This window comes from Lithobates pipiens, unplaced genomic scaffold (assembly GCF_037356315.1).
Source record: "Lithobates pipiens isolate NorthernLeopardFrog02 unplaced genomic scaffold, aLitPip1_a1.2 Scaffold_59, whole genome shotgun sequence".
NCBI lineage: Eukaryota > Metazoa > Chordata > Amphibia > Anura > Ranidae > Lithobates > Lithobates pipiens.
The window spans coordinates 822,443-931,093 of NW_027507880.1; the positions used below are offsets into that span (position 1 = coordinate 822,443).

General features: G+C 46.7%; 1 protein-coding gene across 1 annotated transcript; it reads left to right on the forward strand.

The window, feature by feature from the left end:
* Positions 1 to 22,304: 22,304 nt before the first annotated feature.
* On the forward strand, positions 22,305 to 78,971 carry LOC143958163 (uncharacterized). The gene is made up of 8 exons (XM_077467619.1): positions 22,305 to 22,386; positions 38,044 to 38,245; positions 39,219 to 39,317; positions 41,269 to 41,340; positions 42,337 to 42,408; positions 64,026 to 64,070; positions 71,324 to 71,407; positions 78,403 to 78,971. Exons 2-8 carry the CDS (start codon positions 38,062 to 38,064, stop codon positions 78,780 to 78,782), a joined length of 936 nt encoding a protein of 311 aa, XP_077323745.1. The 5' UTR covers positions 22,305 to 22,386; positions 38,044 to 38,061; the 3' UTR covers positions 78,783 to 78,971.
* Positions 78,972 to 108,651: the final 29,680 nt, after the last annotated feature.

Sequence of the window (108,651 nt, forward strand, 5' to 3'; positions counted from 1 at the left end):
GGATTTACGCGTGGGTAGGGTTTTGATGGTGGACATGAATTCCTCTTCTGTGATGGGTGCGTTGAGGGAGAGGAGGTATGAGGCCTGAAATTCCACTACATTCTAGACATTGGTTCATGCGGTCAGTTCGTTCGGGGGGAGGGGATTCATGAGGGATCTCGGGGTTGTTGTATAGAGCTGTGTAGAACTCCTCAAAGAAGTGGACAATGTCCTGGGGGTGAGATAGTAGGCAGCTCATTCTGTTTTTAACTTGATGTGGAGTAGTCGTGTGAGAGCGTTCAGCCAATTTCCAAGCTAATAGAGAGTGGGCTTTGGTACCCTTATCATATTACAGTTGTTTTAGTCTAGTCTAGTCTAGCCTAGTGCCAGGTCTTTAAGAGTCATATGGAGATGGATGATTTTTTTGAGTAGGGGTAGGGATGGGGAGTTTTGTAGTCGAACTTCAATGGTCCTAAGTTCCCTCTCATCTTGTGATTTGGTGGCTCTAATGGTTTTTTTCATGGCTGAACAGAGAGCAATGCAGCAACCCCAAAGAACTGCGTTATGGGCTTCCCAAAGAGTGGAAAAGGATATGTCAGGGGTGTTGTTCTTGGTGAAGTAGAGTTTTAGTGTGGATTCTAATTCAGTTTTTGGAGGGGAGGTGTTGTAAGAGGAAGGCGTTCAGCTGCCAGTGACATGGTTTACGATTAGGGGCACTTAAGTCCAGTGTCAGCAGGATGGAGGCATGGACTGACCAGGAGATCAGGAGAATCTGTGCAGCACAGGTGATGCGTAACATGGCATTATTAACAAAGAGGTAGTCAATTTGTGAATGAAGGCAATGGGGGAGCGGAATAAAACATGTACTGCTGAACCCTCTAGGACTCACATAGGGCATAGCTCCTAGTGATGTGGCGAAAGAGTTTCAAGTCTCTAGAGGCTCGGGTGTGCGAATCCCTAGGGTTCACCACATGGTGGTCAAGCACAGAGGAGTGGGATAGGTTAATGTCCCCACCTACGATTAAGAATTAGTTGGGTGTTTGGAAGAGGTGTGCAAGCACTTCAGTTAGAAAATTAATCTGGTGGACGTTCAGGGCATAGAGGGTGAAAAATGTGACTGTCTGTGCCTGCCCATGCAGGAAAATATAGTGTCGTTGCGTTTCAATGAAAGACTAAGAACATGTAAATGGGGATCTACGTTTAAAAATTATGGCTACACCGGCCCGTTTGTGGGGGTTAAACGTCTGATAGATCTGAGGATAATGTCTGGAAGCGAACGGGAAGGAGTCCCCCTTATTGAAGTGGGTCTTCTGAATGAGGATGATATTTGCCCCCGACTGCCTGAACTCTCTAAGTGCCAGATGTCCTTTCCTGTTGCAGTTTAGGCCATGGGCCATGAACATTTAATGACATAACCTTAGCCATGGTGATGGGTATATGCAAACTTAGAAGCACTTATCTGATCCAGCTGGTCGGATGCCGTGGTGCGGTAGCTGGGAGGAGAGTATCCGGATGGTTGCTAGGAGCATAGGCTGAGCCAGTGGAGGAGAAAGAGGGAGAAGAACAGAGACAGGGAGAGAAGAAAAAGGTAGATCAATACCACATACAGTAGGCAAAGTTAACATTGTGAATAAGACCTGTGAAATACAGGCCCAATTAAGTTCCTATTTGTCCTCTTGGCCAGGAGTAGAAGACGGGCCAGGGGGACACAGAGGACCGCGGTGATAATTATCAAAAGTCAACAATAAAGTATCAAAGGAACTCTAGGGGGTAAACCAAGGGGGGTCTAGTGATCGGAAGGGTAACCACTCTCAAATCTCTATCGAGATACACCCACTTAGCTAAACAAGGGTAAAACAGGGGCCTAAGGGGGCCGTGTGTAAGGCTCTAGAGTGGGCCAGGAATGTCAACCGGGGAAAGTGCTGACCATAGGCGGATGTACCAGGTGGGGAGGCCCTGCTTTAGTCAGTCATTTTTTGGTTTGGCAGCTTTACGGGGGGTATCTGGACCCTGGGAACTTTAGCTGGGGTGGATCTTCTGCCATACTGTGGGCGGGGGCGATGGGGTGGCCACCAGGTCCCATTCCTGAAGTTGGGGACAGGAATCCCCAGAACATCACAAAAATCTTCCAGGTCTTCTGGATAGCGTAGCACGGCAGATTGTCCTTGTCGTCTTGCTGTGAGGCTGAAAGGGAATCCCCATCAGTACACAATGTCTTCTTCCTGCGAGAAGAGAAGGGGTTGGAGGAGCCTGTACTTTTGCAGGGTAATCCAAGAGAGGTCCGGGTATAACTTTACTGGTGTGTTGTGAAAGACTACTTTGCGGATAGAGCGGGCCTTGAACATGATGTTCTCTTTCAGAGGGTAAGAGTGAACTTTGTAAATTACATCATGGGGTTTGGAGGCAGGGCCTTTAGGGCACAGGGCACGGTGTGCTCTGTCCATTGCAATGTGTTTGTCTGGGGGTTTTTCCAGAAGGTTGGGGTTCTCCCAGAATAGAGTTTGCAGGGTGATTTGCAGGTCTTCTGGGTCCTCCGATTCAGGCAGGCCCCTGACTCGGTTATTGTTCCTGCTCCCCCCGGTTGTCCAGGTCCTCAACATGGTGCTGCATGTCTCTCAGCAGTATACGATGGTCTGCACCTTGTAGTTGAGTGCGGTGTACTGCCAACTTAGTTTCTTGTATGTCCTCCTCTGCCATCTCCACTCTGTCTGTTAAGTGTTTGAAATTAGCATGTAGTGTTTAAATTTCTGCACGACAAGTGGATTTAACATCCTCAATGAGTTGTTTAAAGTCCTCTTTGGTCGGTATGGCTTGGAAATAGGATTGCCAGGAGGGGTGCATCTGGTGGTGGGGATCCACCACCGTAAGAAGTGAAGAGAAGGGGATGGCAATTGAGGCTGCAGGGAAGTGGTGGTCTGGGCCTTGCATTTTGGGCCTCATTTGGGGGACCCATAGGTTACTCCATGGTCTGGGACAGAGAGGAGGGCCACCTCGTCGGGTCCCTTGTATGAGCGGTGACTGTAGAGCTGACTGCCAGGGCATAAGTAGCGGTGAAGTCTGCACCCCCTCCCAGAACATCCGGGGTCCCTGAAGTGGGATTGTCTCTGTGATTTGGGGGAGGTAGGAGCAGGGGAGTAGGCCTGGCTTGGCGTGAGTCTTCCCTAGGGCTCTGCCTGTGAGGGCTCAGAGTCCTGCGTGTGCATGGGGCTTGGTGGGAGTGGGAAGTCCCCTGTGTCCTCTGAAGGAGAAGGAGAGCTGGGATCCTCTGCGGTCAGGCCGGGGTCTGAAGCTGTGCGTAGCAGTGCAGGAAGATGTCTTTACACTGTGTGTACAAGCCAGAGGTTAGGGCCAGTGGAGCGGGCTGTGTCCCGAGTGGTGCCACCACCTGGGAAGCTGGGTGCTGGCGGTGACTCACTGTATCCATCGAGGATGGTTGCATTCTGGGTGCCAGACATGTAGACTCGGGTGTGCTCCGTGGAGGGGCCGGAGCTTGGAAAGCTTGCTGTGTTGAAGAATGCATAGAGGAGGTGGAGGCAGTCAGCGCCATCTTGTCTGTCCCGCCGGGTAGCATGGGAGGAGGCAAAAGTAGCCCCGGAAGGTTTTGGAAGAACTGGCAGGAGGTTGGGATGATCCCTGTGCTTTATAGGTGTGGGTTCTCCTGGATCCACCCATGTACGGGTGCAGGAAGTCCCCTAAAAGGCCGTGGAGCTGTGGGCTATGAGAGAGCTAGGAGCTCAAGCGTCAATGCGGGTTGACATCCGGTCTCTATCTCCAGGTTTGATGCTTCTTCTGAATAAGTACCTCTAGCAGAAATGTTTTGCAACCCAGCAAAGGGAAATAATAGATTGTGATAGTTAGGCTGCGTACACACGAGAGGATTGTCCGTCCAACTTAGTCCGCTGAAACACGCTCGTGTGTGGGCTTCAGCGGACTTTTTCAGCGGACAGTCTGATGGACTAAGTCTTTCGGAATTTCCATAATTTTGTCCGTCCAAACTTGGTTTCAGCGGACAGTCCGCTCGTGAGTAGGCAAGTTGGACGGACTAAGTATGGCGCATGCTCAGAAAGGATTTACACGGCCGAAGGTTGCATTGCAGTGTATTGGACGTCGTATTTCTAGTCCCGTCGTACGTGCTGTACACGTCATCGCGCAAGCTTTCAGCGGACTGTCTGTTCGTCGTGTGTGGTCAAGTCCGTTCATTCAAAAGTTGGACGGACTGTCTGTCGGATTGTCTGACGAACTTAGTTGGGCAGAAAAACCGCCCGTGTGTACGCGGCCTAAGCCAAAACAACCAATCATTAGGGATGAGCCAAAACACCTCCCTGTTCGGTTCGCATCCAGAACATGCGAACAGGCAAAAAATTTGTTCGAAAGCGCAAACACCGTTAAAGTCTATGGGACACGAACATGAATAATCAAAAGTGCTAATTTTAAAGGCTTATATGCATGGTATTGTCATAAAAAGTGTTTGGGGACCTGGGTCCTGCCCCAGGCGACATGTATCGATGCAAAAAAAAGTTTTAAAAATGGCCGTTTTTTTAAGAGCAGTGATTTTAATAATGCTTAAAGTGAAACAATAAAAGTGTAATATTACTTTAAATTTCATACCGGGGGGGTGTCTATAGTATGCCTGTAAAAGGGCGCATTTTTCCCATGTTTAGAACAGTCTGACAGCAAAGTTGCATTTCTAAAGGAAAAAAGTAATTTAACTACTTGCGGCTATAATGAATTGTTGGTCCAATAATACACATAAAAGTTCATTGATAAAAATGACACGGAATTTCCTCACAGGGGAACCCCAAACCAAAATTTTTTAAAAAAATGTATGGGGGTCCCCCTAAATTCCATACCAGGCCCTTCAGTTCTGGTATGGATAGTAAGGGGAACCCCGCACCAAAATTAAAAAAAATGGCATGCCCCCCCAAAAAATTCATACCAGACCCTTATCCGAGCACGCAACCTGGCAGGCCACAGAAAAAGAGGGGGGGACAATAGAGCGCCCCTCCTCCCTCCTGAACTGTACCAGGCCACATGCCCTCAACATTGGGAGGGTGCTTTGGGGTAGCGCCCCCCCCAAAGCACCTTGTCCCCATGTTGATGGGGAGAAGTGCCTCATCTCCACAACCCTTGCTCGGTGGTTGTGGGGGTCTGTGGGCAGGGGTCTTATTGGAATCTGGAAGCCCCCTTTAATTAATTTCTTATTCTTTCTGCTTCTTTTTCCATCTTCTTTCTTCTGGTCTTCTTTCGATATTCTTCTTCTTCCTCCATCTTCTTCTTCTCCATCTTCTTCTTCATCTTCTTCTTCCTCCACTCTTCTCGTCCCGCATCTTGCTCCGGCTTCTCCTCCGCTCCGTCTGCACAATACGCCTCAGTGGGAGTCTTCCGCCGCGTGACACTGCTGTTCTTCTGACACTTCTTATATAATGGAGGGCGGGGCCACGCGGTTACCCCGCCCCACTCTGACACACAGGGACTTCCCTATGGCTTTTCCATTGTTGTCAGAGGGGGGTGGGATCACCCTTTTATGTAACAGCTGTTTTTAAAACTTCATTTCTCCCATAGACTTTTTAAAGGATGTTCCGTGGCTTTCGAATTTGCCACGAACACCCAAAATTATTCGCTGTTCGGCGAACTGGCGAACAGCCAATGTTCGAGTCTAACTCATGTTCGACTCGAACATAAAGCCCATCCCTAACAATCAGTAATAATATATTGATAATGCAAGCAAAGACTAATCAGTTACTGAATTTACTAAATAGGAATATACCTGATCATAGCATTGAAGGGGGAAATGGGTTGGTGAATATCTGTTCAAAATTTGGTAATATTTCATCATATATGTTATATAAGGAAGTGGTTCTTTAGGGTAGAGCTATCCAGTTTAGTCCCCCAAAATTGGCCACCAAATATCACCTTAGTTAGGGTTGAGAACCCTGCAGTGAAGGATAGGCAGTGTATGTGCCTAATGCCGCATATACACGAGAATGGAAATTTGGCCAGCAAAAGACCGATGAGAGTTTTTGGTCGGAAATTCCGACCGTGTGTATGCTCCATCTGACTTTTTCTGACCAAATTCTAGCCAGCAAAAGATTGAGAGCATGTTCTCAATTTTTCAATCAGAAAAAGTTTTGATCAGAAATTCTGATCATCTGTAGCAGGGATATGCAATTAGCGGACCTCCAGCCTCCAGCTGTTGCAAAACTACAAGTCCTCTGAGGCATAGCGAGACTCTGACAGCCACAAGCATGACACACAGAGGCAGAGCCATGATGGGACTGTTTTGCAACAGCTGGAGGTCCACTAATTGCATATCCCTGGTCTATAGCAATTCCAACACGCAAAATTCCGACACGCATGCTCGGAAACAATTCAACTCATGCTCGGAAGCATTGAACTTCATTTTCTCAGCTCATTGTAGTGTTGTATGTCACTGCGTTCTTGACGGTTGAAAATTTGGCAAACTTTTGTGTGACCGTGTGTATGCAAGCCAAGCTTGAGCGGAATTTCGTCGGAAAAACCATCCAAGATTTTTCTGACGGAAAATCCGCTCATGTGTACGTGGCAGTAGTATAAGAGCTGCTGCAGGTCCCCAGAGTAGTGAGTTGGGTGTCCCAAAGATAGTTAGGAAGTACAAGATCTGCCCCAGCTATTGTGGTGCATCTTAAGTAAAAAAAGGCTCTATAGAAATAGCCTAGCGGGTGTGCACCTGTGGTTGATTGGTCATGCAAAGCAGTGCAATGACCAAAGCCTGGAGAGATGTGCTCTTTGAGTCTCTAACTTCTGGGAGGCTTCCCTTATAAAGGGGGCAAGGAAGTGCAAGACTCATGGAAATAACGGAAATAATGGAAAATTACCGTAATTTTCCTTTCCTGATGGATTCCATGGCAGACTACGTGTGGGTTAACCCCGCCTCCCCTTCAATGCTATAGAACCCCACTCCCATAAATTTGAGTTTACCACTAGAGACCGCGTTCCGTAACTAGCCAACTCTTTGAGTGATGAGTGGGAACTCTGTCTGCCATGGAGTCCATCAGGAAAGGAAAGTTATAGTAAGTATTGATAATAAAATTTCAGTTTTCCTGACAAACTCCATGGTAGACTACATGTGGGAAATAACTAGTCAGTCCACATGGGTGGGTATGCTAATCAAAATAAATTTAAATTTAGCCCATCAACTGACAGGACTCTTAAACCAAAGCTCACAGAAGATAGAGACGCAGTCTTTATGCAATAATGTGACAAAGGTATAATAGAGCCACAAGAGGCCACTTTACAGATGACATCTGGAGCCACATGCTGGGCTGCTGCCCACAAATCAGCCATACCCCTGGTGGAATGTGCTGTCACACAGCCCTTAGCTCTATAAGCTTGCTGGATGGGCTGGAAAATCCAGGCCGCAATTGTTCCGGATGAAGCTCGCTTCCCTCTGTTACTGACAGAGTGCAAGATAAACAGGTAGTTGGAGCATCTAATGGAGGAAATAACTTGCAGGTATTCCTTCAGCATTTTGCCCACACCCAGAGGACAAACTTCAGAGGACCCAGGGGTCCTGAATGTAGGTAGGACAATATCTTGGTTCTCATGGAACATTGAAGTAACATCAGTCTTAGTGACGCCAGACACAGTTGCAGGACTGCCCCCTGAGAAAGAAGGTCCGGCCTGGGAGGAAGAGGCACCGGGTCCCGGAAGTTGAGCTGGGTCAGGAGACGAAACCATGGCCTGTTTCGGCCAGTAAGGTGCAATCACTACCACCTTGACTGTTTCCGCTTGGAGTCTCTGTAAGAACCTGAGGATGATCAGAATCGTGGAAAAGGCGTATGCCCTGTTGAAGCTCCACTGATCTGTCAGTGTGTCTTCTCCGAAGGCCTGGCTGCAACAGCCCCGAGTGTAATACTTCAAAAATCAAGAAGTTGCAGGGGGATGCAAATAGGTCAATTTTCAGTAAAACTGACTCCCCTTTCAGGAGATGAGTGAAAAATTGAAGGGCACAACAGGCTTCCTGTAGTTCCAGGACGTTTGAGCCCTGGTTGTGAAGACGTGCATCCCACTTGCCTTGAGCAAGTTCTGACCTGCAAAGTGCTCCCCAACCAGCATCGCTGGCATCGGCCATTAATGTGACCCAATGTGAAGCGGGCAATGGAGTGCCATCCCCTGAGCTCCACTGATGGAGAAACCCTGTCTTGATAGAGTGTAATCTCCATAGGGACCATATGACCATGGGGGTCATAGAGACCATCGTGCCTATCCTTTTTTTTTCCCACTGTGAGGCCTTTAGGCCTGAGGAGCTCAGAGACCATGAAAGTCTCCCTCAGATGACTGGGTTCTTCTGCACTGGGAGAGAGATGGTGCTTTCCACTGTGTCGAACTGGGGCCCTAAGTATACCAGCCACTGAACTGGTTCCAGAGGGCTTTTTCTCTAAGTTTAGGAGCCAACCAACAGCTGCTTCTTGTGTCTTGGGACAGTAGCAGGAGGTCGTCGAGATAGTGGTACAAGCGTATCCCTTTTGTTCTGATGAGGGCCACCATGGCCAGAAGAACTTCTGAAAAGACTTGGGTGAGGTTGTCAACACAAAAGGTTGGCAAGTGAACCGTAGATGTTCTTGCATGACCCTGAACCAGAGGTATTTGCGGAATTCTTCTGCCACAGGCACATGAAGAAGAAGGCATCTTTTAAGTCAATTGAGATTAGCCAATCGCCTGGCTGCACAGCTTGTTGAATGGTAGATAAAGTCTCCATTTTGAATCTTTCACATTTTATAAACTTGTTTAGGTAAGTTAGGTCTATCACGGGGCGTCATGAACCGTTTTTCTTCTGCACCATAAAGAGAGGGGAGTATACCCCCTGAAACTCTTTGCCTTTCGGGACATGCTCCTTGTACTATCAGTGAATCCATGTAGGACTGTAACACCTGCTTCTTTTCTTCTGACCATGGAAGCAGGGTGGAGATAAATCTGAGGGGAGGAGTACTGGTGAAGGACCATGCGTGGCCTATGGAGACCGTCTTGAAGGTCCAGTAATCTGAGACCGAGGCCACCCAGACGTTCCAGAAGATAAGCAATCTCGTTCCCACCCAGTCCGCCTGGGCAGGCCCAATCTCAAAATTACTTAGCCGGTTCTCATCCACTGGACACCTGACTTTTAGCAGACTTTTGGAAGGATGTCTGACCTCTGATCCAATTCCTTCTGAAATCTCGGCTGGGCCTAAGAGCGTGCTCCTCTTGAACGCTCAGTACTACGTCTTCTGCGCTGAGGCGTCTTTTGACCAAACAGATGCCTATCCTGGGGCAGGAAATTTTATTTCTCACCCGTGGCTCGGGCTATGGCGCTATCCAGCCTGTTGCCAAACAATGATGGCCTTTCAAAGGGGATCCTACACCAGGCCTGCTTAGATGCTGGATCAGCGAGCCAAGGGCGCAACCATAGGGCCCACTTAGCCACGACCGAGGATAGCATAGTCCGGGACAACAGGCAGATCAGATCGATCGAAGCATCCCCCAGGAAGGTCACTGCTGGTTTCAATTACTGGACTGCTAAGCCCCTTGCCAGATCTTCTGAAATGCCTTTGAGCACGGAGTCTACATTTACTGTCCAGGCTTCCATAGCCTTGGACGTAGCTGCGTGGGCTAAGGCTGGTTTGCAAGCCATACCAGCTGGCCCATAAATTCTCTAGAGGTCTATTCTCCTCTCAAACCCATAATGCCAGCCGGGCCATGGGACACGCTTGTCCTTTTCGGCAGCTAGACGTGTTGAGCCGCATCATGCCGAAGACTTGGTAGAGTGGATGACCAAGCCCTCTTCATCCTCCTCATCCTCTCTCACCCAGGCTCAGGGTACTAGCAAAGCAGCCGCCAACGCATCGTCTTCCCTCCTCTCAATGTCATCATCAGTGACTCCTTCCCTAGACCCACCACGTCCTCCTGAGGAGTCTCCTGAACTCTTTGAGCACAGTGTTGGGTACATGCTCCAGGAGGATGCCCAGTGTTTTGTAGGCTCTGATGATGATACTCAGCTAGAGGAAGGCAGTAGCGTGAGCGCAGAGAGAGGGGATGCTCAAGAAGGACAGCAATCTGGCAGTCATGTTCCACAAGCTGCAGCATACTTCCAGGTTTTCTCCAGCGATGAAGGGGGAGGGGATGATGAGGGCACTGACTCCACGTGGGTGCCTGGTAGGAGAGAGGAGGAGGCACATGTCCAACGAGGCAGGATGCCCTCCGGGGGCCAGCTTAGGGGCAGCACATGACTGAATCACACCGCAGAGCTCCGCCTGTGCAGGGCATTGCCTCTGCATGTTATTCTAAAAGTTGTTTGTTGTGGGCCTTTTTTGAGACAAGTGCATCAGATCGCAGCGCTACTATTTGCAACATATGTCTCAAGCGTATCTTGCGTGGCCAAAATATCAGCCACTTGGGCACCACATGCTTGACCAGACATATGTTGACCTGCCATGCATCTCGTTGGCAAGCGTACCTCAAAGACCCACACCAAAGAACAAAGCGGACCTCTCCTTGCTCCTCATCAGCTGGGATCTCCAACCCCACTAGACCTTCAGTCCTCTCTGAAACCTGCTCTGAGAGGAATGAAGGTTTAGAATTAGGTGTGTCACAGCCAAGTGCTTCCAGGCACTCTGCTAGCAGTACACCCACGTCCGATTATAACAGGCAAATTTCCCTGCCCCAGCTGCTGGACCGTCAAAAGAAGTTTACTCCCAGCCATCCACAATGCTAGCTTGGCTAAATTGCTAGCACTTCAACTGCTGCTTTTTCAGTTGGTAGACTCGGCCCCCTTCCGTGAGTTTGTACGATGTGCGATTCCTCAGTGGCAGGTCCCCAAATGCCACTTTTTCTCACGGAAGGCGATTCCGGCTCTCTACCGGCATGTGGAAGGCAATGTCCTTGCCTCGCTGGACAGGGCGGTCAGCGGTAAGGTGCATATTACCGCTGACTCATGGTCCAGCAAGCATGGACATGTCTTTCACGGCCCATTGGGTCACTCTTCTGGCAGCTGGGAAGGATGCAGGACAAGGTACAGTAGTGTTGGAGGTTGTTCCGCCACCATGCCTCCAAAATGTTACTACTGGTTGTGACACACCTCTCTCCTCTACCCCCTCCTCTTCTTCTTCCTCCATGGCCTCTTCCAGTCCTCTGTCCTCAGAACCACTGGTGCTCCGTAGGTATTCCAGGGGCTACGCAAGTATGCAGGCAAAACGATGCCATGCCGTGCTTGCGCTGGTTTGTTTGGGGGACAGGAGCCACACTGGGGCAGATATTTTATCAGCTCTGCAGGGACAGGCCGAGAGGTGGTTGATGCAACGCCAGCTTAAGCCAGGAATGGTGGTTTGCGACAATTGCACCAACCTCCTCTCCGCCCTCCAACAGGGACAACTGACCCATGTGCCCTGTGTAGCTCACGTCCTTAACCTGGTGGTGCAGCGGTTCTTGGGCAGGTACCCGGGCTTACAGGATGTCCTGAAGCAGGCCAGGAAAGTCTGTGTACATTTCTGCCGATCATTTAATGCCAGTGCTCGGCTGGCTGAGCTCCAAAAGGAGTTGAACCTGCCCAAGAACCGCCTTATATGTGACATGCCCACCAGGTGGAACTCAACATTGGCCATGCTGCAGCAGCTGCACACGCAGCAGAGGGCCATCAATGAGTACCTGTGCGACTACGGCACCAGGACAGGGTCAGGGGAGCTCGGTTTTTTCTCACCATGCCAGTGGGGCATGATCAGGGATGCATGCACTGTCCTGTCACTGTTTGAGGAGGCCACAAGGATGGTGAGCAGTGACAGTGCATGCATCAGTGACACTGAAGGATGATTGTGTCAGCATGGAGGTGGAGGCTGGCACTTAGCATCAGCAGCAGCAGCAGTCTTGTAGGGATGATTTACAGTCCCAAGAAACCCGTGGACTTGTGTGTGGCTGGGAGGAGGTAGCTGCGGATCATGTTGTCCTTAGTGACCCAGGGGACTCCGGACCGAATGCCTCAGCTAACCTATGCTGCATGGCCTCCCTGATCCTGCAAAGCTTGCGGAAGGATCCTTGTATTCTTCGGATCAAGGAGAGGGACCACTACTGGCTGGCCACTCTCCTTGATCCACGGTACAAGGGTAAGGTTGCCGACCTTATCTTGCAGAGGGAGCAGAGGATGAGACATCTCCGGGAGGCCTTGCAGAAAGGTCTGGGAGGTTACAAGGTCAGAAGGAGCAGTGGAGAAGGTGGCTGTCTGACCGATGCGTTCAGACAATTTTTTAGTCCGCAGCCCCAAGGTATGATCGATTCCAACAACCATCGCCAGCGTATGATTTACATGGTGCAGGAATACCTAGGGGCAAGGTCAGACTTGGACACCTTTCCCACCGAAAATCCTCTGGCTTACTGGGTCTTGAGGATGGATCACTGGCCAGAGCTTGCACAGTATGCAATTGAGCTACTGGCCTGTCCTGCATCCAGCATACCCTCAGTGCTGCTGGTGGCTTTGTTACTGATCATAGGGTGCTCCTGTCCACCGACTCAGTTGATTGACTGACCTTCATGAAGATGAATCAGTCTCGGATCACCCACAGCTACCAAGCACCTGAAGCTGATGTAACCGATTATTTTTTTTTTTAAATATCACATCCCTTCAAGACTGCCTATGCTGATGCTGAGTGACTGTCCTGTTATGTTGATTGTCTATCCTCTTCCTCCTCCACTGATATGTTGGAAGAACATTTTTGGTTCTGGGTGATGCCACCAGCCCAATTTTCTGCCCCTGTTTAACAGGGGAGTTTAATTACAATTTTTGATGCAATGCTTTGCAGCAGGGCTCATTCCTGCACTACAACTAGAGTATATGGGAGAGGTTGGTGTCGTGGCATCAGCACCATTGCCAGCAGCCCAATTTTTCAGGGGCATGTAATTACAATTCTTGATATAATATTTTACAGCAGGGCCCGTTCCTGTGCCCACCCAGAGTAACTGTGAGGACTTATAGTGTTGTGGTACCAATACCACAACCACCAAAGGTGAATTTTTCTACCACTGTTCAACAATGGCATGTAATTACAATTCTTGATATAATCGTTCACAGCAGGGCGTTCCAGCGCCCACCAAGAGTCACTTTGAGGGCTTACAATGTTGTTGCAACACCAACACCTTGTTCCGCCATTTCTGCAGAGCATATAGGGCAGGCCCCTACTTTCAAACATCCAACTTACAAACGTCTCCTACTTGCAAATGGAAGGAGAGAAGAGGAAGTGAGATGAAAAAAGACGGACGGCAAAACAAATTATACAGGGGTGATAACCCTTCCCTATGTTTTCCAAAAAGTTTAAAAATAGATTTTTTGACTGGAGCTACACTTTAAAAGTGTACAAGTTCAAAATTACAAACAGATTCTACTTAAAACAACAAATCTACACAGTCCCTGTTTTGTTTGCACCGCCTGTATACTGCTATTCTGAGTATATAGGGCCTGGGGGCCCCACGTCTTTCCTTTTTTTAATATGGGTACGGGGTTCCCCTTAATATCCGTACAAGACCCAAAGGGGCTGGTAATGGGCAAGGGGGGGCTACCCATGCCACTTTTCTCAGTGATTTTCATCCATATTGCCGGAACCAGATATTACATTAAAAACGCAAGCAGTTTTAAATGACTTTTTTTCAGTTAAATGTCATTTTGTGCAGGGACTGTTCTAAACACGGGAAACACGTGGCACTTCACAGGCATACTATAGACACCCCCAGGCAAGATATTTAAAGGAATATTTCACTTTTTTTTCACTTTAATCGTCATTAAAATCAGTGCTCCCGCCAACACGGCCATTTTTAAAAACATTTTAGGCATTGACCCATGTCCCCTGGGGCAGGAGCCAGGTCCCCAAACCCTTTTTAGGACAGTATCTTGCATATTAGCCATTAAAATTATCATGTTTTATTTCGAACATTCGAGTCCCATAGACTTCAATGGGGTTCTAAAGTTCGTATGAATTTTCGGTCCGTTCAAAAGTTCTGGTGCGAACCGAACCAGGGGGTGTTGGGCTCATCCCTAGCCCTGAGGTAATCGTCCACCATGTGATGCAGATGCTGCTGATGGGATGTGGAAGCTGACAGCCCTGGGTGGCGAAGACTAAAAAAAATCCAAAAATGCCTTACTTAGGCGGACACCTTCTCCAACGCTCCTCTCTTGACCAACAGTAGACTCAAAATGACATTTTCCACAACACTGTAACCTACTGGAGTCAGGAATAATGTTCAATAAAGTCCTCTTTAACGTGTCTTCAAGAGATTTTATCTTCTGCACTCTCTGTGGGGACATGATGAGTTCTGAGATTTACCCCTTTTAATAGTGGTCAAGGATGCCACATATTCTTGGGTCCTTTTGCAGGCTTTGAAGCATGAGGTTGCCCATGCGTCTAAAATTTGCTGAGGCTTGAGAAGCAGACTCCACGGGGTCACTCAGGATGACAGCATCTGGATCTTCCTCCTCCTAGCCATGTACTACTCCCAAGGTTCCTGGGGTTGGAAAGCCATCGCTTACAGATTGATGCATTTCTTGCTCTTCTTCGAAGCCTATGAAAGTGCCAGAATCTTCCTCCTCATCCTCCTCCCTTCTCTCCTCCTGTGTGTTCTGTGACATAGGAATGATGGTGTCTGGATAATTGGGCCTTGAGAGGAAAGGAAGTCGTCCTCTTCCTTCTGCTGCTCTGCCTCCAGTGCCCTGTCCATAATGCCACGTGGAGTCTGCTCCAGTAGAACACAACAGGGATTGTGTCACTGATGCATGCACTGTCACTGCTTACCATCCTTGTGGCCTCCTCAAATGGGGACAACACAGTGCATGCCTGCTTAATGATCAGCCATTGGTGTGGGGAAAAAAAGCAGAGGTGGCCTGAGCCTGTCGTCGTGCTGTACTGGCACAGATACTCATTGATGGCCCTCTGCTGCATGTATAGCATTCCCAAAGTTGAGTTCAACCTGGTGGGCATGTCACAAATCAGGCGGTTTACAGGCAGGGGGAATTCCCTCTGAATTTCAGCCAACTGAGCACTGGCTGTGTATGACCGCTTGAAATGGCTACAGGCTCTTCTGGCCTGTTTTAGTACATCTTGCAACACTGGGTATGTACTTAGGAAATGCTGCACCACCAAATTGGGGACATGTGCCAGGCATGGCACATCTGTCAACTTTCCCTGTCTAAGGGCGGACAGGAGGTTTGAGCCATTATTGGACACCACCATTCCCGGCTCCAGCTGGCGTGGTGTGAACCACCTCTGGGCCTGTCCCTACAGAGCTGTAAGTATCTCTACCCTGGTGTGATTCCTGTCCCCTAAACATATCAGCTGAAGCACTGCATGGCACCTTTTAGTCTGGCTCTTGGAATAGCCCTTTGAACACTTAGGGGGTACTTGATGTTCATAGAACAATTCTGCAGAGGATGGCATGAAGGTGACAGAGGAGGAGGAGGGGGTAGAGCTCACGGGTCTGGCATCATCACCACCAGCTGTATGGAGATGTGGGGGCACAACAAGCTGCCGCACCGAGCCTTGTCCTGCATCCTTTCGAGTTGCAAGCAGCGTTATCCAGTGTGCTGTGAACTAACTATATCATCCCTGCCCATGCTTGCTGGACCACGTGTCAGCAGTAAGGTAGATTTTATAGCTATAAAACCTTTGAAAAACAGCGCTGGTCTAAACAAAGTGCTAGACAAATATATATGAAAAAATCAAGTGTAAATAAAACAAAAAACTTGATATAAGTGTTAATACTGACAGTAGTAAGTTCTTGCTGCAACCCAATGCGAGACACACACAATATACAACAATCAAAAAATATAGCTGCGCTAAAACTTATAAAACAAAATTATAAAGTGACATAATTTTTCTAATTTACAAAAAATCCCAAAAACATGCAAAAATAGTGCCAAAGTAATGATTTCCAGGCATATAAGCAGTCCAAAGAAAAGGAAAGATGGATAGGATGCTGAATCTTAGTCCATTTTCGGTGACTCTCAAAAACCACCCTTTACACACGTAGCAGGTGCACCCAGAGTAGAAAGAGATTATCCACCACCAAATTAGAGGAGGCTTACCAGCTGTCAAGATCTCTTTTTAAGGAGATCATACGGGCTTGTAAAATGATACGTTCCTGGTCCCCACACTGGGCTCTGTTGGTAACACCAATCTATCTGCTCCCTCTTTATGGTATATCTCGTTCCACCACATTCATTTAGTACGGCAAAGAGAGAAGAAAAAAAGCTCCCATAGCATAATTCCGTAAAGATTTATTAAAATATAAAAAGTAAAATAACAACTCACGAATTCCCAGCAGAGTGTAAGCGTAAAGCATATAAAAAACGAGCCGGCCGGCTCTCTCTTGTTTGCACTGCCCGCCCTTCCGGATTAACGTGGAAATGCGGTGACGTCAGCACGCCGCTAACCCTACGTCGTTTCGTCAAAAGTGACTTCTTCCTGGGGTACGAGCGGCATGCTGACCCACCGCCATAAGTACTCACTGGTGATTGTAACCGCCCATTTCCGAGCTCCTGGTCACAGTTCCCAATTCGCCATCTTAGAATAGGGCAATCTGCCCATACTAGATCATCACCTGTTCCAAAGGGAAAGGAACCCTTTGTTTCCCAAACAAAAATAGCAAGTTTACACCTACATAGGAACAATATACCTAAGGAACCAATTTGTTTATTTCATTCATCAACAGAGGTGTCTGTATCCGAACGCGCAAATTCCCTATGCGCAAGTTATTTAACAATCACATACTTCCTAACTAAATAAGGGGTATGTATTAAGACCAGTAATTAAATTGTTACACCAGTCCATACAACCAATAGAATGGATAAAAATCCACAACCTATATTAAAAAACGTTCCTCATCTAGGGGTATAATCAAAAATATACCACTATCGGGAACTTATTAAAAAATTAATGAACAAAAATAAAGATGAATTCTTGTCTTAAACTGTATATTCAATGGATATATTAATAACCATATATATAATAAATAAGAGGAGTCAGAACACCCCCCCCCCCCCCCCCAATTGCCACTATCATAATTACCAAAAAATATAGGGCTTTTCTTTACTTCATATAAACAAAGTATATTATTACATCCATACGGATGTTGGTATTACTTAACCCCATCCTAGAGGGAGGAATAGTATTTATATGTTTAACCATTGCTCCCCCTAAGTGAATAAACCCAGGGATGACCAGACCCATCTCAGATGTCATACCGAGGTCCCTCCGATGGGTCTAACCACACCCCGGGGTCAGTACCCTATATCCCAAGGGACGTGCATATTTGAATTATAGTCAATGCACTGATTTCAAAAAAGTTGTAAAAATCTCCCGTACCACCACCTCCCTAAGGGCAAAACGAGTTGAGTGGAAACAGCAACTATCACCCTATAAATTAAATTATAGGGGTCAGTACCCTATATCCCAAGGGACGTGCATATTTGAATTATAATCAATGCACTAATTTAAAAAAAAAAAAAAAAAAATGTTGTTGTAAAAATCTCCCGTACCATCACCTCCCTAAAGGCAAAATGAGTTAAGTGGAAACAGTGACTATCACCTGATAAACCGTATGTTACAACGACACTTATGTTAATAAAGAGTGTTATAAACAAAATCGCCTATCAAAATGACTTCAAAAATAATTAATGGATCCAGACCAGGAACTCGAAAATGGTTCACAAAAAGAATTCTAACTGTTGTCAATGAAAGCATTCACATCAACGTCTACATTGAGGCCATACGGTGTATAACATTGTATTTTGTGTACCCACATCATTTCTAATCTGGACAAGTTGCGCACCAGAGAACTGCCTCTCCAATGCGCGTTATACTTGTCTATACCTAAAAATAATGTATTTGCTGGATTGCGGCCATGATGCAAATCATAATGCTTGGACACTGAATGGAATTTATATCCATTCTTAATATTTGTAATATGTTCACCCAAGCGGACCTGCATGGCTCGCTTGGTTCTCCCTATATACTGGAGCCCGCATGGACATTGCAGGAGGTATACTACACCCTTAGAGCTACATGTTATGAAAGAATCGATTTTGTATTCCTTCTGGGTACTAGTAGCAACAAATGATTCAGTTTTCTTCTTTTTGCTCTTATTTAGTGTACAAATCTGACACCGTCGGCACTGATGGTATCCAGTTAATTGTTGAAAGAAAGAAACCTTCTTGGTGGGGGGGTCTATTACATTAGGGGCCAACCTATGTCTCAAGGAAGGAACCCCTCTAAAGATAATTTCTGGATTTGCTGGAAGGAAAGTACGAATAATTCTATCATTTGATAGAAGATACCAGTGTTTACGTAGCATCTTTCTAACCAGATAATGTTGGGTAGAAAAAGTTGTAACGAAAGGAATGATAGACTTTTTCCTTTCCTTACCTGGACCAGCCTTCAGCAGGGAGATTCTATCAACCTCAGCTATTTGTTCTATAGTTGCATCCATAGATTCAACATCGTACCCCTTGTTTCCTAATCTCCCTTTCAGGATATTAGCCTGCAATCTAAAGTCCTCAATGTTAGAGCAATTCCTCCTCATTCGTATGAATTGATTTTTGGGGATCGATTTTAGCCATGAATCATGATGGCAACTGCCTATGGGTATGAAGGAATTCATGTCTGTTTTCTTAAAGTAAGACATGGTTTTAAATCCCCCTTCTGATTTACTAATTGTCAAATCTAAAAAGTTGATACTGTCCAAGCTGGCTTCCACTGAAAACCTTATGCCCCTATCATTACGATTAATATTCAAAAAAAATTCATCAAGCTGAGACTTAGTCCCCTCCCACATCAAATCAGTGCATTGACTATAATTCAAATATGCACGTCCCTTGGGATATAGGGTACTGACCCCTATAATTCAATCTATAAGGTGATAGTCGCCGTTTCCACTTAACTCATTTTGCCTTCAGGGAGGTGGTGGTACGGGAGATTTTTACAACTTTTTTGGAATCAGTGCATTGACTATAATTCAAATATGCACGTCCCTTGGGATATAGGGTACTGACCCCTATAATTCAATTTATAAGGCGATAGTCGCCGCTTCCACTTAACTCATTTTGCCTCTAGGGAGGTGATGGTACGGGAGATTTTTACAACAACATTATTTTTTTTTTTTTTTTTTTTTTTTTATTAGTGCATTGATTATAATTCAAATATGCACGTCCCTTGGGATATAGGGTACTGACCCCTATAATTTAATTTATAGGGTGATAGTTGCTGTTTCCACTCAACTCGTTTTGCCCTTAGGGAGGTGGTGGTACGGGAGATTTTTACAACTTTTTTGAAATTAGTGCATTGACTATAATTCAAATATGCACGTCCCTTGGGATATAGGGTACTGACCCCGGGGTGTGGTTAGACCCATCGGAGGGACCTCGGTATGACATCTGAGACGGGTCTGGTCATCCCTGGGTTTATTCACTTAGGGGGAGTAATGGTTAAACATATAAATACTATTCCTCCCTCTAGGATGGGGTTAAGTAATACCAACATCCGTATGGATGTAATAATATACTTTGTTTATATGAAGTAAAGAAAAGCCCTATATTTTTTGGTAATTGTGATAGTGGCAATTGGGGGGGGGGGGGGTGTTCTGACTCCTCTTATTTATTATATATATGGTTATTAATATATCCATTGAATATACAGTTTAAGACAAGAATTCATCTTTATTTTTGTTCATTAATTTTTTAATAAGTTCCCGATAGTGGTATGTTTTTGATTATACCCCTAGATGAGGAACGTTTTTTAATATAGGTTGTGGATTTTTATCCATTCTATTGGTTGTATGGACTGGTGTAACAATTTAATTACTGGTCTTAATACATACCCCTTATTTAGTTAGGAAGTATGTGATTGTTAAATAACTTGCGCATAGGGAATTTGCGCGTTCGGATACAGACACCTCTGTTGATGAATGAAATAAACAAATTGGTTCCTTAGGTATATTGTTCCTATGTAGGTGTAAACTTGCTATTTTTGTTTGGGAAACAAAGGGTTCCTTTCCCTTTGGAACAGGTGATGATCTAGTATGGGCAGATTGCCCTATTCTAAGATGGCGAATTGGGAACTGTGACCAGGAGCTCGGAAATGGGCGGTTACAATCACCAGTGAGTACTTATGGCGGTGGGTCAGCATGCCGCTCGTACCCCAGGAAGAAGTCACTTTTGACGAAACGACGTAGGGTTAGCGGCGTGCTGACGTCACCGCATTTCCACGTTAATCCGGAAGGGCGGGCAGTGCAAACAAGAGAGAGCCGGCCGGCTCGTTTTTTTATACGCTATACGCTTATACTCTGCTGGGAATTCGTGAGTTGTTATTTTACTTTTTATATTTTAATAAATCTTTACGGAATTATGCTATGGGAGCTTTTTTTCTTCTCTCTTTGCCGTACTAAATGAATGTGGTGGAACGAGATATACCATAAAGAGGGAGCAGATAGATTGGTGTTACCAACAGAGCCCAGTGTGGGGACCAGGAACGTAACATTTTACAAGCCCGTATGATCTCCTTAAAAAGAGATCTTGACAGCTGGTAAGCCTCCTCTAATTTGGTGGTGGATAATCTCTTTCTACTCTGGGTGCACCTGCTACGTGTGTAAAGGGTGGTTTTTGAGAGTCACCGAAAATGGACTAAGATTCAGCATCCTATCCATCTTTCCTTTTCTTTGGACTGCTTATATGCCTGGAAATCATTACTTTGGCACTATTTTTGCATGTTTTTGGGATTTTTTGTAAATTAGAAAAATTATGTCACTTTATAATTTTGTTTTATAAGTTTTAGCGCAGCTATATTTTTTGATTGTTGTAGATTTTATAGCTGACTGCCTTGCCCAAGGATACCAGAACATTCCTTTCCACATGATGGTAGAGAGATGGAACGGCTTACGTGAAAAGTAGTAGCAACTGGGAACCTGCCATTGTGGTACAGCACATTGCATTGTGTGAATTCATGGGGGCAGAATCCACCAGGCTGAAAGGCAGAAGTTGGAGAGTCAACAGCTTTGACAAGCTTGCATTCAGATGCTGGGCATGGCTGCAGCAGATGGGGCAGAGAAATTTGCCGGCTACAGTCTACAGCTGGTGGTGTGCTGCTGGCTGATGTGCTGCTAGGACATGGGACACCCTGTGCTATACCATCATCCCTGTCAGTGGAGGCTGCTTAAAAGTAATGAATAGGTATTGTAGGGGCAGACTGAAGTGGGTGAGGAGGAGGGGGCAGATTTGTGCCCCTTTTGTGCGGCTTTTAGGTGCTCTTGCCAACGGGCTGAGTGATTGGATGTTAAATGCCTTGTTAGGCATGTGGTACCCAAATGGTTGGTGTTTTTGTCACATTTGATGTGCCAGAGGCACAGTTTGCAGATAGCAACAGTGCAATCTGCTCAGTCAGCCCAGTCAGCTGAGCTTTGGGGAGTGGGCCGGGAGATAACAGCTGCAGAATGTGATGAAATAGGGTGGCCCTATTCCCTAGTATTAAGGAATAAAGTGAAAGATCAAGATATTTGTGCTTCATTTCCTTTTTTTTGAGAACTACTGGGTGGTGTATTGGAACTCTCTAGATGATGTTGCATGGACTATACATTATGGGAATATGTGCGAATCACTAGTACTATGTGTATAGATATCTTGATTAATATGTTGTTGCCCACTGCTTACCCTTCACCCCAGCACATATTGATACATTTTCTCCTGAACAACTATAAGACCTGCCAGTTCTCCACTAAACAGTCTTTGTATCTAGAACTGCCGCCCATGATTCAAGATAAGAAGAAGTTCCACCTCCTCTGGACCTGCTACACCTCCTGCCCTCTGCTGCTCAGCTGGAGCCAAAAGGTAGGGCTCTGATTTGAAGAGGGGCTGGGTGATAGGACTCCATTACAAAGCTGGATTTGCAGTCCTTTGGGACAGGCAGTGGTGAGGAACCTGAAGGGGGATCTTAGGTGACTATATCTGGCTTAACAAGAGAAGGGGGGAACATGTCTAGTTGGATGGGTTAGAAGGTGGTGAGAAGCAGGGTTGGGAATTTTTTTTTAGCCCAGAATTGGCTCCTATTGGTCATTTCACATATAATGTATTCTGTGTCCACCCAGATTTATTTACCTATGCTGATTTATTTGACTTCCAGTATAATGTCATCCAATCAATGTAAGAAGCATAACATTTTTCATCTTCGTTGTTGTTTATTACCATGGCACAATAACACAATCAATTTCATACTCCAGCAGCACATACTTCCTTACAAATATTTGCATATTGAGTTTGTACATATTTGTCCTTTGTTTAGTTGAATTGTGCAAGCAAGCCAATATCCGTATCAGTATATATAGAGGCATTTTGGATCTATTACACTACACTTGATTCAGATTTCTAAGTACTGGCCGGTGAGTAATATTATACTATCGAGTACTATTTCAATTATATTTATATTTTTTCAGTTTATTGATTTTTTAGATGGTTGAGTTCATTTGAAATGGGCTTAAAGTCAACATATCCTTTTCCTGGCTCGAAGTTGATCTGGTTGGAGCTTACACAAGGACAAAGACTGTAAATATCTGTGGTGAGGGCCCATAGCCAAACTATTAAAGGGCCCCCCCAGCAATCTCTATCTGAAAAACTACGCCTCTAGTAATGCAGAATACTGATTGTTTTGATGGCAGTTGTATATAGCAGTCGTTCTCAACCGGGGTTCCTCCAGTGATTGCGGAGGGGTTTTTCTTGAGCTGTGGCCAATTGACCTTCCACCTGATTTTGCATGTATAGTTCCAGGTCCAATGCCACCATTTCCAATGCCATTTGGCAGAATCAGCAGTATGATACCAATTAACTTTTTTAGATGTTGGTAAGTGTGTCATTCTGACCATCAATGTAAAGAGCATTCTTCTCACTGACCACCAATGTAAGGTATCTAGAGGTTACTGGGGTTTCCTTGAGCTGTGGATGATTGACCTTCCATCTGATAGTGCCTGCATAGTTCCAGGTCCAATGTCATTTTGCAGAGCCTGTGGCATGATATCAATGATTTTTTTTTTTAGTTATTGGTGAGTGTGGCATTCTGATCACCAATATAAGGAGCATTCATCCTGATGATGATCACCAATGTAAAGAACATTTTCCCCTCTGATCACCAATATAATAAGCATTATTCCCCATGATCACCAATGTAATAAGCATTCATCCCTCTGATCACCAATGTAATGAGCATTCTTCCCACTGATCACCAATATAAGGCACACTCTTCCCACTGTGCACTTGCAACATGTGAGACAATTGAGTACTGTCCATGAACATTTATTTATTTGCACTAACATCCAAATTTTCAGGACAAGCTTTCAGGGTGTGCCTCCTTCTTCAAGGTCCAAGCAGTGAACTGCTTGGTCCTTGAAGAAGGGAACACACCCCAAAGACTTGTCCTAAAAATGTGGATGTTAGTGCAAATAAAGTGAAATCATTGATCTTATACAGTATGGCCATATGGTCTTATTTGGAAAAAGATATTGTCCAAATATGGCCATGTGGCGTAATTAGGTCATTGATGTTGTAAGTGCCCCTACCCCTTTGTTAAATGCAGCTGCAAGAAATGCCCTGGCTGAGGCTGATTGGGTGCTAATTTTAGTAACAGCTTGCTTCTGAGTCCAATCTGAACCTAAGTTCAAACCAAGCCTGTGCTCATCCCTAGTGTTAAGGAATAAAGTGAAAGGGCAAGATATGTGTGCTTCATCTTTTTTTTGAGAACTACTGGTGTATTGGAACCCTCTGGGTGATGTTGCATGGACTATACATTGTGGGAATATATGTGAATCACTAGTACTTTGTGCATAGATATTTATATTAATATGTTGTTGCTCACTGCTTACCCTTCACCCCAGAACATATTAATACATTTTCTTGTAAACAACTATAAGCCCCCGTACACACGGTCGGACATTCCAGCAACCAAATCCATCGGATCTTGTCCGACGGATTTTGTCCGAAACTTGTGTTGCATACACACGGTCGGGCAAAGTTGTCGGAAAATCCGATCGTACGTAACGTGATGATGTTATTTTGTTAGGACGGGACTATGTTTAGGTTAGTAGCCAATAGCTTTGGTCTAGGAATTTGATCTGAGCATGCGTGGCACTTTGTCCAATCGGAATTCTCTACAAACGATCGGACAAAGTCCGATCGGATCATGTTGTCGGAAAGGTTTATAGCCCAGCTCTAAAACTTTGTCCGTCGTATATTCCGACGGAAACAGTCCGATGGAGCCCACACACAGTCGGATTATCTGACAACACAGTCCAGGACACATGGCATCACTGATTGCTATGGTGATGGCAAATGGCTTGTCCGCTCCATTGCCCGCTCCATAGCAATACACGTCCCTGATCCAGGCCAGGTGGCATGCAGGGCCGCCCCCCCCATGATTCAGGACAAGAAGGCGTTCCACCTCCTCTGGACCTGCTACACCTCCTGCTGCTCAGCTGGAGCCAATACGTAGGGCTCTGATTTCAAGAGGGGCTGGGTGATTGAGGGCTCTGTGATGGGAGCTGTGTGACTGGGAGCTCTGTGTCGGGATACTGCGTTGTTGGGGGGGTTCTGTTATGGGGGGCCCTAAGGTGAAGAGGGGACTTTTATATGGTAGGGAGGCTCTAATGCAATGGGGGGCCTCTGATATGAAGGGGGAACCTCTGATATGAAGGGAAGCATCTGATGTAATTGAATTACTGCGGTTGTATGCATTGTCCTAGGCTCTGGCCTTCCATTTATAAGTAACAATTATTTTTTTTTACATTTTATACTGGGGTACTGCCCACTCCTGCCTCCCACTCCTTCTGTCTGTAAATGCCCTTATTTACTTACCTGAAGCCACAGTCATGCATTGCCTTCCCATTTTGGTCCTCCTGTGCCTTCATGACATGAACACTTCCTATTGGTTGTCCAGTGGTGGACTTCTCCCAAGACCCAGAAAAGGGCAAAATCACCACAGGGGGATAGTAGGGGAACAGTGATCTAGGACTCCATTACAAAGCTGGATTTGCAGTCCTTTGGGACAGGCAGTGGTGAGGAACCTGGAGGGGGATCTTAGGTGAGTATATCTGGCTTAACAAGAGAAGGGGGGACACGTCTAGTTGGATGGGTTAACAGGGGGGCAGAGGCAGGGTTGGGAATTATTTTTTTATTTATTTTTTTAGCCCAGAATGGACTCCTATTGGTCATTTCATATATAATGTATTCTGTGTCCACGTAGTTTGGAATGTATCTATTTACCTATGCTGATTTATTTGACTCACAGTATAATGCCACCCATTCAATGTAAGGAGGATAACAATTTTCGTCTTTGTTGTTCTCAGAGGTTTTTCAGGAGAAGGGTGTGATCTTTATTACCAAGACACAATAACACAATCAATTTCATACTCTTGAACATACTTCCTGGTGGGCACTGATAGGTGGCATTGGTGGGCACTGATGGGGGGCACTGATGGGTGGCACTGATGGGCGGCACTGAAGGTCATTGATAGGTGGCACTGAAGGGCACTAATAGGTGGCACTGATAGGTGGCACTGATGGGCACTGATAGGTGGCAGTGATGGGCACTGATCGGCACTGGTAGGTGACACTGATAGGCAGCACTGCTAGGTGGGACTGATAAGGCACTGATTGGCACCACTGATTGGCACTCGTGGGCATTGATAGGTGGCACTGATTTCTGGCACTTATGCGCTCATTCATGGCACTGTGTGGTCACTGGCAGGTGGCACTGGAAGGTGGTATTGGTGGGCACAGATGAGACAACTTCCCCTCTTCCTCTTCGGGACTGATGTCCCTTGCACTGAAGCTGGTGAGTGGCTTTTTTTTCTCCTCAAGCTGTTAGCGTGAGGAGAAAAAAAAGAGGATTACTTATCTTCTGTTTACATCACGTGATCAGCTGTCATTGGCTGACAGCTGATCACGTTGTAAGGGGCTGTGATCGGTCTCATTGACTCGGTGATCACAGCAAGTGCTGCGCGTGCTCTGCAGGGGGCACACAGGGAGCGTGCAAAGGGTAGGACGTCTATTCACAGCCCCCCGGCAAAGCAGATCCGCACTGTAGCCATTAGGGATGAGCTTCGTGTTCGAGTCGAACGTACGTTCGACTCGAACATTGGCTGTTCGGGCGTTCGGCGAATTCCGAACGTTTTGGCCGTTCGCGTCAAAATTCGAGTGACGCGCGCGCGGACCACAATGCACTGCGTTGGCGCAGTGCATTGCTGTCCGATGATTGGCCAAGCATGCACTGTGACCCCGCATGCTTGGCCAATCGCAGCGCCGGCAGCGAGGAGAGCCATGATTGGCCACAGGCAGGATGCCTGTGGCCAATCATAGCTCAGACTGTGTAGTGCACGCCCCACACTATATAAGGCCGCCTTTAAGGCCGCCTCCTGTAGTGTGTTACTTTGCATCTGAAGCAGTGGGTGTTCTGTGTACCTTCAACACAGTACACACCAATCGTTTTTGGCTGATTTCCTATCTTGCTGCTGTGTAGTGGTTGTTGTCTGTGCCCTGACCGCAGTATACACCACTATATTCACCTCACCTATATAGCTAGTGATCTAGCTTTAACCACTTAACAACTGCCCATTGCCGATTAACGGCTTCAGGGCGGTTGTTTAACTCAGAGAGGCCGTTAATTAACAGCCTCCCAGAATTCTGCTCTCGCGTGCCCCGAGGTGTGCGCACTCGAGAGCATCCGTGACCGCCGGGTCCATAGGACCCGGCGCATCACGGTAAACGGCCGCTCATAGCGGCCGTTTACCACGTGATTGCTCCATCAAATGACGGAGTGATCACTTGGAAACAAACCGGCGTCATGTTATGACGCCTGTTCCTCCCTCCCCTTTCTGTACCGATCGGTACAGCGGAGGGGAAAGAGATCGGTGTCAGCAGCGATGTGGGCTGCATCTGCAGTGCCCACATCGCTGCTCACCGAATTTAACCCCTCAATTCCCTGCCAATACTCTGCAATACCAGTGCATACTCTGCAGTACCCTGCCATTACTCTGCAGTACCCCTCCATCACTCTGCAGTACCCCGCCATTACTCTGCAGTGCAGTACCCCGCCATTACTCTGCAGTGCAGTACCCCGCCATTACTCTGCAGTGCAGTACCCCGCCATTACTCTGCAGTGCAGTACCCCGCCATTACTCTGCAGTGCAGTACCCCGCCATTACTCTGCAGTGCAGTACCCTGCCATTACTCTGCAGTGCAGTACCCTGCCATTACTCTGCAGTACCCTGCCATTACTCTGCAGTACCCTGCCATTACTCTGCAGTACCCTGCCATTACTCTGCAGTACCCTGCCATTACCCTGCAGTACCCTGCCATTACTCTGCAGTACCCTGCCATTACTCTGCAGTACCCCGCCATTACTCTGCAGTACCCCCCAATACTCTGCAGTACCCCCCAATACTCTGCAGTACCCCCCAATACTCTGCAGTACCCGCCATTACTCTGCAGTACCCTACTATTACTCTGTAGTACCCCGCCAATACCCCGCCAATACTCTGTAATACCCTGCCATAAATTGCCATACCCAGCCATACTCAGAGATACCCAGCCATACTCGGTGATACCCTGAAGTACCCAGCCATAGACGCCCCCCACCCCTCACGGCCCTCCGGTGCTTCTACCAACTCGCCAGTACGATCAAAGCCAGAATCTTTTTTTTAATTTTTTAATTTTTTATTTCAGGCTTCCCAGCCTAGAGGTGAGATGTGGGGTCATATTGACCCCCCAGATTTCACTGTAAAGAGGACCTGTCACCCCATATTCCTATTACAAGGGATGTTTACATTTCTTGTAATAGGAATAAAAGTGATCAAAAATATATTTTTGGGAAAAAAAATGTCAAACTAAAATAAATAAAGTAAAATGAACAATAAAAAAATAAAATAAAAATTAAAGCGCCCATGTCCCCATGTGCTCGCATGTGCCACACATGTGAGGTATCGCCGAGAATGTTAGAGCGAGAGCAATAATTCTAGTCCTAGACCTCCTCTGCAACTCAAAACATGTAACCAGTAAAAAAATATTTAAAGCGTCGCCTATGGGGATTTTTTAAGTAGCGACGTTTGGCGCCATTCCACGGGCATGTGCAATTTTGAAGAGTGACATGTTTGATATCTATTTACTCAGCATAACTTCATCTTTCACTTTATGCAAACATTGGGCTAACAAGTGGTTAATAATAGAGCTTGCAGTCAGTAGTGTTAGTGCGTGCTGTCTGCGTGCTCTGTACCCAGTACATACCGCTATAATATAGGGCAGGCCCCTACTTTCAAACATCCAACTTACAAACATCTCCTACTTGCAAACGCAAGGAGACAGCAGCAAGTGAGATGAAAAAAGATGGACGACAAAACAAATTATACAGGGGTGATAACCCTTCCCTATGTTTTCCAAAAAGCTTAAAGATATTTTTTTTGACTGGAGCTACACTTTAAAAATGTACCGGTTGAAAATGACAAACAGATTCAACTTAACACAACAAACCTACACAGTCCCTGTCTTGTTTGCACCGCCTGTATACTGCTGTTCTGAGTATATAGGGCCTGGGGGCCACACGCATTTCCTTTTTTTAATATGGGTACGGGGTTCCCCTTAATATGCGTACAAGACCCAAATAGGCTGGTAATGGGCAGGGAGGGCTACCCATGCCATTTTTCTGAATGATTTTCAACCATATTGCAGGAACCAGATATAACATTAAAACCGCAAGCAGTTTTAAATGGTGTTATTTCCGTTTAATGTCATTTTGTGCAGGGACTGTTCTAAACACGGGAAACACGTGGCACTTCACAGGCATACTATAGACACCCCCCAGGCACCATATTTAAAGGAATATTTCACTTTTTTTTTTCACTTTAATCGTCATTAAAATCAGTGCTCCCGCCAAAACGGTAGTTTTTAAAACTTTTTTTTGCAGTGACCCATGTCCCCTGAGGCAGGAGGCAGGTCGCCAAACCCTTTTTAGCACACTATCTTGCATATTAGCCGTTAAAATTAGCATTTTTCAATTCGAACGTTCGAGTCCCATAGACTTCAATGGGGTTCTAACGTTCGTACCGAACGCGGGGGTCGTTCGCAAGTTCTGGTGCGAACCGAACCGGGGGGTGTTCGGCTCATCCCTAGTAGCCATCATTCGGCTATAGCACAGATCTGAAGGAGTTAAATGAGGCACAATAAATGTACCTCCATCCCTGATTCAGGTAAATAAGAAAGGAATGTGGGACTTTGAATGAGGCCATTGACTTGTGGAGGTAGAATGGTTAGTAAACATTATTTGTGACAATAGTATGAAACAAGTCAAAAAGTATTTTCATATATATATATATATATATATATATATATATATATATATATATATATATATATATATATATATATATGTAGATGAATAAAGATGTGATGCGCTAATTACAAAACATTCAAATAGCCACAATAAAACTAATAATGTACAATTATAGAGCTGTATAAAGTGCAACCGTGCATAAATAAATCAGAGAATAACACTGTACATATATAACAATGAACTAAAGTGGAATTGCAATAAACCATACGGTGATTACCTAGTGCAAAAACCATAAAGTGACTCTATGTGCAAAAAACATGAATTTACCGTATATATCAAAATATAGGATGTGTGAACGTATTAAACGTGTAAAAAATGAAGCCAAAAATATATATGAGCAAAGAAAAATAGACAAATTTTAAATCCAAGTGACAATTGTGATTTATATAAAATGTCCCATACACAATCAGATCAAAACGTGCAATTCGGTAGGCACACTAAATTAAACGTGCAACGTGCTGGGTAATAAATCCATCCGTGGTGCTCCGTGCAGGTAGTGTTAATGCTATGCAATTACCTCACTGCTGTGGGTAACACAGCAAAATTAGTAATGGACACTAATCAAAACGTGCAATTCGGTAGACACACTGAATTAAACGTGCAACGTGCTGGGTAATAAATCCATCCGTGGTGATCCGTGCAGGTAGTGTTAATGCTATGCAATTACCTCACTGCTGTGGGTAACACAGCAAAATTAGCAATGGACACCAAGATGATTGCAGGGATGGCTGTATAAACAAATTTCTTTGGGAGACTTCTTTAGCTTCCTCATGGATGGTGGGTAGACTCAGGGGAATAGATCAGAGAAAACCGCCATAGTGTAGTTGTTTTTAAAATATAACAATTTATTTAAAGAATTTAAAACTACTCACAAGTGAAGCAAAAGTAAGCACATTTGACAGACAGCAAGCAAAACCGGATACGAACGTCACTTCCGGGTTCCTACGCGTTACCGTAGGAAGTTCAAGGTTATTTGGCAGATTTAGCGGCATATCATCTTTTTAGCTGTTGGTACGTGCAGGGCCAGATTAAGAACATCATGGACCTGGTGCTGAGGATTTTGGCGGGGCCTTTTATAAATAAATAAAAATGCTAACTATTTTTTGTTATAACAAATTAAATTAAAGAGAGAGAGGGAGGATGAGAGAGAGAGAAAGAGAGAGAGAGAGAGAGAGAAAGAGAGAGAGAAAGGGGATGAAAGAGGTGTGAGGGGTAAGGGAGGGAGGATGAGAGAGAAAGAGGGGAATGAGAGAAAGAGGATGCACATGAGCATGTGTGGGAATGACATCAATGCAGCCTGGCCAAGGCAAGTGACCGAAGACACAGAACCCAGAAGGAAGACCGGGTGAAGATGGAAGTGCCCGGGCCCCGCCGGATTGATCACAGCACAGCACTGGAGGACTCAGTCTGACAATTTAAGTGTACCCTAATGTGCTAATATGCTGGGCATACTTGTACATTATGGCATAACCTACCCCAGGGCCTCTAAAAATAGTAATGTTAGAAAAGTTTATTACAGCTTTAATATCACAGGAGCCTCTCATGTGGCCCCCTACTGACCCTGTGGCCCTTGGGCAGTGCCTAAGTGCATAGTTGTCAACATTTCAAAAATAATTTCAGGGACGCTTTTTTTACAAGTGCTGTATTTAGAGTAGCTGACATCCCCCGTGTTCCTCTATACATCACAATAGTAATTACAAAATTAAATAAGTACTAATAATGGGGCAGAACAAATATGAGGACTGTGAGATTTCCTTTAGTTGAACTGACAAAAGTGCCCATTCTAGAGCTGGTAACATTGAGGATATTCTGTACAATTTTAAAGAACAGTTTTTGTGGGTAAGAGGCATAGGGGAGGAGTATGGATGGTATAAAAGTGGGAAGTATGTGAAGGTGAGGGAGAGGAATGTGGAGGGTCTAACAGTGGGCACTATGTACACGAGAGGAGTGCAGAGGGTATGACAGAAGGCACTATGTACAGTAGAGGAGTGTGAAGGGTATGACAGTGGGCAGTATGAACAGCAGAGGAGTGTAGAGGGTATGACAATGGGCACTATGTATAAGAGAAGAAGGGTATGACAGTGAGCAATGTGTACAGGAGTGTTGAGGGTATGACAGTGGGCACTATGTACAGGAGAGAAGTGTGGAGAGTAGGACAGTAAGCAGTAATTACAGGAGAGGAGTGTGGAGGGAGGGTATGACGGTGGGCACTATGTATAGGAGAGGAGTATGGAGGGTATGACAGTGAGTAGTATGTACAGGAGAGGAGTGTGGAGGGTATGACAGTGGGCACTATCTATAGGAGAGAAGTGTGGAGGGTATGACAGTGGGCACTATGTATAGGAGAGAAGTGTGGAGGGTATGACAGTGGGCACTATGTATAGGAGAGGAGGATGAAGTAATCTGGGAAGGAAAAATGTAAAGGTTTGTGGAAGGATGTTTAGGGACTGCGTAGTGGTTAAGCGGGCCATACATGGATTGAAATTACACCAATTAAGCAGAGACTAGCCATAGTCGATCTATGTATGGGGTAGCTGGTTTTACACAAGTCAACCTATTAACTGACTTGAGTACAACCAGCCTGTCAGGTTTTCCCCAAAACAATCAGTGCTGCCAGCTATAGTTAGCAGCACTAATCATTGTATTCACTGGCAGAACACAATAACACTGTGGGAGTGATTGCCTCATTCACAGGTCAGCAGGTGAGAGGGTGTGTGGGGACAGGCTGGGGAGAGATACTAGTCAGTCCCTGGGTAGGCACTGGTTAGTATCAGAGCCAGATACACACAGGTTACATACGCCACGATCGTTAGAGCGAAAGCAATAATTCTAGCACTAGACCTCCTCTGTAACTCTAAACATGTAACCTGTAAAAAAATGTAAAGCATCGCTTAGTACACAAAAAATTGTGCTAACTTTAGTGTTTTTTTTTTTAATGAATGAAACAGTTTCTTTCCAAAAAAAAACACTTGAAAAATATTGTGTAACATAAAAAGTTGCAAAGACCACCATTTTATTCCATAGGGTGTCTGCTAAAACAATATATAATGCTTGAGGGTTCTGAGTAATTTTCTAGCATAAAAAAAATTATGATTTTTACATGTAGCATAGAAGTCTCAGAATAGGCCTGGGTGACAAGGGGTTAATTATCATAAGTAATATACAAATAATTATTATAAGCACTGTGAGCTCATCCTCTCAGTCTGCTGCAGAGTGTTCCAGCTTGTATTTAAACTGGCCGCTCTGTATGTAGCTTCTGACAGGCTGCGCAAGCAGCCCTGTATCTCCGGAACCATAGATGATAGCAGCTCCATATTTTAACCAGGGCTGTAGTGGGTCTTTAGCCAAATGTGGGGTCTCTGTGACTCCTGATCGCCGAGCTACAATCCTCAAAGTCAATCTTTTTTTTTTTTTGGGCAAAGGGGCCTATCTTGAGAAAGGGGCCTGGAGCTGCAGCTCCAATAGCCCCTATGTTAATCCGGCCCTGGGTACGTGTGGCATTCTGACCACCAATAATATAAGGCATATTCTTCCATCTGACCACCAATGTAAGAAGCATTCTTCCCACTGATCACCAATGTAAAGAGCATTCTTCCCACTGACCACCAATGTAAACAGCATTCTTCCCACTGACCACCAATGTAAAGAGCATTCTTCCCACTGACCACCAATGTATGGGGTGTTCTTCACAATGATCACTAAGGTAAGGGGTATTCTTTCCACTGACTTCCAATGTAAGAGGTATTCTTTCAATTGACCCCTAATATATTATTTTAATAGGGGCTCACTGAGACCTGAAAATCAAAAACTAGTATGGAGGTTAGTAAACTATATATATATATATATATATATATATATATATATATATATATATATATATATATATATATATATATATATATATATATATATATATATATATATATATATATATATATATATATATATATATATATACAGTGGATATAGAAAGTCTACACACCCCTGTTAAAATGTCAGATTTCTGTGATGTGCTTTTCGTTTTTTAGTTTTACTTCCCTCCACCAAAAAGATTTCAGTTTATTGTTCAACGGAGTTGTACAGTTTTTTTTGTTTTTTTTTAAATGTATATTTATTGAGAAAAAATTTTCATTTACAGAACAAAAATAAGATTGCTTTCAATACATACAGACAAAATTAACATTGCAAATGTAACAGCAAACACCGCCGCAGGCGGGACATCAAATGTTGATATCTTGATATAAAACATAGGGGGGAAAGGAAAAAGGATACACCACAGGTCTGCAAGTAAAGATGCATAAGTAAACCAAATGCCGTAAACTATATAGGTGATGCAGGGATAGGATCCCGGGGGGAAGCCTCAGGGAGGCTGACTCGGGGGCTCACATCCATACAGTAGGGTGTTGCCTCAGGGTTCAGTATGGAGTTGTCCCATCTATCCCATATTTTAAAAAATTTAGGTAGGGAGTCCTGTGCCAAGGCAGTCATATGTTCCATTCTGCGTATGTTTGCCACCGCGGATATCAATTGCGAGTGAGTGGGTGGGGAGGAGGACAGCCAAAGCGCAGGAATCACTCTTTTGGCAGCTAGAAGGACATAAGCTGTCAGCTTCTTAGCGCTTTTAGATAGTGTTGCCACCGGCAAGCCCAATAAATAATGCCTAGGATCCAAAGGGATATCAATCCCCAGCACAGTATGGAGCAGGGATTGGACCATAGACCAAAAGGGTACAATCATAGGGTAACTCCAAAAAATATGATAATGAGTGCCCTCATGTCGCAGACATCTCCAACACAGCTTAGATATAGAGGGATCGTATTTATGCAACATTTCAGGAGTCTTGTACCAGAACATCAGTATCTTATAAGCCGTCTCTCTCTGCTCCACACACCTAGAGACTTTGGAGGTAGACATCCAGATATCCTGCCATTGAGAGATAGTTAAGGGAGACTGTAAAACAGAGGACCATCTTCTCATATAGAGGTGAGTGTCCGTGTTGGGGGTGGTTGAGTTATGAAGTATGCTATATATGGAGGATATTAGACCCTTCTGGCAAGGACCCTGGGAGCATAAGGTTTCAAAGGTACTAGGGTTGACCAAAGCCAGATCTGGGGATCTGGAATGAAAATAGTGTTTGAATTGAAGATATGAGAAAAGAAGTTGGTTCGGGATATCATACTTATTCTGAAGCTCTAGAAAGGATAGGAATTTACGGGATATCGGATGTACCAAGTGGCGAAGTTGGAAGATACCCGAACTAAACCAGGGGAACATGTTCTTCAGGGAAAGGCTGTCTGGAAGGTCTGGGTTGAAAATAACATTCAGCAAAGGTGAGCATGGAGAAGAGAGAGAGAACCTCTTGTGACATTTTTTCCATATGGATAAAGAAAATAGCATCGGCCCAAGAAGTATGCGTCTAAGCTGGACCATAGATGAGGGCAAATCTGACCACAGCATAGAGCATGGGTGAACCGGACTGACAACGCTCATCTCTAGTTCCGACCATCTACTGGAAGCGAAATACGACGACCAGGAGATAGCCGGCAGGAGGTGAGTCGCATAGAAATACTTCAATATATCAGGGGCTCCCAACCCCCCTTGGGATCGTGGAGCAAAGACCACGGTCTGGGCGATTCTGTGCATTTTATTTCCCCATATGAATTTGGTGAAGGCCCGTTGAATATTTCTAAGCTGAGGCATGGGTATAGCAATTGGTAACGTTTCAAAGAGATATAAAAACTTAGGGAGTATGGGCATTTTTAGTACATTAATCCTACCCAGGAGGGATAGCGGGCAAGTCGACCAGCTTCGGAGCAAACTATGTGTTTCCGCAATCAGAGAAACAAAGTTTGCTACGTATAAGGAATCATATGTAGCAGTTAAATTAATGCCAAGGTACTTGATGAGTTGTACAGTTTATAGGTCACATTAAAGGTGGAAAAAGTTCAGTGCAGTGGGGGTTATTTACTAAAAGAAAATCCACTTTGCACTGCAAGTGCACTTGGAAGGAAAGTCGCTGCAGATCCGAGGGGGACATACAAGGAAAATAAAAAACAGCATTTTAGCCTGCACATGATTGGATGATAAAATCAGCAGAGCTTCCACACATTTCACATCTACCCCTAATGCCGCATACACACGGGCGGACTGTATGGCGTACTTAGTCCGTCGAAACACATTTCAGCGGACAGTCCGCTCGTGTGTGGGCTTCAGCGGACTTTTTCAGCGTGCAGTCCGGCGTACCAAGTATTTCGGATTTTTCTAAATTCTGTCCGTCGTACTTTGGTTTCAGAGGACAATCCGCTCGTCAGTAGGCTAGTTCGACGGACTAAGAATGGCGCATGCCCAGAAAGGATTTACACGGCGGAAAGGTGCTTTGCTGTGTATTGGACTTCCTATTTCTAGTCCCTTTCGTACGTGCTGTACACGTCATCGCGCAAGCTTTTGACGGACTGCTTGGGTATCCGTGTGTGGTCAAGTCCGTTCAGTCGAAAGTATGACGGACTGTCCGTCGGATTGTATGACGGACTAAGTACGCCATACAGTCCGCTCGTGTGTACGCGGCATTAGATTTAGAGCGACTGCACTTCCAAGTGCATTTGCAGTGCAACGTGGCTTTGCCTTTTGTAAATAACCCCCTGTGTCTTATTTTTTAATATCACAGAAACCTGACATTTTAACATGGTAGTGTAGACTTTTCATATCCATATATATATACCTGCATCTCTTTCTCTCTCTCTAGCGATCTATATATATATATAGATCGCTAGAGAGAGCAAGAGATAGAGACAGACAGAGATAGATAGATAGATAGATAGATAGATAGATAGATAGATAGATAGATAGATAGATAGATAGATAGATAGATAGATAGATAGATACACAGGTTAATCTCATAAAATCAGAATATCATTAAAAAGTTAATTTATTTCAGTAATTCAATTCAAAACGTGAAACTCATATATTTTATATAGATGCATTAGACCCCTTTCACACTGGAGGTGTTTTTCAGGTGCTACAGCGCTAAAAAATAGCACCTGCATAGCGCCTAAAAAAAGCCTTAGCTGCAAACCCAGTATGAAAGCTCAAGTGCACTCCATGCACTGCAAGAACATAACATAACAACTCTATAGTAGGGGCGCTGTGCTGGCAGGGCGTCACAAAAAGTCCTGCCAGCATCTTCTTTGCATCACTTTTGCTCATTTAAAACAATGGGGTAGCACCGCTATACCGCCAGCAAAGTGTGGCTGCAGCGGCATGTAACCCCTTTACCGCTGCTGAAACTACGGTAAATAGCGCTGCTTTACCGCCGATGCCCAGGGCGGCTCAATGTGAAAGGGGTCTATCACACAAAGTGATATATTTCCAGCATGTCTTTCTTTTAATTTTGATAATTATGGCTTACAGCTAGTTAAAAATCCAAAATTAAGTATTCTTAATACAGAAATGTTTGCTTACTGAAAAGTATGTCCATGTACAGTATAGTATACACTCAATAATTGGTTGTGACTCCTTTTGCATGAACTACTGCATCAATGCATGGCATGGAGGCATGGAGGTGATCAATGTTGAGGTGTTATGGAAGCCCAGGTTTCTATGATAGTGGCATTCAGCTCGTCTGAATTGTTGGGTCTGGTGTCTCTCATCTTCCTCTTGACAATACACCACAGATTCTATATGTGCTTTAAAGTTAGGTGAGTTTTCTGGCCAATCAAGCACAGTGGTACCATGATCATTAAACCAGTTATTGGTACTTTTGGCAGTGTGGGCAGGTGCCAAGTCCTGCTGGAAAATGAAATTATCATCTCCATAAAGCTGGTCAGCAGGGGGAATCGTGATGTGCTCTAGAATTTCCTGGTAGAGGGCTGCGCTGACTTTGGACTTGATAAAACATAATGGAACAACACCAGATGACATGACTCCCCAAATCATGGACTGTGTTGCATTTGATTTAAAAATCAAGGTCCCAGAGTCTGGAGGAAGAGTGGAGGGGCACAGAATCCAAGTTGCATGAGGTCCAGCGTGAAGTTTCTACAGTCAGTGATGACATCACATACAGCTTGATGAAGAACATGGGTATGTTCGAAACTATGCAGTCACTTTTCTGCTTGTAATATGCATGAAAATTTGACATGAAAGAAATATTGCAAAGATTGAGATTGCATCTCCAATTTATATATATATATATATATATATATATATATATATATATATATATATATATATATATATATATATATATATATATATATATATATATATATATATATATATATATATATATATATATATATTCAAATAAGTAGACCTTGCCAATGAAGTGGAAGGTCTGTTTCAAATACATCAGCAGAAGTGTTTCTACACCTAGTATAAAATGTGGCTTATGTGCATAAAACAGGGATATTTCAGTCCCTAAAATCATTGTAAGTACACTCAGACAAACACATTTCCCATGGGACTTTAGAGAAACATGTCATACAAAAAAGTAAACCTTTCTTTAAAAAGTATTACATTTTATTCAATATACATATCATTAAAAGATATCCATACCAATATACAAAATCCTTTGATATACCAAAAATATTTTTGTCAGCAAATTAAAAGGTGCAATATAACAATAAACAAGGGAGATGATCAAACAATGCAAATGTTTTTTTTCCCTCTACAGATCAGCTATATTTGGAATATGTCAACTGTGAAGGTTCTTGGTCTACTTTTGCTCCATGTGGCATTAGTGACTCCAGGAACACAGATATGCCAAAACCCAGATGAGAATGCCTACTCCATCATCACATGTGGAGCTCCCGGGAAGAACGGTCTACCAGGCATTAATGGGGCTAATGGAGCACAGGGGGAAAGGGGTGAACCAGGTAAAACTTTTTTTTTAACTTACGTGTGTGTATCTAGTGAATGGGCTGTGTATCTAGTGAAAGATCTGTAGCCCAATACTTCACCAGTTGGTTTATGGAGGTCTGGTAACCCCCCCCCAGTATTATACCAACATGTTATTTAGCAGGCTTGTACTTAACAACAGCAATTTACAATCAAGAAGAGCTGATGTCAATAGTACAGGAAGAGCCTTCAGAATTGTTGTTACTTGTCAAAGAACCCCTTTGCAGGTCGTGCACTAAGAAGAATTTGACCACCTCTCTTTATAGTGTAGGTTTATTGTCCTCAGAGATTCTGGCCAGCAATAAAATTTACCCTGTATGACTAATGCAGTCTTCCTGAACAAAAAGTAATCTAGAGTGTCTCCTCAGTTAAAAACTGAGAGCTGTTTCCACAGTCAGTGATGACATCAATGATGACATCAGTGATGTTTGTAGTTCTTAAAAAACAACAACATAATTTAACCTTTTTGGATCATGTCCAGTACATACAAAGTGGTAAACTGTTTCAATTTTGCTCAGCAGGCTCTAAGCTTTAGTGATTTGGGCAGCTATAGAGTTATGTTATGTTCTTGCAGTGCATAGAGTGCACAAGGTCCCTCATTAATGGTTAATAAACTCATGAGTTGTAGTTACCTACTGATCATTTTGACTTCCATCATTTTTTGCCCTTTCTGAGGCATTGTGTTTGATAGTTTTTAGGTTTGACATGTTTGGTATCTATTTACTCTTTTATTTTGTAAAAAATAAACAATAGATTAAATGTGTGTTGTGTGCATAAAAATGTATTTTGTGTATTATGTCACTGGGGGGGTTCCATCAAAATTTTGCTGGTGGGCCTCATGAACATTTTGCTCTGGTGTCCCATGATCAGTAGTTATTCCCCTGCTTATCATGAAACAATATATCTGATGAGAGATCAGCTTTTAACTCTTAAAATGTATTCCATAACTAGGTCTGCTTGGTCCACCGGGAAAAACTGGACACACTGGACCAAGAGGAGAGCAAGGGCCAGCAGGACCAAAGGGAGAAACAGGAGACAGAGGAGCTTCAGGTAATCTCTGAAATCTCTGAAATGTAGAAAAAACATAATAGATTTCCTGCCTATTGAAGAATTGACTCCATGCTATAAGGTGTAGTAGTGGTCTTCATTGGTTGAAAACAGATGAAACATGACAAGATATTTAGTAATAGTTAATGGTTAATCGTTAATGGTTTTAGGTCAAATTCGTTTTCATTTTTCTAATTTTGGTTTACAATTTTTAAAAGCAAATTTTATATCTGAGCTTTATTTCACTATTTATATATAATATCTAAAACAGTGTTTACTCATGACGCAAAGCGCTATGGGTCTTTAAAAAAAAGAAGTACAGCAGGAGATGTTTGCTTTCAGACACTTCGTCTGACTGAGACTCTACAGCAGGGTTTCTCAACAAGGGTTCTATGGAACCCTAAGGTTCCTCCAGTGGTTGCTCAGGGTTCCTTGAGAAATTAGCAATTTCTGCCTCTTAGATAAGTTCCCAATGCCACCATTAATCTTTTTAGCTATTTGTAAGGGGGCAAGTCTTTCCAGTATCTGCAAGTGTTAACAGCATTCTTCCCACTGACCATTACACTAATGTATCATGAGTTGTAGATATAGTAATTTTTAGCAGGGGTTCCCTGAGACCAGAAAGTTATATCAAGGGTTCCTCTGTGTTGAAATGGTTGAGAAAGGCTGCTCTATAGAGAGCTGTCTGGTGGGAAGGAGCCCAGCTGATCTGACTCACACATGTTTGTACACTTTGAGGCTTTTATTAGTAAAGCAGTTAAAGCTGAACTCTAGTAGTACCTTTGGTCTTGCACATTTGTACAATCTCCTTTATTGTATTGAAAGTACATACAGGCACTGGTGACTTAATACAAAAATCTTTGGGAGTATGGATTCTTACTACACAGAAGGCCGATTATTTATTAAGTTAATATTCTCAGACAGGAAGTGCATAGAATATATACAGAAACAAAATCTACAAATGGACAACAAAGAAAAAAAAAAAAAGAAATTTGGCCGATTTCCATTAAATGAAAAGGGAGAAAGGCAAAAATAAACCATTATGTGCTATTCTGCTGGTGGGAGCAGACCGAACATTCCAGCAATCTGCCTTGTTTAGAGCAAGCTCCTGATGAATTACAATGTTCATTTTTCCAGTACTTTATAGAGGTAGGCATGCAGGACAGACTCAACTCAACCCAACAGACAACCCATGGCCAATCAGGTGTTAGCTCCCCTACTGTGAGGAGGGTTCTTGTTTCTTGATTTGGCTGGGTCAGAGTTAGGATTTCTGAAACCGTTCGATTATCCAGATCCTGCAAGTCCAAACACAGCTTGGCTGCTGTGAGTGGAGGGGTCTACCTAACCCTAGGTAGCTCTGTACAACCAAGACATATAAAAGACAGAAGTGTAGTTAAAAATCACACTTGTATAATAATAATAAAAGTAAAAGATAAACAGAACAACGTAGTGAAATCATAGCCAGAGTTCGGTAACCGGAAACGGATAGTCAGACAAGCCAGGATGTCAGGGAGCCAGAGATCAGTGTACTACAGGAAAGGCCAGTAAATCAGGAAACCGAAGAATCAGCATAGTGGAACAGCTAGCAGGGTCAGGAACCAGAAGGGACGTCAGCCAAGCAAGTCTTCAACAGGTACACAGGAGAGAGTCTCTGGATGTGTTGACCAAAGCGAAGACAGAGAGGGACTGAATTGAACAGCTTAAGTAACCAGCAGGACTGACAAACAGGATATCATCATCAGGTGAGTCACTGTGGAAAAGATTAGAGCTGGCAATCAACAGACAGCTGAGTGGCCTGCTCTGAGAAGGAAGGGCTGAGCCCGGCCCTGACACTTTTTTGAGGGTTTTGAAGGTACAGGTCCTGTTAGAAACTGGTTGAGGGTGAAATAAGAACCAGGGAAGTCAAAAATTAAGCAGATTAAACTAAAGCTTTTATTCTTTCTTGACTGATTAGGCCCTCCTGGATTACAAGGAGTTGCCGGACCCCCTGGAGCAAAAGGGGAAAGAGGAGCCAACGGGGCAACAGGTAACTGGGAACTTAATTAAAGTGAACCCTCTGTGCTTACATGAATGATTTGTATGACTTTAAATTAAACCACAGAAAAGAATATATGTACCATAGCTGAATGTGAACTGGTATGGCTAGGTTTTAGATATAGGGGGCCTAAGTGTATGGAGGCTCATATTAGAAGTAATACGGTAAAGGGGCTGGGTGTGCAAAATAGGCCCTTGAACATTAGTGTTTATGAGAGCTATTATTATGGATTATATGGAAAATAGGGGCTATTTTAGGTCTACAATATTGCCCATTTAGCTACAATATATTCAAGGACAATATGCTAAATAGGGGCATCTTTATTTAAAGTGTATTTCACTGCAAAAAAAAAACAACACATGCAGTACATCTCTGCAATACATACACATTTCCCCAAATGTATTCCCTTCAAAGACTGTGCAAGCACAAAAACAATATCTGTAGATGACCACATTCAGAAAATGTGTAGACTGAATGGTGTCAGTCCTACCCAGCTGTCTTTCATAAACTATTCAAGCCTCCCCACTCTCTTATTATCCACAAAATGAAACAAATCATTCTGTAGTCCCAAGATGAAACACTTTTAATTGCATTTTTAACATGCCAAAGGAGAAGTAAATTTTTAGGGCTTACATAAATTTTGAGAGGTCTCATATTAGAGGAAATATGATAAATGGAGGCAATTTCCAGGTCTGCAATATACAGTAGGCCCTTAGGCCCCAATGTTTAGGGGAGGCTTATTCTAGGAGTAATGTTTTAAAAATGGCTATCATTAGATCTGCCACCAAACTAGAGATGGGGTTGGATAGGGGCAGCCAAAGTTTTGCTATGAGGTCCTGGAACTTGTAGTTTGCTTTTAAGATATTTTTTAGTAAATACTCTTTTAGCAATCTTTATATACAGGTACATCCTTGTTGTATCAAAATATAATTCTATATGCTGTTCTATCTTTAATTCATTTGGTCACTGTATTACATGGCTTTTTAGGAGCACCTGGTACACAAGGGGTCACCGGACCAACAGGTCCAAAAGGAGAAAGTGGAAGCAGCGGGCCTTCAGGTAAATAAGGAACATATTGTTTGTGTACATGAACAAATTAAGACTCGTTTTTCTCTGGTCGGTTTTTCAACCAAAGCTTCCATTAATGGTATCTCACCAAACTCTGCTGCAACTAAAACCCAACTTCAGGAAAAAAGCTTTTGCTTTGGATAGAACAAGGGAAGGTTAGTGTGACATACACACACTGTCAGCCTCGCTGTACAAATAGTATTTCCCGCTTGCAGGACACCAATCTAAGTACCAGCAGATTGAGAGTGTCTGTAGGCTGACCAGTTAATCCTTTACACACACATGGTAGCCACCACCACATATATTAATAGAAACATGCACCATTCACTGCTGCAATTCTGACCTTTAACCCCTTCATTCTGACATAACACACATATGTGGCCTCACTGCACTGGGCATTTTTACATGGGGCCGCATATATGCGTCTCTCCCTTTGAACCCTGGGCCCTATATTAAGCCTCCGATTGGCTACCACATTGATCAGTCACTGTGAAGCCCGCCCCTGAGTTTTTTTTCTTTCCGTGGATGGAGAAGAAGGATACAATGTATCTTTCTCATTCCTTGCAGAAAGAAAGAAAAAAAAGTGTTTGTAAAAAAATTAACATCCACATGCCCGTGCTATAGCTGAAAGACGGCTACGGCGTGGGCCTAAATTGCTGGGAGGGCATCCATGTACATCCTCCCATGTATGAGCTGCCTGCGGGGCGCACACAGCTCACTCTGTGATCAGCAAGTCAATGAGACTTGACTGATCACAGATCAGAGTAAGCGGCTGATCCCGGCCCCTTACCACATGATCAACTGTCAGCCAATGACAGATGATCACATGAAGATCATAATCAGCTTTTTTTTTCCCCTCACGCTAACAGCGTGATGAGTAAAAAAAATCAGATTTCCGGCTTCTGTCAGAGGTATATTGGACACTTACTGCTGCTAAGCAGTGCCCACCAGTGCCACCTATCAGTGTTGCCTATCAGTGTCACCAACCAGTGCCCATCAGTGCCCCCCCTCGGTGCCCTTCAGTGCCACCCATCAGTACCACCTTATCAGTGCCCATCAGTACAACCTATGAGTGCCCATCGGTGCAGCCTCATCAGCACACATCAATGAAGGAGAAAAATTACCTGTTTGCAAAATTTTATAACAACTATGAAACTACAAAATTTTTTTTCAAAATGTTCGGCCTTTTTTTGTTTTTTTAGCAAATATAAAAAACCCATCAGTGATTAAATACCACCAAAAGAATGCTCTATGTCATGGTTATGCAGTGATCTTCCTGTGTTTGCTTACCTTCCCTCATGTCTTCAGACTAAGAAGCCAGTTACTTCCACCTGGTGGTTTTTATAGCCTCTCCTCTAAGCATGGCTCCACCCCAGGCCCTATCAGGGAGCCCTATATAAACCTGTGCACTGCAGGCCTCAGTGCTGATCAACCATTGTGTAGTCTTTGTTTGTTAGCTTCTGCTTGCCTGCCGTGTGCTCTGCTACTGTTTTCCGTTACCGACTTTGGCGTGTCTTGACTATCTTTGTTTGCCTGTGATCCTGACCTTCTGGCGTGTACCCGACTATTCTTGTCTGCTTGTGGCCCCGACCTTGGCTTTGTCCCTCATCCCTATCCTCCTGTTGCCTACTGTGGGTGTGAGCTGGGGGACCCTGGGGTCGCGACCTGGAGCCAGTTGCAGCCAAGTCCATCCTCACCACTGGAGGCTCTGGTGAACACCTGCTGGCTCTTAGACTCCGCGCCCCAGGGAATCTCACGCTCTATCCCCAGTGGGATCTGTCCCCCGTCTGCAGCAGTCAGCCGTTGGGTCCACAACCTTGCGGTGCACTCCGGAACCCTACGGTGTGCACTTGTCACCTCCCCTCAAGGTGACCTGACACTCTATTTGTGTTGCATTACCTGTGCAATTGTCATTCAAAGAGTGACAGCGCTGAAAGCTAAAATTGTCCTGGGCAGGAAGGGGGTTTAAGTGCCCAGTAAGCAAGTGGTTAAAATAAATAAATTATAAAAATGTATTAAAAAGAAAAATACCTTGCTCAAGATTTGATCTAGGTCAGTGCCAGGGTTAGTGTTTGGGTCAAGGTCAGAGACTAGTGATGGCCGAACGGTTCGCCCGGCGGTCGTTTCGCGGCGAATTTCCGACATTCGCGGTCCGCACGTTCGAACGCCTTTTTCCGTCGTTCGCCGCGGCGGACTTACGTGTTTAATGTATACAAGAACTTTAACCTTTGGTGACACGTTTATCATGTGATACAGGACAGCCAATTGAGACATGACAGCACATGGACACTTGTACATTCCCCCTAACCTATAAATACACCCGATCCGGTGGCCATTTTACATTCTTTCTTCTGTTAAGATAGGGACAGGTTCCTGTGTGGAGTAGGGAGAGATAAACCACTAGCTATTTGGTACACAAAAGTTCTTTTCAGGACTGGTATAGGTGTTAGGTGTTGATAGGTTTGCTGTGCTGCTGATTCTTGCAGCAGCCTGAGTGTCTTTTGTTAGTTTAGAGAAAGGGAAAGGACGGTGTATGCTACAGGGACAGCCAGATTAGTCTTTCATCATCATCATCATCATCATCATCATTAGCTGTTACTATCAAGGTCCACAAAAGAGCTGTTCCAGTAACCACTAATCGTTCTCTTTTTTTGCCAATTTGTATAGGGACAGGAAGGAAGCAGTGTTGTCAGGCAGTGAGGGTAATTTTAAAGACTTGCTGTTATTATTAGTTCCACAAAGGTTCTTTTCAGGACTGGTATCAGTGGTACAGTAATAGGCTTGTACATGTATAATATTCTTTCTTCCAAATATAGAAAGGATATTATACTTGACTGCTGCCCTTCTGCTGCAGTCTGCTAAACATTCACAACTCACTTGTTCCACAAAAGTTCTTATAAGGACTGGTAACTTGGTATAGGGTGCTACGGTACATAGGCTTGAGTGCGGTACAGTCTGCTGTTCTGTAAGGACCGCTATCGGTCCACAATAGATAGGGTTGACGTGCACCACTGCTGACCGCTGCCCTATACTGCAGCAGTCCTTCAGCGGTATAGGGACTGACGTACAGTCTGCTAATCACTAACACACAACCTGCTTGTTCCACAAAAGTTCTTATAAGGACTGGTAACTTGGTATAGGGTGCTACGGTACATAGGCTTGAGTGCGGTACAGTCTGCTGTTCTGTAAGGACCGCTATCGGTCCACAATAGATAGGGTTGACGTGCACCACTGCTGACCGCTGCCCTATACTGCAGCAGTCCTTCAGCGGTATAGGGACTGACGTACAGTCTGCTAAACACTAATACACAACCTGCTTGGTCCACAAAAGTTCTTATAAGGACTGGTAACTTGGTATAGGGTGCTACGGTACATAGGCTTGAGTGCGGTACAGTCTGCTGTTCTGTAAGGACCGCTATCGGTCCACAATAGATAGGGTTGACGTGCACCACTGCTGACCGCTGCCCTATACTGCAGCAGTCCTTCAGCGGTATAGGGACTGACGTACAGTCTGCTAATCACTAACACACAACCTGCTTGTTCCACAAAAGTTCTTATAAGGACTGGTAACTTGGTATAGGGTGCTACGGTACATAGGCTTGAGTGCGGTACAGTCTGCTGTTCTGTAAGGACCGCTATCGGTCCACAATAGATAGGGTTGACGTGCACCACTGCTGACCGCTGCCCTATACTGCAGCAGTCCTTCAGCGGTATAGGGACTGACGTACAGTCTGCTAAACACTAATACACAACCTGCTTGGTCCACAAAAGTTCTTATAAGGACTGGTAACTTGGTATAGGGTGCTACGGTACATAGGCTTGAGTGCGGTACAGTCTGCTGTTCTGTAAGGACCGCTATCGGTCCACAATAGATAGGGTTGACGTGCACCACTGCTGACCGCTGCCCTATACTGCAGCAGTCCTTCAGCGGTATAGGGACTGACGTACAGTCTGCTAAACACTAATACACAACCTGCTTGGTCCACAAAAGTTCTTATAAGGACTGGTAACTTGGTATAGGGTGCTACGGTACATAGGCTTGAGTGCGGTACAGTCTGCTGTTCTGTAAGGACCGCTATCGGTCCACAATAGATAGGGTTGACGTGCACCACTGCTGACCGCTGCCCTATACTGCAGCAGTCCTTCAGCGGTATAGGGACTGACGTACAGTCTGCTAATCACTAACACACAACCTGCTTGGTCCACAAAAGTTCTTAGAAGGACTGGTAACTTGGTATAGGGTGCTACGGTACATAGGCTTGAGTGCGGTACAGTCTGCTGTTCTGTAAGGACCGCTATCGGTCCACAATAGATAGGGTTGACGTGCACCACTGCTGACCGCTGCCCTATACTGCAGCAGTCCTTCAGCGGTATAGGGACTGACGTACAGTCTGCTAAACACTAATACACAACCTGCTTGGTCCACAAAAGTTCTTATAAGGACTGGTAACTTGGTATAGGGTGCTACGGTACATAGGCTTGAGTGCGGTACAGTCTGCTGTTCTGTAAGGACCGCTATCGGTCCACAATAGATAGGGTTGACGTGCACCACTGCTGACCGCTGCCCTATACTGCAGCAGTCCTTCAGCGGTATAGGGACTGACGTACAGTCTGCTAATCACTAACACACAACCTGCTTGTTCCACAAAAGTTCTTATAAGGACTGGTAACTTGGTATAGGGTGCTACGGTACATAGGCTTGAGTGCGGTACAGTCTGCTGTTCTGTAAGGACCGCTATCGGTCCACAATAGATAGGGTTGACGTGCACCACTGCTGACCGCTGCCCTATACTGCAGCAGTCCTTCAGCGGTATAGGGACTGACGTACAGTCTGCTAAACACTAATACACAACCTGCTTGGTCCACAAAAGTTCTTATAAGGACTGGTAACTTGGTATAGGGTGCTACGGTACATAGGCTTGAGTGCGGTACAGTCTGCTGTTCTGTAAGGACCGCTATCGGTCCACAATAGATAGGGTTGACGTGCACCACTGCTGACCGCTGCCCTATACTGCAGCAGTCCTTCAGCGGTATAGGGACTGACGTACAGTCTGCTAATCACTAACACACAACCTGCTTGTTCCACAAAAGTTCTTATAAGGACTGGTAACTTGGTATAGGGTGCTACGGTACATAGGCTTGAGTGCGGTACAGTCTGCTGTTCTGTAAGGACCGCTATCGGTCCACAATAGATAGGGTTGACGTGCACCACTGCTGACCGCTGCCCTATACTGCAGCAGTCCTTCAGCGGTATAGGGACTGACGTACAGTCTGCTAAACACTAATACACAACCTGCTTGGTCCACAAAAGTTCTTATAAGGACTGGTAACTTGGTATAGGGTGCTACGGTACATAGGCTTGAGTGCGGTACAGTCTGCTGTTCTGTAAGGACCGCTATCGGTCCACAATAGATAGGGTTGACGTGCACCACTGCTGACCGCTGCCCTATACTGCAGCAGTCCTTCAGCGGTATAGGGACTGACGTACAGTCTGCTAAACACTAATACACAACCTGCTTGGTCCACAAAAGTTCTTATAAGGACTGGTAACTTGGTATAGGGTGCTACGGTACATAGGCTTGAGTGCGGTACAGTCTGCTGTTCTGTAAGGACCGCTATCGGTCCACAATAGATAGGGTTGACGTGCACCACTGCTGACCGCTGCCCTATACTGCAGCAGTCCTTCAGCGGTATAGGGACTGACGTACAGTCTGCTAATCACTAACACACAACCTGCTTGGTCCACAAAAGTTCTTAGAAGGACTGGTAACTTGGTATAGGGTGCTACGGTACATAGGCTTGAGTGCGGTACAGTCTGCTGTTCTGTAAGGACCGCTATCGGTCCACAATAGATAGGGTTGACGTGCACCACTGCTGACCGCTGCCCTATACTGCAGCAGTCCTTCAGCGGTATAGGGACTGACGTACAGTCTGCTAAACACTAATACACAACCTGCTTGGTCCACAAAAGTTCTTATAAGGACTGGTAACTTGGTATAGGGTGCTACGGTACATAGGCTTGAGTGCGGTACAGTCTGCTGTTCTGTAAGGACCGCTATCGGTCCACAATAGATAGGGTTGACGTGCACCACTGCTGACCGCTGCCCTATACTGCAGCAGTCCTTCAGCGGTATAGGGACTGACGTACAGTCTGCTAAACACTAATACACAACCTGCTTGGTCCACAAAAGTTCTTATAAGGACTGGTAACTTGGTATAGGGTGCTACGGTACATAGGCTTGAGTGCGGTACAGTCTGCTGTTCTGTAAGGACCGCTATCGGTCCACAATAGATGGGGTTGACGTGCACCACTGCTGACCGCTGCCCTATACTGCAGCAGTCCTTCAGCGGTATAGGGACTGACGTACAGTCTGCTAAACACTAATACACAACCTGCTTGGTCCACAAAAGTTCTTATAAGGACTGGTAACTTGGTATAGGGTGCTACGGTACATAGGCTTGAGTGCGGTACAGTCTGCTGTTCTGTAAGGACCGCTATCGGTCCACAATAGATAGGGTTGACGTGCACCACTGCTGACCGCTGCCCTATACTGCAGCAGTCCTTCAGCGGTATAGGGACTGACGTACAGTCTGCTAAACACTAATACACAACCTGCTTGGTCCACAAAAGTTCTTATAAGGACTGGTAACTTGGTATAGGGTGCTACGGTACATAGGCTTGAGTGCGGTACAGTCTGCTGTTCTGTAAGGACCGCTATAGGTCCACAATAGATAGGGTTGACGTGCACCACTGCTGACCGCTCACCTATACTGCAGCAGTCCTTCAGCGGTATAGGGACTAAGAGTTTTGTCACAGGGTCATTTAAAAAATGACATGCAGAGGAAGAGGCAGGCCCTTCCGCAGGGGTGGTAGGGGTAGGGCAGGAGCAACAGGCTTGAGCCAAAGTGGGAAGTTGCAGAAGGTGCGTTCAATTACTTTAAAGGATGCACCAGACTTGGTTGAGTGGCTCGCTCAGCCTTACTCTTCTGCACCCTCCTCATCCTCTCGATCTGCACCCTCTTCTTCACTCTCTGCTATGTGCACCCCCAAAGACACTACCACCAACAACACGACCACCACCACCACCACCACATACCTTCCGCTTGAGTCACTGGAATTATTTTCCGATCCATATCAAGAGGACATTTCTGATGCGCAGCCACTCTTGGTATTGGATCAGGAAGAGGAGGTAGCAACAAGCGCTACTCAGCAGTCTGACGCCAGTACCCAGATCAGCCCAAGGAGGAGGTTGGTCCCCGGTGTTGCTGCCTACTCCGAGATCTCTACTTATAGCGGTGGGGAAGGTGACGTTGATGATGACGTGTCTAGTGATGTCACGTGGGTGCCCACAAGAGAGGAAGAGGAGGGGAGTTCAGAGGGAGATATGGACCAGCAGATAGGGAGGAGAAGCAGCAATGACTTACATTGCACAGCAGGGACAAAGCAGACTGCAAATGTATCAGGAGCGAGTCATCGACCATGTACGGTCACATCTGGCGCTCCCAGGACACCGGCACATGGCTCCGCAGTGTGGGCTTTTTTTAACGTGTCCGCTGCTGACAATAGCGTTGCCATCTGCAATCTTTGCAGTCAACGCGTTAGTCGCGGTAAGCCCAATACTCACCTAGGGACGACCGCCTTAAGAAGGCACATGAGCAGCCATCACCGAGCCCAGTGGGAGCAACGGAACACACAAAGCCACACTGCAGGCTCTCACCGTCCAGCCTCGTCTTCTACTTCTCCTTCTCCTCTCTCCTCACAATTGTCCTCCACTCCACCTTCCATCACGCCAAGCTCACATTTTTCTGCAAAAAGGCAGGCTTCCGTGGGCCTAATGTTTGAGCGTAAAAAAATGATGATGCCGGATAACCCTCTTGCCCAACGGTTGGCGGCTGGCTTGTCAGAACTCATAGCCCGCCAACTACTGCCATATAAACTGGTGGACTCGGAGGCCTTTCGCAAATTTGTGGCCATTGGAACACCACAATGGAAGGTCCCAGGAAGGAAGTATTTCTCAGAGAAGGGCATCCCAGAGCTATATGGCCATGTTCAGCGGCAAGTGAATGTATCTCTGGCACACAGTGTCGGTGCCAAGATACATCTGACCACAGACACGTGGTCTAGCAAACACGGGCAGGGAAGGTATATCAGTTTTACTGCCCACTGGGTGAACCTTCTGACGGCCGTCAAGCATGTAACCCGTGGCACCCGTGTAGATTTGGTTTTACCGCCACGGATTGCATGCAGGCCTGACTCTTCTTCTCCTCCTCCTACTCCATCCTCCTCCCTCTCCTCCTCAGCTGCCTCCTCCTTTTCCGCTGCTAGCGTCTCTTCCACTGCACCGCCCAAGCTCCCCAGAACCTATTCCACATGCCAGGTGAGACGTTGCCATGCCGTGCTGCGTCTGTTGTGCCTGGAAGCAAAGAGCCACACTGGCCCGGCACTCCTTTCAGCTTTGCGTTCACAGGCAGATGAGTGGCTAACACCGCTCAATTTGACAGTTGGTAAAGTGGTGTGTGACAACGGTGCCAATCTGCTTAGCGCATTGAAACAGGGCAAAATCACGCACGTGCCGTGCATGGCACACGTCTTAAACTTGGTCGTGCAGCGATTCCTTGTCAAATACCCTGGGGTCCAGGACATCTTGCGGCAGGCAAGGAAAATCTCGGCCCATTTCAGAAGATCTTACACGGCCATGGCTCGCCTTGCTGACATTCAGCGGCGACACCATCTGCCGGTCAGACGTCTTATTTGCGATTGCCCGACGCGATGGAACTCAACCTTCTATATGCTTGATAGGCTGCTCCAGCAGAAACGTGCAGTTAACGTCTACCTGTATGAACTCTGCGAAAGAAACGGTTCTGGGGAGCTGGGTTTTTTTTCACCGCGCCAGTGGCTGCTCATGCGCGACACATGCAGACTTCTGCGGCCATTTGAGGAGATCACCAAACTGGTCAGTCGCAGCCATGGCGCCATCAGTGACATGGTACCTTATGCCTTCTTTCTGGAGCGTGCATTGCGTCGTGTCATTGATCAGGCTGTGGAGGAGCAGGAGCGGGAAGATGAGGAAGTCGCAATGCTGGATGAATTCCCAGGGGGGGCTACTCTATCTGAGACTAGTGATGGCCGAACGGTTCGCCCGGCGGTCGTTTCGCGGCGAATTTCCGACTTTCGCCGTCCGCGGGTTCGAACGCCTTTTTCCGTCGTTCGCCCCGGCGGACTTACGTGTTTAATGTATACAAGAACTTTAACCTTTCGTGACACGTTTATCATGTGTTACAGGACAACCAATTGAGACATGACAGCTCATGGACACTTGGACATTCCCCCTAACCTATAAATACACCCGATCCGGTGGCCATTTTACATTCTTTCTTCTGTCACTGTAGGGAAAGGATCCTGTGTGGAGTAGGGACAGAGAAAACGCTAGCTATTTGGTACACAAAAGTTCTTTTCAGGACTGGTATAGGTGTTAGGTCAGCAGCCTGAGTTTCTTTTGTCAGTTTAGATAAAGGGACAGAGCGCTGTATGCTGCTATTTTAGGGACAGCTCAGCCAGATTAGTCTTTCTTCATCATCATCATCATCATCATCATTAGCTGTTACTATCAGGTCCACAAAAGAGCTGTTCCAGCTAATCGTTCCAGCCTACTCTTTTTTGCCAATTTGTATAGGGACAGGCAGGAAGCAGTGTGTCAGGCAGTGAGGATAATTTTAAAGACTTGCTGTTACTATTAGTTCCACAAAGGTTCTTTTCAGGACTGGTATCAGTGGTACGGTAATAGGCTTGTACACGTATAATATTCTTTCTTCCAAATATAGAAAGAATATTATACTTGACTGCTGCCCTTCTGCTGCAGTCTGCTAATCATTCACAACTCACTTGTTCCACAAAGCTCTTTATCAGGACTGGTAACTTGGTCTGTCTAGGGTGCTACGGTACATAGGCTTGGGTGCGGTACAGTCTGCTGTTCTGTAAGGACCGCTATCGGTCCACAATACATAGGGTTGCCGTGCACTACTGCTGACCGCTGCCCTATACTGCAGCAGTCCTTCATTGGTATAGGGACTGACGTACAGTCTGCTAATCACTAACACACAACCTGCTTGGTCCACAAAAGTTCTTATAAGGACTGGTAACTTGGTATAGGGTGCTACGGTACATAGGCCTGAGTGCGTTACAGTCTGCTGTTCTGTAAGGACCGCTATCGGTCCACAATACATAGGGTTGCCGTGCACTACTGCTGACCGCTGCCCTATACTGCAGCAGTCCTTCAGCGGTATAGGGACTGACGCACAGTCTGCTAAACACTAACACACAACCTGCTTGGTCCACAAAAGTTTTTATAAGGACTGGTAACTTGGTATAGGGTGCTACGGTACATAGGCCTGAGTGCAGTACAGTCTGCTGTTCTGTAAGGACCGCTATCGGTCCACAATACATAGGGTTGCCGTGCACTACTGCTGACCGCTGCCCTATACTGCAGCAGTCCTTCATTGGTATAGGGACTGACGTACAGTCTGCTAATCACTAACACACAACCTGCTTGGTCCACAAAAGTTCTTATAAGGACTGGTAACTTGGTATAGGGTGCTACGGTACATAGGCCTGAGTGCGTTACAGTCTGCTGTTCTGTAAGGACCGCTATCGGTCCACAATACATAGGGTTGCCGTGCACTACTGCTGACCGCTGCCCTATACTGCAGCAGTCCTTCATTGGTATAGGGACTGACGTACAGTCTGCTAATCACTAACACACAACCTGCTTGTTCCACAAAAGTTCTTATAAGGACTGGTAACTTGGTATAGGGTGCTACGGTACATAGGCCTGAGTGCGTTACAGTCTGCTGTTCTGTAAGGACCGCTATCGGTCCACAATACATAGGGTTGCCGTGCACTACTGCTGACCGCTGCCCTATACTGCAGCAGTCCTTCATTGGTATAGGGACTGACGTACAGTCTGCTAATCACTAACACACAACCTGCTTGGTCCACAAAAGTTCTTATAAGGACTGGTAACTTGGTATAGGGTGCTACGGTACATAGGCCTGAGTGCGTTACAGTCTGCTGTTCTGTAAGGACCGCTATCGGTCCACAATACATAGGGTTGCCGTGCACTACTGCTGACCGCTGCCCTATACTGCAGCAGTCCTTCAGCGGTATAGGGACTGACGCACAGTCTGCTAAACACTAACACACAACCTGCTTGGTCCACAAAAGTTTTTATAAGGACTGGTAACTTGGTATAGGGTGCTACGGTACATAGGCCTGAGTGCGTTACAGTCTGCTGTTCTGTAAGGACCGCTATCGGTCCACAATACATAGGGTTGCCGTGCACTACTGCTGACCGCTGCCCTATACTGCAGCAGTCCTTCATTGGTATAGGGACTGACGTACAGTCTGCTAATCACTAACACACAACCTGCTTGGTCCACAAAAGTTCTTATAAGGACTGGTAACTTGGTATAGGGTGCTACGGTACATAGGCCTGAGTGCAGTACAGTCTGCTGTTCTGTAAGGACCGCTATCGGTCCACAATACATAGGGTTGCCGTGCACTACTGCTGACCGCTGCCCTATACTGCAGCAGTCCTTCAGCGGTATAGGGACTGACGCACAGTCTGCTAAACACTAACACACAACCTGCTTGGTCCACAAAAGTTTTTATAAGGACTGGTAACTTGGTATAGGGTGCTACGGTACATAGGCCTGAGTGCAGTACAGTCTGCTGTTCTGTAAGGACCGCTATCGGTCCACAATACATAGGGTTGCCGTGCACTACTGCTGACCGCTGCCCTATACTGCAGCAGTCCTTCATTGGTATAGGGACTGACGTACAGTCTGCTAATCACTAACACACAACCTGCTTGTTCCACAAAAGTTCTTATAAGGACTGGTAACTTGGTATAGGGTGCTACGGTACATAGGCTTGAGTGCGGTACAGTCTGCTGTTCTGTAAGGACCGCTATCGGTCCACAATAGATAGGGTTGACGTGCACCACTGCTGACCGCTGCCCTATACTGCAGCAGTCCTTCAGCGGTATAGGGACTGACGCACAGTCTGCTAAACACTAACACACAACCTGCTTGGTCCACAAAAGTTTTTATAAGGACTGGTAACTTGGTATAGGGTGCTACGGTACATAGGCCTGAGTGCGTTACAGTCTGCTGTTCTGTAAGGACCGCTATCGGTCCACAATACATAGGGTTGCCGTGCACTACTGCTGACCGCTGCCCTATACTGCAGCAGTCCTTCATTGGTATAGGGACTGACGTACAGTCTGCTAATCACTAACACACAACCTGCTTGGTCCACAAAAGTTCTTATAAGGACTGGTAACTTGGTATAGGGTGCTACGGTACATAGGCCTGAGTGCGTTACAGTCTGCTGTTCTGTAAGGACCGCTATCGGTCCACAATACATAGGGTTGCCGTGCACTACTGCTGACCGCTGCCCTATACTGCAGCAGTCCTTCAGCGGTATAGGGACTGACGCACAGTCTGCTAAACACTAACACACAACCTGCTTGGTCCACAAAAGTTCTTATAAGGACTGGTAACTTGGTATAGGGTGCTACGGTACATAGGCTTGAGTGCGGTACAGTCTGCTGTTCTGTAAGGACCGCTATCGGTCCACAATAGATAGGGTTGACGTGCACCACTGCTGACCGCTGCCCTATACTGCAGCAGTCCTTCAGCGGTATAGGGACTGACGTACAGTCTGCTAAACACTAATACACAACCTGCTTGGTCCACAAAAGTTCTTATAAGGACTGGTAACTTGGTATAGGGTGCTACGGTACATAGGCTTGAGTGCGGTACAGTCTGCTGTTCTGTAAGGACCGCTATAGGTCCACAATAGATAGGGTTGACGTGCACCACTGCTGACCGCTCACCTATACTGCAGCAGTCCTTCAGCGGTATAGGGACTAAGAGTTTTGTCACAGGGTCATTTAAAAAATGACATGCAGAGGAAGAGGCAGGCCCTTCCGCAGGGGTGGTAGGGGTAGGGCAGGAGCAACAGGCTTGAGCCAAAGTGGGAAGTTGCAGAAGGTGCGTTCAATTACTTTAAAGGATGCACCAGACTTGGTTGAGTGGCTCGCTCAGCCTTACTCTTCTGCACCCTCCTCATCCTCTCGATCTGCACCCTCTTCTTCACTCTCTGCTATGTGCACCCCCAAAGACACTACCACCAACAACACGACCACCACCACCACCACCACATACCTTCCGCTTGAGTCACTGGAATTATTTTCCGATCCATATCAAGAGGACATTTCTGATGCGCAGCCACTCTTGGTATTGGATCAGGAAGAGGAGGTAGCAACAAGCGCTACTCAGCAGTCTGACGCCAGTACCCAGATCAGCCCAAGGAGGAGGTTGGTCCCCGGTGTTGCTGCCTACTCTACTTATAGCGGTGGGGAAGGTGACGTTGATGATGACGTGTCTAGTGATGTCACGTGGGTGCCCACAAGAGAGGAAGAGGAGGGGAGTTCAGAGGGAGATATGGACCAGCAGATAGGGAGGAGAAGCAGCAATGACTTACATTGCACAGCAGGGACAAAGCAGACTGCAAATGTATCAGGAGCGAGTCATCGACCATGTACGGTCACATCTGGCGCTCCCAGGACACCGGCACATGGCTCCGCAGTGTGGGCTTTTTTTAACGTGTCCGCTGCTGACAATAGCGTTGCCATCTGCAATCTTTGCAGTCAACGCGTTAGTCGCGGTAAGCCCAATACTCACCTAGGGACGACCGCCTTAAGAAGGCACATGAGCAGCCATCACCGAGCCCAGTGGGAGCAACGGAACACACAAAGCCACACTGCAGGCTCTCACCGTCCAGCCTCGTCTTCTACTTCTCCTTCTCCTCTCTCCTCACAATTGTCCTCCACTCCACCTTCCATCACGCCAAGCTCACATTTTTCTGCAAAAAGGCAGGCTTCCGTGGGCCTAATGTTTGAGCGTAAAAAAATGATGACGCCGGATAACCCTCTTGCCCAACGGTTGGCGGCTGGCTTGTCAGAACTCATAGCCCGCCAACTACTGCCATATAAACTGGTGGACTCGGAGGCCTTTCGCAAATTTGTGGCCATTGGAACACCACAATGGAAGGTCCCAGGAAGGAAGTATTTCTCAGAGAAGGGCATCCCAGAGCTATATGGCCATGTTCAGCGGCAAGTGAATGTATCTCTGGCACACAGTGTCGGTGCCAAGATACATCTGACCACAGACACGTGGTCTAGCAAACACGGGCAGGGAAGGTATATCAGTTTTACTGCCCACTGGGTGAACCTTCTGACGGCCGTCAAGCATGTAACCCGTGGCACCCGTGTAGATTTGGTTTTACCGCCACGGATTGCATGCAGGCCTGACTCTTCTTCTCCTCCTCCTACTCCATCCTCCTCCCTCTCCTCCTCAGCTGCCTCCTCCTTTTCCGCTGCTAGCGTCTCTTCCACTGCACCGCCCAAGCTCCCCAGAACCTATTCCACATGCCAGGTGAGACGTTGCCATGCCGTGCTGCGTCTGTTGTGCCTGGAAGCAAAGAGCCACACTGGCCCGGCACTCCTTTCAGCTTTGCGTTCACAGGCAGATGAGTGGCTAACACCGCTCAATTTGACAGTTGGTAAAGTGGTGTGTGACAACGGTGCCAATCTGCTTAGCGCATTGAAACAGGGCAAAATCACGCACGTGCCGTGCATGGCACACGTCTTAAACTTGGTCGTGCAGCGATTCCTTGTCAAATACCCTGGGGTCCAGGACATCTTGCGGCAGGCAAGGAAAATCTCGGCCCATTTCAGAAGATCTTACACGGCCATGGCTCGCCTTGCTGACATTCAGCGGCGACACCATCTGCCGGTCAGACGTCTTATTTGCGATTGCCCGACGCGATGGAACTCAACCTTCTATATGCTTGATAGGCTGCTCCAGCAGAAACGTGCAGTTAACGTCTACCTGTATGAACTCTGCGAAAGAAACGGTTCTGGGGAGCTGGGTTTTTTTTCACCGCGCCAGTGGCTGCTCATGCGCGACACATGCAGACTTCTGCGGCCATTTGAGGAGATCACCAAACTGGTCAGTCGCAGCCATGGCGCCATCAGTGACATGGTACCTTATGCCTTCTTTCTGGAGCGTGCATTGCGTCGTGTCATTGATCAGGCTGTGGAGGAGCAGGAGCGGGAAGATGAGGAAGTCGCAATGCTGGATGAATTCCCAGGGGGGGCTACTCTATCTGAGACAAGTCAACAACAGGAGTCTGATGAGGAGTCAGAGGAGGATGGTGCCGGGGCGGATGAGCAGGAGCAAGAAGAGCATGCTTTAAACCTTTCTGGGATCCCTGTTGTGCGAGGATGGGGAGAGGAGAATGAAGAGGACGACATTATCCTGGATGATGAGCAGGAGCCAGGCCACCACACCGCTTCCACTTTAGTGCAAATGGGGGCCTTCATGCTCCAGTGTTTTAATAGGGACCCCCGTATAAAAAGCATGAGGGTCAAGGACCAGTACTGGGTGGCAACGTACTTAGACCCCCGGTACAAACACAAAATGGCGGAAATGTTACCGCCGTCGCAGAGGGCTGTCAGAATGCAGCACTTCCAGGCCTTGCTTCGAGAAATGCTGCATTCTGCTTTTGCGTGCGCTGGCAGAGGAGCAATTCCCACTCCCAGAGAAGGATTTGCGGGTACCAATCCAACAGCGCCTGCAAGAAGAGGCCGGTTTGAAGATGTGTTGGTGACTTCGGATATGAGGTCATTCTTTCAGCCGACCCATCGACAGGTGTCATCCGGATCCAGCATCAGGGAACGCCTAGACCGTCAGGTGTCCGACTACATTGGGTTAACGGCCGATGTGGACGCTCTGAGGAGTGATGAACCCCTAGACTACTGGGTGGGCAGGCTTGACCTCTGGCCAGAGCTTGCCCAATTTGCAATCGAACTGTTGGCTTGCCCCTCATCCAGTGTCCTGTCCGAAAGGACGTTCAGCGCAGCAGGGGGGATTGTGACCGATAAGCGTACTCGCCTAGCTCACCACAGTGTTAACTACCTCACATTTCTAAAAATGAATGAGGCATGGATCTCGGAGGAATTCAACACATGTGATCAGTAGACCATGTATATGTCTATAAACAATTTTTGGAATCAAGCACACAGACCTTCTTAATTCATTTGGCTCACTTCCCTGACCCAAAAAAGCACACCGTACTATATGCCCCTACCCTCCTCTTTGAAGAGGTTGAGCGGTGTCATATTTCTACTGGGGCTGCTTATTATGAGGGGTTCCCACCATCCCTGTGCTGTGCTGACTTCCTCCTGGGTGTTCTTATTATGAGGGGCTCCCACCATCCCTGTGCTGTGCTGACTTCCTCCTGGGGGTTCTTATTATGAGGGGATCACACCATCCCTGTGCTGTGCTGACTTCCTCCTGGGGCTGCTTACGGTGCTGCTGTCAGCGCTGTATGTCACGGAGCTGCTGTCAGCGCTGTATGTCACGGAGCTGCTGTCAGCGCTGTATGTCACGGAGCTGCTGTCAGCGCTGTATGTCACGGAGCTGCTGTCAGCGCTGTATGTCACGGAGCTGCTGTCAGCGCTGTATGTCACGGAGCTGCTGTCAGCGCTGTATGTCACGGAGCTGCTGTCAGCGCTGTATGTCACGGAGCTGCTGTCAGCGCTGTATGTCACGGAGCTGCTGTCAGCGCTGTATGTCACGGTGCTGCTGTCAGCGCTGTATGTCACGGAGCTGCTGTCAGCGCTGTATGTCACGGAGCTGCTGTCAGTGCTGTATGTCACGGAGCTGCTGTCAGCGCTGTATGTCACGGAGCTGCTGTCAGCGCTGTATGTCACGGAGCTGCTGTCAGCGCTGTATGTCACGGTGCTGCTGTCAGCGCTGTATGTCACGGAGCTGCTGTCAGCGCTGTATGTCACGGAGCTGCTGTCAGCGCTGTATGTCACGGAGCTGCTGTCAGCGCTGTATGTCACGGAGCTGCTGTCAGCGCTGTATGTCACGGTGCTGATGTCAGTGCTCTGTATTACGGTGCTGCTGTCAGTGCTCTGTATCTCCTGCACCCTCTTGTTTGCCTACCCTGGTCCCTGACCTTCCCTCTCCTCCATTGCCTTCATTAGCTCCATAGTCCTGAATTGTCAGAACAATTTCCCAAATAAAAAAAAAATGCTTGTAGTTATCGATCCCAAATTCACCTCATACATGTATTATGCTATTGTCCAGGTGGTGGGACTACGTGCTACCCCCTAATAATTACCCCGTGGCCGCAAATTCGACCTAAAGGTTTGCGAAATTCGCCTCCCATTGAAGTCAATGGAGCCCGCGGCGAACGGTCGTTTTCGCGAACGTTTGTGTCCGTTCGCGTTTCGCGTTCGCGAAACGTCCCGTCGGAAGTTCGTCCATCACTATCTGAGACAAGTCAACAACAGGAGTCTGATGAGGAGTCAGAGGAGGATGGTGCCGGGGCGGATGAGCAGGAGCAAGAAGAGCATGCTTTAAACCTTTCTGGGATCCCTGTTGTGCGAGGATGGGGAGAGGAGAATGAAGAGGACGACATTATCCTGGATGATGAGCAGGAGCCAGGCCACCACACCGCTTCCACTTTAGTGCAAATGGGGGCCTTCATGCTCCAGTGTTTTAATAGGGACCCCCGTATAAAAAGCATGAGGGTCAAGGACCAGTACTGGGTGGCAACGTACTTAGACCCCCGGTACAAACACAAAATGGCGGAAATGTTACCGCTGTCGCAGAGGGCTGTCAGAATGCAGCACTTCCAGGCCTTGCTTCGAGAAATGCTGCATTCTGCTTTTGCGTGCGCTGGCAGAGGAGCAATTCCCACTCCCAGAGAAGGATTTGCGGGTACCAATCCAACAGCGCCTGCAAGAAGAGGCCGGTTTGAAGATGTGTTGGTGACTTCGGATATGAGGTCATTCTTTCAGCCGACCCATCGACAGGTGTCATCCGGATCCAGCATCAGGGAACGCCTAGACCGTCAGGTGTCCGACTACATTGGGTTAACGGCCGATGTGGACGCTCTGAGGAGTGATGAACCCCTAGACTACTGGGTGGGCAGGCTTGACCTCTGGCCAGAGCTTGCCCAATTTGCAATCGAACTGTTGGCTTGCCCCTCATCCAGTGTCCTGTCCGAAAGGACGTTCAGCGCAGCAGGGGGGATTGTGACCGATAAGCGTACTCGCCTAGCTCACCACAGTGTTAACTACCTCACATTTCTAAAAATGAATGAGGCATGGATCTCGGAGGAATTCAACACATGTGACCAGTAGACCATGTATATGTCTATAAACTATTTTTTTAATCAAGCACACAGACCTTCTTAATTCATTTGGCTCACTTCCTTGACCCAAAAAAGCACACCGTACTATATGCCCCTACCCTCCTCTTTGAAGAGGTTGAGCGGTGTCATATTTCTACTGGGGCTGCTTATGATATCCCTGTGCTGTGCTGACTTCCTCCTGGGGGTTCTTATTATGAAGGGATCACACTATCCCTGTGCTGTGCTGACTTCCTCCTGGGGGTTCTTATTATGAGGGGATCACACCATCCCTGTGCTGTGCTGACTTCCTCCTGGGGCTGCTTACGGTGCTGCTGTCAGTGCTGTATGTCACGGTGCTGCTGTCAGCGCTGTATGTCACGGTGCTGCTGTCAGCGCTGTATGTCACGGTGCTGCTGTCAGCGCTGTATGTCACGGTGCTGCTGTCAGCGCTGTATGTCACGGTGCTGCTGTCAGCGCTGTATGTCACGGTGCTGCTGTCAGCGCTGTATGTCACGGTGCTGCTGTCAGCGCTGTATGTCACGGTGCTGCTGTCAGCGCTGTATGTCACGGTGCTGCTGTCAGCGCTGTATGTCACGGTGCTGCTGTCAGCGCTGTATGTCACGGTGCTGCTGTCAGCGCTGTATGTCACGGTGCTGCTGTCAGCGCTGTATGTCACGGTGCTGCTGTCAGCGCTGTATGTCACGGTGCTGCTGTCAGCGCTGTATGTCACGGTGCTGCTGTCAGTGCTCTGTATGTCACGGTGCTGCTGTCAGTGCTCTGTATTACGGTGCATGTGTCATTCCGGTATGTCACGCTGCTGGTGATCATCTCCTGCACCCTCTTCTTTGCCTACCCTGGTCCCTGACCTTCCCTCTCCTCCATTGCCTTCATTAGCTCCATAGTCCTGAATTGTTAGAACAATTTCCCAAATAAAATAAAAATGCTTGTAGTTATCGATCCCAAATTCACCTCATACATGTATTATGTCATTGTCCAGATGGTGGGACTACGTTTTACCCCCTAATAATTACCACGTGGCCGCAAATTCGACATGAAGGTTTGCAAAGTTCGCCTCCCATTGAAGTCAATGGGGCCCGCGGCGAACGGTCGGTTTCGCGAACGTTTGGGTCCGTTCGCATTTCGCGTTCGCGAAACGTCCCGTCGGAAGTTCGTCCATCACTATCAGAGACAAAGTTCAGAGTCAGTATATTTTGGACAGGATATTTTTCTTTTAATTAGCATCAGTGTCAGTTAGTGTCGGGTGTGTTTTAAAGTGGAAGTAAACCCTTCTATCATTTTCAGTCAAGGAAGCTGCCACCTTGGCCTCTAATGATTCTTCAACTGCCATAATGCCGCACGTGTGATCAGATATGAAACCAGCCATTGGATGGTTTGAAAGTTTGGTTGAGAGCATGACCAATGTGAAAGTTAGCATTTCCGGCATGCGGTAAGTGTTTTATGAAACTGGGTTTACTCCCGCTTTAAGTAGAACAAAAAAAAAGAAGCAAGATGCGCACTATTGCTTCTAGGTGTACTACAGCTACAAACAACAAATAACATACACATACAGTATGTAGTATCGCTGTGATCATCAGGAGCAGGAGAATTTATTTTGGGTTGTTCTTTGGTGGTAGCTTATGGTAGTAACAAGAAATATACAACTACATTTTGTTAGTTTAATTATTTTTTTTGTCACTATTTTGGGCCAGATTGACTTTGATAATAAAAAAAAAAATCAGAAGATGTCCATAACCATTTACCACTAAATGAAAGCTCAAATTGCCCTGAAAAAAACAAGGTATAATCCACCTGGATGAAGTAGTTGTGATGACAGGTCCGGTTTTACTAACACATGTCAAAACTGCAAAATTGGGATTTAGGCATTTCGATTTATTTTACCCTTAGGTATGAAGAGTTTAAAGCATGTCTGTGTCATTTGATACCATGCCCAGATAGGAATGTAACAGTGTTTGCACTGCTATTACATAACAGATATGAGCGACAGTAAAAAAAAAATAAAAAAAATGAAGATGAAAAAAATAGTAGAGTATTGTTCAAATAAAACAAGTGCTCCCAGCCATTTGTGCAAAGCTAACTACACCCACTCAAAAGATCCAAGGGGTGCATTGTAGGTGTGCTGGAGTGTTTTTATTATGTCCAGTGGGTACAACATTTATGCCCACAATCCTGAGTCTGTCTATATTTCTATAGGACAATGCTCCACAACCAGAAAACCACCATAACCTTTATTAGGATGAACTTATGATTTGTTCAAAATAAAACTTGATACACTGTATATCTGGTGTAAAGTATATTTCTCCTAGGAGGTCTAATTAGTCCTACTAGCCTTCTAGCATAGCAGCGTTTGATGTCTGAGTGATATCTTCTTTTATCTTAATGTAACATTACAGAAAGAAATATAGAAAAGTTATGAAGTTGAATGCTCTCGATCAGTATTCTGCCTTGTTTACAATGTTCCAACGCTCTGCCGTTTTCAGGAATGGTCGTTGGTGGCCGGCAGACATAGGGTCCGCCGGCCCCCGGATTGGCTCCCCCCACTGTCCAATCAGTCTCCAGCTGTACGTGCACACCCCTAGAGGCTATTGCAGAAAATTTGCCACAGTAAATGTATGTTATGCGGTCGGCAAGTGGTTAAAATCACCAAGGAAATGCCAACTTGTTTCAGGGGATTTAACAAAATTCAGGTTTGAATGGGCTGTAGAGAATGGAAATGGGATATGGAACAATGTAACTGATATGAGTGTAGCACATTTATTCTTTGCACCTATTGAGCAGATACAGTATTATAACAAAATGCTTTCAATGATATATGTAACAGACAAAAAGCAAGAAAGAGGACAAAAGATGGTCACCAGCATGGCCTGTGGTCTCTCTGTGGCTGATCTTTTCATATTACTGACTTACCAGGCAATGTTCTGCACTGTGTCTCTGTATGGAGGCGGCAATCTTGGAAGAGGCAGAGCTTTGCTTTCTTATGTCGGAGCCTCTTGAAAGGAGTGAGTAGTACAGTGGTGACATCTCCAAATCTCAATCCACATTCTCTGTGACACAGTAAGGGGCAGCAGTGCCTTAGACCTCACACTGCAGATATACAATTATTGGGCTGTAGGTACAGGCGTGCCTAGACACCCTCACACATCCATTAGAGGAAAGTAAACAGACAGACTGTCATCAACACCTTTGTTTAAAATAATAACAGATATTCATAGGCCTAAATTTATGTTGACCTTCTCCTGCACAGATAATATAAAGTTTTAACTGTATGGGTTTTGTTTAATTAACTCTCCCATTAAATATGTTCTATAACTGACAGGACCACCAGGACAAAAAGGGGAAAGAGGAGACAGCGCTGCTCCAGGTAACAGGCTATGTAATTTGTTGCTTACATAATGATATATTACATCAATTTAATTCAGTATTAAAGTTAAACTGTTATACTAGGATCACACCTATCCGGTATGCTTATTTTAGTGCATTTTGTAACGTGCGTTGTTGGATGTCTACATACCTGTAAGAAGTGGTCTGAGTAGCACCTTCCAGTGACTAGAGTTATTAAGACTGGATTCCCCCCCTTTATGGTGCCAAGTGTGCCTTCCCAAACTAGGTGCTTGCTGCATGACCTAAGCACACACTGTACCCCCCGCCTTTCTTTCAATAGTATTACTGCAGTTGCCCATCCTGCCTCTTCCTCTTTCTGGGAAAGACTTTGGTCCAGTAACATCTCCTGGTTCTCTCCTGTAGACACAATATAGCAGCTATTATGCTTCCTGGGTTGCTGTGGACTCCCTCTCTACTGCCGTGGAGATCATGAATAACCCTCTGGAAGCCATATATTTACAAGCATGGCAGAGGAAAAAGGGCAGATGGTCTTGTTAACTCAGGCTCAGCTCTTAGCTCTAATAAGTGTGGTAGTTTATTCTCTCAGGACCCTTGTATTCAATTGTATCTGCTGTTGTGAGGACACCTGATGATAGTCAGACAATACCATGCCCATGGCTTACATCAACCACCAAAGAGGCACCAATAATCATGCCGCCAGGGCAGCCATCAGAAATTTTGGGGGCCCTTACATAGCTTTAGGTCTGGGTCCCCAGTCCTGACCACCAACATTCCCCTGGGGGGGTAATGAGGGGCCGGAGAAGGAGGGGGCAGGGAGAGAGAGGGGCAGGGAGAGAAGGAGGGTCTGATCACAGTGCTCACTTACTTGAATGGTCCCCGGGGCTCTCAGTCAGTGACTTCTCTCAATGTGGCTGTCGGCTCCTTAATCCTCCTGCCCCCAGATCCCCTTTACAGATGCAGTAACACACAGGCAGGGAGAGATGAGTGGGAGACAGGATGGGTGCGAAGCTCAGGCATGCTTTTCTGTAGAAAAGGGATTGCCCAGGAGTTCCCTATGGCTATCCATGATCTTAGGAAGTGGTATATCTCAGAGAAAGGAGTCTATTTTGTTACAAAAATTCTAGCGACAAGAATGTCTAGCTTTATTGCAAAGTACATACACAAGGACCAGGTGGGCTTCATACCGGGGAGACAGGGTCCGGACCAAGTCAGAAGGGCCATAGATATTATCTCTTTGCTACGATCCCATTGGGATAGAGGAACTCTCCAGAAAGGTCTTCTGTTCTCAATTGACCAGCAGAAGACTTTTGACTCTGTTTCCTGGCTCTACCTATTCAAAATTTTGGGATTCAGTCCTAATTTGATGGGAACTATTCACTCTCTATATTCTACCCCAGCGCACAAGTCCAGCCAATGGGTCATTACTCTGACAGCTTTAACACTAGGCACTAGGCAGAAATGCCCCCTATCGTCGCTCATTTTTGCAATAGCTATCAAAACTTTAGTAATAGCTATCAGATCCAATTCAAATATTAAGGGGGTTTCCTGTGGCCCCCAAGAACACAAATGTGCGTTATTCGTGGGTGATATGTTGCTCTTCATATGTCCAAGAGTTAACTCGGCCTCAGAGTCAATGCTTCCAAATCACTCGCTTTAAATATCTTGATCCCCCAAACTTTAGTTAACCAATCAAAACACCACTTTCCCTTTACCTGGGCCTTCGGAATCAATACCATGTTTAGGAAGCACACTCCCTGATAATGTAAACAAACTGTATGTATCTAATTACCCCTCGATGTTCCAGAGACTCCATCTTTTCCACAACCCAAACTTTCAGCCACGGAGGAATAGTCTAGCCTTTAAATGTTGATTAAACAAGGGGTTATTTAGAATAGGTCACTTCTTCACCTGGTCAGGTCCTATCACACTTGTTTCAGCAAACTGAAAAGTTCAGATTTTCCCAGATCAAATTTTTTCTACACACCTTATAATTAGATAAACCTATCCCTCCCAAACCCACTATCTATGAACAATGGTGCTCCAACCTCATGAATCAGAGAGGTGGCATTTTGACCATACAGTACATGCCTTGTTGGCACAAAATTCAAACTCATCCCCTCATGCTCGAGCTTGGGATTCAGAACTGGAACTTCAGCTGGAACCTAAAAAATGGTTTCACTCCTTCCGATGCTCCTACAAAGGTATTTTGAACATCGGACTAATTGAAGCAAATGTCAAGTTGCTCACTAGATGGTACTATGTCCCCACCAGACTAGCAAGGATTTATCTAGATGCTTCCCCCCTGTTTTAGGGGCTGTAATCAGATGGGCTCCATGTACCATATTTGGTGGACATGCGCACGCATCAGAAGTTTCTGGAACAAATTCTTCCATTTAGTAAGGAAGGTTACAGGTATAGCAGTTTCCCAGGACCCCAAAATCACTCTGTTGAATCACAGAATAGACAACACTCCCAAAAACATTAAAACTTTGATTATCTTCATGTTTTTGGGAGCCAAAATTTCTCTGGAGGGGGCTTGGAAGAAGCCCAGGGTCTCGATTCAGGTGACAAAGTGCAAAATCTCCTGGATCATGACCCAAGAACAAATGACAGCAACACTCTTAGCCCTTGTACACACGGTCGGACATTCCAACGGAAAATGTCTGATCGGACCGTGTTATCAGATAATCCGACCGTGTGTGGGCTCCATCGGACTGTTTCCGTCGGAATATCCGACCGACAAGGTTTTAGAGCTTGGCTATAAAATTTTCTGACAACAGGATCTGATCATACTTTGTCCAATCGTTTGTAGAGAATTCCGATCGGACAAAGAACTCTACTGGATGCCTCCCCCTTCTCCTCCTACCCCCCTCCCTATACTGCTACTCTTTCTGCTTTATTCTCACCTCTATTCTTCCTGTCCCACATGGCCCTGTCAAGTTTGGACAATAAGGTAATATAAAATTTTACTACACGTCCATATAGTAATACCTTGATATATTACTGAAGATATCCATGAGAAGAATTGTTATCCCAACACATGCAATAAATGCTCTTCAGGGAGCTAGGGGATGGTGATATATCCCACCCCTGTATTGGTAGAATGGGGGTGAGGGGACGATTTGGGAAGCCTTGTCGCCCCTGTGTGAGCTGTGATCCCTTTGGGGTGGCCTATGGCTCCCGCTGGGGCTGTGTGGGTCTGTGTTTGGCTCCACCCCTTCCCCTGGTTTCCAGCCTGGGGTGTTGGTAGGTGGCAAAAAGACCAGGGGCTTCAGCCCGAAGTCCAAGGCCGACACGGGGGGCATTAGTGATGCAGGTTTTTTTGGCTGGGTGGTGGGGTTGTGTAGTGGGTGTAAGCTCACTTGCTGGTTGCTGGCTGGCTTACCAGTGCCTATCAATTCTGACCACTAAACTCACCTGCCTGACACACTGACCACTACAATGACCTGCCTACCTGACATACATACATTGACCTACCTACCTGACATAAATACATTGACGGTAGTGACATACATACACTGACCTACATGACATACATACACTGATGGTAGTGACATACACTGACCTACCTGACATACACACACTTACGGTAGTGACATACATACATTGTTCTACCTGACATACATACACTGACCTACCTACCTGACATACACACACACTGACAGTAGTGACATACATACTCTGACCTACCTGACATACACTGACGGTAGTGACATACACTGACCTAACTGAAATACATACACTGACCTACCTGACATACATACAGTGACTTACCTGACATACACACACTAACGGTAGTGACATTCACTGATATACCTGGCCAGGAGACAGATTTTATGTGTCCTACAGCAGCTCAGCTCAGCTGTGATGTGTGGTACGCCCGTCATTATCACAGCAGGCAGTCAGAGGAGGAGAGGAGAGCCGCCCCCACCCAAGCGCCAAGCCGGGATGTCATAGTGATGTGGCGCGACGGCCGCATTGTAATTCCCACCTTCTGGAGCCTGCAGATCCTATGATGGACCTCACATGTCACGCGGTCCTGGCTTTGGACCAGTGGGACGTCCATCAAAGGCGCTGCAGGCTCCAGAAGGTGGGACCTGCTATGTCACTTGGCCACACTCGGGATCAGATTGGACCCAGGGCTTTTCGGGGACCCATTTGGGACTAAAGCCCCCTCCAGCCCCCTCTCCCTATGCCACTGATTCCCCCATCCTATTTAATTCCCTGGAACGATGAGATTATATCGCAATTTATCGAAAGGGAGGCCTTATGTGTATATATATATATATATATATATATATATATATATATATATATAAATTGAATTCTAATAGAAAAGTTCTGTTGTTTTTCTATGCTACTCTTTTCTATTATTTTCTATTCTATTCTAGTCTTTTCTATTGGAATTTGATTTCCTTCAGAAGCAGCAGCAGTTGAGCCACGGAAGCCCTCCCAGAGGCAGACAGGAGACACAGAATATGAGAAAAACAGTCAGACTGTCTTACCCCAGGAAAAAACAGCACAGGGGGGAGCAAAGAGGAACAAGTCTGTTTAAGCTACTGCTTGGTGACTGGCGGTTACTACCCCGTGCCGCCTCATCCACCACCATTCTCAGACTGAAGACAAAGCCAAGAGAGAAGTGTGGCATGCTGCCAATACAAGACATGAAAAACACTAAGCCCTTGTACACACGGTCGGACATTCCGACGGAAAATATCTGATCGGACCGTGTTGTCGGATAATCCGACTGTATATGGGCCCCATCGGACTGTTTCCCTCGGAGTATCCGACGGACAAAGTTTTAAAGCTGGGCTATAAAATTTTCCGACAACATGATTCGATCGGACTTTGTCCGATTGTGTGTAGAGAATTCCGATCGGACAAAGTGCCACACATGCTCAGATCAAATTCCTAGACCAAAGCTATTGGCTACTAGCCTGAATGTAGTCCCGTCATAACAAAATAATTTTTTCACGTCACGTACGATGGGATTTTCCAACGACTTTGTTCGACCGTGTGTATGCAACACAAGTTTCAGACAAAATTCGGCGGACAAAATCCTACAGATTTTGTTGTTGGAATGTCCGTGTGTACAAGGGCTTATACTTATACCAGGAAAAAAATATTTTAAGCAACAGACAGCATGGATTCATGAAAGACAGAAGTTGTCAGACAAATCTGATTTATTTTTATGAGGAGGTAAGTAAAGCCTTGGACAGAGGGGTGGCGGTGGATGTGGTACACTTGGATTTTGCAAAAGCGTTCGATACAGTTCCGCACACACGGCTCATGTGTAAGGTAAAGTCTACAGGTTTGGAAATATCAGTTTGGAAATGGATAAAAAAACTGGCTAAAAGACAGAATTCAGAGAATAGTGGTTAATGATTCTTACTCTGAATGGTCTAAGGTTATCAGTGGTGTACCCCAAGGTTCAGTGCTGGGACCCTTACTTTTTAATATCTTTATAAATGATATTGGGTCTGGGATCAAAAGTAACATTTCCGTCTTTGCAGATGACACCAAGATATGCAGTGGAATAACCTCCTTACAGGATGTCTCCAATTTACAAGCCGACCTCAATGCTCTGTCTAATTGGGCGACTATGTGGCAGATGAGGCTTAAAGAGGAAGTAAACCCTTCCAAACAACTTGGACCTATAGGTAAGCCTAGATTAAGGCTTACCTGTAGGTCCAAGCAATATCTCCTAAACCTATATGGTTTAGGAGATATTTGCCCGAAAATGGGCACCGCTGTCTACGGCGCATGCGCCGTAGACAGCGGCGCGCAGGCGCACTAAATGCGGCAAATCCAAGAATGGATTTGCCTAATTTGTCGACTCCCGTGCGCATGCGCGGGAGTGACGTCATCGCGGCTTCGCCGTATGGCAGCAGCGGAGCTGCGAGACGCGACTCCCGTGCGCATGCGCGGGAGTGACGTCATCGCGGCTGCGCCACTGTGATTCATCGGAGCTGCGAGACGCCACCAGCAACATGGATGCGGCGGACTACAGGGGACAGCGGCGACTTCGCTGGCTCCTGTGTCAGGTAAGTGACACATAATGAGCTACTATGCGATGCATAGTAGTCCATTATGCTTTACCTTTGCAGGGAAAAAAAGAGGAAGTAAACCCATCAGGGTTTACTTCCTCTTTAATGTTGAGAAATGTAAAGGGGCTGTATTTTATTTAGCTCGGAAGAGGTTGTTCTGTGGGTTTCAGTGGAGGCATTAACCCATTGTGTGCTGACGGGAGGTAGGGCCAGGAAAGGCATCCCTGCAACCCTTTGTGTTTGTGTCTAATCACTTGAAGGTAAATGTATAAAACCCAATCATAATGATTAAAGAGCATGTGTCACATACCATACTCCTCAAAATAATGGAACCAATTAATAAAAAATCCTGTTTTTAGTGTCTGGTAAATGCTAGAACGGTAAACCCTGGACACTGTTATCCATCACTCGGAAACACTGTTGATACTCTGTTGATCTCTGAGTTACTGGGTGTGCACTTCTGCTGCTGCTATTATGAAGGGCTCACACCACCGTTGCTAGATTTTTATTTATTTAATATTATGGAAAATGTGACAGGAGAAGCTGGAACACTACAGGGGGCAGAAACACCCAAAACTCCAGGAGGGAAAGGATCAGAATTGGGAATTATGACATGGAGATCTCATTGGCAGAACATTCAAGACATTGCTTTTGGGTTCAAGGACCTTTCATTTTTTTTGGGTTCAAGGACCTTTCATTTTTTTTGGGTTCAAAGACCTTTCTTTTTTTTTTTTGGAGGACCATAAATTGACCAAAGCAGCTACCTATTATTATCTATAAGTATGTTCGGGGATAAAAAAAATTTAAAAAATAAACTGCAAAGTGGTTTTATACTTCAACTGCTGATGTTAAAGCCCTAGGAACATATGCAGTCCATGCAATGGTCAATCTTGGGAACCCCTAAAGTCAAATGGAATAGTTGAACTTAGTCAATGTTCGATAGACTACACTTGCATATATATAGGAGGTTTCTACTTTAGGTAAAATAGTGGAAATGTTCCTTTGTTTTGGCCATTGGTCAATTAAAGGCACATTTTTTTATGGTGCCAGGTCCAATCACTGGAAAACTGGAATGCAAAATTCCTTCTCAATTCTCAATGTCTCAACCAAAAAGAAGTAGATACATTTTAGATTTTTACTTCTGAGCATATTGAAGAAAGAAAGAAAGAAAGAAATGATTTAGCATGTGCTATATTCACTTTGATTATGTCAACTCTTTTCTTAGCAATCGAAAATCTTAAATTTCAAATGGCTGGTATGGATAGACGGATAAGAGATCTGCAATCAAACCTTGAGAAGCAGGGAAAAGGTTAGCTGGATGCTTTATACAGAGGTTACTTTCACCTGGGTAATGTATATCTTGTGTTTGGGGCCAATAGGTAGATAAGAAGTTGCCTTGGACTCTTCAGAAGAGCTAAAAGGATTGGAGGTCCGATCTCTGCTACTTAAGCAGATCACAGCTCTTAGTGAAGAACAGCCTACAGACCAAACAATACAAATGATTAAAATTAGTGAAGCAAGCCCAAAGCCCAGCAGTTTTGCTTGCTCTTGCAGTGGACTGTTCCTCAGTGTCCTTATGTCCACGGCAGAGCTACAGTATGGTCCCTGCATTGGTCTTTTTGAAGTCATAAGAACTTATACTGCAGAAGTATAGGAGAGAAGAGGCTGCCAGGATTGCTCTAGCAGTGCAAGAGAATTTGCAGTGGAGTGGAGGATAAGGTTAGTAAAATTGTTTTACCAAGTACTTTAGTCTTTAGATTTTTATGTGTCCTGGAGTGCATCTTTAGATGAACAAGACAAGATTTTAAGCAGCTGAGCCCTTTAAATGACAATTATTAGATGGAGATCATCAATGGCTGCCAAGAGAAGCACGGATTATGAATGCAATGATATAAGGAGTGCTGGACATGACAGTGTGGATGAGGGACACAGAGGGTTAAGCTTTATGGGTGGAGCTGAGTAAAAAAAAAGGTTTGCAGGAAGCAAGTTCAGTGTAGGGGAGGGGTCATATAAAAGGGAGGGGTGTGGCTTTAGGGGATCATTCGGATCCCAGCGTGACACAGAGGAGGCAGTTTTTCTCTGCTCCTCTGTAATGGCCGACCTGGATGGGATTTTCAAGAGGCTGAGACGGGCGGCGGAGGCAAGCGGAGCGGAGTGGCTGCGGGACCGTGCGGGGACCAGGAGGACACCGCGGAGGATGTCGGTGATGCAGGTGAGGCGCTGCTGCATGCGCGGAGGTCTCGGCCTCCGGCGCGTTTTTTCCCCGGGGCCTACCCCTCGTCCACCTCGTGACTGTCGGAGCCCGGGGGCCGACCGCTCGGTCCCCCCGGCGAAGAGGAAGGTGCCTGGCTCTCCCTGGTCTGGGTGGTCATTGCGCCGCCGACCGGAGGGGGGCGGGACCTCGCGGAAAAATGGCGCCGGGTACGGGGGGGGGGAACGGGCGGGGGGCTCTGGGTCTAGCCGCCTTGGGGGTGTGGCGGAAGGGGGGATCCTCGGACTGGGGGTTTCAGCGTGGGGACACGCGCGGTGGGGGGCAGGGTTTGGCATGGGGGGGGGGGTCGCTGCTCCCGGGATGGGGCGGGTGGGATGCAGAGAGCCACCGAGGTGCCTGGCAGGGCTGGTCTTGGACGCCAGCATGCCGGGGGTGGTCGGGGGCCACAGGCACTGCGGGATGCGCCTGACCGCGCTGACCAGGAGGTCTGCGATTCGCCCAGGGGGATGGCGGTGCCCCCGGCGCGCACCGCGGAGGACAAGTCCGAGGGTGAGCTGTCGCAGGAGGAGGAATTTTCACATGCAGCGCACGGAACCATGACTGTCGGCAAGGCCCCGGTGCGGCCAGGTAAGTCACGTGATCCTTTGGTTCTGACGGAAGCCTTGGGGGGATTTCCTGGGGGACCCGGTATCCCAGAACGGCAGGGGATGGGGGCAGAGGGCCGGTCGGCGGGGGTGGGGCATGTCGCCCTGGGGGGGGGCCCACGGACAGCTGCAGGACCTTCTTGGAGGGGCTGCGGGCCCTGGTGGGTAAGTTTGCCGGGGGTTCGGGGGCACCGCAAGTGGGTCCCTGGATGGCTGCGGGCCCAGGGTCGGGGGGTGGGGGGTCCGGGACCACGCCGGTGGTGGACCCCCCGACCGCTGCGGCTTCTGGGGGGGGTGGTAGACATGGGGCCTGGGGGCACGGGGGTCCCCCCGGTGGTCACGGAACCTGGGGCGTGGTCCGATGTGGTCAGGGTTGCGGATGCTGCCCGGTGCGCAGCATATGTTGATTCGATAGCCCGGTGGGGGCGTGCCTGAAGCAGGAGGTGCGGGAGAATATTGGCATGGGTGAGTATGTGGAGATTTTCTCGTTGCTCCCCCTTGAGAAGTTCAACTTGGATAGGGTCAAGCCGGACGGTTCCAAAAGGACGACGAGGAGAAGCGTAGGTATCGGCTGATTCTGCGCACTTTCTCCATTTGGCTTCAGGCGTTCGCTGGCTTAGCTAGCATGATTGGGGAGACGAACCCCGAGCATGGCTCGGCGTTGTTCTGCTATATGGACACGATTGGAGGGGCTTATCGGGTGTATGGGGGGGGTGGCATGGCTGCGTTATGACGAACAGTCCGGGCAGCGGTAAGCGGTGCGGCCGGAACTATGCTGGGACCGCAAGGACATCAGCCGCTGGATGAGGCTTATGTCTGCGGCTCGGACTCCTGCTCCGTTTCTTCAGGGGGGGGGGGCGGGAGTGTGTTGTCCTCAGGGCTGCCGGCCGGGAAAAAGTGGGGTGTGTGCTGGCCCTTTAACGGGGGGCTTGTAAATTCGGGAAAGCGTGCCGATTTAAGCACGAGTGCTGCGGCTGCGCCCTCGCACTGTCCCGCTGTTTCAGGAACGGAAAGCGTTCCGGCGATGTTGCTCACGTAAGGGATGACGCCGGTAACCCTGGGAAGGATGCTTCCTTTCCTGAGTGAGTATCCGGATGGTGAGGCGGCGCTGGGGTTGATTTCGGAGTTTCGGGATGGTTTCAGGATTCCTTGTTCATTGGCGGAGGTGCCGCCAGTGGCCCGGAACTTTCAATCGGCTTTGGTATACCCTGGGGGTGGTAGGCGAAAACTTGGGCAGGGCAGTGGCGTTGGGCCGGATGGGTGGGCCTTTCGAAGTGCAACCGTGGGGCGACCTGGTGGTGTCCCCGCTGGGTGTAGTTCCTGGGAAAGAGCCAGGGAAATTTCGCTTGATTCATCACTGGTCCTTTCCTAAAGGGGGGTCGGTCAATGACGTCATCGGCCCTGATGCGTGTACGGTCTCATACGCGTCTTTTGATGCGGCGGTGAGGTGGGTCAGGCTTTCTGGATGCGGGGCTCTTATGGCCAAGGCAGATGTGGGGTGCCATTGGCGGGGCCAGTTCTATATGAGTAAGTGCCTGCCCATGGGTTGTTCCATTTCCTGCGCCTACTTTGAGGCGTTTAGCTCATTTTGGAGTGGGTGGTGAGTGACGTTTCGGGCCTGGAGTCGGTCGTCCACTAGTTGGATGACTTTCTGTGCGTGGGCCCCGCCTGCCTCCAGTGTGGGTGCGATTTTTCTGTCTACGTTGCAGCACATTGCAGGTAAGTTCGGGGTACTGTTGGCGCGGATAACACGGAGGGACCAGTTACGGACTTGAGTTTTTTTTTGGGGGATAGTGATCAATTCGAGGGCAATGGAGTGTCGATTGCCCGAGAATGAATTACTTGATCGGAAGATGGAATTGGCGGAGATGCAAGGATAGTAGAAGGTCTGGTTGAGGGCCCTGCAGTCTCTGTTGGGCTAGCTAAATTTTGCTTGCCGGATCATCCCTATGGGGGTGGGTGTTCGGCAGTCGGCTGTCGGCAGCCTCGGCCGGGGTGAGTGTGCCTAACCATTTTGTGCGTCTGCGGGAAGGAACACAGGGAAGATTTGCGGGCGTGGCTTGAATTCCTAGCCTCTTGTAACGGGCGGGACATGTGGATGTCGGGGCCAGTGAGCAATTTCGATGTGGAATTGGTCGCTGCCGCGGCTGGGTCGGCGGGTTATGGGGCGTATTTTCGGGGACGGTGGAGTGCTGAACCTTGGCCGCGATCTTGAGAGGTGGCGGGGTTGTTGGGCAACCTGGTTCTGCTCGAACTATTCCTGGTGGTGTTGGTATTGGAGCTGTGGGGGGAGGAGTTCCGTAATATGAAGTTGCGCATTAGTTGAGACGACATGGGGGTGGTTCAGGTCCTCAACCATTTGGCTGCTACGGCAGCTGGTGTTTCGGTGTTTACGGCTCAATGTTTACGTTTCGGCAGTGCACATACCTAATTATTTGGCTAACTCGCTCTCTCGTTTTCAGTGGGACGAGTTCCGGGATCTGGCGCCGAGAACGGAGGAGTCGAGGGCGTCTTGCCCTGGGTGGATGTGGGGGATGCCCTTGTAGTCGCCGCAGGTTGGATTCAGGGGTCTTTGAGTGGGTCCACGATGGCGGCCTATTCTGGGGTGTGGTCAGAATGGTTGGGTTGGAGCGGTTGGTCGGGGCTCCGACCAGCGCTGGTTGGTGCTGTATTGGGTGGCAGGGAACATTGAGATGGGATTGGCACCTGCGTCGATTGATCGGAAATTGGCGGGGTTGGCATTTTTGTTTAAGCTGTGGGGAGAGCCGGACGGGAATGCAGATTTTTTGGGTGCGGCAAACCTTGAAGGGGTATAGGAGGGAACGGAAAGGTCGGGAGGCGCACAGGCTGGTGAAGTGTGATAACTTGGTGGCGATTTGTTCCCGGCTTGTGGAAGTTTGTTCTTCCGCTTACAAGGCCATCCTGTTCACAGCGGCTTTTTCATTGGCGTTTTATGGGGCGTTTGGGACTGGGGAGTTGGTGTGTCGGTCTAAACGGGGTGCTGTGGGGCTGTTGGATCAGGATGTACAGGTGGCTGTTGATCGGGTGAGTATACGGTGGCGGAGGTCCAAGCCTGACCAGCTGGGCAGGGGAGTGGTGATTATACTGTTTGCCTTGACCGGGCTCGGCAGTGGGCCCGGTGGTGGCGGTAAGGGCCTTTCGGGCGGTGCGGCTGGAGGGGGGGGGCCTTTCTTGCTGCATGCGGGGGGCTCTTTTCTCTCTAGGTTGCAATTCGTGTCAGTTTTCAACGGTGCCTGCGGACTGTGGGTTTGGACGACCGGGAGTACTCGTCGCACTCCTTCCGTATTGGGGCGGCCACTGAGGCTGCCCGATGTGGGCTGGCTGAGGCGATTGTTCGCCGGATCGGTCATTGGGAATCTAAGAGGTTCCGTTCGTATGTCCGGCCGCAGTTGATCCTGGGGTGAGCTGGGGCGCGGCTGGGAGTGTTTTGCAGTATGGGGTTGGGAGTTACAGGTGTTATGGTATATTACGTTGGTTGGTTGTTATGTGTTCTGTGTTATGTTTTTCGTTTCAGATGGAGGTTCCTCACGCCTCGTTTGGATCCTAGGGCACTCGGACGTGTGCTGGGGGGCCGGGAGAGGTGATGCTCAGCCGGCAGGCGGGCCGTTGGGAATTCCTGGGGGGAGGCTAGGTTGATGTGGTTGGGATTCCCGGGCATGCGGTGGGAGCGTGTGATGAAGGAAGTTGAGCGCTTTGCAATGAGGGACAGGCCCCCGGATGTGTTGGTCATTTACGCAGGGGGCAACGACCTGGGCATACGGAAGGAAAGGGACATCTTAGCTGATGTTAGGGCGGATGTTTTGCACTTACGAGTCCGCTTCCCGGGTACCATTTTGGTTTGGTAGGTCATTGCGGGCAGATCGGTGTGGAGGTGGGCTAGGTCCATGGTAAGCATCAACAAAACCAGGATGGGGGTCGGACGTGGGTATTGACCTTTGGTCATTGGGTCTGCAGGAGGGTATACAACATAGCTCTTAGGGTGTGGGGTGGCCCTCAAGGTTGAGGGGGTCACCCTTTCGGGCTGTGGCGGTGTGTTTTCTGGTGGTTTCTGACGGTAGACAGGTACTCAGAAGGGATCTGAGGGTGTGGGGGGCTCATCTAACGATCGGCCCCTCTGGGTATTCCTGAACGTTGGAGGGAATACGGTTATGTTCACTGGCGGAAGTTGTCTCCGACCGGTCACAGGTGGAGGCCTTTGGGAAGTTGGTGAGGTGTACCGCAGTGATTTGGTATTGGCTTAAGTGGGGTCACCGTCAGAGATCACCAGAATGGGCAGTTAATGTTATTTAATGTGGTTTAATGGTAATAAAGTTATTTATATTTATATATCTATATATATTTAGATATTTTCATATTTACAAGTTATTGGAGTGAATTTTGAGTTATGTTTAATAAAGGCTGTTGTGGCCAGTTTACTCCAACCTATGGTGTGGTCTCGTTTCTAATAGGGGAAGATATGGGTAAGGAATAATATAAGGGGAACATTCAGACTACACTAGTCAAGAGAAGCACGGATTATGAATGCAATGATATAAGGAGTGCTGGACATGACAGTGTGGATGAGGGACACAGAGGGTTAAGCTTTATGGGTGGAGCTGAGTAAAAAAAAAGGTTTGCAGGAAGCAAGTTCAGTGTAGGGGAGGGGTCATATAAAAGGGAGGGGTGTGGCTTTAGGGGATCATTCGGATCCCAGCGTGACACAGAGGAGGCAGTTTTTCCCGCCCTCCCGCCCTACTGTTATGTGTTTGTTTTGTTGTGTCGTTTGTTGCTGGTCTTTTCTTCTTTTGCAGGTTTCGTCGGTTGTCACGGCAGCTGAAGGTTTTCCTGTGTTGGCGGTGTGTTTTCTGGTGGTTTCTGACGGTAGACAGGTACTCAGAAGGGATCTGAGGGTGTGGGGGGCTCATCTAACGATCGGCCCCTCTGGGTATTCCTGAACGTTGGAGGGAATACGGTTATGTTCACTGGCGGAAGTTGTCTCCGACCGGTCACAGGTGGAGGCCTTTGGGAAGTTGGTGAGGTGTACCGCAGTGATTTGGTATTGGCTTAAGTGGGGTCACCGTCAGAGATCACCAGAATGGGCAGTTAATGTTATTTAATGTGGTTTAATGGTAATAAAGTTATTTATATTTATATATCTATATATATTTAGATATTTTCATATTTACAAGTTATTGGAGTGAATTTTGAGTTATGTTTAATAAAGGCTGTTGTGGCCAGTTTACTCCAACCTATGGTGTGGTCTCGTTTCTAATAGGGGAAGATATGGGTAAGGAATAATATAAGGGGAACATTCAGACTACACTAGTCACGGTTGTCCACCTACAGAGTTCCTTTAACCTAATAGAAAGTGGCAGATCTGTTTGCTATGTGTTCCATGAAGTCTTGTGATGAAAACATATTTTTTTCCTATTCTTACCACTATTATAGTTCTTTCATTTGCAAAAGAAGTCTCTAGAAGTGGCAACAAATTCTATATTATAAATGATGTTAAAGTCACTTATTCTGAGGCCAGAACCAGCTGTGCCAATCGTGGAGGTCAGTTGGCCGTTCCCCGGACCCCCGAAGAAAACCAAGCAATCTTATCCCTCCGCAAGCAGGTCAATCAGCACACATTCATGGGTATAAATGACTTGGAGAAAGAGGGCGATTTTAGAGACCTCTCAGGAGAAGCCATCAAATACTTCAACTGGCGTACAGGTGAACCCAACAACCTTGGTGGCAAAGAGCACTGTGTGGAAATATGGGATGATGGAAGGTGGAATGATGAGAATTGCTCAAGCAAACGTTTTTTTGTTTGTGAGTTTTAAGTTAGAGCAAGTTCACCATTTCTTTGTATCCATGTACCTCTTGAATTCTTTAAAGGCACATTTGAATGCTTTTATTCTTTTGTGCACCTCCAATTACCAAGCACCAAAGTGATTGTAAACGATTATGTTTACCTAGTAAAGTGACTGACTTTAGATGATACACTTTTATTAAACAAATCACCCTACAAACGTTGTACCTGTTTATTTGCAGCCTTCTTTTCTCTACAGCCATTCAAAGTGGAGGGAAGCCGCTCATTGGAGGGAAGGCACACACCCCCCTTCACATAACACACAGGAACCAAGCTGAGGCTGTCAATCATAGGCTGGATCTCCCTTTCCATCAACTTTTTAGCTCTAGAGGGATATGCTTTGTTCATATTTCTTGTTAGAGGTTTACAAACACTTCTTCATATAGTTACATGTATTTAATGTTTTTCAGGCGAATACAGTAACTGCACACAATCATGAAAATATAATCTTATTTACAGTTTATCATTGTATCTCCATTTTTTTTCAAATAACAGTTTTATTAGTTATCGCATCAGGTAAATGAACATAGACTGAACACAGTAAGTTCCAGGCATTACTAGAGCAGGAATATAGCCAGTATAGACATTATAGCAGTATTTGGTGCAGGATCATTGCTAAATCATACTATGAACTGTTAGATACTAGTTGAACTTTGCCATAGGCTATGTGAGAGCCTAAGGAGTGTGAGAGGAGATGGAAAGGAAGAGATAGAAAAGAGAAAAGAGATAAGGAAAATATGTAGGAGATCAGACCCCGGCATGCGGAGCCATCTAATATTAAGCTCTCAAAGGGGGATGGTGCTAAAAATTGGAGATTTGGGGCAAAGGATTGTGCATAGTGGCCTATTTGCAGACATCCATGGAACTCCAGGCGAGGGAAGTCATATTTTTCTTGGAGTTCAGTGAACGTTAGTAATTTACGTGATCTAGGGTTTACCAAGTGGCCAAAGTGGAATAAGTTCCGCGTTGCCCAGGGTGAAGACATCTGGTGAGTGAGACCAGGAGGCATCTTGGGGTTGCAGAGGAAAGAGCTTAACAGTTACTTTTCTGAGCTGAGCTAATGTGCGTGGGAAATTTTGCGCCAGAGCAATCTGAGTTGAGACATAGACCCCAAAAGCCTACCAGGATCCACCTGTTTGGTTCGCATCCAGAACATAAGAACAGGCAAAAACTTTGTCCGAACACTTGAATACCGTTAAAGTTTATGGGACACGAACATGAAAAATCAAAAGTGCTAATTTTAAAGGCTTATATGTATGGCATTGTCATAAAAAGTGGTTGGGGGCCTGGGTCCTGCCCCAGGGGACATATATCAATGCAAAAAAAAGTTTTAAAAACATCAGTTTTTTTGGGAGCTGTGATTTTAAGTGAAACAATAAAAGTGTAATATTCCTTTAAATTTCATACCTGGGGGGTGTGTATAGTATGCCTGTAAAGGGGCACATGTTTCCCATGTTTAGAACAGTCTGACTGCAAAATGAAATTTCTAAAGGAAAAAAAGTCATTTAAAACTACTCGTGGCTATAATGAATTATCGGTCCGACAATACATGTAAAAGTTCATTGATAAAAATGGCATGGAATTTACCCACGTTGGAACCCCGGTTCTTCTCCACTTCATCCGCCGCACGATCCGCCTCAGTGGGAGTCTTTTCCACCACGTGACTGTCTTCTGTTCTTCTGACACTTCTTATATAACGGAGGGCTGGGCCACCCGGTGACCCTGCCCCCTCTGACACACTGGGACTTCCCTATGGCTTTTCCTATGTTGTCTGAGGGGGCGGGGTCACCTGTTTATGTAAACGGGTGACCCGGACCCCCTCTGACATTACGGGGAAAGCCATAGGGAAATCCTCGCAAAGTCCTGTGTGTCAGAAGGAGGGCGGGGACGGCAAAAGGGGAGATAGTGGGGCAGAGGACGGTTGGCCTGTAAGATGGCAAGAACAAAGAAGGGAACCACAAGGACTCCGACCACAATGCACCCCACGCTGCAATCACAGATTATATAAATACTGTATTGCGGCTTTCTGGCCGCACGCACAACCAACATACCAGCATGTCACAGGGATCCGAAGCACGATACCAAGAGGATATCCACTGCAAAAAGCCATGAATTAAAAGTTAGATGTAGTATATTCTAATATATAAAACATATATAAACCAGCAAGTAAATTACAAACTGCAATCAAATTCCAAGTTACAGTAACAAACTCCATATAAATCTAAACCAGGCACATATGACGCGGTAAGGCATTGGATGACACTCATATCACCAAAAACTGTATAATAAATCAAAGGTGGGGTACACCAATAACAAAAGAAGAGAAAGGGAAGGGAGAAAAAGGAAGGGGGGAAGAGGGACAAAAAAGAAAGAGGGCAGGGAGAGAGGGACAGGAGGCATAGCAACAGCAAGAGACGTACATTCAAGTACCAAGATGGAAAAATATATAGTTGCCCATGAGGTAGTACACTTAAAATAAGAGGGAAAATCTAAAGTCCTCTGGGATAACTGCCAGGACAATGAACTAGGCCTCCGTAGTGTCAAATCTGTGGCATAAATCCAAATGCCTACTTATAGGGTTTAACATTTTTCCACTTGGGGGTAAAGTTGACAACATCAAGTCCTTTGTGTGAAGGGTCAGTGTGAAGGGCAGGGGAAAATGTAATAGTTGTGTCCCTAATACTGTCTGTAAGGTGCGCCCCTCTGGTTCTGCTTGAGCTGGACTTTATTGGTCATTGGAAAGCCCTGTCAACCGGTTGGATAGCCAAGACAACCATGCACAATGTATGGATTATCAAGAATACAATTCTTTATTTCCTGAATACAGAATTTATGCAATCAGACATTACACAAGGCCAAGGGCAACATAAAACACAAGGGGATAAGCCCCTTGGGCAACCAATCATATACATCCACATCTATGTTAGTCATACAATAAGCAACATTCTTAGGAGATTTCTGATTAGAGAAAAGTCCCTATATTATATATATATATATAAATATGTTTTGATGACCTTAAGCTGTTATCATATTTTGAACATAAAACCGCAGGCCAATGTTCCACTACGCCCTAAATGTTCTAAGTATGCAAAACTTAAATGTCAGCTGCGACCGCAAGCGCATCCTGTTTTTCGTGAATTTGCACCTCAGAAGAAACTTGCAAAGCATTGCATGTGAAGGTGTTTCCAATAACCTTTCTCAGAGATATATATATATATATATCTAAATATATATGTATATATTTAAGCAGATTCTAGTATAATAAGAAGAGTATAAACTTAAAGGGTGACTTTCCCTAGCCTTACACTGTCAAATGTGGATCAAGTGTACTTTATTACGTGGAAGTCAGGGAAGGTATAGGAGCATTAGGCATCAAAAGTGTGGTGCTAGCTAAAGAACACGTGAAAGCTGAATCTGTGTTTTGACTGGCAGAAGAAAAGGAAGTGGAACCTGACCCAGATTGGTTCTGTAGTTGGTTTAGTTCTTGTGCCTCTACAAATCCTAGATGTGTATTAGTGTGTGAAGTCGTAGATGCATTAGGATTCGGACTCGTACGTGTCGAGTCGCAATGCGATCTTAAATTGGATACAATGTGTTTAACACTCCTACTTTCAACTGACAATTAGAGGATTCCTAAAGAAGAAAAAAAGGGGGAAAAAATGGAGGGAAGAAGGGGGGGAAAGGGGGAGGGGAAACAAAAGAAAAAAGGGATTGGTACATATAGTGGTAAGGGATGTAAAGATGGACAAACTTCCGATGGGACGTTTCGCGATTGCGAACCGCGAATGTGACCAAAAGTGGCAGACCCCATTGACTTTATTGGCAGGTGAACCTTAAAAACCTCCAGGTCATATTTTCAGCCACAAAATACTTACTAACTAACAAAAGTATTAAGTGAATCTGGGATCGACAATGACAAGCATTATTTTTTTATCTGTGAAATTTTGACAATTCAGGAGCGTATGAGGGCCATGGAGGAAAGGCAAGGTCAGGGCAGGCTATGAAGGGGGTGCAGGAGATGATCAGTGCCACAGTCAGGGCAGCACAGTCCTGTACCAGTGTCCCAGTGTGCCAACCTGTGCTTGAGCCCCTCCCTCTGCCCGGCCCTTACCCCCACCTATGCAGGACTCCACTGTGGTGGTCCAGAGGTGCCAGTCCAGTGCTGATCCTCAACCATGGTGCTGGCACTGCCTGCTGATTGGCTTCTCTGCTGCTATCTCCCTCACTGTCTGAAACCAGCACCACAATAGAAATTGAGCACTGACACCAGCACCATGATAGAGAGCACTGACACCAGCACCAAGATAGAGAGCACTGACACTACACTAGCACTGTGATAGAGAGCACTGACACCAGCACCGTTATAGAGAGCACTGACACCAGCAGAGAGATAGAGAGCACTGACATCAGCACTGTGATAGAGAGCACTGACACCAGCACCGTTATAGAGAGCACTGACACCAGCATCGTGATAGAGAGCACTGACACCAGCACCGTGATAGAGAGCACTGACACCTGCACCGTGAGAGCACTGACACCAGCACCATGATAGAGAGTAGGGATGGCCGAATGGTTCGTCCGGCAGTTGTTTCGCGCCAAATTTTGGCTGTTTGCGGTCCGCCCGTTCGGCGGACTATTGGCGCCGTTCGCCTGGCGGACTTCCGTGTTTACTGTGTAAAAGAACTTTGACCTATGATGACACATCCATCATGGGGCACAGGACAGCCAATTGAGACATTACAGCACATGGACACTTGGACATTCCCCCTAACTTATAAATAGACCCAATCCGGCGGCCATTTTACATTCTTTCTTCTGTCACTATAGGGAGAGGTTGCTGTGTGGAGCAGGGAGAGATTGCAGTGACCCAAATCGCTAGCTATTTGGTACACAAAAGTTATTTTCAAGACTGGTATAGGTGTTAGGTGTATATAGGTTTGCTGTGCTACTGATTGTTGCAGCAGCCTGAGTGTCTTTTGTCAGTTTAGAGAAAGGGACAGGATGGTGTGTCAGTCAGTTTAGTCATTAGCTGTTACTATCAGGTCCACAAAAGTGCTATTCCAGTTATTGTTCCAGTAGCCTCTGTTTTGTCAGTTTATATAGGGACAGGCAGAAAGCAGTGTGTGAGGCAGTGAGGGTTAGTTTAATCAGTAGCTGTTACTATATTAGGTCCACAAAGGTTCTTTTCAGGACTGGTATCAGTGGTATGGTAATAGGCTTGTACACGTATAATATTCTTTCTTCCAAATATAGAAAGAATATTATACTTGACTGCTGCCCTTCTGCAGCAGTCTGCTAATCATTCACAACCTACTTGTTCCACAAAGGTCCTTATAAGGACTGGTAATAACCTGGTGTAGGATGCTATAGTACATAGGGTTGAGTGAGGTACAGTCTGCTATTCTATAAGGACTGGTATAGGTCCACAATACATAGGGTTGAGGTGCACTACTGCTGACTGCTGCCCTATACTGCAGCAGTCCTTCATCGGTATAGAGACTGACGTACAGTCTGCTAATCAGTCACACACAAGCTACTTGTTCCACAAAGGTCCTTATAAGGACTGGTAAGGTATAGGGTACTACAGTACATAGGGTTGAGTGAGGTACAGTCTGCTATTCTATAAAGAATGCTATAGGTCCACAATACATAGGGTTGAGGTGCACTACTGCTGACCGCTGCCCTATACTGCAGCAGTCCTTCATCGGTATAGGGACTGACATACAGTCTGCTAATCAGTCCCACACAACCTACTTGTTCCACAAAGGTCCTTATAAGGACTGGTAAGGTATAGGGTACTACAGTACATAGGGTTGAGTGAGGTACAGTCTGCCATTCTATAAGGACTGGTATAGGTCCACAATACATAGGGTTGAGGTGCACTACTGCTGACCGCTGCCCTATACTGCAGCAGTCCTTCATCGGTATAGGGACTGACGTACAGTCTGCTAATCAGTCACACACAACCTACTTGTTCCACAAAGGTCCTTATAAGGACTTGTAAGGTATAGGGTACTACAGTACATAGGGTTGAGTGAAGTACAGTCTGCTATTCTATAAGGAATGGTATAGGTCCACAATACATAGGGTTGAGGTGCACTACTGCTGACCGCTGCCCTATACTGCAGCAGTCCTTCATCGGTATAGGGATTTGTCACAGGGTCATTTAAAAAATGGCAGGCAGAGGAAGAGGCAGGCCCTTCCGCAGGGGTGGTAGGGGTAGGACAGGAGCAACAGGCTTGAGCCAAAGTGGGAAGTTGCAGAAGGTGCGTTCAATTACTTTAAAGTACGCACCAGACTTGGTTGAGTGGCTCACTCAGCCTTACTCTTCTGCACCCTCCTCATCCTCTCTATCTGCACCCTCTTCTTCACTCTCTGCTATATGCACCCCCAAAAACACTACCACCAACAACACCACCACCACCACATACCTTCCGCTTGAGTCACAGGAATGATTTTCCGATCAATATCAAGACATTTCTGATGCGCAGCCACTCTTGGTATTGGATCAGGAAGAGGAGGTAGCAACAACCGGTACTTAGCAGTCTGACGACAGTACCCAGATCAGCCCAAGGAGGAGGTTGGTCCCCGATGTTGCTGCCTACTCCGAGATCTCTACTTATAGCGGTGGGGAAGGTGACGTCCATGATGACGTGTCTAGTGATGTCACGTGGGTGCCCACAAGAGAGGAAGAGGAGGGGAGTTCAGAGGGAGATATAGACCAGCAGATAGGAAGGAGAAGCAGGAATAACTTACATTGCACAGGAGGGACAAAGCAGACTGCAAATGTATCAGGAGCGAGTCATCGACCATGTACGGTCACATCTGGCGCTCCCAGGACACCGGCACATGGCTCCGCAGTGTGGGCTTTTTTTAACGTGTCCGCTGCTGACAATAGCGTTGCCATCTGCAATGTTGGCAGTCAATGCATTAGTCGCGGTAATTCCAACACTCACCTAGGGACGACCGCCTTAAGAAGGCACATGAGCAGCCATCACCGAACCCAGTGGGAGCAACGGAACACACAAAGCCACACCCCAGGCTCTCACCGTCCAGCCTCGTCTTCTACTTCTCCTTCTCCTCTCTCCTCACAATTGTCCTCCACTCCACCTTCCATCACGCCAATCTCACGTTTTTCTGCAAAAAGGCAGGCTTCCGTGGGCCTAATGTTCGAACATAAAAAAATGAAGCCGGATAACCCTCTTGCCCAACGGTTGACGACTGGCTTGTCAGAACTCATAGCCCGCCAACTACTGCCATATAAACTGATGGACTCCGAGGCCTTTCACAAATTTGTGGCCATTGGAACACCACAATGGAAGGTCCCAGGAAGGAATTATTTCTCAGAGAAGGGCATCCCAGAGCTATATGGCCATGTTCAGCGGCAAGTGAATGTATCTCTGGCACACAGTGTCAGTGCCAAGATGCATCTGACCACAGACACGTGGTCTAGCAAACACGGGCAGGGAAGGTATATCAATTTTACCGCCCACTGGGTGAACCTTCTAACGGCTGTCAAGCATGTAACCCGTGTCACCCGTGTAGATTTGGTTTTACCGCCACGGATTGCATGCAGGCCTGACTCTTCTTCTCCTCCTCCTCCTACTCCATCCTCCTCCCTCTCCTCCTCGGCTGACTCCTCCTTTTCCGCTGCTAGCGTCTCTTCCGCTGCGCCGCCCAAGCTCCACAGAACCTATTCGACATGCCAGGTGAGACGTTGCCATGCGGTGCTCCGTCTGTTGTGCCTGGAAGCCAAGAGCCACACTGGCCCGGCACTCCTTTCCAGAGGAGGATGGTGCCGGGGCGGATGAGGAGGAGCAAGAAGAGCATGCTTAAAACCTTTCTGGGATCCCTGTTGTTGTGCGTGGATGGGGAGAGGAGAATGAAGAGGACGACATTATCCTGAATGATGAGCAGGAACCAGGCCACCACACCGCTTCCACTTTAATGCAAATGGGGGTCTTCATGCTCCAGTGTTTTAATAGGGACCCCCGTATAAAAAGAATAAGGGTCAAGGGCCAGTACTGGGTGGCAACGTACTTAGACCCCCGGTACAAACACAAAATGGCAGAAATGTTACCGCCATCACAGAGGGCTGGCAGAATGGAGCACTTCCAGGCCTTGCTTCGAGAAATGCTGCATTCTGCTTTTGCGTGCGCTGGCAGAGGAGCAATTCCCACTCCCAGAGAAGGAGTTGCGGGTACCAATCCAACAGCGCCTGCAAGAAGAGGCCGGTTTGAAGATGTGTTGGTGACTTCGAATATGAGGTCATTCTTTCAGCCGACCCATCGACAGGTGTCATCCGGATCCAGCATCAGGGAATGCCTAGACCATCAGGTGTCCGACTACATCGGGTTAACGGCCGATGTGGACGCTCTGAGGAGTGATGAACCCCTGGACTACTGGGTGGGCAGGCTTGACCTCTGGCCAGAGCTTGCCCAATTTGCAATCGAACTGTTGGCTTGCCCCTCATCCAGTGTCCTGTCCGAAAGGGCGTTTAGCGCAGCAGGGGGGATCGTGACCGATAAGCGTACTCGCCTAACTCACGACAGTGTTAACTACCTCACATTTCTAAAAATGAATGAGGCATGGATCTCGGAGGAATTCAACACATGTGACCAGTAGACCATGTATATGTCTATAAACTATTTTTTTAATCGATCACAGAGACCTTCTTTCTTCATTTGGCTCACTTCCTTGTCCAAAAAAAGCACACCGTACTGTATGCCCGTACCCTCCTCTTTGAAAAGGTTGAGCGGTGTCATATTTCTACTGGGGCTGCTTATTATGAGGGGCTCCCACCATCCCTGTGCTGTGCTGACATCCTCCTGGGGCTGTACCTCTGCTGTGCATATTATGAGGGGCTCCCACCATCCCTGTGCTGTGCTGACTTCCTCCTAGGGCTGCTTATTATGAGGGGCTCCCACCATCCCTGTGCTGTGCTGACTTCCTCCTGGGGCTGCTTATTATGAGGGGCTCCCACCATCCCTATGCTGTGCTGACATCCTCCTGGGGCTGCTTATTATGAGGGGCTCCCACCATCCCTGTGCTATGCTGACATCCTCCTGGGGCTGCTTATTATGAGGGGCTCCCACCATCCTTGTATTATGCTCATTATGAGGGGCTCCCACCATCCCTGTGCTATGCTTATTTTGAGGGGCTCCCACCATCTCTGTGCTATGCTCATTATGAGGGGCTCCCACCATCCATGTGCTATGCTGACTTCCTCCTGGGGCTGCTTACGGTGCAGGTGTCAGTGCTGTATATCACGGTGCTGATGTCAGTACTCTCTATCACGGTGCTGCTGTCAGTGCTGTATATCATGGTACTGGTGTTAGTGCTTTATGTGACGCTGCTGATTTCAGTGCTCTCTATCACAGTGCTGTTGTCAGATGACTCTATCACGGTGCAGGTGTCATTGCTGTATGTCACGCTGCTGATGTCAGTGCTCTCTATCACGGTGCTGGTGTCAGATGACTCTATTATGGTGCAGGTGTCATTGCTGTATGTCACGCTGCTGGTGATCATCTCCTGCACCCTCTTCTTTGCCTACCATTGCCTTCATGCGCTCCACAGTCCTGAATTGTGACAACAATTTCCCATATAAAAAAAGAATGCTTGTAGTTGTCGATCCCAGATTCACCTCATACATGTGTTATGTCATTGGTCATGTGGTGGGACTATGTTTGCACAGCTATTAATTATTTTGTGGCTGCAAATGTGACCTGTAAGTTTGCGAAGTTCGCCTCCTATTGAAGTCAATGGGGCCCGCCGCGAACGTTCCGGTTCGCGAACTATCGGCCGCGTTCGCAAAACGTCCCGTCGGAAGTTCATCCATCACTAATAGAGAGCACTGACGCCACACCAGTGCCGAGATAGAGAGCACTGACACCAGCACTGATACCAGCAACTCGCTTCGTGACCCAAAAATATGACACCGCTCAACCTCTTCAAACAGGAGGATACGGCATATAGTATGGTGTGCATTTTTTGTACAAGGAAGTGAGCCAAATTAAGAAAGAAGGTCTGTGTGCTTGATTAAAAAAATTGTTTATAGACATATACATGGTCTACTGGTCACATGTGTTGAATTCCTCCAAGATCCATGCCTCATTCATTTTTATAAATGTGAGGTAGTCAACACTGTCGTGAGCTAGTCGAGTGCGCTTATTGGTCACGAACCCCCTTGCTGCGCTGAACGTCCTTTCGGGCAGGACTCTGGACGAGGGGCAAGCCAACAATTCCATTGCAAATTGGGCAAGCTCTGGCCAGAGGTCAAGCAACAAACACATCTTCAAACCGCCCTCTTCTTGCAGGCGCTGTTGGATTGGTACCCGCAACTCCTTCTCTGGGAGTGGGAATTCCTCCTCTTCCAGCGCACGCAAAAGCAGAATGCAGCATTTCTCAAAGCAAGGCCTGTAAGTGCTCCATTCTGACAGCCCTCTGTGATGGTGGTAACATTTCCGCCATTTTGTGTTTGTACCGGGGGTCTAAGTACGTTGCCACCCAGTACTGGTCCTTGACCCTTATGCTTTTTATACGGGGGTCCCTGTTAAAACACTGGAGCATGAAGGCCCCCATTTGCACTAAACTGGAAGTGGTGTGGTGGCCTGGCTCCTGCTCATCATCCAGGATAATGTCATCCTCCTCGTTCTCCTCTCCCGATCCACGGACAACAACAGGGATCCCAGAAAGGTTTAAAGCATGCTCTTCTTGCTCCTCCTCATCCGCCCGGCACCATGCTCCTCTGGCTCCTCTTCAGACTCCTGTTGTTGACTTGTCTCAGATAGAGTAGCCCCCCGGGAATTCATCCAGCATTGCGACTTCCTCATTTTCCTGCTCCTGCTCCTCCACGGCTTGATCAATGACACAACGCAATGCACGCTCCATAAAGAACACATAAGGTACGATGTCACTGATGGTACCATGGCTGCGACTGACCAGTTTGGTGATCTCATCAAATGGCCACAGAAGTCTGCATGTGTCACGCATGAGCAGCCACTGGGGCGGTGAAAAAAAAAACAAGCTCCCCAGAACCTGTTCTGCTGCAGAATTCGTACAGGTAGTCGTTAACTGCACATTTCTTCTGGAGCAGTCTATCAAACATATAGAAGGTTGAGTTCCATCGCATTGGGCAATCGCAAATAAGACGTCTGACCAGCAGATTGTGTCGCCGCTGAATGTCAGCAAGGCGAGCCATGGCTGTGTAACATCTTCTGAAATGGGCCGAGATTTTCCTTGCCTGCCGCAAGATGTCCTGGACCCCAGGGTATTTGATAACTAATTGCTGCATGACCAAGTTTAAGACGTGTGCCATGCATGGCACATGTGTAATTTTGCCCTGTTTCAATGCGCTAAGCAGATTGGCACCGTTGTCACACACCACTTTACCAACTGTCAAATTGAGTGGTGTTAGTCACTGATCTGCCTGTGAACGCAAAGCTGAAAGGAATGCAGGGCCAGTTTGGCTCTTGGCTTCCAGGCACAACAAATGCAGCACAGCATGGCAATGTCTCACCTGGCATCTCAAATAGGTTTTGGGGATCTTGGGCCGTGCAGCGGAAGAGATGCTAGCAGCGGAAAAGGAGGAGTCAGCTGAGGAGGAGAGGGAGGATGGAGTAGGAGGAGGAGAAGAAGAGGCAGGCCTGCATGCAATCCGTGGTGGTAAAACCAAATCTACACAGGTGCCACGGGTTACATGCTTGGCGGTCGTCAGAAGGTTCACCCAGTGGGCAGTAAAAGTTATATTCCTTCCCTGCCCGTGTTTGCTAGACCACGTGTCTGGGGTCAGATGTATCTTCTTGGCACCAACACTGTGTGTCAGAGATACATTCACTTGCCGCTGAACATGGCCATATAGCTCTGGGATGCCCTTCTTTGAGAAATACTTCCTTCCTGGGACCTTCCATTGTGGTGTTCCAATGGCCACAAATTTTTGAAAGGCCTCCGAGTCCACCAGTTTATATGGCAGCAGTTGTCGGGCTATCACTTCTGACAAGCCAGCCATCAACCATTGAGAAAGAGGGTTATCCAGCGCCATCATTTTTTTACGCTCGAACATTTGGCCCATGGAAGCCTGCCTTTTTCCAGAAAAACGTGAGGATGGCATGATGGAAGGTGGAGTGGAGGACAATTATGAGGAGAGAGGAGAAGTAGAAGACGAGACTGGATGGTGAGAGCCTGGAGTGTGGCTTTGTGGGTTCCGTTGCTCCGACTGGGCTCGGTGATGGCAGCGCATGTGCCTTCTTAAGGCGGTCGTCCCTAGGTGAGTGTTGGGCTTACTGCGATTTATGCGTTGACTGCAAAGGCTGCATATGGCAACACTATTGTCAGCAGCAGACACGTTAAAAAAAGCCCACACTGCGGAAACATGTGCCGGCATCCTGGGAGCGCCAGATGTGACCGTACATGGTTAATGCCTCTCTCCTGATACATTAGCAGTCTGATTTGTCCCTCCTGTGCAATCTAAGTTCTGCCTGCTTCTCCTCCCTATCTGCTGGTCTATATCTCCCTCTGAAATCCCCTCCTCTTCCTCTCTTGTGGGCACCCGCGTGACATCACTAGACACATCATCATCGACGCCACCTTCCCCACCGCTATAATTAGTAGACATGTGCATTCGTTTTCGTCCAAATGCATTTTCGTCCGAATTTCAGCTATTTTCGTTTTCGTTTTGACAAACGATAACGAAAGCACAAAATCCGAAAAACGAAAGATCCGACATAAATAAATGCTTTATTTTCGTTTTCATTGTTACAACAGTTCGATATAGAATAGGAGATTCGACATGACTCTGACAACAATCTGTGTCTATAGAACCTGTGGTCGAATGTGCCTAACCTTACCTCTATTAGTCCAAGATTATATAGAGAAAATATTCGACAGAGAAAAAAGATTTGACAGAGAGAAAAGATTCTGCAAGTTACTGTCCTAAAAAGTGTTTGGGGACCCGGGTCCTGCCCCAGGGGACATGTATCAATGCAAAAAAAAGTTTTAAAAACTGCAGTTTTTTCGGGAGCAGTGATTTTAATAATGATTAAAGTGAAACAATAAAAGTGTAATATTCCTTTAAATTTCGTAGGGGGGGTTGTCTATAGTATGCCTGTGAAGGGGCGCATGTGAAGGGGCGCATGTTTCCCGTGCTTAGAACTGTCCCTGCACAAAGTGTCATTTATGCAGGAAAAAAAATCACTTGCAGCTATTATGAATTGTCGGCTCCGTAATACAGAGAACACTCATTGAAAGTCATTGATAAAAAAATAAATAAAAAAATAAAAAAAAAAGCATGGGGGTCCCCCAAATTGAATTACCAGGCCCTTCAGGTCTGGTATGGATATTAAGGGGAACCCTGCCTCAAATTTAAGAAAAAATTTGACGTGGGGTTCCCCCTAAATATCCATAACCAGACCCTTCAGGTCTGGTATGGATATTAAGGGGAACTCCGCATCAAATTTAAAAAAAAATTGACGTGGGGTTCCCCCTAAAAATCCATACCAGACCCTTTATCCGAGCACGCAACCTGGCAGGCCGCAGGAAAAGAGGGAGGGATGAGAGAGCGCCCCCCCCCTCCCTCCTGAACCGTACCAGGCCACATGCCCTCAACATTGGGAGGATGCTTTGGGGGTCTGTGACCCCTCAAAGCACCTTGTCCCCATGTTGATGAGGACAAGGGCCTCATCCCCACAACCCTGGCCGGTGGTTGTGGAGGTCTGCGGGCGGGGGGCTTATCAGAATCTGGAAGCCCCCTTAACAAGGGGACCCCCAGATCCCGGCCCCCCCCGTTTGAAATGGTAAGGGGGTACAAAAGTACCCCTACCATTTCACAAAGAAAGTGTAAAAAATGGTTAAATAAAACAAACACACTTTTGAAAAATTCCTTTATTAAAAATAAAAAAATAAAAAAAAGATTCCAGCGGCGGTAATCCACTCTTGCCATCCAGCGATGGACGGTCATCTCTCCAGCGATGGCTCATCTCATCCAGCGCAGTGCAGCATCCTTCTTCTGTCTCCGTGGAGGAGACACTACAGGCATTCCGGCGGCTGACGTTTCTTATATACGGAGGGCGGGGCCACCCGTCACCTGACCCCGCCCCCCTCTGACGCAAGGGGAAACCCAGGGTTCCCTGTGACGTATGGGTGACCCCGCACCCCTCTGATGTAACACAGGCAGGTTTCCGTTACATCAAAGGGGGGCGGGGTCACCCATACGTCACGGGGAACCCCGGGTTTCCCCTTGCGTCAGAGGGGGGCGGGGTCAGGTGACGGGTGGCCCCGCCCTCCGTATATAAGAAACGTCAGCCGCCGGAATGCCTGTAGTGTCTCCTCCACGGAGACAGAAGAAGGATGCTGCGCTGCGCTGGATGAGATGAGCCATCGCTGGAGAGATGACCGTCCATCGCTGGACAGCAAGAGTGGATTACCGCCGCTGGAATCTTTTTTTTATTTTTTTATTTTTAATAAAGGAATTTTTCAAAAGTGTGTTTGTTTTATTTAACCATTTTTTACACTTTCTTTGTGAAATGGTAGGGGTACTTTTGTACCCCCTTTACCATTTCAAACAGGGGGGGGGCGGGATCTGGGGGTCCCCTTGTTAAAGGGGGCTTCCAGATTCTGATAAGCCCCCCGCCCGCAGACCTCCACAACCACCGGCCAGGGTTGTGGGGATGAGGCCCTTGTCCTCATCAACATGGGGACAAGGTGCTTTGAGGGGTCACCGACCCCCAAAGCATCCTCCCAATGTTGAGGGCATGTGGCCTGGTACGGTTCAGGAGGGAGGGGGGGGCGCTCTCTCGTCCCCCCCTCTTTTCCTGCGGCCTGCCAGGTTGCGTGCTCGGATAAAGGGTCTGGTATGGATTTTTAGGGGGAACCCCACGTCAATTTTTTTTTTTAATTTGATGCGGGGTTCCCCTTAATATCCATACCAGACCTGAAGGGTCTGGTTATGGATATTTAGGGGGAACCCCACGTCAAATTTTTTCTTAAATTTGAGGCAGGGTTCCCCTTAATATCCATACCAGACCTGAAGGGCCAGGTAATTCAATTTGGGGGACCCCCACGCTTTTTTTAAAAAAAAATTTTAATTTTTTTTATCAATGACTTTCAATGAGTGTTCTCTGTATTACGGAGCCGACAATTCATAATAGCTGCGAGTGATTTTAAAGGACTTTTTTTCCTGCATAAATGACACTTTGTGCAGGGACAGTTCTAAGCACGGGAAACATGCGCCCCTTCACAGGCATACTATAGACAACCCCCCCCCCCCCCCTACGAAATTTAAAGGAATATTACACTTTTATTGTTTCACTTTAATCATTATTAAAATCACTGCTCCCGAAAAACGGCCGTTTTTAAAACTTTTTTTTGCATTGATGCATGTCCCCTGGGGCAGGACCCGGGTCCCCAAACACTTTTTAGGACAGTAACTTGCAAATTAGCCTTTAAAATTAGCACTTTAGATTTTGAACGTTGGAGTCCCATAGACTTTAATAGGGTTCTAAAGTATGCTATATAGTTAGCTCCGTCGAATCTTCTTTATACATTCGACAGACACCATAAGCCTTCCAAGACAGATTCGACCGTAATTCATGTGGATTTTCGGACGAATGCAATTTTTGAACGAAAAACGAAATAAATAAAAACGAATTTCGGGAGTAACTAAATAAATTAAGTTTTCGGACGAAAACAAAATTCCGAAACGAAATATTTTACTCTGCACATGTCTAATAATTAGAGATCTCTGAGTAGGCAGCAACACCAGGGACCGACCTCCTCCTTATGCCGCGTACACACGAGAGGACTTATGTCCGACAGACCTCCAAAGGAGTTCCGCCGGAGTTCCGACGGAGTTCTGGCGGAGTTCTGGCGGACTTTTCGACCGAACGGACTTGGACACACACCATCACACCAAACTCCGACGGAGTCGAACGTGATGACGTACGACTGGATTCGAATAAGGAAGTTCATAGCCAGTAGCCAATAGCTGCCCTAGCGTCGGTTTTAGTCCGTCGGAGTAGCATACACACGAGCGGATTTTTCGAAGGGGACCGGGTCCGGCGGAGTTCCGTCGGGAAAATTTGAAGCATGCTTCATTTCTAAAGTCCGTCAGACTTTAGCGAAGCTAAAGTCCGTTGCAGCCCACACACGATCGGATAGTCTGACGGACTCAGTCCGTCGGACTTTGGATGTCGAAAAGTCCGCTCGTGTGTACGCGGCCTTAGGCTGATCTGGGTACTGTCGTCAGACTGCTGAGTGGCGGTTGTTGCTACCTCCTCTTCCTGATCCAATGCCAAGAGTGGCTGCGCATCGACAATGTCTTGTGATGGATCGTAAAATAATTCCTGTGTCTCAAGCGGAGGGTATATGGTGGTGGTGTTGGTGGTAGTGTCTTTGGGGGTGCACACAGCAGAGAGTGAAGAAGAGGGTGCAGATCAAGAGGATGAGGAGGGTGCAGAAAAGTAAGGCTGAGTGAGCCACTCAACCAAGTCTGGTGAGTCCTTTGACGTAATCGAACACACCTTCTGCAATTTGCCACTTTGGCTCAAGCCTGTTGCTTCTGCTCTACCCCCTACCACCCCTGCTGAAAGGCCTGCCTCTTCCTCTGCCTGTAATTTTTTTAATGACCCTGTGACAAAAGTCTCTAGAGAAGTGCAGTATATGTGGAAGAAGGTATATAACACCCCGCTTCAATCTGTCATTTTGGGGGGCCACCGGTCTATCACACCAGTTATAATACTTTTTTCTAATTGTGTTTGTCATTCTTTGTAGTATCACTGCAGAATCGCTCAGCACTCACAATGCTGCACAGTGGAAATGCACTATACTATGCTTTCTATATTTGCAAGTATTTTATACGTGTATTACACCCCTATATATTGCACACCAAATAGTACACCTATACCAGTCCTTAAAAGGACTTTTGTGGACCTAGCAGTAGCTAGATAGTAGCTAGTGAATAGCAGACTGTCCCTGCTCCAAACACCAAACTGTCCCTCCCTACACTGAGAAACGAGAGATGCAGAATCGGTCAGCACTCAGCTCAGCAGCACAGCAGTGAAGTATAATATGCTTTCTATATTTGAAAGAAAGTGTATTATACGTGTACAACCCTATATACTGTACACCTATACCAGTCCTTAAAAGGACTTTTGTGGATCTAGTAGTAGCTAGTTAGTAGCTAGTGAATTGCAGACTGTCCCTGCTCCAAAAACCAAACTGTCCCTCCCTACACTGAGAAACGACAGCTGCAGAATCGGTCAGCACTCAGCTCAGCAGCACAGCAGTGAAATATAATATGCTTTCTATATTTGAAAGAAAGTATATTATACGTGTACAACGCTATATACTGTACACCTATACCAGTCCTTAAAAAGACCTTTGTGGACCTAGTAGCTAGTGATTTGCAGACTGTCCCTGCTCCAAACACCAAACTGTCCCTCCCTACACTGATAAAAGACAGCTGCAGAATCGGTCAGCACTCAGCAGCACAGCAGTGCACCATAATATACTTTCTATATTTGAAAGAAAGTATATTATAAGTGTATTACAACCCTATATACTGTACACCTATACCAGTCCTTAAAAGGACTTTTGTGGACCTAATAGTAATAGCTAATTAGCTAGCTAGTGATTAGACTTACTGCCCCTGCTCTACACAGCGTCCTTTCCCTACACTGACAAAAGACAGAATGTAAAATGGCCGCTAGATCAGGTCTATTTATAAGGTAGGGGGAATGTCCAATTGTCCATGTGCTGAAATGTCTCAATTGGCTGTCCTGTACCCCATGATGGATGTGTCATGGGTCAAAGTTCTTCACAATGTAAATGAATATGGCCGCCGCGAACAGTGCCAGAAGTCCGCCGGTTTGGCGAATCGCGAACGAGCAAAGTTTGCCGCAAACCGGGTGAACCACAAGGCCATCTCTAATGGGATGTATGGTGCCAATTGCCACTAGTAGTTAAAGTAAAAATATATAAATTTATTTAATAATAAATAACCATCTAGGGGTTAAGGGTGCTTCCACCCAGACTGAATGAATCAAAAAGTATACCAAGACTCCATCACAGGATGGTAGTGCGGGGGTCTTAAAGATAGAGCAGTGTCACGTCCTATAGAACAATTTTAGATCAAAAAGCACATAAGGAGCCGAGGGTTTAACTATCCTAGCGGGTGACATTAATATACCTCTTGACCCCATCATGGACACCTCCCAAGACCGCTCCCACATACCATTTAAAAGACTGTCCGCACTTAAACGCAGGCTCATTGAGCTACAATTGATCGATGTTTGGCGTATACTCCACCCCAAAGACAGGGATTACTCTCACTTTTCTAAAATGCACCAATCGTACTCGCGCATTGACAATATCTTTTTAGATCACCATCTCCAACTTCTGCAGTCCGCTCATATAGGTATAGCCACTATATCTGATCATGCGCCGGTATCAATGTGCATGACCATGCCCTCCTTAGCACAACGCTCCAATAATTGGAAGCTCAATGATTCTCTCCTCTCTACCGAGACTGACGTATCTGAGTTAGCCTCGCACATGAAACAGTATTTCGCCGAAAATACTTCTCCCGAGTCCTCCCCCTCGGTTGTTTGGGAAGCTCACAAGGCTACCATGCGGGGACGACTCATCGAACTGGGATCTAGGAAGAAGAGGGAGCATGGTTGGCAGATTGAGCAGGTCATTGGTCAGATTGCAGAATTGGACAAGCAGCATAAACTTACCCTACACATGGCTCATTTACAAGCCCTCACCCTGAAACGGGAGGAATTGAAAACCTTCCTTGACCTAGACACAAAGAGGAAATTCCGACGCCTCGCTCAGTCTATGTATGAGTGGGGAAATAAACCCGGTAGGCGACTGGCAAGATCCCTCAAGGCGACACAAACCAGGTCTTTCATCCCCAAAATAAAATTTCCCAATGGCACTTTAGTGCATGCTACTCCCCACATAGCCGCGGCGTTTCACGATTATTATGCGGATTTGTATAATGTACAGAGCTCAACGGCCTCGCTCACTCCGGGGGAAAAACGCAATCGCATACAGGCATATTTAAGAGAGACCAATTTGCCCGAGTTATCTGCTTCCGCACTTCAGGCCCTAGAAGAGGACCTTACGGTGGAGGAATTCTGGGCAGCTCTAAAGTCATTCCCCACGGGAAAGGCCCCTGGCCCTGACGGGTACACTGTCTGCTATTATAACACGTTTAGTGACATTCTACTCCCCCATCTCACGGCTTACGCCAACTCTATATCTCACAAATCCTGTCTGCGCACGGAATCTCTCGCGGCCCACATAACAGTCATAGTCATAAAGACCCCACAGCATGCAGCAGCTACAGGCCGATCTCCCTCCTTAACGTGGATGTCAAGTTATACTCCAAGGTCCTGGCTAATCGGCTACTTCCCTTGATACCTAGCTGGATTTCTAAGGATCAGACTGGCTTCATACCTGGTAGAGAAGCCAGGGATAATTCCCTCCGGACAATTTCCCTGATTCAGTATGTTCGACGGTGCTCCCAGCCCACCCTACTTGTTTCTACGGATGCAGAAAAGGCGTTCGATAGGGTGGACTGGGATTACCTCAAAACGACCCTGCATCACCTAGGTCTTGGCCCTAAAATGTTCTACCGCATAACCTCACTTTACTCCACTCCTACAGCTCGTGTCCGCATAAATGGCTCTCTGAGTGACTCATTCTCTCTGCACAATGGGACCAGACAGGGCTGCCCCTTATCCCCGCTCCTATTTGCTCTCATCCTCAAACCCTTCCTGTCCACAATTAGGCATAACATTAATATCCATGGGGTTCAGGTAGGTCCCACGACCCATAAATATGCAGCGTATGCTGATGACATTTTATTTTTTGTCCAGCAGCCCCGTATTTCCCTGCCTAATCTGATGTCGGCCCTCTCTACCTACCAAACCCTCTCCAACTTTAAAATTAACTTTTCAAAATCGGAAATTCTAAACATTAAACTCCCCAGACGAGAAGCAGATCTAATGCGGCCCCTCTTTCCTTTTAAATGGGTTCAGCGTCATATGAAATACCTAGGAATCAACCTTACACCAAATATTCACTCCCTTTTTCGATATAACTACCTCCCACTACTTAACAATATCAGAGAGGACCTGAGAAAATGGAAGAACCTTTCACACTCCTGGCTAGGGAGGGTTAAGGTTATTAAAATGAACATATTGCCCAGAGTCTTATTCCTATTCCAAATGATCCCCATGGGGGTACCCATAGGTTTTTTTACAATGCTACAGACCATGATCTCCTGCTATGTTTGGAGGAACAGCCATCCCAGAGTATCTAGGGACATTTTATACCGTGCCAAAGATGCTGGGGGCCTGGCCCTACCGAACTTTAGGATGTATTACCATGCAATTATACTCACCAGGATAGCAAATTGGAAGTACGCGGTTAACACCAAGCTGTGGGTGGCCATGGAACACTTTTTATTTGGGGCAGACCTCAAAGTTGCACCGTGGAACACAAACGGTTCTCCTGGTCTTACAACTCCCCTCTAATGCCACTTCTTCACCACCGATATTTTCTACCAGGTCTACTAGATCCAGGCTTTCATGCCTGGTCCTCTGATGGGTCCCTGATGCTACACCAGGTCCTCCGGAACACTGCCACTAAGCCTTTGTCAGAAATACTCGGCGCCAAGCCGATTACATTCCTGGACAAGTGGAGGTACGCTCAATTACAGTGTTTCCTGCGGGCCCTGCCCCGACCACTGAGAGGCCCCGAGACTCTAAATGAAATTGAGGTAGTGTTTTACCCCAAGGATCCTCCCTTGCATTGCATTTCGTTGTTCTATAAGGCCCTCAACAGTCTCCTCCACAACTCATTCCCGTCCTATCTGGCCTCATGGGAGAAAGATTTAGGTGCCAGCCTCACAGACCTACAAAAACGGAAGGTGCTACAACTAACTCAGGTCTCATCCATCGCCTCACAAATGGCTGAAGTTAACTACAAATTGCTCACCAGATGGCACTACACCCCGGCGAAGTTACACCGGATGTTCCCTGACAACTCCCCGCTATGCTGGAGGAACTGTGGGTTCCAGGCCACTCATGCACACATATGGTGGTCATGCCCCATTATCAAGCCGTTCTGGTCGAGTGTCATCCAGATTATTCAACGTATTTCTGGCACCCTCCTCCCTAATGAACCCTGGACCATTCTCTTCCATGCTACTACAGACCCTGTGGGCCGATACAAGCGCTCTATCATCCCACACCTGCTGAACACAGCTAAGGCACTGATACCTGCCCTGTGGGGCCAACCGAAGATTCCGTCACTGAAAAGTTGGATGCGTAAAATCGCAGCAGTTCACCTCATGGAGGACATTACTCATGCCAATAAGAATACCTCACAAAAAACCCTTTTGACTTGGTCTTGTTGGAGGGAATTTACCTCCACTACATTCTACACAGATATCTTAGCACAACCCCACTGAGCAGCGCAAACTAAGCCTCTACATGTCACCACGCAAGCCACCGTACCCTCACCCTCTCTCTCCCCTCCTTGACCCTCCTCTTCTTCTCTTTCCCCCCCTTTACACTCTCTTGCCTTTTTCTGTTATTTAATTCCATTTCTCAGTTTCTGTGATAGACAACATGATACCCGGTCCTTGAATCAGGGCTGTGTACTTTGCTCATTCTCTCTAGAATGTTTTTCGTTTTTTTTGTTTTTTTCTCTTCACTGGCACTTCCGTTATTGCTTTACTGTGTTTGCCCTAAGATGCTCTGATGCTAATTGCTAATCCTGTCCCCTGGTATATGGGACTGGGTGCTGTATGTGGATTTTACAGTATATGTTTGTTGTTTATCTTTAATAAACATTTATTAAACAAAAAAAAAAAGCACATAAGGAGAAAAAATGGACTTTATAGGCACCAATTATAAAAATAACATAATCGTTTATTAAACACAAGATACAAAAGGGAATTTTCATTAAAAAGTTATTTTGCAAAGTCAATACATGCAAAACTGTGTTCTTTCTTTTACTCTCTAAAACAGCAGAAAAAATGATACCAAACATCATATTAGTCCTGCAACAGTGTATGGTATATGATAACACGCTTGCTCTACATGTTTCACATATGAATGCTTCATCGGGAGCTTAATAGCTGTTCTACAAAAGAGGAGGGGAGAGACATATAAGCATATACAAATACAAAAAAAAATACATAATCTAACAAAGTACATTGGTAGAGTGTTTCACATTTTTCAACTGCCTAGACACCACATGTGAAGATTGTTTGTTCCCCCAACAGCATAATATAAGACCTATGCGCGGGTTGATGTGGGCCACCTATGGATCCCTAACACTTTCTGGCTGTGCATCTCCTTAGGGAGATCTATCAATAATTCTGGCAGATAACATCTTTGGTATACATTTATATATATACTCACACACAACTATTTACTCTTGATATGAGATTTTTTTCTCAGTTGTTTTGTTCATTTACAAATAAATGACTACAGCTATTTGTTCTCCTTAGATATGCCTCTGAAGAAGGGAATGTTTTCCTGAAACATGTCAGGCGTTTTGGAGTTCACATGATAAAACCATATATGAATCCATTGATGTTGTGCAGACTATATATTTATATGTATGATTCCACGCATTGATATATGTATGGATTTTTATACTGTTCTGTAAAACGATTTTGTGTATCCTTTTTGTGAATAAATTTGTAATATATCTTTTACTCATATTTTGGTCTGCCTTAAAATTCCCGATGTACCGGGGGGTACTGTGATCTCCTTGTAAGGAGATATTTCTATTTATATATGGACTACTTTGTCGGTAGAGGGGCAGTGCCTTGAAAGCAAAATGTTCTTGCTAATTTGTAAATATTTTACTTTTTCATAAAATACTATTTCATTTCAACTACTGAATGAATGAATGAAATACTTGTATAGCGCACAATGCGGACTGATTTTCTTCCATGCGGATGTTGATTGGTAGAGCATTCCATAGCCGAGGCCCTTGGACAGCGAATCTCTGATCACCCTTGGATTTATACCGGGCTTTGGGCATGAGGAGGAGGTTTTTGTTGGCTGATCGAAGACTGTGGTTTGGTGTGTAATGATTTATTTTCTCCATTAGGTATTGCAGAGCTTCTCTATGCACGCATTTGTGGGTGAGGCAAAGGGTCTTGAACGTGATCCGATTTTTTACGGTTAGCCAATGTAAGCTCCTCAGCGAAGGAGAGATGGATTCCCAGGGTTTTTTCCTGTTATCGGCCTTGCCGCCATGTTTTGGATCAGTTGTAATTGCGCAAGTTGATATTGTGGTAATCCTATGTAAAGCGAATTTGCGTAGTCCAGACGTGAATTAATGATTGTTCCAACTACCACTGCTTTGTCATTCTTTGGGATAAAAGGGATGAGTCTGCGAAGCATGTGCAGCAGATGGTGAGATCCACTGACTACAGATCCTATTTGTGCATCCATTGACATTTGTGCATCTAAAATAAACCCGAGACTCTTCGCTTTGGTCTTTGGGGAGATAGTCTGCCCAAAGACGGTTGGTGGAGACCAGGAGGTTTTGGTTGCGGGCTTATCATTTGGGTGTAAGATAAGAAGCTCTGTCTTTGATTCGTTCAGCTGGAGGGAGTTAGTGGTCATCCAGTCCTCTATTGATTTGAGGCAGTTTTCAAGTTGTTGTTGGTGATCTTTTTTTCCATTGATCCGGAAATAAAGTTGTGTGTCATCAGCGTAAGAGTGGAAGCAGAGATCTGAGCATCTGATGATTTGAAGGAGTGGGCGAATGTAAATGTTGAAGAGAACGGGTGACAAAGGAGAGCCTTGAGGGACTCCGCAGGTGACTGCCCGAGTTTCGGAGAGGAATTTTCCTAGTTTCACTGTCTGTGACCGATTTCCTAGGAAGGACGCAAATCATTGGAGATCTATGTCTTGGACTCCGGCTACTTCTGTGAGGCGGACGAGTAGAGTAAATAGGTAGGGGGGAAGACACCGCGCTATCTTAGAATAAGGGTGAAAAAACAGCTGCTAACACTTCAAACAAACAAAGCCCAAAGTTATAAACAAAATAATAGTGTAGCGCTAATTGAATAATGATATATTCACAAGGGAAAGTATCCGTGTATAAACAATCGTAAATGCTAAGAAAACTGGAAATAGAGCCCTCTATCATGTGATTAATACATATGAAAATAAAATATACCGTATATACTCGAGTATAGGCCGACCCGAATATAAGCCGAGGCCCCCAATTTACCCCCAAAAAAACTGGCAAACTTATTGACTCGTGTATAAGCCGAGGGTGAGACATGCCTGTCCATCCCTGTGTGTGTGTCCGTCCATCCCTGTGTGTCCGTCCATCCCTGTGTGTCCGTCCATCCATCCCTGTGTGTGTGTGTGTGTCCATCCATCCATCCATCCCTGTGTGTGTGTGTCTCCATCCATCCATCCATCCATCCCTGTGTGTGTGTGTCTCCATCCATCCATCCATCCATCCCTGTGTGTGTGTGTCTCCATCCATCCATCCATCCCTGTGTGTGTGTGTATCCATCCATCCCTGTGTGTGTGTGTGTCTCCATCCATCCATCCATCCGTGTGTGTGTGTCTCCATCCGTGTGTGTGTGTGTGTGTGTGTGTGTGTGTGTGTGTGTGTGTGTGTGTGTGTGTGTCCAGCCTACCTGCACCTACACCCGCAGCAGATCGCAAAACGCAGTGCGGAAATGAATAGGGTTTGCAGTGTTAGCTGCATGGCAATATAGTGTGAACCAGGGCTGAGGACCCATTCACTTTGGCAGGGAAAAGGGAATAGTTGAGTCGCAGATTTATTCCCGCTGGCCACCCACACAGAGAAGACCATCCAGCAGCCACTTTGCGTCATAGCCACGACAAAAATCCCATCATGTTTAGTGGGCAGTACAGGTGTGTGTGTGTGTGTGTGTGTGTGTGTGTGTGTGTGTGTGTGTGTGTGTGTGTGTGTGTGTGTGTGTGTGTGTCCAGCCTACCTGTGTCCCGAGCCTTTGTCCCGAGCCTCCGTCCCGTGTCGTGCCTTGCCTTCGTCCCGTCCCGTCCCGTCCCGTGCCGTGCCTTGCCTTGCCTCCGTCCCGTGCCCTCTTCGTCGGCGGCCATTGTAAAATTCAAAAGCCGCGCCTCCTCCTTCGCCTGTGATAGGCGGAACACTGAATTTCCCAGCAGCCTGTGTTCCGCCTATCACGGACGTCGTATCATCCTCGTCCGTAGTACGAGGATGAGACGATGCCCGTGATAGGCGGAACACAGGCTGCTGGGAAATTCAGTGTTCCGCCTATCACAGGCGAAGGCGGAGCCGGAGGCGCGGCTTTTGAATCATAGAATGGCCGCTGTCTGTCTGCTCGACACGCTGATCGAGCGGGCAGACAGCGATGACTCGAGTATAAGCCGAGGGGGGCACTTTCAGCCTCAAAAAAGAGGCTGAAAATCTCGGCTTATACTCGAGTATATACGGTACTTGAAATAAGATATCTGGGTGAAAATGTCCTTTTTTATGACTTTTTAATAAATACCTCATGGTAAACTTTTTTGACCTGCACCATTTGGAGCTTTCTTTTTTCCTTTTTTTTCTACCATCCTTGTCGAACCCCCTTTACATTTGGGGTCTGAAATGTAAATGGGCCACACCTGATCCGGACAACTTGAGGGATCCCCCTGAGAGACGCCCGCCACGGCTGTTCCATCCATCCCTGTGTGTGTGTGTGTCTCCATCCATCCATCCATCCGTGTGTGTGTGTCTCCATCCGTGTGTGTGTGTGTGTGTGTGTGTGTGTGTGTGTGTGTGTGTGTGTGTGTGTGTGTGTGTCCAGCCTACCTGCACCTACACCCGCAGCAGATCGCAAAACGCAGTGCGGAAATGAATAGGGTTTGCAGTGTTAGCTGCATGGCAATATAGTGTGAACCAGGGCTGAGGACCCATTCACTTTGGCAGGGAAAAGGGAATAGTTGAGTCGCAGATTTATTCCCGCTGGCCACCCACACAGAGAAGACCATCCAGCAGCCACTTTGCGTCATAGCCACGACAAAAATCCCATCATGTTTAGTGGGCAGTACAGGTGTGTGTGTGTGTGTGTGTGTGTGTGTGTGTGTGTGTGTGTGTGTGTGTGTGTGTGTGTGTGTGTGTGTGTGTGTGTGTGTGTGTCCAGCCTACCTGTGTCCCGAGCCTTTGTCCCGAGCCTCCGTCCCGTGTCGTGCCTTGCCTTCGTCCCGTCCCGTCCCGTCCCGTGCCGTGCCTTGCCTTGCCTCCGTCCCGTGCCCTCTTCGTCGGCGGCCATTGTAAAATTCAAAAGCCGCGCCTCCTCCTTCGCCTGTGATAGGCGGAACACTGAATTTCCCAGCAGCCTGTGTTCCGCCTATCACGGACGTCGTATCATCCTCGTCCGTAGTACGAGGATGAGACGATGCCCGTGATAGGCGGAACACAGGCTGCTGGGAAATTCAGTGTTCCGCCTATCACAGGCGAAGGCGGAGCCGGAGGCGCGGCTTTTGAATCATAGAATGGCCGCTGTCTGTCTGCTCGACACGCTGATCGAGCGGGCAGACAGCGATGACTCGAGTATAAGCCGAGGGGGGCACTTTCAGCCTCAAAAAAGAGGCTGAAAATCTCGGCTTATACTCGAGTATATACGGTACTTGAAATAAGATATCTGGGTGAAAATGTCCTTTTTTATGACTTTTTAATAAATACCTCATGGTAAACTTTTTTGACCTGCACCATTTGGAGCTTTCTTTTTTCCTTTTTTTTCTACCATCCTTGTCGAACCCCCTTTACATTTGGGGTCTGAAATGTAAATGGGCCACACCTGATCCGGACAACTTGAGGGATCCCCCTGAGAGACGCCCGCCACGGCTGTTCCATCACTCTGAGCCTTCTGGGAATCCAGTTTGACTACTTTTAATCTACCAGCTGGTCGCATGTGCAGACCCCAAGCGTTCCTGACTCTACTGTCGTAAGACTGGGGAGTCCACCGCATCTGATAAGAGTATTCCATCTACTTTCTTGATTACTTCAGACAAGTTGATACATCTTGCTACACCTGATGAGTGAAACGTCTATTTCATCTGAAGAATGCCTCTCATCTCACTTCACGTGTATTAGTCACATGATAGAGGACTTTATTCTCTGTTTTTTATACATGATTGTTTTCACCCAGATATCTTATTTCAAGTATATTTTATTTTCATATGTATTAATCACATGATAGAGGGCTCTATTTCCAGTTTTCTTAGCATTTACGATTGTTTACACACGGATACTTTCCCTTGTGAATATATCATTATTCAATTAGCACTACACTATTATTTTGTTTATAACTTTGGACGAGTAGAGTATTGTGATCTACTGTATCAAACGCTGCACTTAAGTCTAGCAGTACGAGGAGACACAGCTCTCCATCATCTGCTGCTTCGAGGGCGTCATCCCAAATCTTGAGGAGAGCTGTTTCTGTTCCATGACCCAGGAGGAAGCCTGATTGCAGCGGGTCCAGGAGTTTGTGAGTATCCAGGTGAAGTTGTAGCTGATGTACTACAGCTTTCTCCATGATCTTCGAAATGGTGTTGAGGCTCGTAATTGGCCTACGGTTGTTTGGATCCTGAGGGTCCAGGTTTGGTTTCTTGAGTAGAGGTTTGACGATGCCTTGTTTGAGGATGCTGGGAACAATCCCTTCGTGGAATGATCGGTTTATGAGGTGGGTTATGGTTGGAGCCATGATGTCGGAGCATTCTTTCAGTAGTTTTGTGGAGATGATGTCAATAGGTGAGGTACTGTCACGCAGTTTATTAATGATGTTTTTTGCGGTGTCTACGGTAATTGGGGATAGTGAAAATTTTGGCGGTTGCAGTATGTTGGTGCAGACATCCTCTTTATGTATTTGCTGGCTGAGGTCAGATGGTTTCTTCTGACAAATTGTTTCCCTGATGGTTTTGACTTTATCGATGAAAAAATCCGACTGTTTGTCACAGTAATCCTGGGATTCACTTTCTGTGGGTTCTAGGCGCACCGGATTCATTGATTGATTAACCAGTTTAAACAGTTCCCGTGGTTGGTTTGCAGCCATTGAGATTGTATTTGAGAAGTGGTCCCTTTTGGCTTTGAAGATTGCTTTCCGATAATTCTCTGTGAGACCTTTGTAGTTAAAGTGGTTTTCCTCTGTGATATTTCTTCTCCATGTTCTTTCCGCTCTTCTGCGTTCTTGCTTTAGTACAGGGAGGGAGCTATTAAACCATCCAGAGTTTTTCTTCCGGGTGAGAGCCCTGCGTTTTGGTGCTACCGAGTCTGCTGATTGCAGCAATGCCTTGTTCAGGGAGTTGAGTGTTTCCTCCGTAGAGTGGTTTAAGGTTATTGTAGTTATCTTGTTGGACAGAGTGGATTTGAAGGATTCGGAGTACAGTTTTTTTATGCGATCTGGTCCAGTGCGTTATTACAGGATTCAGTTTTTCGTTGGTGATGTTGGTAGCGATTTTGAATTTGATGGTGTGATGATCCGTCCATGGCAATGTTATGTTGTCGAGTATGTTGACGTCAATGTTCTGTTTGAAAATGAGGTCCAGGGTGTGTCCTGACCCATGCGTGGGTCTACAGACAACTACTTTTGTCTGTGTTTCTTATGTTTGCAAATAACCATGATCTTTGCCCTTTTTGCCACTAGTTTAAACCAACCTGATATGCAACATGAGGTGACAATCTCACTTTGAGCTAAATTTTATATTGTGCTGTATCTCGGCTACACACATTTAGAGTAAACGGTCAATGTAACTACAACAACTTAACAAATATACTGGGGGGGGCATGGCTTGGCGTGCAACGCGTATGGACACGTTCTGAGAGAGCTCTGGCACACACACGGCCCGCATCAGCCTATCTCCCCCAACCCACCACGCTCAGAGGCTGGGCAAAAGGCTCCACAGCTCCAGAGATCCACGCCCAAGGAGAAGGTCAGCGACAACCCCATCGCGGCACATCGCATCGCTGTTTAAATTAAAAACAGAGGCCGACGGCGGCGTGGAGATGACCAAGATGGTGCCGGACTGCCACAAGGAAGAATTCAGTGAGGACTCCCAGTCTGCCCCGGAGGACTCAGGTAGGGGGACAGCACGCCCTAATCACCCCCTCACCCTGGCAGGTATGTCAGTGATAGCAGCTGATATTAAAGCCACTTTTTCTGCCGCCTTAACAGACTTGAAGTCTAACCTGCTAGCTTTGAATGAGAGGATGGGGGAGCGGAGGCCACAGGCAGACACAGGGACAAGGTAATACGCAGGCTGGAAAAGGTATCCAGCTCGCAAAATCATCAACTCATTGAGATGAATAGACACCTGGAAGACTTGGACAACAGAGGAAGGAGGAATAATATCAGGGTGAGAAGGATACTGAAATCAGTAGAATCGGCCCAGGTCATCCCAGCCCTACAGAGAGAATTTAACTGCTTACTGCAAAGGCAAGAAGACATGGGGATTGAATTTGTTAGAGCACACAGAGCACTCAGGCCAAAGGGCCCTGACAATGCCCCACCCACATTACATAACATTATATGTTGCCTACAGAGCTTTACACTTAAGGAAGAAATCATGCGGAAAGCAAGGAGAAACAAAATAATTTTCAATGGGGCTACCATCATGTTATTCCAAGATCTATCACAGATCACTCTGAAGCCCCGTAGAGCCCTACGCCCTCTGCTGGACAAACTAAGGGAAAAATAACTGAGATATACCTGGAAGTTTCCTTTTGCGCTGGCAGTAAACTTGAATGAACACCAGCACACTCTACATACAGTGGTGTGAAAAAGTGTTTGCCCCCTTCCT

Excerpts from the sequence above, each read along its gene's own strand:
- LOC143958163 (XM_077467619.1), top strand. The coding sequence starts at position 38,062 with ATGTCAACTGTGAAGGTTCTTGGTCTACTTTTGCTCCATGTGGCATTA. Across the intron at positions 41,341-42,336 it reads AGGAGCCAACGGGGCAACAG|GAGCACCTGGTACACAAGGG; the intron begins GTAACTGGGAAC and ends ATGGCTTTTTAG. Across the intron at positions 64,071-71,323 it reads AGGAGACAGCGCTGCTCCAG|CAATCGAAAATCTTAAATTT; the intron begins GTAACAGGCTAT and ends CTCTTTTCTTAG.